We start from the raw sequence: 144179 nt of genomic DNA, 5'->3' as shown, positions 1-144179 counted from the left end.
TGCGGAGGGAGCTGGTAGGAACGTTGGGTTGCTCGGTCAATGGCCAGGGTCAACGGCGGCGTGGTGTATTCCGCAAATATGCCCGACTGTGAGGGCGGGCACAAGCCGGCGTGAGTAGGTTAAACGTTGAGTTTTATAAGGGCACCACGGGGTAACCAGCCCCTGCCCACCCAGCCCCACCCCTCCCACCCCCCACCCAGCCCCACCCTCGCACCCTCCCCTCCCCACCCTCCCAACCCAGCCCCTTCCCACCCTCCTCTCCCCACGCAGCCCCTCTTTCCCCACCCAGCCCCTCCTTGCACGACGGACGGACACAATAATCCCATGTGGGCTGGTGTAACCAGGAGGTTCCTACCAGTATAACGAAAGAGTAATGGATTCCTGCAGTCACGAAAGCTTCAAATGAAGATTTAAAAAAAACAGTTGATAGTTTATCAGGAGCAGCATTTGTTTGGAGCAAAGCAACCTCTATGCCCGTTTCAACATTTCAGGATCTCATCAGAGATGAAGAATGTCCAAGCACGCTCCCGTACTGTGAAACGGAGCTCCCAGCGCCGTGGTGTTGAACGAGCCCCACGGCTGATGACAGCTGATGAGACCCGAGGGTTTTGGTTGCTTAAACAAATGCTGCTCGACAAATGGCTACAATTCTAGATTTGAAGCTTTCGTGACTGCAAGGATTCATTTTCTTAGGTTTTTTCGGTAAAGTCACGTAGGTAAAAAATTAAAATTAATAAAAGTAAAATAAAAAATTACGACGTTTCGGAGGCAACACAAGCTTCCGTCTTCAGGTGGAACCGTCACAGCACGATAGCTGTATCTTACTTGATATCTTACTTGATACAGCTATCGTGCTGTGACGGTTCCACCTGAAGACGGAAGCTTGTGTTGCCTCCGAAACGTCGTGATTTTTTTTTATTTTATTAATTTTAATTTTACATTTTTACCTGCGTTACTTTACCGAAAAAACCTAAGAAAATGGCTACAACGCGGGCCGCGCGTCTGATAAGGAAAAGCTCGCGTGCCCGGAGCACGGTTTCAGAAGAGCGACCTGGGGAATGAGGTCCTCCAGTCGGGGGGGGCGATGACCACGGCTGCTAAAACGTGTCCCGAAGTTTCCCCGAGAAGAATGTTGCGGTGTCGTTTCTGAATTTGGCACAAAAAAAACATTGGGACGCTGGCACACACGACGGCACGCACGCTGATAAGGATAAGGATCCCCCGTATAGCCTGTAACAGACTGTTGGGGCAAGTGCTGTTAGCGAGCACCTATGAAGGCCAGAATGGTACACGAGGGGGTGGGTGGGCCAGCACCACGCCCGACCGCCTTTGTCTCCCCAGTGGCGATGTTTACACACCGCACCAGGTACTCATTTCAGGCTGAGTCGACCTAGGTGAGGCCCAGGACCGGTTCAGATAATCGTCACTGGTGTTGGCCGTGAGCGGGAATCGAACCCGGGTCTACCAGGTTCATAGCGTAGCGCGCTAACCGCTACACCACCGCTCCCCACCACACTGACACACACGCTGACACACACGCTGACACACACGCTGACACACACGATGGCACACACCACGGCCTCCTCTTGCGAATAACGTCGTGGGATCTTTACCGCCCACTACGAAGCGCGTAGCGTCACCGCCCTGTATTACACCCGCAGTATTAACCAGGGCGGCTGCTGGAATTCGAACCGCGAACCTCTGCAACGAGCGCGTAACGCGCGTTACTGCTGGGCCAGGTCGCAGCCCGTGCATAGCACGCGGGGGGGAGTCGTGGCGCAGTGGTGAGGGCTGTAGGTGGGGGTTCAGGACCGCTTCGGAAATCACTCGCCACTGATGTTAGCCGCAGCAGGGAATCAAACTGAGGGTCGCCGGGCTCATAACGCAGTGAACTCGCCACTGCGCCACCGCTCCCCTCTATACAGTCTATACATGCCCACAAAGACAAAGACCCCCGTATATCCGTAACAGGCTTTTGGGGCAAGTGCTGTTCGCGAGCACCTATGAAGAGTAACGCGGGGCACGAGGTGGTGGTGTGGCCAACACTTTCGCTCGGCCGTCTTTGTCTCTCCGATGATGACGTTTACGCCCCGGCACCAGGTACTCGTTTGAGGCTGAGTCTACCTAGAGGAGGCCAAGTACCGGTTCAGAGGATCGTCGAATTCGTACCGCCGCGCGCTAACCGCCACCCCACCGCTCATCCACATCAATGGGGAATGAAAGGTACAAGAAGAATCAGCGTGATTGTGAGCCACGCAACCCAAGCTATGGACCAGTGATGGATTATCCTAGTAGCAAAAGTAGCTACATATGTAGTAGCTACTACACGCTACTACATATGTAGCTACTTTTGCTACTAGGATAATAGTAGTAGTAGTAGCTACTACTACACGTGTAGTAGTCACTACATATGTAGTAGCTACTACTACACGTGTAGCAGTTACTACACGTGTAGAAGTAGCTACGGGCCCCGCACTTTCAAGGGCCCCGCGCTAAATGCTTTCAAGCTATCAATTCCGCTTCAGTGATTCTGCACTTGCTCTATTACAATAGTACTATACCGCCTTCAACTTTTATGAACGACTGAGTGTTTACGTTTAGCGATTTGTCGTATTATCCGGCCGTATAGCAAGTAAAAACATTAAATTACTTTATTGTGCGAGTCAAAAATTGGTGTTTTCATATTTACGTGTTTTTTTTATTCAGGGCACCTTTATAACAACAACATCATTTGCTACAGGCCCTGCACTCGCTTCGTCCGGCACTGCGATAGAGCACGTAGGGAGCTCCACTGTGGTCTGCGTTCCTTCGAGGGTAGGAGGAGTAGCAGCAACAACCACACGAACTGTCTCCCTCTCTTTCTCTCTGCCTGCTGAAGCCCTCTTGTCGTGGCTGGCAGCAGGACCTCCACGTTGGGCTCGAGCTCCAGGAACACGGTGATGATGATGCTGCTGCTGCCGCTGCTGCTATAGCACGAGACAGGTGAAGAGTGCCTCTGATATCGGGCGGAGCTGTTGAGAGGAGTGGTGGGGCGGGTGACGAGGACATAAACTCGCCACACAACTCACTATGTGAGTCCATGGGTCTCTTATGTGAGTCTATGAGCTTCTACGTCAGTCCATGGGTTTCTTATGTGAGTCTATTGGCGTCGATGTGAGTCTATGGTCTCTTATGTGAGTCTATTGGCGTCTATGTGAGTCCATGCGTCTCTTATGTGAGTCTATCAGCTTCTATGTGAGTCTATGGGTCTCTACTTGAGTCTTTGGGTCTCTATGTGAGTCTATGGGTCTCTGTGTGAGTCTATGGGTCTCTATGTGAGTCTATGGGTCTCTATGTGAGTCGATGGGTCTCTATGTGAGTCTATGGGTCTCTGTGTGAGTCTATGGGTTTCTATGTGAGTCTATGGGTCTCTACTTGAGTCTGTGGGTTTCTATCTGAGTCTATGGGTCTCTATGTGAGTCTATGGGTCTCTATGTGAGTCGATGGGTCTCTATGTGAGTCTATGGGTCTCTATGTGAGTCGATGGGTCTCTATGTGATTCTATGGGTCTTTATGTGAGTCAATTGGTCTCTGTGCGAGTGTATGGATCTCTGTGTGAGTCTATGGGTCTCTGTGTGAGTCTATGAGTCTCTACTTGAGTCTTTGGGTCTCTAGGTGAGTCTATGGGTCTCTAGGTGGGGCTATGGATCTCTATGTGAGTCTATGGGTCTCTGTGTGAGTCTATGGGTCTCTATGTGAGTCTATGGGTCTCTATGTGAGTCGATGGGTCTCTACTTGAGTCTTTGGGTCTCTAGGTGGGGCTATGGGTCTCCGATGCGCGTCACATTCTCGGCATCTCGCGCAATGGAGCGAACCCAGCCGGCGAATGATTTCAGAGCGCTGTTGGATCTGCGGGAGCCCCTCGACCCTCGTTCACACGCGACTCCGACCGGCGTCGCGTGAGCCGAGACCAGGAGAGCCACAGACACCAGAGCGGCATCCGGGATCGAGTCGAGATTCCGGATACAATTAATGCGGGGGGGTGGGGGGATGGGGGTGGGAGGGTAACCCGGCGAATTAAGCCGATAATTGCGGAGCCCTCAACAATCACCACTCCCGATCCCCCACTCTGCCACCCCACTCACCCCACTCACCCTGCCACCGCACTCACCCTGCCACCCCACTCACCCCACTCACCCAACCACCCCACTCACCCCACTCACCCTACCACCCCACTCACCCTACCACCCCACTCACCCTACCACCCCACTCACCCTGTCACCCCACTCACCCCACTCACCCTGCCACCCCACTCACCCCACTCACACCACTCACACCACCACCCCACTCACCCCACTCACACCACCACGTCACTCACCCCACTCACCCCACTCACCGCACTCACCCCACCACCCCACTCACCCAACCACCCCACTCACCCCACTCACCCTGCCACCCCACTCACCCTGCCACCCCACTCACCCTGCCACCCCACTCACCCCACTCACCCAACCACCCAACTCCCCCACCAACCCACTCACCCCACTCACATCACCACCTCACTCACACTGCCACCCACTCACCCCACTCACCCAACTCACTTTACCACCCCCCTCCCCCCACTCACCCCACTCACCCTGCCACTCCACTCACCCCACTCACCCAACTCACCCTACCACCCCACTCACCCCACTCACCCCACTCACCCAACCACCCCACTCACCCCACTCACCCCACTCACCCTGCCACGCCACTCACCCAACCACCTCACTCACCCCACTCACCCCACTCACCCTGCCACCCCACTCACCCCACTCACCATACCACCCCACTCACCCCACTGACCCCACTCACCCTACCACCCCACTCACCCTGCCACCCTACTCACCCCACTCACTCAACCACCCAACTCACCCTGCCACTCCACTCACCCCACTCACCCCACTCACACCACTCACCCAACTCCCCCACCAACCCACTCACCCCACTCACCCCACTCACCCTGCCATCCCACTCACCCCACTCACCCCACTCGCCCCACTCACCCCACTCACCCAACTCCCCCACCAACCCACTCACCCCACTCACCCCACTCACCCCACTCACCCTGCCATCCCACTCACCCCACTCACCCCACTCACCCCACTCACCCAACTCCCCCACCAACCCACTCACCCCACTCACCCCACTCACCCCACTCACCCAACTCCCCCACCAACCCACTCACCCCACTCACATCACCACCTCACTCACACTGCCACCCCACTCACCAAACTCCCCCACTCACCCTGCCACCCCACTCACCCTGCCACCCCACTCACCCCACTCACCCAACTACCCCACCACCCCACTCACCCAACCACCCCACTCACCATCCCACCCCACTCACCCCACTCACCCCACTCACCCTAATCCACGTCCCCCACCAGGAGCTCACCCTACCCACCCACAACTTCTCCACTCACAAAGACAAAGACGTCCCTCCTATAGCCGCACAGGCCGATGGGAGCAAGTGGCCCTTCGCGAGCACCTACGAAGGCCGGGCACGACGCACTCGAGTCTGGTGTGGCCGGTACGCCACGCTCGACCGCATTTGTCTTCCCCGGTCTGATCTCCACACATTCCACCGGGTACTCGGCTAAGTTGACCGTGGACCGGTTCAAGTATCGATGGCCCGCCGATGTTGCCCTTGGCCAAGACTCGGCTCGTCAGGGTGGTGGCTGAGACGCCGCCGCTCCAAAAGCAAAGACGAAGAAGCCCCGTATAGCCTCGACAAGCTGTTAGGGGCAAGTGCTGCTCGCTACCACGGTCCACACGAACAAACCCGGTAGCGTAACTCGTTCAAAAGGGGGGCACGGAGAGGGCGGGGGGGGGGGGGGTGTGACGTCAATGTTAAGTAATCTTAATAATAATGTTAACGTTACAAATTTAGAAGTGGAGGTGGGGGGGTGGGTTAGGGGGGGGGGTTCAGCCCCCCACTACACCCCCAACATTGCACCAGGGCCCCAGTGTGCGTGTGGTGTGCGGTGCAGTCTCCAACCACGACTCTCCAGCCTCTCCAATCGCTCTGTCCTGCACAAGGGACCGTTGTCCGAAACGTCGCTTGATATGTATCGTGTACCCTTGAGGCCACAGTGGTGGTGGTGGTGCTGGTGGTGCTGAGGAACGAGTCGAGTTGCTGCTGTTGTTGGCTGTGCTTGTGCACCGCTGTCAACGCAGCAGCAGCAGCAGCATCCAAACATGAGTTCAACTCCCATTACGCTGAACACGTGGTCCCGTCTGGCGCCACGCGTCTTTAATCGCACAGCGCCAGGGAGTCCATTACATTGACAGTGGCCTCAAAGGGACGTGTGTTATGATCGATTACATATTGCTTCGTAACTCATCTACAAACTCTGTCGCACGATAATACATCATTAAAGACTTTTATACATTTACACAACAGGCGACGTTTCGGGCACATAGGCCTTCTTTTACTAGCAGTAGGAACAGGGCCCGTTGCCCGAAACGTCCCCTGTTACATAAATATTTGATCGTGGCATAATAAATGCATTTATATATCGTCTCCCCCCAGCACTCGAACCCACCCAATTGCTCTCCCATCAACTAACCGGGCCCCCACCCCCCTAACCCCCCAGCTCCCCCCGCCCCCCGTCCATGAATAATGAGCGTGGCCAATGCCCCACGACTCTCTCCGCTCCCTTTGCCCGCTGCTGCTGCTGCTGCCGCTGCTGCTGCCGCGTGCCACGTGACGCGCTTCGGGACGGTAGCGGCGGCGTCGTCGGCAGAGGAGGCGCCTGAACAACCACCACCACCACCTCCACCACCACCTCCAGCACCACCACCTCGTGCGTGCGTGCGTGCGTCCGTCCCAAAAGGAGTCGCTTGTTCTTCGCGCGGCGCTCTCGACGCTGCTCGGCCAAGCTCTCGTTTCCCTTTATACGCCTCCTAAATTTAGCTGGCTTGCTGAGAGAGAGCGCGAAGTTTCCTGTTCTCCCCCGCCGCGCGCCAATTGGTCCTGGCCGAGACGGCCCCCGCGATTGCGAGGACTCCGCCGAGCCAATGGAGGGGGCGCGGGGCGCTTGTTATAAAGGAGGCAGCGGCGAGCGGGCCACGGCTCACAACTCGCTCGATCCGTCTCCCCCCCACCACCACCACCACCAGCCACCCACCCACTCTCGCTCGGCTTGCAGCTCCACCGGCTGCGCGCGAGAGAGTCGGAGAGAGACGCACGCGCGCGCGCGCGCACGGTGGGGGGTGTGCTGAGCTGAAGCTCAATTCGCTTTGTCAAAAGTTTTGAGTTGGGGCTCGCTTACTTGACTTGCCGGCCCGGAGTCGCCGGTCACTAAGCGGCTGAGTGGCTCACTCGCTCACTCGCTCGCCGTCTTAGCGGTGGAGTGGCTCACTCACTCGCTGGCTCGGTGGATCTCTCGCTGGCTGGCTTACTGACTGACTCATCGGCTGCGTGGAGAAGCTGGCAGCGGGAAAGGGGCGAGCGCCGAAGGAGGCCCATTGCGGGTCATGGCTCTAGTGGCCTCTGGACTGCCTTCCATCTCGAGTTTCGCGCTCTCGTGCGGACTACTGGACAGCAACTGCGCGGACATTATGAACGTGAGTGCCGCGCGTGGCTCGTGTGAGAGAGACGGAGAGTTTTCAGTTTTCAGTTTCATTGATTGGGTATAACCCTGTGAGCCATGCGGCTCGTGACTCGAGTGAGAGGCGGACGATTAACACGTGTGGCCGCGTACGGTGCGAAAGAAGTTCTATATAACCTGCGGGTTGAGAGGAGCGTGGATGGATGGAGAGACGGATGAGTGGATGAACGGATGGGTGAGTTGATGGGTGGGTAGGCGCGCCGACTGATGGATGCACGGATGGGTTGATGGGTGGGTTGGGTAGTTCGGTTGAATAAGTAATCAATGGGTGGATGGAATAATGGAGATCTTTACGGATGTATGTTTGGATGCACGTTGGGATTTCTGTGTGGGTGGATGGATGAATTAGTTGGGTGTATAAATGGAAGGAGAGACACGTGAATTAGTAAATTAATGTATAGATGGAAGGACGCTTGTGTTGCGCCCGAAACGTCGTGATTTAATTTGGTTGTTTTCATTTATTTTATTTGATATTTTACCTACGTGACTTTACCGAAAAAAAAGAGTATGAATCCTTGCAAGTCACGAAAGCTTCGAATCTAGAATTATAGATGGGTCGGTGGATCGATGAGTGGCTGAATGGAGAGATGTATGGATGGGTGGATTTGTGAGTGGAAGGACGAATGGTGGATGCGAGGGTGGATGGGAGGGTGGATGGGTACGTGCAACTGTGCAGTCGCGCTCCCTTTCCTCTAAAATCATCTCCCTCTCCTCCTCCCCTTCTCTCTCTCTTCCCTCTCCCATCTAGACGACTTTCCTCTGTCTCTCACTCTCTCTCTAAAACCCGTACAGGTGTACACACACACACAGAGGCGCACACATGTACAAAGATCACCCGTATAGCCTTAACAAATGCGGTTAGCGAGCACCTATGAAGGCCGGCACGGCACACGAGGGGGTGGGTGGCCAGCACCACGCCCGGCCGCCTTTGTCTCCCGAGTGGCGATGTTTACACACCGCACCAGGTACTCATTTGAGGCTGAGTCGACCTAGGGGAGGCTCAAAACCGGTTAAGATAATCGTCGCTGATGTTGGTAGCGCAGCGCGTTAACCGTTACACTACCGCTCCCCACAGGTAGACACACACACAGGTAGACACACACAGGTAGACACACACACAGGTAGACACACACAGGTAGACACACACAGGTAAACACACAGGTAGACGCACACAGGTACACACACACACAGGTAAACACAGTCAGGTAAACACACAGCTAGACACACACAGGTAAACACACACAGGTAGACACACACAGGTAGACACACACACAGGTAAACACACACAGGTAGACACGCACAGGTAAACACACACAGGTAGACACACACAGGTACACACACACAGGTAGACACACACAGGCACACACACAGGTAGACACACACACAGGTAGACACACACAGGTAGACACACACACAGGTAGACACACACAGGTAGACACACACACAGGTAGACACACACAGGTAAACACACAGCTAGACACACACAGGTAGACACACACAGGTAAACACACACAGGCACACACACACAGGTAGACACACACACAGGTAGACACGCACACAGGTAAACACACACAAGTGATCAGAGTTCAATCTCAGGCGCTAACTCGTGCGCGGAGAGTAATTGAGGAATTGGAATGGCCAATGACATCATCATCGGCAGCGCGTTTGCCGCCACACGAACGCAGACACACAGACACACAAGATAAAGATCCCTCGTATAGCCTTCAATAGGCTGTTGGGGCAAGTGCTGTTAGTAAGCGCCGAACTACATAGAGACAGAGTCTACGAGCCGGTGCGCATACACGTGTCATACTTGGGTCACTTTAGTATGGATTTAGCCGCCCGACAAAGATGATGATTCCGTTGGAATACCCGTCACGGCGTATCATCGATTTTCAATCCAGCAGTAGAGGACGAGGGTGTAACGCTGATTTTCTGTGGTGCTCAACTCCTGCTTGCAACACTAAACCAGAAGTGCAAATTCCACATTCCTATGGCGAGGGCCAGTTGATCCCGTATAATTTTTGTTTACCGCTGTTGCCTTGCACGACAAAGTGGTGCACTGATGTGTATCGATGAACCCGGCTACTCGAATTCGATTCGCGCTCACGTAAAGTTGAACCGGTCCTGGGCCAACCTTCCATGAGCAGATGATTACGGCGTTGTGAAGCATCAGCACTGGGGAGATAAAGGCGGCCGGGCGTGGTACCGTTCCGACCTTCATACACGGGGGGGGGGGAGGGGGGGCACTTACACACCCCAACAGTCTGTTCGCGGCTGTGTAAGGGGGATCTTTGTTTCGATGTGAAGCTTTCGTGACTGCAGGGATTCATCTTCTTGGTTCTTTCGGTAAAGTCACGTAGAAGGGAAATAATAAAATAATAAAAATTAAACATAATGAAATAACAGTAAGACATTTTTTAAAATTTTATTATATTGTTAAATTATATTAATATACTATATTATTTTATTCTGTTTTATTTTTATTATTGTATTATTTCCCTTCTACGTGACTTTACCGAAAGAACCAAGAAGGGGGATCTTTGTCTTAAGTTTGTGTGCGCGCGCGGGGAGCGGTAGCGTCGGGGTTAACTCGCTGCGCTTAGAAACCCGGCGACTTTGATTCGGAATCTCCGTTCACGCGACGACATCGCTAACGATCATCTGAACCGACGTGAGTCTCCCCCCCCCGAACCAACTCGGCCTCATCGAATGAGTGGGAGAATCTTGCGTGTAAACTCTGGTCACCACACCCGCTCGTGCCGGCCTTCAAAGGTGCTCGGCTAACAGCACTTGCCCTAAAAGTGTGTTCAGGCTTTAGGGGGGGGTGGGTGGGTGTGGGTGGTGGGGGGGGGTCTTTGTTTTGCGTGTGTCCGCGCAAGTCTCGGCGCGTGTGTACAATTATCGCATTACGCGCCGCGCTTGTATGGTGTATGTGCTACATTGATAAGCAACAAAGACGCTTCATAGTCGCCAACAACTGTTTCCCATTTGGGTCTCGGGCAGAAATGCAAGCAGCACTTTGTACTGGCCCTTATGAATTGACACGCAACACCGGTGAACGTGTTCTGTAAAGCCCGCCAGGACCGGCCTCCCCGACCAACAGACTGCCCATTGTGGGTTGACTCAGGGGCACGGGTCGCGTGTGTGTGTGTGCGTGTGTGTGTGTGCGTGCGTGTGTGCGCGTGTGTGTGTGTGTGCGCGTGTGTGTGTGTGTGCGCGTGTGCGCGTGTGTGTGTGCGCGTGTGTGTGTGTGTGCGCGTGCGTGCGCGTGTGTGTGTGTGCGTGCGCGCGTGCGTGCGTGTGTGCGTGCGCGTGCGTGCGTGTGTGCGCGTGCGTGTGCGCGTGTGTGTGTGTGTGCGTGTGTGCGCGTGCGTGTGTGCGCGTGTGTGCGCGTGTGTGCGTGTGTGCGCGTGTGTGTGTGTGTGCGCGTGCGTGTGCGTGCGTGCGTGTGTGCGCGTGTGTGTGTGCGCGTGCGTGTGTGTGTGTTTGTGTTCACAATATTCACGCAATTATCAGCAGCAGCAACAGCAGCAGGAGCCAGCAGCCGTGGTACAGTACACGCAAAAAGTAGCAAAGACAAAGATATACCGTATAGCCTTAACAGTCTGTTGGGGCAAGTGCTGTTAGCGAGCACCTATTAAGGCCGGAACGGTACAACGAGGGGTGGGTGGCCAGCACCACCTCCGGCCGCCTTTGTCTCCCCAGTGAGAATGTTTTTAGGAACCGCACCAGGTACTCATTTGAGGCTGAGTCGATCTAGGGGAGGCCCAGAACCGGTTCATATAATCGTCACTGGTGTCGGCCGTGAGCGGGAATCGAACCCGGTTCGCCAAGTTCGTAGCGAAGCGCTCTAACCGCTACACTACCGCTCCCCAATAGTAGCACACAAGCACACACATTCACACACAATACATACATACATTCACACACAAACACACATTCACACACAAACACACACATTCACACACAAACACACATATTCACACTAGCACACATTCACACACAATACACACACACATTCACACACAAACACACATTCACACACAATGCACACACACATTCACACACAAACACACATTCACACACAAACACGCACACACATTCACACACAATACACACATTCACACACATACACACACAAACACACACACAAACACACACATTCACACACAAACACACTCTCACACACAATACACACACACTCTCACACACAAACACACATTCACACACACATTCACACACAAACACACACATTCACACATAAACACACATTCACACTCTCACACACACTCTCACACACACATACACGCACACACGCGCAACGCAAAAACAAGCATGTTTTTTTGAACACTCAGTTTAACATCTGTAATTGTAATTAGTGTGCTTTGTTTAATTGATTGATCAATCCGTGTTGAACATACATTGTTATTTTTTTGGGTTAACAACATCACCTGCACCGCCTTTTTTAACCTTTTTTTATTATTGCCACTGTTGGTTTTTCGCTGGGTTTTTTTTTGCGCGTGCGAATAATCCATACAGCCGACAAAGACACACACACATACACACACAGAACACAAAGACCACAACAAAGACAAAGGTCTCCCGTATAGCGGTGACAGACGTTTGGGGCAAGTGCAGTTTGCAAGCGCCTATGAAAGTCGGCACATGCACAATCAAACACATTGACATACACCGCACACAAAGACAAAGATCCCCCGTATATTGTTAACAGACTATTGGGGCAAGTGCTGTTAGCGAGCACCTATGAAGGCCGGCACGGCACACGATTGCGTGGGCCGCCTTTGTCTCCCCAGTGGCGATGCCTACACATCGCACCAGGTACTCGTTTGAGGCCGAGTAGACCTAGGGAAGGCCCAGAACCGGTACAGATAATCGTCACCTGGTGATGGCCGTGAGCGGGAATCAAACTCGGGTAGCCGGATTCGTAGCGGAGCGCGCTAACCGCTACACCACCGCTCCAAAGACAAAGATCCCCCGAACAGCCTGTGACAGACTGTTGGGGCAAGTGCTGTTAGCGAGCACCCATGAAGGCCGGCACGACACACGAGGGGGTGGGTGGCCAGCACCACGCTCGGTCGCCTTTGCCCCACCGCTCCCCACACACAGACAGACACAGTAATGCCCAAAACCACAGACACACACAGACGAACGGGAGGCTCTCATCACGTACTCAATCATACGCGCGCGCGCACACACACACATCATATACTCTTACACAAACAAAGCAAACGTATAGCGTTGACATACATACACGAAGACAAAGATCCTCCGTATAGTCTTCAACAGACTTGGGGCAAGTGCTGCTAGCGAGCACCTTTTGGAGGCCGAGGGGGCAAACACCACGCCTCTCCACCTTTGTATCCCCTATCTTTACACACCGCACCAGCTACTCGATTGAGGTTCGAGTCTACCTAAGGGAGGCCCAGAACATGTTAAGATATTCGCCACTGGCGTTGGCCACGTGTTGTAGCGCGATGCGCCAACCACTTGCGCCACCGCTCCTCATATATGATCATACACACATCACAACGTATACTCACCGGCACATTTTATACGCGCACACTCGTACAAAAAAGACACACAGACACGTAACATACGCCTTGCACATACTCACACACATGCGTACACCCATACACACAGAGACACACCCACATAAACAAAAGACAAAGATCCCCCGTGTAGCCTGGGCAGATTGTAGGAGCAAGTGCTGTTAACGAGCACATGAGAAGGACGGCAATGGCACGCGAGGGGGTGAAGTGGTCAAAACCACACCCGGCCGCTTTTGTCTCCCAGTGCTGAAGTTTTACATATCGTTGCAGGTATATATTTAAGGCTGAGCCGACCTTGGAGAGGTCCAGGACCTACTCAAATATTCGCCACTATCACGGGACATTGAACTCGTATCGCCGGGATTCGTAGCGCCGTGCGATAACCACTACACCACCGCTCCCCACACACAAAGATCCCCGTATAGCCTTAACAGACTGTTGGGGCAAGTGCTGTTAGCGAGTAGCACCTATGAAGGCCGGAACGGTACACGAGGGAGTGGGTGACCAGCACCACACCGACCGCCTTTGTCTCCCTAGTGACGATGTTTACACACCGCACCAGGTATTTATTTGAGGCTGAGTCGACCTATGGGGAGGCCCAGGACCGGTTCAGATAATCGTCACTACTGGTGTTGGCCGTGAGCGGGAATCGAACCCGGATTGCCGGGTTCATAGCGCAGTGTAGCGCTAACCACTACACTACCGCTCCCCATACAAACACACACACTGACACACACACTGACACACTGACACACGAACCGACACACGCGAACTGATACACATACTGACACACACACACTGACACACACACACACTGACACACACACACTGACACACACACACTGACACACGAACCGACACATACGAACTGACACACACACACTGACACACACACACTGACACACACACACTGACACACGAACCGACACACACGAACTGACACACACACAGACAACGCCCCAAAACCTCCCACGCCGACACCAAACTCAGCGCTCGTGCGCCGATGTCAACCCCCCTCACCCACCCCACCCCACTCCTCCGCCCACAGACTTGGAGGGTGACTCCTCAACCCCGGAGGGACGACGAGGACCTGGGCAAGCTTCTGGACATCGACTTCATCCTCTCCAACAGCATGCAGCACGCCGACTGCTCGAGTCCCACGCCCGCCGCCTTCACCGCGGGGTCACCGCCCCGCGCCGCCGGCTTCTGCGCTGCCGCCGCTACCTCCTCGAGCGACGCGCCGATCGGGTGCGCACCGAACCACATCACCGCTGTGGGTGCCTTGATCACCTCCTCCGCCTCCTCCACATCCTCCATCGCCGCTGCGTCTGCGTCCTCCTCCTCCGCCAATTACACGCTGCCGGAGACGCCTGAAAGTTGTACCAACGGCGGTGCCGCTGGTGGTGGTGGTGGTGGTGCTGGGGCCACAGGATTTGAGAGTCGGGACTCTGTGTACGTGGCTGCGTGCGGGGTGGACGCGTTCCAGGCCAAGCCTTGCCCCAGCCTCGTGGAAGAGTTGCTCACCCCCGACCTCGACTTCTCTGGCAGTGGCTTTCTGGGCCACGGGGACGGCGCTCACTTCTCTCCCGACAAGACGCACGACTTGCAGTTGCATCAGCAGCAGCAGCAGCATCATCAGCAGCAGCAGCAGCAGCCGCCCGCTGCGAAGGGAGGACACATTTACGCGGGACCACACGTTGACCCGCATCTCTCACATCATCATCATCATCAGCTCCAGCATCAGCAGCATCAGCAACAGCATCATCAGCATCATCATCAGCAGCAGCAGCAGAGCCAAAGGCTCATCCCTCTCACTCACATTCAGCAGCTGGGGCAGAACATTAAGCGGGAGCACAATCCAGCTGGGCCTGGAGGTGCCGACTCGCACGCGTGCTTCATGGCTGACGAGTCTGCCGAGTCCAGTAAGGTTCAACATCGGCTGCATCAGCAGCAGCAGCATCATCATCAGCAGCAGCAGCAGCATCAGCAGCCCTCTAAGGGCGGACACATTTACCCATTGTCTCTTTCGGAGGAGCACCACTCTCACCTACAGCACCACGGACAGCAACAACAACAGCAGCAACAGCAGCAACATCAGCAGCAGCACTTCCCGATGCACCACCGCTTCCCAGGTGCATTTGGACGCTTATACAGTCACCAGCAGCAAGCGCAGCATCATCATCAGCAGCAGCAGCAACTTCAGCAGCAGCAGCATCCGCAGCAGCAGCAACAACAAGGGATGCACTTCCAAGGGCAATTCAACATCTTGTACCATCACGGACATCATCAGCAGCAGCAGCATCATCATCAGCATCATCATCATCAGCAGCACCACCAGACGCTGGTCACACCACCCTCCTCCCCGTCCGTGCTGGACGCCGTGGCGATGTTCGTCCCCCCGGGGGGGGCTCCGTGTTGCCCCCCCGCGCAGGCGGCCCCCCTGGCCCCCCAGACGGAGGGTAAAGTGGGGCCCGGCAAGAGAGGCCGCAGGTCATGGGGCGCCCGGAAGCGCACGGCGACTCACACGTGCGAGTACCCCGGCTGCGGGAAGACCTACACCAAGAGCTCGCACCTCAAGGCTCACCTGAGGACGCACACGGGTGAGGGGCCGGGTGGGTGGATGTGAGTGTGTGTGGCTGGGTGGGTGGGTGTGAGTGTGTGTGGGTAGGTGGGTGTGTGTGTGGGTGGGTGGTTGTGTGTGGGTGGATGTGAGTGTGGGTGGGTGTGTGGGTGGGTGTGTGGGTGGGTGGCTGGGTGTGTGGGTGGGTGGCTGGGTGGGTGGGTGTGTGTGGCTGGGTGGGTGGGTGTGTGGGTGAGTGGCTGGGTGGGTGTGTGTGTGTGGCTGGGTGGGTGGGTGTGTGGGTGGGTGGTTGTGTGTGGGTGTGGCTGGGTGGTTGTGTGTGTGCGTGTGGGTGGTTGTGTGTGGGTGTGGCTGGGTGGTTGTGTGTGTGTGTGGCTGGGTGGGTGGTTGGTTGTGTGTGTGTGTGGCTGGGTGGGTGGTTGTGTGTGTGTGTGTGGTTGGGTGGTTGTGTGTGTGCGTAACTGGGTGGTTGTGTGTGTGGCTGGGTGGGTGGTTGTGTGTGTGGGTCGGTGGGTGGTTGTGTGGCTAGGTGGGTGGTTGTGTGTATGTGGCTGGTTGTGTGTGTGGCTGGGTGGGTGGGTGGTTGTGTGGATGTGTGACTGGGATGGTGGTTGTGTGTGGGTCTATGTGTGTGTGTGGCTGAGTTGGTGGTTTTTGCGTGGCTTGGTGGGTGGTTGTGTGTGTGTGTGTAGCTGTGTGGATGTGTGTTTGTGGCTGGGTAGGTGGATGTGTGTGGGGGTGTGTGTGTGTGGGTGGTTATGTGTGTGGGTGGATGTGTGTGTGGCTGGGTGGGTGGTTGTGTAGGTATGGGGAGCGGTAGTGTATTCGTTCGCGCTACGCTGCGCTACGCAACTGGCGACCCGAGTTCGATTCCCGCTCACGGCCAACACCAACAGTGACGATTATCTGAACCGGTCCTGGGCCTCAAATAGTACCTGGTGCGTTGTGTAAACATCGTCACTGGGGAGACAAAGGCGGTCGGGCGTGGTGCTGGCCTCGCTCAACAGCACTTGTCCCTACAGCCTGTGAAGGCTATACGGGTGATCTTTGTCTTTGTTGTCTGTTCAGTTATCCGTTGTGTTGTCGCAGTTCTACTGCGTGTTGTCCGACGTTTCGCCTCGACGTGCTGGAAACCTGTTCAGGAAATGAAGTGTGCGCGTGTGTGTGTGTATATATTCGCATGTGTAATATACGTGTTGTTGTTATGCCTTTTGCTGTGTATGTGTGAGTGTATACGCGTCTGTGCCTATGCGTCGCGTCCGTGTTTGTCGGGGAGCGGTGGTGTAGTGGTTAGCGTGCTGTGGTGCTACAGAACCCGGCGACCCGAGTCCGATTCGCCCCACGACAACACCATTGACGATTTTCTGAACCCAGGACCGGTTCAGATAATCGAGTACCCGGTGCGCTGTGTAAAAACATCGCTAACAGGGAGATAAAGGCGACTGGGCGTGGTTCTAGCCAACCATCCCCTGCACGTGCCGTACCGGTCCTTCATCTGTGCTCCTCGCGAACAGCACTTGCCCCAACATCATGTATGAAGGCTACCCGGGCGATCTTTGACTTGTGTATAGGCCGTGACATGAAAGTGTTTGCTGTGTGTCAATTGACACCCCTGGACGCCGATTTGTAAATCCATCCCTCTCGGGATCGCCCAGGCGAAAGAGTTTCACACTTACTAAACACAAACAAAGATCCCCCGTATAGCCTTAACAGACTGTAGGGGCAAGTGCGGTTAGCGAGCACCTATGAAGGCCGGAACGGTACACGAGGGGGTGGGTGGCCAGCACCACGCACGACCGCCTTTGTCTCCCTAGCGGCGATGTTTACACACCGCACCAGGTACTCATTTGAAGCTGAGTCGACCTAGGGGAGGCCCAGGACCGGTTCAGATAATCGTCACTGGGTGTTTGCCGTGAGCGGGAATTGAAACCGGGTCGCCAGGCTCGTAGTGCAGTGCGCTAACCGCTACACCACCGCTCCCCATAAACACACGCACACACACACACGTGCGCGCACACACGCACACACGCACGTGTGCGCACACACGCACACGCACACACACACGCACACACACGCACGCACACACACAGGCACACACACGCACGCACACACACACACACGCACACACACGCGCACGTGCGCGCAACGCTCTCCGTGTCGATGTCTGCTCCGGGTGTCGTAGCCTCTGCGGGTGCCCTCTAACCCACCCCCTCCCCTCTCTCCCGCCGTGGCTGTCCGCAGGAGAGAAGCCCTACCAGTGCAACTGGGAGGGGTGCGGCTGGAAGTTCGCACGCTCCGATGAACTCACGCGGCACTTCCGCAAGCACACGGGCCACCGGCCCTTCCAGTGCCACCTTTGCGAGAGGGCCTTCTCGCGCTCCGACCACCTGGCCCTCCACATGAAGAGGCACATGTGAGGCTCGGGTCTTCTCCTCCTCGTCATCAGCATCGTCAGCATCTTTCCCTGTCACTCCCCCCCCCCCCCCCTTCACTTCACTTCGTCCGACCCATTCTCATCTTCCTCCTCCTCGACTCTTGCAAGGCGTCCACCTCCACCGCCCGTCTCACTCCCTCTCCCGTCTCTCGCCCTCCTCTCCTCCCCCCACCACCACCCACCTCTTCCCTTCAACCTCGAGCACGCTACCTCCAGAAATTCTTACCTGATCACCGGCCTCTCCACCCATCCCTCGCCTCCTGTCCACCCTCTCGTCCTTCGCCTCTCCACCCCGACGCCGTCCGAACCACTCCTCTATACCGCCTGGGTCTGCGACCTCTGTTGGCAGAGGTCTCGGAAGTCCATCCTCTGGTCGCAGGAGGAGGTGGAGGATTGAGGAAGGAGGAGGTGGTGATGGAGCCAGGATGAGGGTGAAAGTGTGTGGAGTAACACTCAGCCCTTCTGTTCACCTCTTTCCAAACGCTCTCCCACTTGACTCTGCCAAGAAGGGTGGACACGAAACCAGTATAAGACACGCACTCACACACACATCATTACACAGCGTCACACCGAAGATGTTTGGACAGTGGAAGAGTAGGCCAAATACCATTTACACCCCGTGGCTGCCTAGAGCTCCCGCTCGTGGCGTGAGCCAGCACTTGCAGGGGGCTGCTGTAGCTGTTTTTTGTTTGTACACGCATAAATATATGAAGATTTATCGGCTGTATCTATACACAGATTTATAGACTATCTATACGAAGACCGCAGGCTGTACGGGACTGCCCGTGATGGGAGCGGACCCGATGAAGAAGGGGTTTACATGTTCTCTCGTCGCCTTCCGATGGAGAAAACCCCCCAAAGTCGCACTACAAAAACTCACCGGGCTCAAAGCCAACGGCGCAAGTTTACAGAACAAAAGCTCCGAGAGTGATGTTATAACACAAATGTACATATAGCATGTTAAGAGTCGTGATGATGACGCATCGTCTATAGATATTTATATATAAACAGCATTATATAGAGTATTATCACTCGTATTTTGTATTCTCGCTGTGTGCCTATTGTAAGAGCGAGGAGGAGGGGGGTGGGGAGTGTAGAGGCCCTGGCAGTCGCGAGTGTTGGCCAGTTGACTTGGCGATATTGCGGCCAGGAGATGCGCGCTTATCCGGGGCTGTGCTCCGGAAAAGTGCCAAGCCCCAACCGCCCCCCCCTCCTCTCTCCCTGCTGTCGTTGTTGTGAGGAGGGGGGAGGGGTGGTGCTCTATAAGCTGTTCCATGAGACGTGAAGCCCTTGGATGAGAGAGGCGTCATCTCAAGCACAAGAAGGGAGCGAGCGAGCGATGGCGAGATGTGGGCGGTGGTTGTTGGTGACGGTGGGGGGGGGGGGGGCATCGATTCATGACCTCTTGATCAGAATTAAAATCTTTTGTTTACGTGACCCGTAACGTAACCGCGTAAAAACCGGTTAATACCGGTTTGCCACACGTACAGAAACGTCTGCCAGTCATAGACATCACCCGTCTACCTCTTGACCTGACCACTGGGCAGCTGAATCCGCGGTGCCTCTGCCCGGCCCAGCAGGCTGTGGGGCGACCACGTGGTGTGTGGTGGAGGAGAGAGAGAAACGAATATTCGATTGTCAAACCGGTTACCCGTAACCGTTCGGCCAACCCCATGACGATTCCATTGTCACGATTCGATCAATGTTATCATTACACTGGTCAACACACTTTTTCTGGCATAAGACATTCCAACGGTTTTTAAATGTAATTTTGGGGTGCTGATTCCAAATCTGGCCATCAGTTTTTGTCTATCACATCAGGTTTTTGAGATATCAAATATTGCATTTTCAATAAAAACTGCAGAAGAAAAATATTAAATGAATGTGGATATCTACATAAAATGATATTATAAACACACTATCCTAAAAATACAGCACCATATTTTAACACTAAAGCAGTCACTGACTCGCAACAACTTGCAATCATAAGTGACAGAATTAATTTCGGGTATAATCAATGAAAATTGGGTATGCCGATAGCATAAAAATTAGATGTGATAGAGCAAATCTGAGATCAGATTTGGAATCAGCACCCTGAAATTAGTCTAGAACAGCTGCAAAAGTCCAGGCCAGAATTTTTTTTTTTGACCAGTGTAATTATCGGTGTTTTGTGTCCTCTGCGTGGGTGGCTGTCAGCGGTCTCTCTCGTGGCCACAGAGAAGTGGCGTTCAAACCCATTCCACGATTGTGGAAGTCCGTGTCGCGTTTGTCTTTTGGAACTCGCCTTTCGATTCCTCGACCCCCCCGAGTGTCGCGTGACCTCCAGCGAACCCGCACCGACCGGCGTGGTGAAGTATAGTCAAGCCCCCCCCCCCCACACCTCGCAACGGATGAGAGGGAGAGAACAAATATTTTTGGTATTTCAATAATCGGAGAAGTCTTCGCCAGGACTGTCTCAATAGATCGACTACCGTGCCATTATTACTGCTGCCGATGATGATGAAGAAGACAATGATGCTGCTGCTGATGATGATGATAATCATCATGATGATGATCATCAGCATCATCAGCGATGCTGTATTCAAGCTGGGAGTCGTTATGACTTCGGCAATGACAATCGAGAGCCAGCTGCTGCCTTGGTCGTGCGTGAACGTGCACGGCGATCCATTTATAGATACCCCAAACCTCCCAGAGGCCTTCATCCAGCAGTGGATTGACCACGGCTGATGACAACGACGTGCTTTGACCGCCAGTAATCTCAACACGCCCCTCTGCTCGGCGGGAGACATCCGCTATCAAGGGTGTCCACACGTGGCCATTGAGAAGGAGGTCTTTCGAAATTCGGTGGGGTGTCTGTAAGTGGATCGCCCGTTGCCGGCAGCAAATGGATAACGTGCAAAACAATACACGGCGGTCCATTTACAGATACCCCACCGTGGATGAATACATTCCGAATCAAAGCGTTCCGTTACCAGTCTCTTCCCCCCCCCCCCCATCTCAATCAGTTCACGCATCTCATAAATGTTTAATAGACATCGGTAGGGTATCTATAAACGGATCGCCCTATATATGTTTTTTTGTAAAGGATCCAATTATGATCGTGATGATGACGGTGGTGGTGGTGATTGCTATGATTGTGATGTTATTATTGTTGTTGTTACATACCATGGGCCGGTCCCAGCAAACACTGTGTATGGACACTGATAGTTTACACTTAACACGTTACGATATGTGGCCTTGCTATTATCATTATTATTATTATATCTTTGCTATACCTGGATATGAACAATAAACATCCTTGCTTAACGCCTGCAGTGTGAACGTGTCGTAGACACTCTGTGTGTGATCGTCGTTTGTGGGGAGCGGTGGCGCAGTGGTTAGCGCACAGCACTACGAACTCGGCCACCCTAGATCGATTCTCGCTCATGGCCAACACCGGCTGAACAGGTTCCTGGGCCTCCCCCTAGGTCGACTCGGCCTAAAATGGGTACCTGACGCGGTGTGTAGTAAACATCGCCACTGGGGAGACAAAGGCGGCCGGGTTTGGTGCTGGCCAGCCACCCCCTCGTGTGACGTGTCGGCCTTCATAGGTGCTCGCTAACAGCACTTGCGCCAAAAGTATGTTAAGGCTACACGGGAGATTTTTGTCTTTGGTGTGTGTCTATGTGTGTCTATGTATGTATGTTTATGTATGTCTGTATGTCTATGTGTGTCCATGTGTGTCCATGTATGTATATGCGTGTCTATGCGTGTCTAGTGTGTGTCTATGTGTGTCTGTGTATGTCTATGTATGTCTATGTGTGTCTGTGTATGTCTATGTGTGTCTCTGTGTGTCTATGTATGTATGTCTGTGTGTCTGTATGTCTATGTATATCTCTGTGTCTATGTGTGTCTATGTGTGTCTCTGTGTGTCTATGTGTGTCTATGTATGTCTCTGTGTGTCTATGTATGTCTCTGTGTGTCTGTGTGTCTATGTATGTCTCTGTGTGTCTATGTATGTCTATGTGTGTCTATGTATGTCTCTGTGTGTCTCTGTGTGTCTATGTGTGTGTCTGTGTATGTCTATGTGTGTCTATGTGTGTGTCTATGTATGTCTATGTGTGTCTATGTATGTCTCTGTGTCTATGTATGTCTATGTGTGTCTATGTGTCTGAATAGTGAGGGGCGGTGGCGTAGAAGTTCCCGTCCTATTTGAACGATTCCTGCAGACGGAGTTCAAACCCCGACCAAAATATGTTGCTCGCTAGCAACACTTTCTCCAACAGTCCACGCGTGCGTGTGTGTGCGTGTTAACAGCACATCATACCACAACGGGTTATAAGGCGAAGCAAGCAGTTGGTCTTTGTTTGATACGTGTGTCGGTGTGCCTGCGTGTGCCATTGTGCTTCGAGGTATAGGTGTGTTCGGGTAGGTGTGGTTCGACGGGACTGGCCAATGTGTGTGTGTGTGTGTAGCTGTGTATATGTGGTCGACTCAGCCTCAAATGAGTACCTGGTGCGGTGTGTAAACATCGCCACTGGGGAGACAAAGGCGGCCGGGCGTGGTCCTGGCCACCCACCCCCTCGTGTACCGTGCCGGCCTTCGTAGGTGCTCGCTAACAGCACTTGCCCCAACAGTCTTCTGCAGGCTATACGGGGGATCTTTGTATTTGTTCTGACCAGACCCAGCCTCAAGCAGATCACGTGCCCGGTTCGCACTCGGATGGGTGACCACCGCTCCCCCCAGGGTGTTGTCGGGGCTGCCGCGAGATATGATGGCAATACAGCAGCAGCAGCAGGGTGCTGGGGTCTTATTCTGTCTCTCTCCAGGTGTCCTTCCCAACCAAACGAAGCCAACAGCTCCCTTGGGTCGTGGACACTCGTGGCCTCGCCAGCGCACGTTTCTCTCTCTAAGGCGCGGCTCCGGCTGGAGCACGCCATGTACCACACACACGTTGGTGATGTGCAGCGCGTCTTCTTCGAACGCTGGGGAGCCGGAAAGGCCCCTCTCTGCACCAGCGTGGACGGCACCCTCGTGGTGTTCACCTTCTGAAGCGCTCGCTCGTCACCGTGGCGTGCGCGATGAACACCACCACCACCACAACCACCACCACAACCACCACCACAACCACCACCACAGCCACCATCACCACACCACAACCACCACCACCACAACCACTACCACCACGTGACTTTTCTTTCGTGTTGTGCGCGGTCCTTTCAGCGCCACAGCGCGTGGATTTGTAGCGTTTGTTTTCTTTTGTGTTGCTGGTGACTTTGTGTATTTCATATTGAAATCGCCTCCAGTGCTTTTGCTGCTGGCGGCAATAAAAGTTGTTTAAAAGTCAAAGTCTCTCTCTCGCCCTCTCAGCGGCGGAGTGTTGGAGGACCCCCTCGCCGGACCGGCTCGCCTGCGTGTCGCGATTATCACGCGGACCCCCCTTCCCCCCGGTTAGAGCAGTCGAGCTCGGTTGTGCAACGGCTGTGGAACTCCCGAAGCCCCCGAGGGAGAGGCGCGGTCGTTTATTCCAAAACAAAAAAAAAGTTAATAAAAAATCTATAAAAGAAAATATTCAATCTCTCATCTGAGTCTATAAAAAGGCGACTCCTGACAGCGGTACGGGTGTGTGAGTCGAGGCGCAGCCCCGCAATTTCCGGCCCCGTGCCGCTGCTGCCAGAAAGGCCCCCCACTCCTCCCATAGGTATTTGGCCTACTCTTCTACGCTGGAGTACTAACGCTATAACCGCACTGACACGTGACTGTGGGCTGCCCAAGTAGGTATATATTCTGCTGGGTGGACAGAGGCGATGTGCGGGGGAGAAGGAGGCGGCGAGAGTCCTCTCGTCCTCTGGCTTGAGATGGCTGCCACCTATGGGTCAGATGATTGTCTGGAAGCATTAAACAATTGGTAATTAAATATTTATTTATTCATCCCTAAACAGTGTAAAATTTTGGGAAAAAATTTCACGAAAATGCATTGTCACGCACAACGAGTCTGTGTGCAAAATGTCAGCTCGATTGGATCACGGGAAGTGGGTTAAAAAACGACTCAAAGATTTGCACGGTCCTAAGCAAGCAAGCAAGCGAACTTAATATAAAGGATTTAAAAACGGGCAAAAGTGTTGACTCGATGCGTCTGTCCCTCTTCATCGGCGCGGCGTGATCGAGCGTTGCACCCTCTCTCGGGCACGCGTGGCTTTTTCTCTCGCAGTGCTCCCCCGTCTGACTCCCACGCGTGCGTTCTCAACACACAGCTCACACCGCTCATTGTGCCATGCGACTTGCATGCCATGGACAATGCAGCTGCGCGTACTATTCACTCCCCCCCCTTAAGGACTGCACACAAAGACAAAGATCCCCTGTATAGCCTTAACAGGCTGTAGGGGCAAGTGCTGTTTGCGAGCACCTATAAAGGTCAGCACGGCACACGAAGCAATACATAACACAAAGACAAAGATCCCCTGTATAGCCTTAACAGACTGTAGGGGCAAGTGCTGTTAGCGAGCACCTATAAAGGCCAGCACCACCACGCCCGGCCGCCTTTGTCTCCCTAGTAGCGATGCTTACACATCGCACCAGATACTCATTTGAGGCTGAGTCGACCGGTTCAGATGATCGTCACTGGTGTTGGCCGTGAGCGGGAATCGAACCTGGGTCGCCAGGTTCGTAGCGCAGCGTAGCGCTAACCGCTACACTACCGCTCCCCCTTAAAGACTGCACATACGACCACCACCAACCACCACCACCAACCACCACCATCAACCACCACCACCAACCACCACCACCACCAACCACCACCACCACCACCAACCACCACCAACCACCACCACCACCACCAACCACCACCACCACCAACCACCACCACCACCAACCACCACCACCACCACCAATCAACCACCACCACCACCAACCACCACCACCAACCACCACCACCACCACCAACCACCACCACCCACCACCACCACCAACCACCACCACCACACAACCACCACAACCAACCACCAACCACCACCAACAACCACCAACCACCAACCACCACCACCAACCACCACCAACAACCACCAACCACCAACCACCACCAACCACCAATCACCACCAACAACCACCAACCACCAACCACAACCAACCACCAACCACCAATCACCACCAACAACCACCAACCACCAACCACAACCAACCACCAACCACCACCAACAACCACCAACCACCACCACCACCAACCACCAACCACCACCCACCACCACCAACCACCACCAACCACCACCACCACCAACCACCCACCACCACCAACCACCACCAACCACCACCACCAACCACCACCAACCACCAACCACCCACCACCACCAACCACCACCAACCACCACCACCACCACCACCACCACCAACCACCACCACCACCACCACCACCAACCACCACCAACCACCACCACCCACCACCACCACCACCCACCACCACCACCACCACCACCAACCACCACCACCAACCACCACCAACCACCACCACCACCAACCACCAACCACCACCACCACTACCACCCACCACCACTACCAATCACCACCACCACCACCAACCACCACCACCAACCACCACCACCCACCAACCACCACCACCCACCACCACCACCAACCACCACCACCAACCACCACCAACCACCACCACCACTACCAACCACCACCACCAACCACCACCACCAACCACCCACCACCACCACCAACCACCACCACCACCAACCACCACCACCAACCACCACTACCAACCACCACCACCAACCACCACCACCCACCAACCACCACCACCCACCACCACCACCAACCACCATCACCACCACCACCAACCACCACCACAACCACCACCACCCACCACCAACCACCACCACCACCATCATCTCACCACGGCAGCATCTCTAACACATCTGCCGCTCGTTTATTCTCGTTGTACATATTTAATCTCCGATGAACGAAGGGAAGAATGATTCACACTAAACAAACAAAGCCGCATTCCCTTGCAAGTCGGGCGATTATGAAACGATTCCACCTGTAATTGCGGTGAGTGGAGCGTTAATTACAGGGGACTAAGGGAATTATAGAGACACGAATTGGCGTGGGATGGGGGGTGGGGGTGGGGGGAAGGGGGGGGGCAATGACCTCGCCCAAAGATTTCAGTTCCCCCCACCAATGGTGGTTGTTATTTATTTATTTTTTATCCGAGAAATCCGGACACTCTTTCGAGAGGTGTCTCGTCCGCTTTAGGTTTATTGACTTATTTCGATATGTTTTTAACCGATCTGTGAGTTGTCAATTGTACGTAATCGGCATGTGTATTCGTGCTGGGGGAATCCGATAATCTGTAAAGCTCTTTTTCACGTATACAAGTGGGCGGCCACCGAACACGCGGAGAAAAATCCACACAATTTGCTCGCGAGGGGGAAACGCTCGATATCCCCCGTACAGATGGAAACAGATGGCGATGAGTGCTCTCCTGCGAAACGAAGGCAGCTGTAATGGTCAGCACACTGGACTTGCAATGCAGGGGTTTTACCCGGTTCGATTCCATCTCCCGGAGCGGCAAGTTTGCACAATCGTGCAACCTTCAATAAGTGCACCGATTTACCCACACAACATAAATTCCACTGGAGCTTTCGTGACTGCAGGGATTCATCTTTTTGTTTTTTTCGGTAAAGTCACGGCTGAATGACAGACCTGTTCTTCACCTGAGGACGGCTGCTTGCGTTGTGGCCGAAACGTCGTGAGAATTATTGTATCATGTTCTATTTTTATTATTTTATTATTTCCCTTCTACGTGACTTTACCGAAAGAACCAAGAAGAGAGATCTTTTTTTCCGGTCCCTGCCTTTCCATTAACCGATCAAATCGATTCTGAAAAGGGTTTCTGTTTACAACTCCACCAAGTGTCTCGTCGCGGTAACCCACGTGGGGGATTGGCGAGGACTTGCCGAGGCTCTAGTCCAGCAGTGGATTGATCATGGCTGGTGATGATGATGATGATGACGGCGGCGTGCGTGGCGATGATTTGTTGGCAGGCGATGCGCGCTCCCCCGGGCTTTCCCGCATTCGCGTCACCCTTCTTTATTTCACCAGGTGTCAGGCTCGTTTGCATAATTGATTCCACGATTTGTATAATCGCGTAATAACGTCCACGGGATTATTCCAGTCTCTTATAATTACGCATCGGGGCCAGGTGGCTCAGCGGTGGAGTTTAAATCGTGGTTGGCGGGCTGACTCAGCCCATCATCCTCCCAGTGTCGACCAAACTTAATTTGGAGCTTTCGTGACTGCAGGAATTATTCTTTGGTTCTTTCGGTAAAGTCACGTATAAAGATGAAATAATAAATTAAATTAAAATTAAATGCTAGCATACGACGTTTCTATTGCAACGCAAGCAATCATCATCAGGTATAAATTATTCGTTGGTTCTTTCGGTAAAGTCACGTATTTATACGTGACTTTACCGAAAGAACCAAAGAATAATTCCTGCAGTCACGAAAGCTCCAAAATTAAGATAGGTATAAATTAAATAAAAACACAAATCTCGTATACTTAGAAATGTAATGTAATACAACAGAGAGTCGGATGATGATTGCTTGTGTTGCAATCGAAACGTCGTATGCTAGTATTTAATTTAATTTATTATTTTATCTTTATACGTGACTTTACCGAAAGAACCAAAGAATACGTCCTATACCACTTTGTGTGGAAGTCAACAGTGGCTTTGGTACTCTGACAGCAATGTGGAATATCCACAGCTCGGCTGTGAGCAGGAGATTAGCATCGACGCATCGATGCTCGTTTGAGCAGCAGGAGATCACGTGGCGGTAGTTGGCGGTGGGTTTTCTGGGAGGCCTTTCCTCCAGCAGTGGATAGAGCAGTGCTTTATGATGACGCAAAGCTCGCACGGGAACGCGGTGCGTGAGTCACAGCGGGAGGATACGAGAACACGTGGGGCTATCACGCCACCTGCAGACGGAAACTAAAAACGCTTCCCCAAAGTTGAGTGTGTTTTGTTTAAATTAGAACCCATCGACTCACGTATAACCCATAGACTCACATATAACCCATAGACTCACATAGGACCCACAGACTCACGTAGAACCCATAGACTCACATAGAACCCATAGACTCACATAGGACCCACAGACTCACATAGAACCCATAGACTCACGTATAACCCATAGACTCACATAGGACCCATATAATAGTATACGACCCATAGACTCGCATAGGACCCATAGACTCACATAGCACCCATAGATTCACATAGGACCCACAGACTCACATAGAACCCATAGACTCACGTATAACCCATAGACTCACATAGGACCCATATAATAGTATACGACCCATAGACTCACATAGGACCCATATACTCACATAGAACCCATAGACTCACATAGGACCCACAGACTCACATATAATCCATAGACTCACATAGCATCCGTAGACTCACGGAGGAAACCATAGCCTCACATTGGACCTATATAATTATATAGGACCCATATCATAACATAGGATCCCATAGACTCACATATGACCTATAGCATTACAGAGGGGGCTATGGTTGTTTTAAAAAAACCCACTACCGTGAACCACATTAAACCGGTTACCGGTTTGCAGCATACTGTTGATACAAAAAAATCTCGAGTTCAATGACCACGAAAAACGGTGACCTTCTGAACTGAGAAACGAAGAAGCGGTCAGGGCAAGGGTCAAGCCCACTGCAGCGGTCACTCCGGCCTCTGTCCACCCCAGCAGTGCGAACCACTCCACACTCTGCCGGGCAAGCAGCGTCCGCGTGGTGGGGTCAAGTGTGGGAGCTCCCCCGCCTCTTCCCACACGGACAATCCGCTGGAGTCGGTGAGCGGCAGAGGTCGCAACCGGGTACCCGGTACCCGTACCCTACCCGATACCCGGCCGGGTACGAGTACGGGTAGGCCGTGAGTCACTGGTGAGTAACCGTTTGTCACTCATTTCCCAACGTCTTGTCTCTTCTCACAATTCAAGTTCCTAGAATCAACCCACCCGCGCCTGCAACGTGGCTTCATCCCAGAGGTCGCAATCGGGTACCCGTACCCTACCCTATACCCGGCCGGGTACGGGTAGGCCGTGAGTCACTGGTGAGTAACCGTTTGTCACTCATTTCCCAACGTCTTGTCTCTTCTCACAATTCAAGTTCCTAGAATCAACCCACCCGCGCCTGCAACGTGGCTTCATCCCAGAGGTCGCAATCGGGTACCCGTACCCTACCCTATACCCGGCCGGGTACGGGTAGGCCGTGAGTCACTGGTGAGTAACCGTTTGTCACTCATTTCCCAACGTCTTGTCTCTTCTCACAAATCAAGTTCCTAGAATCAACCCACCCGCGCCTGCAACGTGGCTTCATCCCAGAGGTCGCAATCGGGTACCCGTACCCTACCCGATACCCGGCCGGGTACGGGTAGCCGGGTATCGGGTAGGGTACAGGTACCCGAAACCGATTGCGACCCTGGTGCAGCCGGGTACGGGTAAGGAATCAAAACCCTAGATTTGAAGCTTTCGTGACTGCAAGGATTCATATTCTTAGTTTTTTTCGGTAAAGTCACGTAGGTAAAAAAAAATAATTAATAAAAGTAAAATAAAAATGAAATAAAAATCACGACGTTTCGGAAGCAACACAAGCCTCCGTCTTCAGGTGGAACAGTCACAGCACGATAGCTACCTACGTGACTTTACCGAAAAAAACCTAAGAATATGAATCAAAACTCGTTTGCGACCTCTGGTGAGCGGTTCCTGACGTTTGGAATGGTCAAGGCCAGTGGCTTCTTATTCTTGTTCTTGACGCTGGGGTGCACGCCACTCCCTGGGGGTGCGAGATGCCCCTTTCTGGGGGGTGCGAGACGTGGGCAGATTTTTTTTTTTTTAGACGGTAAATCATCGAAGCGCAAATTAAACACGGGCACGTTCAGTACAAATTTATTTGTTTCATCAAACCCCGTGTGTTTATTAACATTACACTTTTGTTTGTTACGATGGAGAGCCAAAGGGGTGGTAAGGCTTGCAGCAAAGGTTTCAGAATCACAGGGCTTGGCGATTATGAAAACGGCCACGCGGGATTTGTGCTTTAACAAACCCCAGAGGTTTCGATTTGAAGCTTTCGTGACTGCAGGGATTCATCTTCTTGGTTCTTTCGGTAAAGTCACGTAGAAGGGAAGTAATAAAATAATAAAAATAAAACATAATAAAATACATTTCTCACGACGTTTCGGCCACAACGCAAGCTCCCCGACAGACCTGTTTTTCACCTGAAAACGGCTGCTTGCGTTGTGGCCGAAACGTCGTGAGAATTATTTTATTATGTTTTATTTTTATTATTTTATTACTTCCCTTCTACGTGACTTTACCGAAAGAACCAAGAAGATAAACCCCAGAGGGTGTGTGGGACGTGTACGGCAGGGACTCAGCCACCAGAGGACGCCACTCACCCAGCCACGCGCCCCCCGTCGCATCCTCTTGGCCCAACGACAAACACAAGGAGCGGTGGCGCTGCGGTGAGCGCCCTGTCGCGATGAACGACGCCACCCGAATTCAATTCTCCGGTCGCGGCTAACGTCAGTGGCGAACGCCTGAGCAGGCCACAGGATACACCGCCACGTCAACTCCGTCTTACATTAGCGCCCTGGTTCGGTGTGTAGAAAAATATCATTAAAAGGGGGAGAGACAAAGGCGGCCGGGCGTGGCTCCGGTTCAAACGTCGTGCGGCGTGGTGCTGGCTCCGATTGCGTCATCGGTTGCACAACCAAATCGCTGTCCACGCGGCCGTCGCTGCTTTGTCCACGTCTGAGCGAGCCGTTGCGCGACACGGCCATCGAACTGTGACGTTATTCACGATTGTGACGAGCGCCAATCACAGCTCCTCCCCCCCATGCCCTCTCGTGAGTGGTGGTCTCTCTCCGGGGTTTGGCCATGTTTGTGTTGTTGTAGTACAGAGTTAGACTGATGGACTTAATCTAAGTTGTCTTGTGGTTGTTGTTGTTTGACTTGCATCCCACTGGGTTTTTGCACACAGCGTTGGTGTGTACGGTGTTTTTTTTCTGCAATATTTTGCTGTTTTTTCTTGGATTTTCTATTTGCACTTAGTCACATATTCACTTTAAGATGTTTTTTGTTCTCACTATGAGATCTCTTTTACCAGTGGTAAAATATAGTAGTAGGTAGTAGGTTTCAGTTTTGTACCAGTTTAAAAGGGTAAAAACCTACTACTATGTTTTTTGTTCATGTTTTTGTTTTTTGTTTGTTGCGGTTGCACCCGATTCAAGAGCCGAATGGCTCACAGGGTTATACCTGATACATGAACTTGAACTTGAACCCTCTCCTCGGTCTCTTGTCAAAACGGAAGCAAAAGTCTCGTTTATGGAATTGGCCACATCAATCAACGTAGCAGGACCCTCCCTGAAAGCGGGCCATGAGACTCACTGATGCCTCCCAAAGAAAAAGAAAAACGAGCAGTGCAAAAGTGTCTACATATGTAGTAGCAGCTACTAACTACATATGTAGTAGCAGCTACTACTACTACATATGTAGTAGCTACTACTACATATGTAGTAGTAGCTACTACTACATATGTAGTAGTAGCTACTACACTTTCAAGGGCCCCGCGTTAAATGCTTTCAAGCTATCAATTCCGCTTCAGTGATTCTGCACTTGCTCTATTACTATAGTACTATACCGCCTTCAACTTTTATGAACGACTGGGTGTTTAAGTTTGCGCGATTTGTCCTATTATCTGGCTGTCTAGCAAATGAAAAAAATACAATAACTTTACTATTCGAGTAAGAAATTGTGTTTTAATATTTACGGTTTTTTTAATTAGAGCCGATTAATAACATATGCTACAGGTCAGTTTAACACGTGGCAGGCTTTCGCGACCAATATTCATAATCAACGTTTTTGGGTTAGATCGCGTTATTTATAAATGTCTCGTAACCCTCCACCACCCGACACAAGTGTCACGTTGACAAAAGACAAATAGTTCACTGCTTTAGCCCACCGGTGTGTTGAAGCGTGAAACCACAACATTTACGATTTTTGAGTAGTACGACGTTTCGCTGCTAATTGCATCCAGCATCATCGGGGCAATTCGCCAGAATGGTGAGGCTCTGCTCTGTCTCCCGGTCTTAAATAGAGCAGCAGCAGCAGCAGGGTGACGTCAACATTTTACCCATCGCTTAATCCGGCACTGGAAACATGTTATATAATATTATTTTATTATTATTTTATATTATTATAATATAATATTATATTTTTTTATTATGTTTTATTTTTATTATTTTATTACTTCCCTTCTACGTGACTTTACCGAAAGAACCAAGAAGATGAATCCCTGCAGTCACGAAAGCTTTAAATCGAAATTTTAAAAAATGTTGTTGTTATTATTCAGCGAGCGCCTAACGCAGCGGTCGGGAACCTATGGCTCGCGAGCCATATATGGCTCTTCCGGTGACGGCATATGGCTCCCAGTCAATTTTGAGTTGAAAAAAAAATCAGTTTGGAACTGATATTAAATACTTGTGATATTGCTTAAGAATACTGTGTCTTTTTAAAGTAAACAGAAATTAGTTTTGAAGATAAATTTCACGGGTCACGGGTCCTGTGACCAGAAGTCGCATTAAAAGTAAGACATATGTAATTTATTATACGTTAAACTACTATATGGCTCTCAATGAAAGATATTTAGAAATATTTGGCTTTTATAGCTCTCCCACTCAAAAGGTTCCCGACCCCTGTCCTAACGCATCGATGCCAATATCAGCTGTTGCATGTGTTACACATGGCAATGTATTTTTGGACTCAGGTATTGTCGCATCATCATCATGACTGCCACGTTGAGGCTCGTCAGCTTTCCCAATGTAGAACCACACCCGCACACTTTTCTGAGTCAACATTCTGGGTCTTCACAGAGGTCGATCACTCAAGCCGCGCGGTAAAACGGCTAAGTGAAGTTGTTGAGATTGTACAGTAAAAAAAAAACTGTTGCAACACAGGAACGCCGGTATCCAGATCTCGGTTACGAATCAATTCTTCCCACGCGAACAGAGATGCCAGGTAAACCCGGGACATCCCCTGTACCTCCGTCTCCTTAGAGCAGGACGTGAGACTTTGGAAGCGGGCAGCAGCAGCAGGAGACACGTGGCATCAAGTGCCACGTGTAACGCCGCGCGTGACTCATCAGCAGGCGCGGCTGCGATGCAGTCAAAAGACAAAGGTCCCCCACCCGTATAGCCTCAACAGACTGTTGGGGCAAGTGCTGTTAGCGAGACACCTAGGCCTCGGCAATACAATCACTCTACCCTACCTTTTACCCTTTAGCAGGTAAGGTAAAAGGTAATAAAATTAACCCGTAAAAACAAAGTTTTTCACTCTAAATCCTTTATATGCGTGGCGGCTAGAGTCCTCTCGTCCTCTGGCTTGAGATGGCTGCCACCTATGGGTCAGAAGAGTGTCTGCAGTATTAAGCAATTGGTAATTCAATATTTAATTTGTTTTCCATAAACAGTGTAAAATTTTGGAAAAAAAATTTCACGAACATTAATTGTCTCGCACAACGAGTCTGTGTGCAAAATGTCAGCTCGATTGGATCACGGGAAGTGGGTTAAAAAACGACCGAAAGATTTGCACGGTCGTAAGCAAGCAAGCAAGCACGCAAGCAAGCGAACTTAATATAAAGGATTTAAAAAGCAACGAGCCTACCTTTACCCTACCTTTACCCTACCTTTTACCCTCACCACAATACAAATTACCCCATTACATGGTAATTACTGGGAAACTACTACACATGAACAAGGTTTATAACTTTCGATTTAAAGCTTTCGTGACTGCAGGGATTCATCTTCTTGGTTCTTTCGGTAAAGTCACGTAGAAGGGAAGTAATAAAATAATAAATAATAAAACAGGTGAGGACGGCTGCTTGCGTTGTGGCCGAAACGTCGTGAGAATAATGTTATTATGTTTTATTTTTATTATTTTATTACTTCCCTTCTACGTGACTTTACCGAAAGAACCAAGACGGTTTATAACGGTAAATGCTCTAGGTAGATCGCTTTATTCATATAGAATACTCTCGATGATTCCAATTTTACACGCTTTCTTTGAACTCACTCTGTCTGTTGTTGTTGTCGTTATTGATATTGTTGTTGTTGTCGATATTGTTGTTGTTGTCGTTGTTGTATCCTTAAATCTTGTAACTCAATTTTAACCCACTAACCAATGTGGTATCGACTGCAAACTTGGTATACTTATGTAATACTGATAACAATACTATATTCTATCATAAAAAAAAAACATATTTTTAAATATTATTTTTAATGTTATGTTTCGGCTTGGGTCTAATTGTCCACGCGCAACTGACGTTGGTTGTAATTGGCCACGGCCTCTTACGTGATGGCAAGCTTCGGGGCCACTTCCTGGAGTCGTGGAGTTTTGTCATTACTAGTGCATTTCATAAAAGCGTGGTTTAAATTTTTTTTTAATATTACTTATTAAATGGAGGCCATGGACTGCGCCACGGAGCTTTTAGCGGTAAACAAGGTACCGTATTTACCGGGTAATACTTCGCGCATATACCTTTACCCTACCGGGTAATTCTTCCGAGCTACCTTTACCCTACCCTTGACCTTACCCCTTGGCATGTCGACATCTTTACCCTTTTATCCGGTAAAAAGGGTCAATTACCTTACCTCGCCGAGGCCTAGAAACACCTATGAAGGCTGGAACGGTACACGAGGAGGTGGGTGGCCAGCACCACGCCCGACCGCCTTTGTCTCCCCAATAGAGATGCTTACACGCAAGGCCATGCCCGAGTGAGTGTGGCACAGTTTGTCGCCAGAGAGAACAATACAAACGAGACAGACAATACAAACGAGACAATACAAACGAGACAGACAATGCAAACAAGACAATACAAACGACCGAGAACAATACAAACGAGACAGACAATGCAAACGAGACAGACAATGCAAACGAGACAGACAATGCAAACGAGACAATACAAACGACAGAGAACAATACAAACGAGACAGACAATACAAACGAGACAGACAATGCAAACGAGACAGACAATACAAACGAGACAGACAATGCAAACGAGACAATACAAACGACAGAGAACAATACAAACGAGACAGACAATGCAAACGAGACAGACAATGCAAACGAGACAATACAAACGAGACAGACAATACAAACGAGACGAGACGAATCGGTCACGCGTTGCGTACGAGGCCGTCCGGAGATCGAGGAGCGGCCCCAACTCCCTGCGCCGCCTCTGTCGCCACCGCCACCACCGCCACCTGGGCAAACAATCTAAAAAAAAACAATCTAGAGTGACCCATGACGTTCAACAATCGAATTGACCCATGGCGTTCAACAATCGACGCGACCCATCGCGGCCACAGTGCAAACACACCGACACACAAAGACAGACCTACACACAGGGCGTCACCTTCCACGGCAAACACGATCGCACACTACCCTGTGAACTTTCCATTGTTTGATCAACTTTACAATCGACCGTGAACCGCATCGCCACTGCTCACCAAACGGTAGCAATCGCGATTCGCGCTCGTATCGAACCCGCTTATCCAGGAGGGCAATCTCGCTTGCTCGCGATGCTGGCTTTCCCGACCAACAATTACACTGGTCAACCACACTTTTTCTGGCATAAGGTATTCCAACGATTTTTTGGGGTGCTGATTCCAAATCTGCCACACATACAGAAACGTCTGCCAGTCATAGACATCACCCTCTACCTCTTGACCTGAGCATTGGACTGGTGATCTGGAGGTTTGCACGGGCAGCTGAATCCGCGGTGTCTCTGCCCGGCCCAGCAGGCTGTGGGGCGACCACGTGGTGTGTGGTGGGGGAGAGAGAGAAACGAATATCCGATTGTCAAACCGGTTACCGGTAACCGTTCGGCCAACCCCATAACGATTCCATTGTCACGATTCGATCAATGTTATCATTACACTGGTCAACACACTTTTTCTGGCATAAGGTATTCCAACGGGTTTTAATGTAAGTTTGGGGTGCTGATTCCAAATCTGGCATCAGTTTTTGTCTATCACATCAGGTTTTTGAGATATCAAATATTGCATTTTCAATAAAAACTGCAGAAGAAAAATATTAAATAAATATGGATATCTACATAAAATGATATTATAAACACACTATCCTAAAAATACGGCACCATATTTTAACACTAAAGCAGTCACTGACTCGCAACAACGTGCACTCATAAGTGACGGAGTTAATTTCGGGTAAAATCAATGAAAATGGGGTATGCCGATAGCATAAAAAATGAGATGTGATAGAGCAAATCTGAGATCAGATTTGGAATCAGCACCCTGAAATTAGTCTAAAACAGCTGCAAAATCTTCTTGGTTCTTTCGGTAAAGTCACGTAGAAGGGAAGTAATAAAATAATAAAAATAAAACATAATAAAATAAAATAATTCTCACGACGTTTCGGCTACAACGCAAGCAGCCGTCTTCACCTGAAGACGGCTGAAGACGGCTGCTTGCGTTGTAGCCGAAACGTCGTGAGAATTATTTTATTTTATGATGTTTTATTTTTATTATTTAATTATTTCCCTTCTACGTGACTTTACCCAAAGAACCAAGAAGATGGATCCCTGCAGTCACGAAAGCTTTAAATCGAAATTTACAGCTGCAAAAGTCCAGGCCAGAAAAAAAAAAATTTTGTTGTTGACCAGTGTTATTGAGCAGCAACAGCAGCGTTCGTTCAAAATAGTTGAAACGACGCTGATGAGATCCTGACGGAGCAAACCGGCGCTGACTCGGCTTAAACCAGTGGTGGTTTCTGAACCTTTACTGCAGCCTTGCACCCAGTGCCGGATTATCCCAGTAGCAAAAGTAGCTACACATGCTACGGGCCCCGCATTTGAAGGGCCCCGCGCTAAATGCTTTCAAGCTACCAATTCCGCTTCAGTGATTCTGCACTAGCTCTATTAATATAGTACTATACCGCCTTCAACTTTTATGAACGACTGTGTGTTAAAGGTGAGCGATTTGTCGTAGTATCTGGCTGTATAGCAAATGAAAAAATACGATTACTTTACTATGCAAGTAAAAAATGTGTGTTTTAATATTTACGTGTTTTTATTTATTTAGGGCCCCTTTATAACATGCGCCAGGTCCCGCAATAGCTTAATCCGGCACTGCTTGCACCCCCGTGGTTGTCAATTGTAAATAGTTTTTTTATGTTAATAAATACACAGGGTTTGATGAAACAATGTAAGTTGTATGATAATTTTTTTTTACCCTTTTATCTGGCAACAAAACTGACACCTTTTTTACAAGGAGTCATGTTTGCATAGACCACAATACCTGCAGTCGGAATGCAAACAAAAAACATAACTCTGATCATGTATGCACTGTCCTTGAAGTTGATTGATTAGAACAAAGAAGAAGAATTTATGCATTGTCCTTCATGCATTAATTATCAGAGTATTGTTTTTGTTTGCATTTGACTGCAAGTATTGTGGTTAATGTAACATGATTCCTTGCAAAAGGTGTCATTTATGTTGCCAGAAAAAAGGGGGAAAACACCTATTATTAAAATATTTTGGTACTGGCAAAGGAGGTCCCATTAAACAACTATCCTTATTTTCCAAGTCTTCACCGTGTCCGTGGGTTGTACCACTGCGTTAATCGGCTGTGCCGCTGCGCGTTGCAATGCGTGTCGTTGGGGCACACTGTCCGACGATTCTCTCGACGCACGCTGGCGGCAGCTTCATCGGAACGCAGGAAGCTGCGGGACATGTCAAGCGCGTGCGGCGGGAACATCGTGCCGAGCGACGCGTGGCGGCACAAACCCCCGAAAACAACATCGGAGAGGAAAACGCGCACGCGGCACGACCGCGGAACTCTCCGCGTGAGACGTGAGGTCCCACGTGGCCAGGGATGCGACTCGACCATGCTTGGCTGTTAATTCCGAGATGTGAAGTTTTCGTGAGCGCAAGGGTCCATACTCTTTCTAGATTTGAAGCTTTCGTGACTGCAAGGATTCATATTCTTAGGTTTTTTCGGTAAAGTCACGTAGGTAAAACATTAACTATTTAACTACACTTAATTACCAATCTTATTTGACAGACAACTATTACAGGTTTACCATGTTTAGTGGTTTTTTCCTTGTCACATGTTGAGTCACAAACCGTACCTCTCTACAACAAAGGCTCACCCTCTTAAGCCTCACCTTGACATATTAATAAAAAGTGTGCTGTACTTGGCCCTTACCCCCCCCCCTTCTCCAACCATTATATAAACGGAGTGGTAGCTCCTGCAATCTCTCATTTACTTGATACATCTGTCGTGGCTGTGACGGTTCCACCTGAAGACGGCAGCTTGTGTTGCCTCCGAAACGTCGCGATTTTTATTCCATACTCTTTGTTGTTTTTTTCGGTAAAGTCACGTAGGTGAAAAAGAAAATGAAAGTAAATAAAATTTTGATTTAAAGCTTTCGTGACTGCAGGGATTCATCTTCTTGGTTCTTTCGGTAAAGTCACGTGACTTTACCGAAAGAACCAAGAAGAAAAAAAAGTAAATTAAATCACGACGTTTCGGAGGCAACACAAGCTTCCGTCTTCAGGTGGTACCGTCACAGCAAAATGACTTTATCAAGTGGAGAGAACTCTAAGAGACACGAGACTATATACTGTATCTCCACTTGATGCAGTCATTCTGCTGTGACGGTACCACCTGAAGACGGAAGCTTGTGTTGCCTCCGAAACGTCGTGATTTATTTTTCTTTTCTTTTTCACCTACGTGACTTTACCGAAACAACCAAAGAGCATGTTGGCCGTGCTTGCTGTGGGACCGCCTGCGGCTGACACGAACTTGGGAGACAATTCACGCAGAGTTAAGTCTTCTTCGAAGAGGCGGCTCACGGAGCTGATAGATTTTTTAGGGCCTCGCTAATTAATTGTTTGGACGACGGCAAAGAAAGCTGGATATGCGCTCACAGTCCCGCACGCGTCAGCACCACCCTAAAGAGGCACACACGCAATGAGCCGACGCTTCAGGCAATGGTCTTTCTTGCAGATGATTTCTCTGTTGTGAAGGAGCACCACTGCTCAAGATGTCGTCAATCACCGTACCGCAAGACGCTCCGAAAGTAATCTGAACCCCAGACTTGTGCCCAGTATCGCTAAAGCTACACTGACCTAGTCACACACACACACATACATGTACTCGTTGAAGACTACGTTTCCCCGTTTAGCCTCAACAGATTTTTGTAGCAAGTGCTGTTAGCGAGCACCTACTAAGGCCGGCAAGGGACACGATGGGGGGGTGTGGGTTGCCAGCACCACGCCCGAACAGCTTTGGCTCCCTAGTGCCGATGCGTACACACAGCTTCGTGTACTCATTCAAGGCTGAGTCGACGTAGAGGAGACCCAGGACCGGTTCAGACAATCATCACTGGTGTTGGTGGCCGTGAGCGGGAATGGAACTCGGAACGCTGGGTTCCTAGTGCTTCCCTCCCACACACACACAGAGATCCCCCGTGTATCCGTAACAGACTTTTGGGGCAAGTGCTGTTAGCGAGCACCTATAAAGGCCGGAACGGCACGCACCACACACACATGTGCCTACAGGATTTCGAAGCAACACACCACAAATTTCGCTCTTTAACACAGATGGAAAAAAGTTCACCCTTGTCCCCAAGCACAGTAATACATGTAATTATATTCTAGCATCCAGCAGCAATGTCCAGATGCTGAAGGCTAAAGTCGAGGTCTGACGGCACGAAACTATTCCTCGAGGGTATTGGCGTTGACGCTTGTGCACCAATGGCAACGCAGCAGCGACGTCACAACGTTGGTGACGCGGTCGCCACGTGCTCACGCTGTACCTTGCGATTTTGGACAATTTTTGACCCCCCCCCCCCTCGTCACACGGCGTCACAAAAAATCAGACGACCCCCCCACTCAAATGACGTCACAAAGCTCTGCCCCCCCCACCCCCCAAAACCAGATTTCCATTTTTAAAATAAAACATGCTTCAAGTCGCTTTAAACTATTGTCATTTACGTGCGTATTTAATGTGGCGCTGCACTCTGATGTTGTAGTTGGAGTGTTGTTATAACAATTAGTGTTGTTATAACAATTCTATATTTATTTAAATTTGCGCATTTTGATGTGACGTCACATTCGCAAAACCCCCCCTCGTCACAAATGTCTGACCCCCCCCCGCCCTTGGTGCGTGACGTCATTTATGGACGGCCCCAAAGAGCGCCGCTTCCTAGACAAGCTCGCACCGCTTCTCGCACAGGCACCAAGCATGGCCCTCTGCTCCCACAGGACCGTGACTCGCTCACATTCAACTTGTACCGCATGAGCACGGGGCAAGGACTTGGCAAAGGGACTTGGTAAAAACCGACGAGTTTAATGTCGCCTCCGACGATCGCTGGCATTTTGAAATCGGTGTGTTGTTTAAAAACCGAGACTTATGCAAATAAATATACAGCAGGGCGTGAGTTTACACGAGGCCCACCACCACCACCACCGCGAAAAGGTCACAAACAAACCCTTGTTCCATCACTGTAGCAAGTAACCACCCGCACAGCACTAATCGGACACTTGGAGGTGAATATATTATCCTTGGCATCAACACTGTTTTCATTTGAGAGCGCACTTCCGTTAGTGTCACGGACTCCCTAGGCCGACCTACGGTTCGCTCTGTAAAACCGCGACACGCCCGTGACTCAGTGGGTCTCTGGAAAGTCGTCGGGTTTCTGCGCGAGTCTATGGGCCGATGCGTACATCAATGCTTCTCTGCGCAAGTCGACAACTCCGTGATTTAAAGGTTTTCTTAAAGACTACGGGTCACTGTGTAATTTGCAAGCATCTGCATGTAAGTCTATGGGTCACCGTGTGAGTCGATGGAGCTCTTATATCACCTGTGTGTTGGCGTGCCCCCCTGGAAGCAAGCGCACCCCCTTCCCCCGCTGCACACAATGCGGAGATGCTTGCCGACTCGAACGCGATGATAGAAATCCACATCGTCATTACAATCACCCTGTGCAACACCTCGAGATACGCATCCGCGGGGCAAGCGACAGTCACCGAAACCGACTTCTCTTCAGCTCAACAGCCGTAACGTGAAAAAAAACACAACTCGGTACTCGCAACATCGCGCGCATTCCCATATCCGACAACACCACCGATATTCCCTCCACCACTAAACATAAAAAATGCTATTTATTTACACACACAGTAACCGTTATAAAATAACGTCATAGAAAGCCAACGTGCCATTTGCAAAAGGTGCAGATGGCACACAGTAGTCGTGAAATAACGCCGCCGTACGCTCGAGTACAAGGGAGTGTAAGTGTTCGAGTCTGATGCCAAACTAAGCGAGTCCTGTAGCCGTCTCCACAGGCACATCCGATCCGAGCCAGCGGTGCGCCTTGCTCCACGCGCCGGCCTAACGAGACATCCGAATCCGACTCGGGGCCCAAGCAGGGGCAGGGATAATGGAGTGTCGTCGGTTGCGCGTGATCTCAGTCCGTAACACTGCGTGGACACAGCTTCACCGCGTCATCCGACTAGTTCGTTGTGCATTCCGTCAGCGGCACGGCTCGGCTCCTGCAGTGGAAAAACACGGGCGGACCGCCAAACGGCCCCGGCACGGCCCGGATGTGGCAGTGGGGAGGGTAGAAAAAAAGATGCTTGTGGGTACTTGTGATTCTGATGCGCGTCTCAACCTCCTCGCGCACCTCGTCAGAAAGACGTCGACCTTCGACGGATCGCCGTCATCTCCGCCGGGGGTCGGCGAAACCGCCCCCCGCTCCTTTTCCGCCGCGTCGTCTTGGGCGAGGACGCGGTCGCACTCGGAGGCTTCATAAAAAGGCATCGTTGTGGTCATAAATAAGAGAGTTAACGCCGCTTCGCGGGAGGCCGACGACGGCGGTCGATACGCAGGAATGCGGAAGTTCCACCGACAGCTTTGGGTTCGCTATCCGAGCAGCGGCCCCACAGAATCCACTGGCAGGTTTGAGACGGCTCGATCCGCACGAGAGCGCGTCCCGCGCGCGGCGCGCCAGAGCGTCGCCGGGCTGCGCGTGCCGGAAATACGGAGGCGGTGAAATTGTTTAAACGTTCTCCCACCGACACGTTGGCTGATGCAGGCCGGAGCGTCCGTTTAGAGCTGGGATGACTATTCGACAAAGACGACTTAATCGGCTACTTTTCAATCGCCTGGAGCCACCTTTAAAAACGGTGACCGCCGCTGAATTCTGCCCCGTGAAGGAAGGAAACCCCCCACAAAGCCACGCCCCCAGCGTGACGCGATTGACAGTATTGATGGCAACGCCGATGATGTCACCAAGTCCCCGTGCATCACCTCGTGACCAGCGGCGCACACGGAGAGCAGAGGCGAGGACTTTCATTTCTTCCAACTACTTTTACGCTATCCGAGTTGAGGAACCGACGATTGGTAGAGCAATCGATTACTCAAACGGACAGTCCAACACTACGCGAGGTTGCCACCTGTACCGGGTTTCCCAGGATGGTCATCAATTCGGTGGGAAACCCGTGAGTCTTCCCGTTATATTACAAGTCCCGTCCCGGTTTTTGTCAGTTGCGTAATAACAACGTCGCGAAACAAACAGTCGCATTCGTGATACAACGCGGTTACGAGCACCTCTCTCCTCTTCCGACACCGAGATTTTCCCTTCCCTCGCTATGTCCTCAAGTGCCGACCCACGGCTTTACGTACGTCCGTCCGTCCGTCGCTCGTCCTCCGTGCGTTTGTCTCGTTGAACGCGGCTCGTCGCGCGAGCACCGCACGCGCTAGAAATCGGAAGAATCGTTTTTGTTGTTGTTGTCGTCGAAGTTCGCTGCGTCCTGTTTGTCCGTCGGTTGCTGAAGTGGGCCCCGGCTGAGGGGGGGGGTGAGGGGGGGGGGGGTTGCTGAGGGGGTGGGGCGCCAGTCCTGGGGGGCACTATTTGGGGAGCCCGATATCCACGTAGATCTCGGTGTAGAGCTTGTACATGGTGACGGAGATGAGCCGGTACTTGAGGCTATTGAGGCCGTCGCGGTCCATGTCCACACGCGTCCGGGCGTAGAGGTCGTAGCTGTGCAGAGACGTGGGGGGACAAGGACGAGGAGGATGGGAAAGGAATGGAGGCGACATCGGTAAAACATCTAAGGGTTTAAGCTGCGTTGAACGCACCAAACCGGGTGGTCGCAAGCGACACGTCGGGTATCCGACCGCGAAATGCGGCTGCGAGAGTTGTTCTTCAACACGAGCCAAAACAATCGATCATCGCGTCCCAACGCCTGTGTGCGCGCGGACAATCTACTTATTTGGCTAAATCGTGTGGTGACCCAACGCAAACAAATCTACTATGAATGAAAAAAGATCTTATTTTTTTGGGGATTATAACAAAGTAAAGAAACGAGCGATCACGTCAGAAAACTGACCTTGAGAAAACATTTACATTTACACAAAGAGAAAGCATCGTGTGCACTGGGGGGGAACAGGTGAGGTTGGGTAACACGAGATGATACATCAGCTTCCACGCAGAGTTATCGTTCGAATATTGCTCAATGCATATCAGGAGTGGAGTACAGCAAGCCTATGATTTAATTGGGGTTGCGGTGTGCTTGCACAAAACAAACAAGAAATTGAGGATGTACTTTACGGTATTATGGCGCGGGTCCAATGGACACGCAGCGCAGAGCCAGCCACGGAAACGGAAGGCGCTGGTCCCTCGCTCGTCGCGGGACCAGCGAACTCGTGCCCACGTGAACACGAGCAATGCAAACCAGATGACGCATTCCCTACACGCCACCACCCGCATTCTGATGCAGCTCACCGATCACTGCGATGTCGTCTCCATGGCCGCAGGGACTCGCCCTATCCAGTTAGCACTGGGCTTTATCAGCGAGTCTTGGAAACAATTTGATCAGTGTGGCCAGTTTGTCTCAGGCGAGTCGCAAATAGCAACTTTACTTGAAAATTTTGTTCACATTGGATCATCGTGATCCCACACGACGCACACACACACACACACAGAGAGACAACCCTCTGAGCAATGTGGCCAGTTGTCAACATTGCGAGTCCTTCAAAGCACCACAACTGTGGACTCAAGTTTCGTTCGTATTGCTACAAGAGTTAACGTGACCTCACGATACATAGAGAGAGAGAGAGACACACGGACAGAGCTGATGCAATCGCGCTTTCAACGTCAGCCAGAAAGCTCCAACGACATTTGGCAAAACGGCCGGTGCAATTAGCGTTGTGCCTATTATGTTATACGACGTATCGTAGCATCATCGTATCTCGTGGCAATCCCAGGGATTAAATTTAATTGAAAGTCCTCCGGCTGTCTCGGGGAGACCGGGGGAATGGGGGGACTGGGGGGATAGAGGTTGGGAGGACAGGTGGGCGGGTGGAGGCGGGATGGGGGGGACGAGAAACGTACTTTTTGGCGTTAACTTCGTTGCCCTTGTCTCGATCGTGCCGGATCATCTTGGTGCGCGCAATTTGCGGTGGCGGCCTCTCCACCTTCAGGCCCTTGAAAATCACCCTGCAGGACACGCACGGCCGCGGCACAAACGTTGGCATTCTGGCGTGCCTCGTCCTTCTCAAACGAACATCGCCACGCCGCGTTTCATCCCGGTCGCGCGGTCGGCCTCGTGTCGCGAGAGGGCGGGCGGTGACCAATTAAATCTCCCGCAGGCGCGACTTACCGTCGAGCGGGCCTGACGCCGCCGGCTCGCCAAGTGTCGGAGAACGACCCGCTGAAGTGAATATCACAGAACTGCCTCCAAAAACCCTTCAAGTGGCCTCTGCTCTGCTCAACAGGGGGCAGCACTCTCCGACCCGCGCTACCACATGAGAGCGCGGCGTTCCCCTCTCGACAGTCGAGATGGAATTTTAGCCAAATTAAGTGCAGAACCAAAGCTGAGTGCGTTGAGTTGGCTAATGGGGCAGCCGCTGGTGCCTGCGACGACTGAAGCCCGAGCCATCCGGCCAGCTGTCCCAGGGCTCCCCACGTATGGATGTGGAGGGAGCAGATCGGTATCTCGCTCGGCAATGCGGGTCCCATACACTGGCTCAGGGCTGTGTGATCATCGCGGGCGAGGGGGGACTGCCCCATTCCAGTTTGGACAGGACGAGATGTTTTCCCGACATTGTAAAATCTCAAGGGCGTTCAAAGAGATGTACGGCTCCACGAGGCTTCGATGGATAAAAGAAACGCGTGTATGGAAGGCTGTTTTGTCAAGCCACTGTTGGATGATGGCCTCCCCGCGCGGGTCGTTGGTTCTATTTGACCATGCTTCACTACGCTGATAATGACGACAACGACGACGCGTTAGACGCGTAGACTTTAGTCCTGAGTTGTCACATGGGCGGTAATGACAGGCAACGATTAGCTGCATTTTAAATCGTAAATGAAACATGAATCGCATAAGACGTTTACGTGTCTATCCTCCCCCGTGATGCGCAACTGCCCACGTGTGCAGACAGCACGGGCCTCCCTCTTGTGCGTGTGTCATGGGTCTCCCCCTTGTGTGTGCGCCGTGGGTCTCTCCGCCGTGCGTAGTGGGCCCTCGCTCACCGCTTGTAGAGGTCGTCGTCCTCCGTGCCCCAGCCCCAGTAGTTGTTGGAAAAGCCGTTGATGGCCTCAAAGTGCTTGATGCGCATGGAGACCACGCCGCCAAAGTACGTTTCGTACGGCAAGCTGCGGCACAACAGCAACATCGGCAGCGAAAGTTTATTTTTTTCCTTTCATGGTTGCAGAGCACAGGCCTGATTGCCCAATACGCAATGCGGCCAGCAACAAATGGCACTCGTGAAGGTTGCAGTGAAGTAAATAAGCATTAACTCGTTTATGTAAATGGAGTAAGGTTACTGTAATAACTCTAGAAAAGAGACGATAGCGAGACTTGCAATGTGGCGAATGAGTGAATAGGCAAGCGAGAGAGTGAGTGGGTGGTTGGTTGGTTGAGCAAGTGTGTTGTTGTGGCCCGTGGTTGATCAGAGTGTCGGGGTAGTGTGTGTGTGGGGGGGAGGGGGGCAGGGATGGAAGGGCCCCTCACTGGAAGTTGAACTTGTCCATGGCGCTGGCGATGTGGCGCGGCTGCTCGCCGCAAGCGTAGGTGTTGCGGTCGTCCATGGGGACGATGTCGATGTCAGCTGAACACGACGCAGTCCCACGGGTAGATGGCGAGCGCCTCCCGCGTGCCCACGTTCAGCAGCTTGGCGCGGTTGAAGGTGGCGTCTCCTGCCTGGCGGCAACGACGGGCAACGGCGGCAACAAGCGGACTGCGTCAACGACGGCCAAGTGCACGTTCAATATAAAGAATGTAATCGATTCCGGTCCGTTGCTAACCCATCGACGGATCGAGGCCTCCCCACGCCGTGTCGCTCACGGGGATTCGAGCACGGGTTGGCAAGGCGTGGGAAGGGGCCTGGTTTGATGTCAAGCGCCACGTTGGCCGTGACCGAGAGAAAAAACTGGAGCTTCTAGGTTCGATACGCAGCGCGCGAACCGCTACGCTACCGCTCACGTACCAACCAAAACAAATATCCACCGTACAGCCTTAACAGACTGTTGGGGCAAGTGCTGTTAGCGAGCACCTATGAAGGCCTACCAGCACACACACACACACACACGAGTGCGGCAAATGTGAGAAGACGCCACCCTCCACCACCACCACCGCCGCCGTCGCCGCCTCTGACCTGGTGCACGATGAACACCCCGTAGTCCATCTGCTGGCGCCGCAGGATGGGGTGCATGTAGTAGAGCCAGTAGAGCAGGTGCTCTGAGCGCTTGCGGTACGGAATGATGATGGCGACGCGCTGGCGGGGGGTGCAATCCTTGGGGTGGTAGCGGCCCCCCAGCGTCACCTCTTCGTTCTGCTCCGCCACCAACTCCATCGACACCGTGTCGGTGAACTCGATGCGCAGAGGCCCCACTGCTCGCGCGCAACGGACGACGGGGGGCGACGGGAAATCATCGTCACGCGTCGGCGCCGGCATCGTTGAAGCACCGCGAATTTATAAGACGGATTCAGCGTTCATTTTTGAGGCTAGGCAACGTAACGATCTGGGCAAAATGTTTGTGTCGTGTAACCCTCCACCGCCCGACAGCCGGATAAAAATCAAATCGGCACGCGCGCGAGCGTCGAACGCGGCAATTGTTATCGGTTCAACTGTGAATGCGATGCCGAAAGGCGATCTATTGGAAATAATTAAATTATATCTTCATCCATGATAAACAAATCGGTTTAGCCATTTGAATTGGTCGCTGTAAGGTGGTCATTGACCGATCGTCGTTCCGGGGGCGATCCCGATTGCCCGCGCGGGGTAACGACTCCCGACAGACGGTCCCCCCCCCGCCCCCCCCATTCGACCGGCGAGCACGGGAGTGGATGGCGAATTCAACTGGGGTTTTTGAAGGGTTAACGGCCTAGAGAAGCTTCATCAAGAGAGGAGTCTTGGAGAGAATACAAGGGACGACGCGCGAGGAGAGCCCGAGGTCCGGCGAAGACCTCGCTCTAGGTGAATGCTGGCGCCTGCGTGCCGTGAACAAACCGGACCTTCAGCAAGCACAGACAAGCGTGCGTGCGCTGGACCGCTCGCCTTGCATGCGCGCAGCATGCCACCAGCGGACACCATCAAGGTAACAAGCACAGCGGCGGCGTTCGTGCGGGCGGCACTCACCCAGGTCCCTTGACATCTCCGGGCACTCCTGGGGTCCTTCCGGAGCTTTGGTCACGACGACCTTCGTGACGTTCTTCTCTGCGTGCCGATCCTCTGCATTGTGCAACGTGGTGTCGTTGTCCCAAAATTTCTTCAAATCCTCCTTTGCCTGCTCCGAGTTGTCTGCTCAGACAGGCAAAGACAAAGATTACCACCCCCCCCCTACTTAACACCGCTGGGGACGGTGTTGCTAGACAGACAAAGACAAAGATTACCACCCCCCCCCCTACTTAACACCGCTGGGGACGGTGTTGCTAGACAGACAAAGACAAAGATTACCACCCCCCCTACTTAACACCGCTGGGGACGGTGTTGCTAGCGAGCACCTATGGTGAAGTCCAACATGGCCTGCACATGTGGGGGTGGTGTGGCGAGCCGGACTGATGTTCTGATGTTAGCCGCGGTCAAGGAAAAGAGCTCTGGTCGCCGGGTTTGTAGTGCAGCACACCGACCACGACGCCACAGCTCCCCCGTATAATTATGCGCGCACACAGGCAAATTCATCCGGTAACATGACTCCCTGCACAAATCGTCAATCATGAGCATGCTTTAAGCCTCCAGCGTGCGAATTTTAAGCAAATTTCTGATCCATTTAATTGATTAATACAGCCGATAAAGGGTACACTAATCGAATACTTAACGTATAAAGAAATGCATTCTCAGGCAATAAAACACCATTAGCCAACTCAAGCGTTGCAAAAGCACTCCATCCACGCATTTGCTCACATCTCCGTTTATTCAATGTAGTCGCATTAACCCCGGGCCACCTCCACCAATGGAACTAGCCCACGTTAACACATTCCATCGTGCGTTTTACAAATGTGTATAATCCGTCGGCAATCCGTTCGGGTTCACGGGCGATTCGCGCCCTTTGAAAGTTTGCAGGCCCCGCACGTCGCGTGCTATTTTGCCCCGGAGACTCGCCGTTGCGCTTGTGAACGCGTTGGCAGACGAGCGTTTGCGCAGAGTTAATGCCGTCCTCTCGGCGCGTGCGACGACTTCATGCCGCGTCAGTGCCGACCGACCTATTCACCAGCGCACGCGGTGAGTCTTTGTTGAAATATTCATCAACATTTATTTTTCATTCATATCGATGTATTTCTGGCTGCCCCGGTCAGGTGGTGGTTCAGCCGCAGGGCGAGTGGCTCCCAACAGGGAAGTTGCGAGTTCAGATCCTGGTCGTGTAGGGTGGTTGACTCGGCCCATCATCCCTGCTGGGTTGATAAAATAAACACCACTTTGGGGGCAAGTCAACAGTGGTTCTTCTATGGCTAGACTCACCCACCCCCCCCCCGACCAGAGGAATGTGGTATGTCCACCAACGTGGGCTCTAGCCAAGATCCGGCGCGCACCAGTCTACCGACATCGCCGCGGCGTTAACGCAGAAAGGAAGTCAGGGCTCACGATACACGCCGGGGTTTTCCAGGAGCGAAGCGGCGGCACAGCGGTTGTGCGCGTTGCGCAATTATTGCCGAGACCGTCAACTCACCACGCGGCACCCGACAGCCGGCCGGAGGAGTCTCAGCGGCGTTCGCTCAACGTCTCAGACCTTTGAAACACACGGACCACCTCCGCGTGATCTTTGGGCATCAAATCACCACTACCAGATTCCAACTCATCCCACTCCTCCTCCTCCCCCGAACCCCTCATCGTACCCACACAGGAAGAGACCGGCAGAGTACTTTACCTGACTCCAGGCTGCGGTTTTCTCTCTCCCCAAGCAGGGCCCTCACTGAGACACACAAGGAAAACGCAATGAGTTAACGCAGGCAAAGGCTCCCGCTTAGCATTATAATGCCCACGACACGCACGAGCTGTTTGGGCCAAGCGCTTGTCAGCGAGCGCCAACGAAAGTGGACACGGCGCACGAGGAGGTGGAGTGACCACGGCACCCTGCCCAGCTGCCTCGGTCTCACCAATGCTGATGTTTTATGGGTTTAGTTGTCACTCTGTGGGCCTGTGCGTGAAACTAATGTATCTTTGTAACCATGTAAGACTTAGGATCGCTGTGCGAGTCATGGTGATAGGCCAACCCGGTTGTACAAAGCCAGATATTTACACATATACTAGGAATACAATGACAACAATTTCAACTAAGGTGCCGTCGTAGAGTATACGCTCGCTCTCGGAGAGAGAGAGAGCTACTCAGAGGCGTGAGGTAGCAGCCGGGTGGTGCGCTGGCACCAACGCTTTCCCAAGCTCTGCAGTCCTCTACATATTAAGAAGTTTTCCGACCAATTATTGAGTTGTTTAAACTTGTGGGAGGAAACCAGAGCATGTGGAGAACACCCGCGTGTACGAGAGGAGCAATGCTCTACCATGAAGGGACAGAAATTTGCGTCATATTAAAATACTCCGTAGGAAACGGATTAACGAGCGAGTCACAGGACACATTTTTGTGACTTTTCAGGCGAGCAAAGGCACCGTCAAGATCCAGAGAGAGCGGATCCAGCACAAAGAGGAGAATGTGTGTGGATGTTTCACTCCGAACGTATTGCTAACGCTTTCAAACAAACGGCATATCACACCATTGGAACCTCATTTGCCAGTAAAAAATATGATAATTGGTTTTTTACCCTTCCATCTGGCAACAAAACTGACACCTTTTTTACAAGGAGTCATGTTTGCATAGACCACAATACCTGCAGTCATAATGCAAACAAAAAACATAACTCTGATAATCTGCACTGTATATTGTGGGGTTAAGGAGGCATCAGAGTTATGTTTTTTGTTTGCATTATGACTGCAGGTATTGTGGTCTATGCAAACATGACTCCTTGAAAAAAAGGTGTCAGTTTTGTTGCCAGATGGAAGGGTAAAAAACCAATTATCAAACGGCATATCTTCAAAAGCACACAATTCGGCTAGTTTACCATGCAGGGTTCTGATAAGCGCTCACCATTCATCTATGATTCTACGAAGGCCTCTTCACACACCGTGTTGCCCGCAAGCATACTTTTGACCGTACGTCACCGCATTGGTCAACACGGCTTGGTGAAGATTAGTCGATTACTCGAGACGGAAACTCGTCACTACGCAGGCACTTCACTTTCGATTTAAAGCTTTGTGACTGCAGGGATTCATCTTCTTGGTTCTTTCGGTAAAGTCACGTAGAAGGGAAATAATAAAATAATAAAAATAAAACATAACAAAATAATTCTCACGACGTTTCGGCCACAACGCAAGCAGCCGTCCTCAGGTGAAGTATGAGCGTATATTTAAGCTGGGTTGGTGGGGGGAAGAAGAGTGCCTTGACAAAATAATTTGCATATCAAGAGCTTGTTGAAGGATCTTAAAGTTTTATGGAATCCCACCCCATAGTGGCGGTTAAATTTCGATTTAAAGCTTTCGTGACTGCAGGGATTCACCTTCTTGGTTCTTTCGGTAAAGTCACGTAGAAGGGAAAAAAAAAACCATAATAAAATACGTCGTGAGAATTATTTTATTATGTTTTATTTCTATTATTTTTTTATTTCCCTTCTACGTGACTTTACCGAAAGAACCAAGAAGAGGCACTTAACTGTTACTCCACTGCTGAACAAGGACCTCCCCTAGCCGCATGGGTTTATGGGGGTTGTTTGACCATACTTCCCCATGCCAGTCAATGCGGGATGCTGACGTTAGCGAGGCGTGGAGGGGTTCCAAGAACTGGCTCTGATGTCACTCGACACGGATGTCAAGCGTTGGCATGACGACAATCTCTACTTTTGTAAGGTTGATGTCGGGGCAGCGCAACAACTACAATTTTTCGATTTAAAGCTTCTTTCGTGAATGCAGGGATTCATCTGCTTGGTTCTTTCGGTAAAGTCACGTAGAAGGGAAATAATAAAATATTAATAATAAAAATAAAACATAATAAAATAATTCTCACGACGTTTCGGCCACAACGCAAGCAGCCGTCCTCAGGTGAAGAATGAAACACCACCAAGCTTGGAGCGTATATTTAAGCTGGGTTGGAGGTGGAAGAAGAGCACCTTGACAAAAGAATTTGCATATGAAGAGGAATTTAGCATAAATAAGCTTGGTGGTGTTTAATTCTTCACCTGAGGACGGCTGCTTGCGTTGTGGCCGAACATTGTGAGAATTATTTTATTATGTTTCATTTTTATTATTTTATTATTTCCATTCTGCGTGACTTTACCGAAAGAACCAAGAAAACTACAATTTTCACATTCAGGCCTCTTTTGAACTCCAGTCAGCTCTCCAAGCTTCACCCGAGTTGAACTCGCAATGTTGAAGATTTAGCGCATGGGCCCAAAGGGCTTGGCGAGACTTTGAGCAATGACGAGGGACGTTCATGAGGTCCTGGCAAATGGGAAGGCGACCGTCTTCCTCGAATCGCAGGATGGGTGGGGGAGAGATGGTCGACAGCCAGGGTGTAGTGGTCGACTTGAGGGTAGAGGTCGCAACCGGGTACCCGATACCCGTACCCTACCCGATACCTGGCTACCCGTACCCGGCCGGGTACGGGTACGGGTAGGCCGTGAGTCACTGGTGAGTAGCCGTTTGTCACTCACTTCGGGTAGGGTACGGGTACGGGTAGAGTACGGGTACCCGTACCCGGCCGGGTACGGGTACCCATTTGCGACCCTGGTGCGGCCGGGTACGGGTAAGGAATCAAAACCCGTTTGCGACCTCTGCTTGAGGGCTCCAGTGATACGCCGCATTGCAGCGTTCAGTTGTACATCAACAGGTCGAGTGGTGACTACGTGTGGTCCATGCTGGTGCACAGTGCTCGGCTACAAAGTACACAAAGGGCCATCGTTGATGTCCGTAGCCCCGAAGGTGCTGATGATCCCCCAGCTTGTGCTCGCCAATTTCTAGTCCAAGTTGACCCCTTGTTTTGGCCTTGGCGGCTTTACCTTCTTCAGGCGGTCATGGAAGGTTAGCGTACGGTCCCAGCTTCACTCCCGAGATACAATTTGGAGATATAAAAAAAAGTAGATACTAAAAATGTATATTGTGGGGTTAAGGAGGCAGCTACTGGAGATACAAAACTCGGAGGATCAATGGGGGGATGACACTGGGCGGTGCGACACAGCAACTGACACGCCACTGGGCCCGCCGCACCTTAGGGGCTCATTATGAGCTGTCCAACCGTCGACCTGCATGGCCAGAGACTGAAAGGACACAAAGCCTCACTGTGACTGCAGTCAAGTGTGACCCGTCACTCACACTGCATTCCATTATACACAATGGGTCATGCAGGTGTGTGCGAGCGCGTGGGTGTCTGCGGGAGGCAAGGTACTGTTCCTGTAAAGGTCACTCAACCCCCCCCCCCCCCCCACCGTTGATTCTTACACCAGTGTTTAGCGTTTGGTTAACCAAATTCTGTTTTCGTCTCTAATTCACACCGTGTTCAACCGCCACACAGCCGCCACACGGCAACACACCCACGAACTCACAAAACCACTCAATCAGTCACCCACTCAGTCAGTCACCCACCGAATAACCCACTCAGTCACCCACTCAGTCAGTCACTCAGTCAGTCACCCACTCAGTCAGTCACCGATTCAGTCAGTCACCCACTCAGGCAGTCACCCACTGAATAACCCACCGAGTAACCCACTCAGTCAGTCACCCACTCAGTCAGTCACCCACTCAGTCAGTCACCCACTCAGTCAGTCACTGATTCAGTCAGTCACCCACTCAGTCAGTCACCCATCGAATAACCCACCGAGTAACCCACTCAGTCACCCACTCAGTCAGTCACCCACTCAGTCAGTCACCGATTCAGTCAGTCACCCACTCAGTCAGTCACCCACCGAATAACCCACCGAATAACCCACTCAGTCAGTCACCCACTCAGTCAGTCACCCACTCACTCAGTCACCCACTCACTCAGTCACCCACTGAGTCACCCACTGAGTAACCCACAAACTGCAGGTCACAACTCTTCATTTGCTGCTTCTTCCCTCGCACTGCTCAACTTTGGAGTTCCCTACCATCGTCCGTCTCTTTTCTCCAGCTCGTACGAGAATAACCTAGCACCCACATGTAACAGAGAGGGGTCCCCTTTGCCGAGACGTGTCTGGCCAACATTGGTTGAAGCTAGCCTGACTCTACTGATAACCGTTCTAGAGATTTCCTTATGTTGAAACAATGCCGCTAATAATACGCACTCCAAGAAATCCCATGTGACTGATGGGATGTTGTAAAACATATTAAAAATATTGTTACATTAATTGGCAGATGTGAGAAGGAAGTTTATCGTCTGATTATTCATTGTGTCGATGATGATAGTTGTAATTACTGGTGAAATGTCGTACGCAAATTGTAAATGTTATGGGGATGTACTCTCCGACACACAGGTGTGCTGAACTAGTAACGAATCGGAATGTTGTGTTTACGTGACAAACCTTACTAATTGGACGTGTTGGGTGGTGGCGGGTTTAACGACACATTTATATTGACAAGATTTAACCCAAAAAAACCTCGATTATGGATGCTCTAATAAATAATATACGCATTGACTCTGGTGTGGGACAATCAGTTTCAAAGACAATGCATATACGATCAGAGCATGTTTGTTTTGCATGTTTTGCCACAAGCACAGTACGTTTGGAAATTTTATAGTTGATCTACTTGGTGTTTGAACATTTTAACGCCTGTTTTACTGCTAAAAATTTAAAAGCCTATTCTTATTTTTCATTATTTTGGATACTGTCAAAAGTCCCATAGATAGAAAGGCTCCGTGTTAAAACTAAATTATTCACACTTAATTCCGAGTCAAAGAGATGCAGACGACAGCAGTTTTGGAGTACTTTTGCCAAGCTGAGTTTGACAATGAAAGAGCAGCATTGCACTGTGCCCAAAGGGGGAAGCTTTAAACCTTGTATATTACCATGGTGGGGGGGGGCAGCAATCAAACTCAGGTGACCGGGTTCAAAGGCCACTCCCTGTACAAGACGTATAAAGGAGCCTCACTCCGAAAACAAGTGTGTGAGACTGCATGTTCCTTTAAAGGATAACTATAGTGTTGTAATGATTAGGATCACAAGAGAAGTATCAATGACAAAATTCAGTGGCTTACAACTGGAATAAATATGGAGAGACCGCTTATACCTTTACATATTTGAGCCAGTGGTGGAAATTCCGCATTCATCTGGGCCGGAACTTTGAGCGATTATAAGCACAATGTTACCTTATGCAACACTTGAAAGCACTGTTGAATGAGGGCCTCCTCGCGTATAAAGGAGCCTCACTCCGAAAACAAGTGTGTGAGACTGCATGTTCCTTTAAAGGATAACTATAGTGTTGTAATGATTAGGATCACAAGAGAAGTATCAATGACAAAATTCAGTGGCTTACAACTGGAATAAATATGGAGAGACCGCTTATACCTTTACATATTTGAGCCAGTGGTGGAAATTCCGCATTCATCTGGGCCGGAACTTTGAGCGATTATAAGCACAATGTTACCTTATGCAACACTTGAAAGCACTGTTGAATGAGGGCCTCCTCGCGTATAAAGGAGCCTCACTCCGAAAACAAGTGTGTGAGACTGCATGTTCCTTTAAAGGATAACTAGTGTTGTAATGATTATGATCACAAGATAAGTATCAATGACAAAAGTCAGTGGCTTACAACTGGAATAAATATGGAGAGACCGCTTATACCTTTACATATTTGAGCCAGTGGTGGAAATTCCGCATTCATCTGGGCCGGAACTTTGAGCGATTATAAGCACAATGTTACCTTATGCAACACTTGAAAGCACTGTTGAATGAGGGCCTCCTCGCGTATAAAGGAGCCTCACTCCGAAAACAAGTGTGTGAGACTGCATGTTCCTTTAAAGGATAACTAGTGTTGTAATGATTATGATCACAAGATAAGTATCAATGACAAAAGTCAGTGGCTTACAACTGGAATAAATATGGAGAGACCGCTTATACCTTTACATATTTGAGCCAGTGGTGGAAATTCCGCATTCATCTGGGCCGGAACTTTGAGCGATTATAAGCACAATGTTAAATACGCAACACGCGAAACCGCTGTTGAATGAGGGCCTCCTCGCGCAACGTGGAACGTGTTGGACACCATATTTCAGAGGCGCTGTCACGGGGTCACTAAGGCGGTGCGTGCTCAAGAGTGCAAACGACATGGCTGGCGACCTTCGGTCTAAGTTTCAAAGGCTGCGCGAAACACAAAAGTGTTGACAACAGTGGTTTTTTGAAAAATGTTTTTTCGAAACGTTCCGTTGAGACGGGATGGATTAAAAAATAAGTAATCGGGGCAGTGAGTGGTTTCCGATGGGGCTCTCTCTTTAAATACTCGGTGTGATAATCACCCCGATTCCATCTTTTGACGTTTTCATGTCATTTCTTTTTACAACGGGCGTTTTTATCTTTTAAGAGCTTTGTCCGAGACCAAGTTTGTTCCTGGAAATCTTTTTTTATCCTAACGTTTACGCTTGTGCGCTGTTTTCCCCGATTATCTAATCCACGCGGTTGCTTTGGCCACGACTTCTAATCGCTCCTCGTATCTTTGTTACCTGCACACACACTGCTTTTGTGACTGCGGAAATGGAGGCCACTCTTGACTCATGACACTCTCTCCACCCCTTCACCTTCGGGACTTCTCACCTGGCTAAACAATCTAGACGTGAAACGAAGTGAACGTTGCCTCTTGAGCTCTGTGTTGGAGGTTGAGAGCGTCCGAGGTGATTCCATGGTAAAGCCCAGGGTTTTCACAATGATCAAATTCCCAACAATCCCTCCTCCCATATTCTTAGGTTTTTTCGGTAAAGTCACGTAGGTAAAAACATTAAAAAGTAAAATAAAATAAAAATCACGACGTTTCGGAGGCAACACAAGCTTCCGTCTTCAGGTGGTACCGTCACAGCCACGACAGCTGTATCAAGTAAATGAGAGATTGCAGGAGCTACCACTCCGTTTATATAATGGTTGGAGAAGGTGGTGGGGCAAGGGCCGCATACATCCCATACGCATAATCCTGGCAGATCTCAGACGCTGATAGGGTCGTGTGTGCACTGTACGTACGTGGTTAATGCACAACTATCCTTATCTCCACGGCCCTATAATCGCTTTGAACCCAAATCTGCCCACCCACTCCACCACCTCACCCCAATGTCATCGCACGCATGGACGAGGTTGGAGCCAAAACCACAACTCTTGCCGCCACTAAAATCGGTCGTCATCGTCGGTCATTCTCACTCCGCAGCCGGATGAAAGCCCTCTCACGATCCTGCGATATAATAATCCATCCAGCACAAGCACGTGAATGTTGCTTAATTGCTCCATCTCCTGCAGTACGGGTACCCGTTCCCTACCCGTACCCTACCCGAAATGAGTGACAAACGGTTACTCACCAGTGACTCACGGCCTACCCGTACCCGTACCCGGCTGCACCAGGGTCGCAAACGGCTACCCGTACCCGGCCGGGTACGGGTAGCCGGGTATCGAGTAGGGTACGGGTATCAGGTACCCGGTTGCGACCTCTGCTGTAGCGTCAACCTCACACTTTCCCAAACTCTCCCAATCACATTGCTTTAATTCCACCCAAGTGTGAGCTCTTTAACATCGATGGACACCTTCTCCACAACGCTGTTTGCCACGGAACATTTGGCTTTTTTTAAATCCTTCATATTAAGTTCACTTGCTTGCTTGCTTGCGCGCTTATGACCATGCAAATCTTTCGGTCGTTTTTTTACCCACTTCCCGTGATCCAATCGAGCTGACATTTTGCACACAGACTCGTTGTGCGTGACAATTTATTTTCGTGAAATTTTTTGTTCCAAAATTTTACACTTTTTAGGAATTTTTTTTTATATGTAATTACAAATTGCTTAATGGTGGCAGGCAATCATCTGACCCATAGGTGGCAGCCATCTCAAGCCAGAGGACGAGAGGACTCTAGCCGCCACGCATATAAAGGATTTATAGTGAAAAACTTTGTTTTTACGGGTTAATTTTTTTCTCCTGCCGTGGGTACCTGCGCTCAAGCAAAGGGCCTTTAAAGACAACCAAACACCCACTGCTGTATTTATATGAACGTGTTTCAGCAAACAGTCCACCGCCGGCTGCATTAAATAATTAAGTCGCGAACCTTGGCCACTTAATCTGCTGAGCTGAGTGATATCTGCGGTCAGGGGCACGGTGGCACACGAAGTGACACGTCTCCCACAGTGCCACTTCTACCGGCAGGACTTGTTGTCTGACAGCTGGAGACACTGAACTGTGGCTCATTTGAAGGCCAATGTAGACAAATAATTATTGAGGCTTCATCACCCCCCCCCCCCCCTGTTTCCTATGCGTACAATGTCAGTAGACCCCCCATACGCAAGCGAACGCATTTGGGTTAACCACACTCCCAACTCCATGCGTATGGACTCAATGGATGGCCCCAAATTTGAGCAGTGGAGTAACAACCAGCATCACTAGCGGGGATAGTGCAGTAGTAACTGTGTATGTAGTAACGTTGAGCAGCAGTGAATGTGCAGTAGTAACTGTGTAGTAACGTTGAGCAGCGGTGATTGTGCAGTAGTAACTGTGTATGTAGTAACGTTGAGCAGCAGTGATAGTGCAGTAGTAACTGTGTATGTAGTAACGTTGAGCAGCAGTGATTGTGCAGTAGTAACTGTGTATGTAGTAACGTTGAGCAGGAGTGATTGTGCAGTAGTAACTGTGTATGTAGTAACGTTGAGCAGCAGTGATTGTGCAGTAGTAACTGTGTATGTAGTAACGTAGAGCAGCAGTGATTGTACAGTAGTAACTGTGTATGTAGTAACGTTGAGCAGCAGTGATTGTGCAGTAGTAACTGTGTATGTAGTAACGTTGAGCAGCAGTGATTGTGCAATAGTAACTGTGTATGTAGTAACGTTGAGCAGCAGTGATTGTGCAGTAGTAACTGTGTATGTAGTAACGTTGAGCAGCAGTGATTGTGCAGTAGTAACTGTGTATGTAGTAACGTTGAGCAGCAGTGATTGTGCAGTAGTAACTGAGTGTGTAGTAACGTTGCAGCAGAGTGATTGTGCAGTAGTAACTGTGTATGTAGTAACGTTCAGCAGTAGTGATTGTGCAGTAGTAACTGTGTATGTAGTAACGTTGAGCAGCAGTGATTGTGCAGTAGTAACTGTGTATGTAGTAACGTTGAGCAGCAGTGATTGTGCAGTAGTAACTGTGTATGTAGTAACGTTGAGCAGCGGTGATTGTGCAGTAGTAACTGAGTGTGTAGTAACGTTGAGCAGTGATTGTGCAGTAGTAACTGTGTGTGCAGTAACGTTGAGCAGCAGTGATTGTGCAGTAGTAACTGTGTGTGTAGTAACGTTGAGCAGCAGTGATTGTGCAGTAGTAACTGTGTATGTAGTAACGTTGAGCAGCAGTGATTGTGCAGTAGTAACTGTGTATGTAGTAACGTGAGCAGTGATTGTGCAGTAGTAACTGTGTGTGAGTAACGTTGAGCAGCAGTGATTGTGCAGTAGTAACTGTGTGTAGTAACGTTGAGCAGCAGTGATTGTGCAGTAGTAACTGTGTATGTAGTAACGTTGAGAGCAGTGATTGTGCAGTAGTAACTGTGTATGTAGTAACGTGAGCAGTGATTGTGCAGTAGTAACTGTGTATGTAGTAACGTTGAGCAGCAGTGATAGTGCAGTAGTAACTGTGTATGTAGTAACGTGAGCAGCAGTGATTGTGCAGTAGTAACTGTGTATGTAATAACGTTGAGCAGTAGTGATTGTGCAGTAGTAACTGTGTATGTAGTAACGTTGAGCAGTAGTGATTGTGCAGTAGTAACTGAGTGTGTAGTAACATTGAGCAGCAGTGATTGTACAATAGTAACTGTGTATGTAGTAACGTGAGCAGCAGTGATTATGCAGTAGTAACTGTGTATGTAGTAACGTAGAGCAGCAGTGATTGTGCAGTAGTAACTGTGTGTGTAGTAACGTAGAGCAGCAGTGATTGTGCAGTAGTAACTGTGTATGTAGTAACGTTGAGCAGCAGTGATTGTGCAGTAGTAACTGTGTATGTAGTAACGTTGAGCAGCAGTGAATGTGCAGTAGTAACTGTGTATGTAGTAACGTAGAGCAGCAGTGATTGTGCAGTAGTAACTGTGTATGTAGTAACATTGAGCAGCAGTGATTGTGCAGTAGTAACTGTGTATGTAGTAACGTTGAGCAGCAGTGATAGTGCAGTAGTAACTGTGTATGTAGTAACGTTGAGCAGCAGTGATTGTGCAGTAGTAACTGTGTGTGTAGTAACGTTGAGCAGCAGTGATTGTGCAGTAGTAACTGTGTATGTAGTAACGTTGAGCAGCAGTGATTGTGCAGTAGTAACTGTGTGTGTAGTAACGTGAGCAGCAGTGATTGTGCAATAGTAACTGTGTATGTAGTAACGTTGAGCAGCAGTGATTGTGCAGTAGTAGCTGTGTATGTAGTAACGTAGAGCAGCAGTGATTGTGCAGTAGTAACTGTGTGTGTAGTAACGTTGAGCAGCAGTGATTGTGCAGTAGTAACTATGTATGTAGTAACGTTTGAGCAGCAGTGATTGTGCAGTAGTAACTGTGTATGTAGTAACGTTGAGCAGCAGTGATTGTGCAGTAGTAACTGTGTATGTAGTAACGTTGAGCAGCAGTGATTGTGCAGTAGTAACTGTGTATGTAGTAACGTTGAGCAGCGGTGATTGTGCAGTAGTAACTGAGTGTGTAGTAACGTTCAGCAGGAGTGATTGTGCAGTAGTAACTGTGTATGTAGTAACGTTCAGCAGTAGTGATTGTGCAGTAGTAACTGTGTGTGTAGTAACGTTGAGCAGCAGTGATTGTGCAGTAGTAACTGTGTATGCAGTAACGTTGAGCAGTAGTGATTGTGCAGTAGTAACTGTGTATGTAGTAACGTTGAGCAGCGGTGATTGTGCAGTAGTAACTGTGTATGTAGTAACGTTGAGCAGCAGTGATTGTGCAGTAGTAACTGTGTGTGTAGTAACGTTGAGCAGCAGTGATTGTGCAGTAGTAACTGTGTATGTAGTAACGTTGAGAAGCAGTGATTGTGCAGTAGTAACTGTGTATGTAGTAACGTTGAGCAGTAGTGATTGTGCAGTAGTAACTGTGTATGTAGTAACGTTGAGCAGTAGTGATTGTGCAGTAGTAACTGTGTATGTAGTAACGTGAGCAGCAGTGATTGTGCAGTAGTAACTGTGTATGTAGTAACGTTGAGCAGTAGTGATTGTGCAGTAGTAACTGTGTATGTAGTAACGTTGAGCAGGAGTGATTGTGCAGTAGTAACTGAGTGTGTAGTAACATTGAGCAGCAGTGATTGTACAATAGTAACTGTGTATGTAGTAACGTGAGCAGCAGTGATTATGCAGTAGTAACTGTGTATGTAGTAACGTAGAGCAGCAGTGATTGTGCAGTAGTAACTGTGTGTGTAGTAACGTAGAGCAGCAGTGATTGTGCAGTAGTAACTGTGTATGTAGTAACGTTGAGCAGCAGTGATTGTGCAGTAGTAACTGTGTATGTAGTAACGTTGAGCAGCAGTGAATGTGCAGTAGTAACTGTGTATGTAGTAACGTAGAGCAGCAGTGATTGTGCAGTAGTAACTGTGTATGTAGTAACATTGAGCAGCAGTGATTGTGCAGTAGTAACTGTGTATGTAGTAACGTTGAGCAGCAGTGATAGTGCAGTAGTAACTGTGTATGTAGTAACGTTGAGCAGCAGTGATTGTGCAGTAGTAACTGTGTGTGTAGTAACGTTGAGCAGCAGTGATTGTGCAGTAGTAACTGTGTATGTAGTAACGTTGAGCAGCAGTGATTGTGCAGTAGTAACTGTGTGTGTAGTAACGTGAGCAGCAGTGATTGTGCAATAGTAACTGTGTATGTAGTAACGTTGAGCAGCAGTGATTGTGCAGTAGTAGCTGTGTATGTAGTAACGTAGAGCAGCAGTGATTGTGCAGTAGTAACTGTGTGTGTAGTAACGTTGAGCAGCAGTGATTGTGCAGTAGTAACTATGTATGTAGTAACGTTTGAGCAGCAGTGATTGTGCAGTAGTAACTGTGTATGTAGTAACGTTGAGCAGCAGTGATTGTGCAGTAGTAACTGTGTATGTAGTAACGTTGAGCAGCAGTGATTGTGCAGTAGTAACTGTGTATGTAGTAACGTTCAGCAGCAGTGCTTGTGCAGTAGTAACTGGGCGTGCAGTAACATTGGGCAGCAGTAGAAGTGGTTGGTGACGGTGCAGCAAAAGCAATGAGTGCAGCAATGACAGTGAGTAGTAGTAGTACTGTGGTTGCAGCAACAGTATCATCGGTCGGGCACCACAGCCACCACCACATCCACCACCACAGCCACCACATCAACCACATCCACCACCGCCACCAACCCATTAACCACAACCACCACCACCACATCCACCACCACAACCACCATCACAGCCACCACCACAATCACATCCACCACCGCCACAACCACCACCGCCACCACCACATCAACCACAACCACCACCACATCCACCACCACCACCACAACCACCACCCCCCCACCACCACCACAACCACCCCCCCCCCACCACCACAACCACCACCACATCCACCACCCCCCACCACCACATCCACCACCACAACCACCACATCTACCACCCCCCACCACCACATCCACCACCACAACCACCACAGCCACCACCACCCCCCCACCACCAACCACCCCCCCCACCACAACCACCACCACACCCCCCACCACCACCACAACCACCCCCCACCACAACCCCCCCCCCACCACCACAGCCACCACAACCACCACCACCAACCCCCCCCCCACCACAACCACCACCACACCCCCCACCACCACCCCCCCCCCCACCACAACCACCCCCTCCCCCCCACCACAACCACCACCACCAATGAACACGCGCCGTGGTCGCGAGTTTGACACCGGCCCTCACCGATGTCGCTCTCGATGTGTATCCGCGCCTGGCGGCCCAGCGGCGCGAACCTCCTGACGTCCACGTACTTGGAGAAGACGAACACGGACGAGACGACGACCACGCAGAGGCCCACCAGCAGGAAGAGGCGCTCCCGGGGACGCATGGCGAGCTGATGATGATGATGCTGATGATGATGGTGATGATGATGGTGATGAGGATGCTGATGTGATGATTGTGATGCTGATGTTGATGATGATGCTGTTGCTGATGATGGTGATGATGATGGTGATGAGGATGCTGATGAGGATGCTGATGATGGTGATGCTGATGATGGTGATGCTGATGATGATTGTGATGCTGATGTTGATGATGATGCTGTTGCTGATGATGGTGATGATGATGGTGATGAGGATGCTGATGATGCTGATGATGGTGATGCTGATGATGGTGATGATGGTGATGCTGATGATGATGGTGATGCTGCTGATGATGCTGATGATGATGCTGCTGATGGTGCTGCTGCTGATGATGCTGCTGCTGATGATGCTGCTGATGATGATGCTGATGATGATGCTGCTGATGATGATGATGCTGCTGATGCGTCTCACGATGCTTCGTGCCCCCAGGGAGCCACTCGAGGGCAGTAGCAGCAGCAGCAGTAGCTCTCTCAACCCCCAGCAACCACCCACACACACCCACCCACACAGTCTCAACTACAATCTATCGTCTACACACTCCGACACTTGGACACTCAATCTACCCCCCTCCCACCTCTCCACCCACGAGTTATTAAGTCTCGCCTCGAAACTCCACCTCGCAAATCGATTAGCGAAGCCAAACAGTTCGAACCTCCTAAACAACGAAGTTTGTATTTTGCGTATCGCTCACGGCCCTGACCCCCCCTCCTCTCCACTCACTCACTGCTCCTGCTGCTGCTGCCCCTGATGCAGTGGTCACACAGAAAGCTTGGCCTCTGCTGCTGCTCCTGCTGCCCCTGGCTTCTGATGCAGCTGCCCCTGCTGCTGCTGCCGTGGTCACACAGAGAGCGTGGCCTCTGCTGCTGCTACTCCTGCTGCTGCTACTCCTCCGCTCGCCGTAGCCGCCGACCCCTTCACACCCAAAGGTTGTCGCGCCGTTTCTCAACACTGAGCGCAGTTAACTTGGTCGTGAGACCAGCAGCAGTAGCAGCAACAACAATGTGGTGGCCCCTACAACAGCTGGGGGGATGTGGTGGTGGTGGTGGCGGAAATGGTGGAGGAGGTTTGCCCATAGCGCCCCCCCCCTCCCCCCAGCTGCGGTGGGTGGGGCTAATACCCGTGACGTCACCGGGTAGACCACGCCCACTCTGGACCTTGTCGTCCCGAGAGAGGGCGGGGCTAGCTCCTATACGTCATCGCGTAGACCACGCCCACTCAGGCACTTCTCACCCCCCCCCCAGCAAGGGCGGGGCCAGCTCGCTACGTCATCGCAGAGACCACGCCCACTCAGGCACTTCTCGCCCCCCCCAGCAAGGGCGGGGCCAGCTCCATTACGTCACCGTGTAGACCACGCCCACTCAGGTCCTCACCCCCCCCAGCAAGGGCGGGGCCAGCTCCATTACGTCACCGCAGAGACCACGCCCCCTCCCCTGGAGTGAGAAGGGCCTTAGTGGGCGTGGTCTACGCGTAGACCACGCCCACTCAGGTCCTTCTCACCCCTTCAGCGAGGGCGGGGCCAGCTCCATTACGTCATCGCAGAGACCACGCCCACTCAGGCCCTTCTCACCCCCAGCGGGGGAAGGGGGGTGAGGGGGTGTGGCCAGCGCTACATACGTCACCGCGTAGACCACGCCCATGCATGCGGCTCGCCCCGCCCACTACCACAATTGTTAGATTTCTAGTTGAACAATATTATCCATAATAGAGGTGAGGGGGGGTTAGATCGCGTAAATATAAATGTATCGTTTTATTTTTCGATTTAAAGCTTTCGTGACTGCGGGGATTCATCTTCTTGGTTCTTTCGGTAATGTTTTATTTTTATTATTTTTTTTCTACGTGACTTTACCGAAAGAACCAAGAAGATGAATCGTTTTATTTCAAGATGACAATCATCGTCATCGTCGTTATTATTTATCGTCGTTGCGTGGACAATACGGTCCGCATGAGCAAGCGAGGCTCACCTTGTCTGATCCACACGAAGCAACGCACGAGCCCTTTTGCTCCACTGCCATTGGCCACGGCACCACGCGTTGAATTCGAGACGCGCGGGGTGGGGGGGGGAGGCGACCAATCCGCACTCGGAGTGGGACCATTGGGAGGTGACGTCACAGCATCCCCCCTCCCCACCACGGCTGATCACGAGGAGCAGTTAAATAAAATAATAAAGTGAATCTTTTTACTGGTAGTACCCTCCTGGTTACTCCGTCCGTCGTACATCCAAAAATGGGAAGGGTGGGGCTGGGTGGAGAGGGGAGGGTGGGGAGGGGCTGGGTGGGGAGGGTGGGGCTGGGTGGGGAGGGTGGGGAGGGGCTGGGTTGGGAGGGTGGGGAGGGGAGGGTGGGGAGGAGCTGCGTGGGGAGGGTGGGGCTGGGTGGGGGGTGGGAGGGGTGGGGCTGGGTGGGGAGGGGCTGGTCACCCCGTGGTGCCCTTATAAAACTCAACGTTTAACCTACTCACGCCGGCTTGTGCCCGCCCTCACAGTCGGGCATATTTGCGGAATACACCACGCTGTCGTTGACCCTGGCCATTGACCGAGCAACCCAACGTTCCTACCAGCTCCCTCCGCAGGAAAGTGTTTTTTCACCATCAGCCATGGTCTACCCACTGCTGGATGAAGGTCGCACTGTAGGTCACAGAAACACATTCACCCACCCACTCACCTACTCACCCACTCACCTACTCACCCACCCACTCACTCACCTACTCACCCACTTACCTACTCACAGTCACACAGTCACCCACCCACTCACCTACTAACACACTCACAGTCACCCACCAGCTCACACACGTACCAACTCACCCACCCACTCGCCTACCCACCCACCCACTCACCCACTCATCTACTCACCCACCCACTCACACAGTCACTCATCCACTCAGTCACCCCCCCCCCCCCGCTCACACACTCAGCCACACACTCGCCCACTCACACAGTCACCCACCAGCTCACACACTTACCTACTCACCCACTCACCTACTCACCTACCCACTCACCCACCCACTCACCCACCCACTCACACAGTCACTAATCCACTCAGTCACCCACCCACTCACCCACCCACTCACACAGTCACTAATCCACTCAGTAACTCACCCACTCACACAGTCACCCCCCACGCCTTTTGGCGTCATCTGGTCCAATACCAATGGAGACTAGGCTCTAAGAAAAGCTGTCTCGGGTGTGGACCAACCAACTTCAAGGACAGTGCATATCATTATCATCATCATTGTTGTTTCTTTTGTTTGAATTTTGACTGCTTGTGTTGTGGTTATTGCAAACATGATGCCTTGTATAAAGGTGTCAGTTTTTGTACCAGTTGAAAGGGTAAAAACCTATTACTATATTTTGCCACTGGTAAAGGAGATGTCTCATAGTGTGCCAGAGGGTATTTGGGCCCCTCTCATCCACACTGGCAAGACGCCTTAGAAGAGGCGCGTGTACCCACCCATCCATCGCACGCGACCTGCCAATTGACGAGCTGTGTTGATCTTCTTGGTTCTTTCGGTAAAGTCACGAAGAAGGGAAATAAAAAAAGAAAAAAAGAAAACATAGTAAAACATAATAAAATAATATAATAAAACAAGAAAAAGAAAAATAGAAAAGTTATATAATATATTATTTTAGTATGCTTTAATATAATAATATATTATTTTATTATGCTTTATTTTTATTATTTTATTATAATAAAAAGAAAGCATAAGAAAATAATAGATTTATATATTTTTATTATTATGCTTTATTTTTATTATTTTATTATTTCCCTTCTACGTGACTTTACCGAAAGAACCAAGAAGATGAATCCCTGCAGTCACGAAAGCTTTAAAAAGAGCTGTGTTGAGTCCAGTGTGATCCCAGCCATTGCACCATCGCCGGTGGCTTGATTTGTCACTTTTGATATTTTCCGGGGCGCTCGCTGGTCGAGACTCGTGCAGATGGAACGCGACTCGGAGCCACTGCCGTAGGGAGCAGGAATATATAAACTACACGAGGTCGTCCATAAAACAGGTTTTTTTATGGGGGGGTTTAGTTCGCGTAAATATATAAAAGTGTCGTTAAAACCGCTACCGCCCAGCACGGCCAATGAGAAAGGTTTGTCACGTGAACGGAATGTGGCCAATTCGTCACGAGTACGGCACTAACCGGTGTGTTGGAGAGCCAAGCCACAACATTTACAATCTGGAGTTCTACCTTTCGCCAGTAATTACCACTAGCTTCATCAGGCGACAGCCAGATTTGTGGTGAAATCCTCCTCCTGTCTCTCTCTTTTTTTTTTTTTTTTTTTTTTTTTTTTTACGACTCGGCTGGTGTTTATTGTCTCTGCGACGCTGACGAGGCATCATCGGCGCGAGGCGTCACGGTGGGGGGCGACGGGGGATATGCCAGCTCACACGCATCACCCGTGTGTGTATATGTGTACGTGTGTGTGTGTGCAGGTGCGTGCATGTATGTGTGTGTGTAGGTGTGTGTGTAGGTATGTGTGTGTGTGCAGGTGTGTGTGTAGGTGTAGGTGTGTGTGTGTGTAGGTGCGTGCATGTGCGTGCAGGAATGTAGATCCCCACTCCCACCGTGCCTCCTGCGTCCATGAGTCTATGTGGTGGAAGGCTTGGCCCACTCCACGTTCAGGATGAGGTGGTCGTATCCGAAGCCGGAGACGCCGGCGATGGCTCGAGCGGCGTCCTCGCGGCGATGGAAGCTGATGAACGCAAAGCCCTTGGACTGCCCCGTGACCTTGTCCTTAGCCAGGTAGATGCGCGCGATGGAGCCGAAGGGTCGGAACAGCTCCTGCAGGTCGGACTCGCGCGTGTCCTCCGACAGGTTCGTCACGCGGATGGTCGCGTTGTCATCTGTGTCTCCTCGCCGGCTCGACTGCATCGACTCCCCGCGCCGGTTCCCGCCGCCGTCACGCAGCACCGGCGGGACGTACTTCCCCGTCTTGGCGGCGGCGCCAGCCTGAGCCGGCTCACCCTCCACCTTCTCCTTCTCGCCGGTGCTGAGTCCCAGCTGCTCAGCGAGCTCCTTCTGCATGGGCCCCAGCGTGTCCTTGTACGGGCACTTGGTGGTCCAGTGGTCGCCCTTGCAGATGCGGCAGGACACCATCTTCTGGCCACGCAGCTTGGCCATCGGATCCTCCTCCTGCTGCGTGTCCAGGTCCTCCTTGTTGGTGATGAAGGTCATGAAGACGTCGTCGCTGACCATCGTCGTCATGACGTTGGGGCCGACCGCGTCGAACTCCGAATTTCCAAACTTCTTCCAGTTCTTCCTGTGGGCCACAACTTTTGACGCCTTCCGCGTCTCGATCTTGAAGGTGCGGACGATCTTGATCTTCTTGTCATCTTCGTTGAGTTTGTACTCTGTCAGCGTCTTCACGCAGCCATCGATCTGCTCTTTGGGCGACGGCAGCACTCCATCTTCGCCTTCCTCCTCCACTTGGTCGGCCCAGCTCGGCTTGGCGTCGAAGTCCAACATGGTGGCCTCCTCTCCGTGTGTCTTCCCGCGTGTCTCTCTCTGCTCCGGCCGCCAACTCATCGTGGCCGGCAGACCTCGGCGTTGGAATGATCTCCCTCCTGAACCAGATTGCTGCTGCTGCTGCTGCTACACGTGACATCAGAATGTCCACCGTGCCCGGCAGAGTCCCACATGCCGGACGAGCAAACGCCTCCGTTTCCTGCCACGCGCCAAAGCCACAACTCTCGTCAACAGAATTCCCTGGGCCCAAAAGGCAATCACAGCGGTTGTGGGATGTGATTGGCATCGTCAGGGGGGGAGGTGAGAGCGGTGATAAGGGTAGGGGTCACCGAATGTGAGACCCAAGCCACTCGGACAATGGGCAAGGAGATGGGGCCCACCCTCTAATCCACAACAGTTTCTGGGGGCCCCAAATCAAACGCAACTCGGGCGTGACCACGCCGGCATATCTCGCAAACCTACCGAGAGAGAACCGGGGCTGGGGGGATTTCAAAGCGAGCTTCCTCAATGTCTCGGCAGTGGTCTGGGCAGAAGAACCACATTCCTACACTCCCACTGAACGCACTTGGTCACCTGTTTATATAGTTGTGCAATGCCCCCATGGGTCTGACTGCCGATGAGACACTGGATGGCGAAACCGGTCCAGAGTTTCGCTTGTGTTTGACCAATGGTTGAAGCAAGGACTGACTTCGCTGATGAGACACTGGTTGGCGAAACCGGTCCAGAGTTTTGACTTGCATTGAGGCCGTGCGGCCGATGGGATGTCTACGTGTCCGTTCCGCGCTTCCGATGGTGTTCTTTGTCGATTGATGTCGCACTGATTGAGAGTCCATGGTGACGGTGACGACGAGTCAGTTGGCCACGTGTCCACAGCAATGCCGCCGCGTCATGGGGAGTACCCCTCCTCCCCTCCTCCCCCCCCCTCCCTCCCCTTCCCCCTCCCCTTCCCCCTCCCCTTCTCCCTCCCTCCCCCCCTCCCTCCCCTCCTCCCTCCCCCCTCTCCCTCCCTCCCCTCCCTCCCCTCTTCCCTCCCCCTCCCTCCCCTTCTCCCTCCCCCCAACCATCTCCTTCTTCCCCCCCTTCGCCCCCCCCTTCTCCCCCCCCCCCCCCCACTTCTCCCCGCCCCCTCACTCCCCCCTCCCCCTCTCCCCTCCCTCCCCCTCTCCCCTCCCTCCCCCACTCCCTCCCCCTCTCTCTCCCCCCCTCCCTCCCCCTCCCACCCCCTCCCTCCCCCCTCCCTCCGCCCTCCCTCTCTCCCTCCCCCCTCTCCTCCCTCTCTCCCTCCCCCCTCTCCCCCCCCTCTCCCCTCCCTCTCCCCCCTCTCTCCCCCTCCCCTCTATAATGTCAGGCACGTCAGCCAAGGAGCTGCCATGCAAATCGGGCGCACGGGGGGAGGGTGGGGGTTGCCGGGAGGGGTTCAGAACGCCGTGAAACTTACAGAGTCAACAATGCAGGCAGATCGTATTCTGTTTAACACGTAGTAGTTAGTAGCAGGCTTTCGCGATCAATATCATCCATAATAGAGGTCTGTTGGGTTAGATCGCGTAAATGTGTGTCGTTAAACCCGCCACCACCCGACACAGCCAACTAGTGAGGGTCGTCACGGAAACATAACGTGGCAAATTATTGTAATTACAACTAGCTTCATCAGATGTGACAGCCAGATTAGTGGAGAAGTCTTACTGCACGTGCATAATGTGCGTTGACTCAGTAAGCCCCCCCCACCGCACTTTGCACAAGAGCGCAGAAGCGTGGTCACCACATCTACGCCTCGATATAAGGAACGAAACAGTTGAGACTTCTCCACAAATCTGGCTGTCGCCTGATGAAGCTGGTTGCAATTACTGGCGAAACGTCGTACTCGAATTGTAAATGTTGTGGCTTGGCTCTCCAACACACCGGTTAGTGCTGTACTAGTATACTACACTATACACTACACTATACACTAGTGCTGTACTAGTATACTACACTATACACTAGTGCTGTACTAGTATACTACACTATACACTACACTATACACTAGTGCTGTACTAGTATACTACACTATACACTAGTGCTGTACTAGTATACTACACTATACACTACACTATACACTATACTATACACTACACACGAGTGCTGTACTAGTGACGAATTGGCCACGTTCTGTTCACGTGACAACCCTCACTAGTTGGCTGTGTCGGGTGGTGGCGGGTTCAACGATACATTTATGTATTCACGCGATCTAACCCATGCGAAAACCTCCATTATGGAAATCATCTTCTCTCATCTCGATGCACCACCACCACCGCCGCGGCCGACTCTCTGGTCGACATCCACTTCTGCAAACCGCACAAGGTTGTTTACTCACAAGCAGAGGTCGCAACTGGGTACCCGATACCCGTACCCGGCCGGGTACCCGTTTGCGACCCTGGTGCGGCCGGGTACGGGTACGGGTAGGCCGTGAGTCACTGGTGAGTAACCGTTTGTCACTCATTTCCCAACGTCTTGTCTCTTCTCACAATTCAAGTTCCTAGAATCAACCCACCCGCGCCTGCAACATGGCTTCATCCCAGAGGTCGCAATCAGGTACCCGATACCCGTACCCTACCCGTACCCGGCTGGGTACGGGTAGGGTACGGGTACGGCCGGGTACGGGTACCCGTTTGCGACCCTGGTGCGGCCGGGTACGGGTACGGGTAAGGAATCAAAACCCGTTTGCGACCTCTGCTCACAAGCCCTGCAGAGTTGTCCATCACGGCTGCCACCGTGAGCCCGAGGCTAAACTAAAACTACATGAACTTTTTTTTATTTGACCAGATAAGGCAGCTCTCGTTCAGAAGCGACCTTGGGCTCACAAACGATTACTCAACTTAGGGACTTATCACCGCGTGAACATTTATGGCAGTAGCCAAATGTTCTAAACGCGTGACGTTGATTCTAAATGTGGAGTGGGGACGGGGGAGGGGGGGACCGGAGGGACACGGAAAAAATCCACGCGACCACGGGGAGAGAGACACGCAAACTCCAAATATACAACAGGCGTCAGGGTCGAGATGGAACCCACGACCTCCTGTACACCAGGCGAGGTAGTTAACATCTCCTGGCCACCGTGATGATGAGAGAGAGACACGCAAACTCCAAATATACAACAGGCGTCAGGGTCGAGATGGAACCCACAACCTCCTGTATACCAGGCGAGGTGGTTAACATCTCCTGGCCACCGTGATGATGAGAGAGAGACACGCAAACTCCAAATATACAACAGGCGTCAGGGTCGGGATGGAACCCACGACCTCCTGTATACCAGGCGAGGTGGTTAACATCTCCTGGCCACCGTGATGATGAGAGAGACACGCAAACTCCAAATATGCAACAGGCGTCAGGGTCGGGATGGAAACCACGACCTCCTGTATACCACGCGAGGTAGTTAACATCTCCTGGCCACCGTGATGATGATGATGATGATGAGAGACACGCAAACTCCAAATATGCAACAGGCGTCAGGGTCGGGATGGAACCCACGACCTCCTGTGTACCAGGCGAGGTAGTTAACATCTCCTAGCCACCGTGATGATGATGAGAGACAGGCAAACTCCAAATATGCAACAGGCGTCAGGGTCGGGATGGAACCCACGACCTCCTGTGTACCAGGCGAGGTAGTTAACATCTCCTGGCCACCATGTTGATGAGAGAGAGACACGCAAACTCCAAATATGCAACAGGCGTCAGGGTCGGGATGGAACCCACGACCTCCTGTATACCAGGCGAGGTAGTTAACATCTCCTGGCCACCTTGATGATGATAATGAGAGACAGGCAAACTCCAAATATGCAACAGGCGTCAGGGTCGGGATGGAACCCACGACCTCCTGTATACCAGGCGAGGTAGTTAACATCTCCTGGCCACCGTGATGATGATGATGATGATGAGAGACACGCGAACTCCAAATATGCAACAGGCGTCAGGGTCGGGATGGAACCCACGACCTCCTGTGTACCAGGCGAGGTAGTTAACATCTCCTGGCCACCATGTTGATGAGAGAGAGACACGCAAACTCCAAATATGCAACAGGCGTCAGGGTCGGGATGGAACCCACGACCTCCTGTATACCAGGCGAGGTAGTTAACATCTCCTGGCCACCGTGTTGATGAGAGAGAGACACGCAAACTCCAAATATGCAACAGGCGTCAGGGTCGGGATGGAATCCACGACCTCCTGTATACCAGGCGAGGTAGTTAACATCTCCTGGCCACCGTGTTGATCAGAGAGAGACACGCAAACTCCAAATATGCAACAGGCGTCAGGGTCGGGATGGAACCCACGACCTCCTGTATACCAGGCGAGGTAGTTAACATCTCCTGGCCACCATGGGCAGCACGGTTCAAATCAAACTCTGAATCAGTTTGATCCACGATTGGAAGTCCACTGACTTTCTGACCCGGTAACTGATCGTGGAGACGGTTAACGGTTACCGGTTAGCGGTTACCGTTGAACCAGCCGCGCAGTTGACCCCCGGGGCTCCTGCGGCAGGGGCCGCGGTGTGGCGCGGTGCAGGCCGGGCAGGAAGAAAATCAAAACGGAGCCGGTCCACTGTGGAAAAAAAGCCTGTTGTATTCTTCAAACGCAGCAGCAGCAGCTACAGCAGCAGCTACAGCAGCAGCAGCGAGGGATCAGCGATACGGCGGGGAGGGAGGAGGGGGCGGGAGACGCCACGGCCGCGTGGGCAGAAACGCAACTGAAAAAGGTCCCGGGCACGCGCGCGGCGGCGAAACGTCGGACATCGTGCCTGCGGAAAAACGCGGAGCGAGCGACGCGAACCCCCGGGGGGGGGGGGGGGGGTGCGGCGGTGGCCACGTGGAGTCGACGGGCGGGGTAGAGGTGGCTGCGATGGGGGGGGGGCGTTTGTTTGTTTAATTGGTAGAGGGAGGTAAGAGGGAGTGCAGACCCTCCCTCTCCCTCCCCCACCAGTTGGACCGCGTGACAGCTCCTCCATACCGACCCAGGTGGGGGGGAGGGGGACACGGAGGAAGGCCTCGCTCAGGGCGAGGCCACGCACATTCCATGCAAAGCGAGCGCTGCGTGGCCCCCACCCCCCACGTGTAGCCTGGGGGCAATTGCAACATCACCGAGTGGCGATGTTTATACATCGCGCAAGGTATTCATGCCGAGTCGACCTAGGGGGGAGGCTGTCACTGGTGTCGGCTGTGAGCGGGAATAGAACTCGGGCCGCCGGCTTGCGAGCGCAGCGCGCTTACAACTGCGCCACCGCTCCCCAACACAAACAGACGAAGACGCACACACACACAGCAGCAGCAGCAGTAGCGCAGCACGTGCCCAGGATCTCACCGGCGCGGCGAGCGAATCACTCGCGAACCCAGAGGCGCCGTGGCTAGCGAGCGCGCAGGCGGTGCGACTGCGCCGGGGTTCACGGATCTCGAGCGGTGGCCCAGGCGGCGGGGCTGCTCAGAGAGGGGTGGGGGGTGGTCGATTTGACAGGGGTCAGAGGTTGCGGGGGGGGGGTGGCGCGGGACATCTCTTGGTGCGTCGTGGCGGACTGTGCCACGGTTGTCGGTCGTTTTCCTCTCTCCCGCGTGTCCCCAAAGCCCCCCCCTCTCCCGTGCCCCCCCCCCACCACACCCACACAAAGCGCTTCACTGCCGGAAAGCGACTGGAGGAGGTGCCGGTGGTTGGGACCGCCGCGTTTTCCCACCGGAGGCCAAAACGCGCGCGGATTCTCAGTCGGCGCTCGGGTCGGGTCACCGACAACACGGCGGGCGAGCGTCCCGCCGGAGAGCCCCGGCACAACACCGGCACGGGACCCCGGGACACAGCCGATCCCTCCCGGCCGAGCACAGAGGCCAATTCCGGGACGGGTGGCCGCAACGACGTGGTGAATTGAAGTCGCTGTTGTTGCCGTTGATGCTTTCCGTAGAATCCTCATCTTGACAAAGATTACCTTTGGTTAGAGCTGATAATAAGAAGGGTCTGATTCAGATACAAATGGTGTCGGTCTTCCGAAGATTACAGACATCTTCAGAAGAAGAACACGTATTTATCACGTCGACGATGACCGTCTTCGGCCGATCAGAACCATCTTCAGGCGCCCCCCGGAGATGCTGAAGTTTGCCGGGCAGCCGTCGGCAACGCCGCCGCCACCGCCGTCGACGCCGCTCGCCGCCAGCGCCTGGTGGGACGCGGAGGGCGGTGGGGGGTGGGGGGGGGTCACCAGGAGCTCCAGCCGGCGTCGTCGCCGCGGCCGAACACGAGGAAGAAGGCGAGGATGGTGGAGAAGATGACGACGTCCGCCGCCAGGACGAGGGCGCACGCGCCCCACGCGATCTGCGGAGGGGTCACGGGGTCGGAGTTAGCAGACCGTGCGGGGGCGGGGTTGGGGAGGGGGGGGGAAATGTTTATTTTTATGACCGCCGGACACGTGCGGATTTGGAAAATGCGAAAAGGTCGCGGAGATTTGTGGGCATCGTTTAGCGGCAGGTGGACCGCTGGCTGCTGCCGCCGCTCGCCGACTTGCGTGACCCACGTGACCCGCATGACCCACGTGACCCACGTGACCCACATGACCCACGTGACCCACGTGACCCACGTGACCCACGTGACCCACGTGACAACGCGTGACGCATGCGGCGAGGTTCGTCGCATGCGTCGCCTCTCCTAGGAAAATAAGAAGAGACGCCGCTGCTGCTCCTGCCGCTGCCTACTGCTTCCACTGCTGCTACTTCTGATGCTGCTTCTGATACTGCTGCTACTTCTGATACTGCTGCTACTTCTGATACTGCTGCTGTTGCTACTTCTGATACTGCTGTTACTTCTGATACTTTTGCTGCCACTGCTACTTTTCCTACTGCTGGCACTGCTGCTACTTCCGATACTGCCGACACCGCTGCCACTTCTGATGCCACTGCTACTGCTACTCCCGCTGCTTCTGATGCAGGCGCGGCGTGCGCCCAGTCACCGTGCCGACGTGCGCCAGCACCGCGGGGAGGCCGAACGCCGACACCACGACCCCCGTGGTGAAGAAGAGCCCCAGCTCGGCGCCGAAGCTGCTGCTGCTCGTGTCGGCGTCGCCGGACAAGCGATGCGCGGCGCAGCACGGCACGGGCGCCAGCGCGTAGAAGAGCAGCACGAACAGCGGCCAGTAGGAGCTGCGTAGTGGGCACGGGGGGGCGGGGGGCAGAGGGGAAGGTGGAGAGGAGGGGGCGGTCAGAACCCGCGTCGTCTGGAATTGCGACGTGCGGGTGGCGGAAATTCCACATTCGTGCGACGGGGTCCAGGGTTGGGGGGCGCGCGGCCAATGTGTGGAGGGTGTCGTGGGGGTCTGGGCACCCGCAGTGAGTTTGAGCGAGGCTCGGGGAAAAAGAGTCAAGCTGGACTCTTTGGGTTTGGTCGGCGACTTTGATTTTATATTGTTGAACCGACGAAATATGATGATGGTCATGAAGGCAAATGATTGCAGATGATGATAAGGCAGGTAATACTATCGCGATATTATCAAAGGTATATGATCGATGATGGCTGTAATGGTGCTGACGACGACGATGATGATGATGATGTTGTTATGACACCACCGTTAACAACGCACACACCGATTTAAAGCTTTCGTGACTGCAGGGATTCATCTTCTTGGTTCTTTCGGTAAAGTCACGTAGAAGGGAAGTAATAAAATAATAAAAATAAAACATAATTTAAAATTCTCACGACGTTTCGGCCACAACGCAAGCAGCCGGCTGACTCTTGAGCTCCCCCAAGCGCCAGCAACCCCCGCCCACCAGAGAAGACTGCGTGACGCCGAACCCCGGTCCAGAGTTTTCCTTGCGTCCAACCAAAACGCTGCTGAACATTATCACGTGCAGGGGACAGGGTTCTGACCTTCACAGTCTGACCCCATCATGGCCTCACTGCGCCACTCGGTGGTGACGGTTGGAACTTCTCTCACCGGGCCACTCGGTGGTGACGGTTGGAACTTCTCTCACTGGGCCACTCGGTGGTGACGGTTGGAACTTCTATCACTGGGCCACTCGGTGGTGACGGTTGGAACTTCTCTCACTGGGCCACTCGGTGGTGACGGTTGGAACTTCTCTCACTGGGCCACTCGGTGGTGACGGTTGGAACTTCTCTCACTGCGCCACTCGGTGGTGACGGTTGGAACTTCTCTCACTGGGCCACTCGGTGGTGACGGTTGGAACTTCTCTCACTGCGCCACTCGGTGGTGACGGTTGGAACTTCTCTCACTGGGCCACTCGGTGGTGACGGTTGGAACTTCTCTCACTGGGCCACTCGGTGGTGACGGTTGGAACTTCTCTCACTGCGCCACTCGGTGGTGACGGTTGGAACTTCTCTCACTGGGCCACTCGGTGGTGACGGTTGGAACTTCTCTCACTGCGCCACTTGGTGGTGACGGTTGGAACTTCTCTCACTGCGCCACCCGGTGGTGACGGTTGGAACTTCTCTCACTGCGCCACTTGGTGGTGACGGTTGTAACTTCTCTCACTGGGCCACTCGGTGGTGACGGTTGGAACTTCTCTCACTGGGCCACTCGGTGGTGACGGTTGGAACTTCTCTCACTGCGCCACCCGGTGGTGACGGTTGGAACTTCTCTCACTGCGCCACTCGGTGGTGACGGTTGTAACTTCTCTCACTGGGCCACTCGGTGGTGACGGTTGGAACTTCTCTCACTGGGCCACTCGGTGGTGACGGTTGGAACTTCTCTCACTGGGCCACTCGGTGGTGACGGTTGGAACTTCTCTCACTGCGCCACTCGGTGGTGACGGTTGTAACTTCTCTCACTGGGCCACTCGGTGGTGACGGTTGGAACTTCTCTCACTGCGCCACTCGGTGGTGACGGTTGGAACTTCTCTCACTGGGCCACTCGGTGGTGACGGTTGGAACTTCTCTCACTGGGCCACTCGGTGGTGACGGTTGGAACTTCTCTCACTGCGCCACTCGGTGGTGACGGTTGGAACTTCTCTCACTGGGCCACTCGGTGGTGACGGTTGGAACTTCTCTCACTGCGCCACTTGGTGGTGACGGTTGGAACTTCTCTCACTGCGCCACCCGGTGGTGACGGTTGGAACTTCTCTCACTGCGCCACTTGGTGGTGACGGTTGTAACTTCTCTCACTGGGCCACTCGGTGGTGACGGTTGGAACTTCTCTCACTGGGCCACTCGGTGGTGACGGTTGGAACTTCTCTCACTGCGCCACCCGGTGGTGACGGTTGGAACTTCTCTCACTGCGCCACTCGGTGGTGACGGTTGTAACTTCTCTCACTGGGCCACTCGGTGGTGACGGTTGGAACTTCTCTCACTGCGCCACCCGGTGGTGACGGTTGGAACTTCTCTCACTGGGCCACTCGGTGGTGACGGTTGGAACTTCTCTCACTGCGCCACCCGGTGGTGACGGTTGGAACTTCTCTCACTGGGCCACTCGGTGGTGACGGTTGGAACTTCTCTCACTGGGCCACTCGGTGGTGACGGTTGGAACTTCTCTCACTGGGCCACTCGGTGGTGACGGTTGGAACTTCTCTCACTGGGCCACTCGGTGGTGACGGTTGGAACTTCTCTCACTGGGCCACCCGGTGGTGACGGTTGGAACTTCTCTCACTGGGCCACCCGGTGGTGACGGTTGGAACTTCTCTCACTGGGCCACTCGGTGGTGACGGTTGGAACTTCTCTCACTGGGCCACCCGGTGGTGACGGTTGGAACTTCTCTCACTGGGCCACTCGGTGGTGACGGTTGGAACTTCTCTCACTGGGCCACTCGGTGGTGACGGTTGGAACTTCTCTCACTGGGCCACTCGGTGGTGACGGTTGGAACTTCTCTCACTGGGCCACCCGGTGGTGACGGTTGGAACTTCTCTCACTGGGCCACTCGGTGGTGACGGTTGGAACTTCTCTCACTGCGCCACTCGGTGGTGACGGTTGGAACTTCTCTCACTGGGCCACCCGGTGGTGACGGTTGGAACTTCTCTCACTGGGCCACTCGGTGGTGACGGTTGGAACTTCTCTCACTGGGCCACTCGGTGGTGACGGTTGGAACTTCTCTCACTGGGCCACCCGGTGGTGACGGTTGGAACTTCTCTCACTGGGCCACTCGGTGGTGACGGTTGGAACTTCTCTCACTGGGCCAGCCGGTGGTGACGGTTGGAACTTCTCTCACTGGGCCACTCGGTGGTGACGGTTGGAACTTCTCTCACTGCGCCACTCGGTGGTGACGGTTGGAACTTCTCTCACCGGGCCACTCGGTGGTGACGGTTGGAACTTCTCTCACTGGGCCACTCGGTGGTGACGGTTGGAACTTCTCTCACCGCGCCACCTGGTGGAACTTCTCTGCCGCCGTCACAACAACCGCCAAGTTAAATCTCTTTTGAGCTTCACCTGAAGCCAGCAACGTCCTTCGGACGCGACCGTCACTCCGTCCCCATGTCTTTCCAGCCAGCCAGCAAAACTTGGCGCGGACCAATCAGTTTCAAGCACAATATATATTAGCAGAGCATGTTCTTTTTGTGTGCACGTACGTGTGGTTGATGCAGACAGGATTCCTTGAGCAAGGATTCTGTTTGGTGATTTAACATCTTAACACAACTGTTTTCTTGCCAGAAAGGGCAAAACCTATTGTTATATTTTGGCTACTGTCAAGAAAGATCACGTAATAATAATAAAAATATGATGGCGTATTTGCGTGGGACACAAGGCCGGGGTGGAGCGTGGGTGGGGGGGTGTTACATCACAAAGAACGCCGCGGGACGTTGGGTGACATCCCCACGCTGGTGTGACATCGTCTGGACTTCGGCGTGGCTCGGGCCGGGACGCATCTCGGCTCGAAGGGACGCATGGCCGATGGTCGAGAGTCATCACAGAGCGGCAGCACAACGATTTGGAAACGCGTCCATCGCTGGAGATGGGAGGCAACGGAATCGGCCGGTGGTGCGGGAGGCGCTGCGAGGACTCGAAACGGCGAGGATTTTTTATCCGGCAGTGGATAAGGTCATGGCTGCTGCTGCTGCTGATGATGTGGGGAGGATGAGGAGGCGAGCGCACTCACTTGTACTGGGGAAGTCCGCAGGCCAGCATGAGGAACATGAGTCCGACGGCTCCTCCGAGGGACAACCCCAGCAACGCTGGAGGGGGGACACGACCATCGGCACGCGGACGTTCACAACCCGCCTCGTCACCACGTGGCGCAACTCTGACCAGCCGCGGCCGGCTACGTACGGTGCAAAAGAAGTTCGACGCAACACGCAAAAAAAAAACAAGGATCGATCCGCTGCGAGCGAGCACCTGTGAAGGCCGGTACAGCTCACGAGGGGGTGGGTGGCCAGCACCACGCCCGGCCGCCTTTGTCTCCCCAGTGGCGATGTCTACACACCGCCCCAGGTACTCATTTGAGGCCGAGTCGACCTAGGGGAGGCCAAGGATCGATTCAAATAATCGTCACTGGTGTTGGCCGTGAGCAGGAAATGGAACTCGGGTCGCCGGGTTCGTGGTGCAGCGCGCTAACCGCTGCACCGCCGCTCCCCTACATAGACACACAGACAGGACAGCGCATCCCGCTCGGCACAGCCACGGACGGACCCCCGCTACCCGATATGGATCCCACACAGCAGCAGCAGCGGCAGCAGCAGCATTCATTGCAACCCTAGTGTGAAAAGTTGGTCACGAGACCCAGCGAGGCTGTCCTGGCTAAACAACAACGACAATGACGACGATTTGTCAACGTCGCGCTCGAGTGAGCATCGAGGCATTGCTGCTACTCTCCTGTTTACGGCAACGCAGAGCCAGCGGTGGAAATTCCACATTACTCTGACGGGGGGGGGCGAGTCAAGTGGTAGGTATTTTATCCCCCCCCCCCCGAGGGATTGATGACGGGCCAAACCCCCAACGAGAATCTAAGTCAGCGGCTCGTGTTTACCGTGAATTTATTTTTGATCACCGCGGTTTATTTATGGGAGGTGAAAGGCATCGTGTCACGGGGAGCAGGTCAACAAGAAGCTCGCGTCACCGTCTGTCAATGGCCTCGGGAGATTGCGAGGTGTGGCCCTCGGTGATTATTTAACAATTTTATTGAACACAACAACGGCCCCAAGGCGACCTTTGTGGGGGTGAAAGTCCGCGGGGCCTCTGGGCCAGGGAGGCACCGCGGGGAGAGCCACGCAGAGTCCCCATGGACCAGTGTCAGGAAGGGGTCCTCCTCCTGCTCCTGCTGCTACTGCTGCTGCTGCTGCTGTTGCTGCTGCTGCTGCTGCTCCTGCTGCTGCTGCTGCTGCTCCTGCTGCTGCTGTTGCTGCTGCTGATGCTGCTGCTGCTGCTCCTGCTGCTGCTGCTACTGCTGCTGCTCCTGCTGCTGCTACTGCTGTTCCTCCTGCTGATACTGCTGCTGCTGCAGCTGCTACTGCTGCTGCTACTGCTGCTACTGCTGCTACTGCTGTTCCTCCTGCTGCTACTGCTGCTGCTGCTCCTGCTGCTGCTGCTCCTGCTGCTGCTGCTGCTGCTGCTCCTGCTGCTACTGCTGCTGCTGCTACTGCTGCTGCTACTGCTGCTGCTACTGCTGCTCCTCCTGCTGCTGCTCCTCCTGCTGCTACTGCTGCTCCTCCTCCTGCTGCTGCTGCATGTGGGTGCCTGGGATGAGCTCGCGCGCAGGAGTGCGAAGCATGGCGACAGCGTGCGGAGGAGGCCTTCATCCAGCAGTGGATAGGCCGCGTCTCACGACGACGACGATCATTCTAAATTTTAGATTTGAAGCTTTCGTGACTGCAAGAATTCATACTCTTTGGTTTTTACGGTAAAGTCACGTAGGTAGAAAAATAAAATAAAAAATTACTAAAAGAAATAATAGAAATCCAATAAAATAAGAAATATTTTTTTATTTTATTTTTATTTAATTTATATTATTACTTTTAGTAAATTTATTTTTAATTTTTTTACCTACGTGACTTTACCGAAAAAACCTAAGAGTATGATTCTAAATCATTCGCTAAGGCTCGGGCGTGCCCCCTGGATGCGAACAGCTGCGGCACACCGGATAGACGTGACGTGAGCCACTGACCAGAGTGGGGAAGTATGGTCAAAGACCCTCCCCGCCCCCACCCCCCCCCGGAACCTTTCAACCGACGCAGCTAAATCACGACCCGCCCAGTCAGGCCCACCCAGAGGTTCGTGGAGGCCCAGCGGGGCCAGGTGCCACGTGCCCCCTACCCCTTATTCAATGGCGAGACAAACCAGGCCTGTACGGGGACCCCCTTCTGTGCGGGGCCCGGGGCAAATCGCTGCTTCCCCCCCCCCCCCACCACCACCTCCCGTGCGGGCTGCCCTGGCTGAGTGAGCGGCCCTCTGTGTCCTCGCGAGAAGCCTCCCCGGGGAGTCGCCAGACTCGGTTTTCTTTTTGCGGTGGAATATTTTGAACAGCAATTTGTATTTTTTTGTTTGTTTATTTCACTAAATATTTGTAAAGAGGGAGCGCTTTCACCGCAATGGGTCGTGGAAATTTTTAGTTTTTCCGTCAAAGTCGCAGGGCCAGACCCGGCTGAATGAGAGTCCCTGTTCAGTCTAAACTTCTAAACTTAGCACCCGCGCGGCAGAGCGCACGGACAGGCGACAAAGACTGCCAAAGCCAACGCAGTCCGTCACCGTCACCGTCACCCCCCCTCCCCCCTTAGCCGAGCTTCAACAACCCGGCACAGGGTGTGGTGAAGTATGGTCGACGCAACGGACGCGGCAGCAGCCCCTGCGCTGGTGAACGGAACTCAAAGGCAGGGTTTGTGCCAAGTTACAAACGCGATTAGCAGGAAGAAAAAAAAACCCCAAGAAAATATCTTGCTCAAAAAGCATTCAGAAGCAGTGTTCATCTCCTGAAAGTCCACATTCCTATGACGGGTTCGAGTCGTTCCACAGGACAGCAACTGTTGACTTCCCCCCAAAGCGGTAATCGTTTTATCGACGTCGTAGGGGCGATGATGGGCTGAGTCACGCCACAAATCCGGGATTGATCTCGGCAACATCGCGAGACCGCTCGCTCTACCGCTGAGACTCGCGGCCGCGCGTTCTGTGCAGGGGGCAGCAGCGTTTGTCGGTGTCCGGGTCGCGTACGGTGGGGTCGAGTACGGTGGGGTCGAGTGTGGGTAACTCCCACCTCGACTTGACCAGCGTGGAAGTCGACCACAAAGACGGAGATCCCGACTACGTCTAGCGAGGGAATGGCTCAAACGACTTCGAGTCAACCAAATGCATCTTCTTGGTTCTTTCGGTAAAGTCACGTAGAAGGGAGATAATAAAATAATAAAAATAAAACATAATAAAAGAATACATTTTAATATTTTTAATAAATAATACATTTTAATATTTTATTATGTTTTATTTTTATTATTGTATTATCTCCCTGCTACGTGACTTTGCCGAAAGAACCAAGAAGATGAATCCCTGCAGTCACGAAAGTTTTAAATCGAAAAAAAAACTAAATGCATCTCGGCCTTCCGCAGCCTTGCGGGGGTGAATGTGACGACAAAAGTAAGTTGGCAGCACGAGGAGAGGCACAGGCGGGCGGTGACGGTGGTGGCGGTGGTGGTGGTGGCGGTGGTGGCGGCGGTGGTGGTGGTGGCGGTGGTGGTGGTGGCGGCGGTGGCGGTGGCGGTGGTGGCGGTGGCGACGGCGGTGGTGGTGGTGGTGGCGGTGGCGACGGCGGTGGTGGTGGTGGCGGTGGTGGCGGCGGTGGCGGTGGTGGCGGTGGCTACGCTGCACGTGGTCTGTGATCCATCGCCGCGAGGGTTGGTGGTTCACCGCACAGATGTTGCGACACTCCCGTGCCGTGTGCGTCGTGGAGGAGCCGTACCCCTGGCTCTCCAGGAAAAAAGCAACAAAAAAATGTGAACTCCGCCTGTTACATCTGCATGGGATAGCGTGTTTCTCCCTCGCACCGCGTGTGTTTTCTCCGGGTGCTCCGGTTTCCTCCCCCGCGTGCTAACGCTCATGAATTGGCCGACAACGCACTGATGTCGGCAATTGTTGTTGCCGGATCATCGCGTGGCTGCTGCTGCTGCCCGCCCGCTCCTCTGTTCCTTCCTGCCCGCGCCACTCAGTCGCCCCCTCTCACCGAGAGTGAAGCGGACACCGACGATGTTACAAGTGGACACTGTAACATCGTCGTCGTCGTCAGCAGCCACCATCACAACCCTCAACGCATCTGTCAAGTGTTACCGACAGATGCGTCGAGCCTTGCTACGCGCGCACACACACGTGTTGTACACACACACACACACACGTGTTGTACACACACACGTGTTGTACACTCAACGCACGTGTTGTACACACACACACGTGTACTACACACACACGTGTTGTACACACACACACACACGTGTTGTACACACACACACGTGTTGTACACACACGTATTGTACACACACACACACACGTGTACTACACACACACGTGTTGTACACACACACACGTGTTGTACACGCACACACGTGTTGTACACACACACACACGTGTACTACACACACACGTGTACTACACACACACACGTGTTGCACACACACTCACGTGTTGCACACACACACGTGTTGTACACACACACACGTGTACACACACACACGTGTTGTACACACACACACGTGTTGCACACACACGTGTTGTACACACACACACGTGTTGTACACACACACACGTGTACTACACACACACACACACGTGTACTACACACACACGTGTACTACACACACGTGTACTACACACACGTGTTGTACACACACGTGTTGTACACACACACACGTGTTGTACACACACGTGTTGTACACACACGTGTTGTACACACACACACGTGTACACACACACACGTATTGTACACACACGTGTTGTACACACACACACACGTGTTGTACACACACGCGCGCATTCTTTGCACGCACACGGCCTGCCCGCAATTGCGGAACCACCAATCGCTGATGACGTGTAGAGGGGGGGGGGTTGTGAGTTGTCGTAGGAAATGGGGGGGGGGGAGGTTGGTAGGGGGGGCGAGAGAAGGGGGTACAAAGGGGACCCTGTGAGGGCCACTCACCACCCAGGGTCACGTCACCCAAACGCTCAGACCGGGAACAAAGTACCCCCTTGTTTGACTTCGGGGGTTCCCCTCCTCCCCCCACTGCTTTGCCCCCCCCCCCCAAGGGGGTCTTCAAGGCCACCCATTGTGTTGCACGGGCTCAGGGTCCCATTCTCGCTTCTCAATCAACTGGGGGTCTCTCGGGGGAGAGGAGGGTGTGGGGGGGGTCTCTAAGGGTCTCTAGGGGGTCTCCCACTGTGCACGGGGCGGGCCCCCCGGGAGGGACCCCCCCCCCCCCCCGCCGCAAGGGGTCCCACGTTAGACGCAATGAAAGTGATTCTTCCCATCAAAGCCACTGCTGTGTGGCTGTGATGCAGGTAACGGGGGGGATGGAGATCGCGAGAATGTGACAATCGCTCCGCCCCCCTTTCACCGCCCCCCCCCCTCCAAAGCCCCCCCTCTACCAACCCCCCCCCCCTAAACGCAGCCCCCCCCCCACCACCACCCCCCGCCAATGCAGCCCCCAGTGGCCAGGCAGCGTTGTCCAGGGTGGGTTGCCGGTGGTGTCGAAAAGCACGTGGGGGGCTCTAGCGTCACGTGGGGGGGGGGGGGGCTCTAGTGTCACGTGATGGGGGGGGCTCTAGCGTCACGTGGGGGGGGGGGCTCTAGTGTAGCACGTGGGGGGCTCTAGCGACACGTGGGGGGGGGGCTCTAGTGTCACGTGAGGGGGGGGGCTCTAGCGACACGTGGGGGGGGGGGCTCTAGCGACACGTGGGGGGGGGGCTCTAGCGTCACGTGGGGGGGGGGGGCTCTAGCGACACGTGGGGGGGGGCTCTAGCGTCACGTGGGGGGGGGGCTCCAATGCAAACGACGTTTCTCAGCTGCGTTCTTTGCGTTATCCACCGCAGTTCTCCGTTGTGTCTGTGCCCTTCTCTCGCCGAGCCGATTCCGCCGCTCCGTCTCCCCGCTAGACGTACTCTCGCGGGGGGGGGGGGGGGGGGGCTGCCTCTCCTGTCGCGGTTCGTGACCATCACGACACCTCCTGCCCCTTCTACCCCTGAGACTGATGTTCTCTGCAAGGCCCTAGCCATGGAGTAAACATTGGGGGGGGGGGCAAATCTTTCAGGGGGTCTGGGAGTGCTCCCCCAGAAAAAAAAAAAAATCTACATTTGAAAACGACTTTCATGCCATTTTCTGCCTAAAATATTTTAAAAAATTAATAACACAGAGGATGGACTTTTTATTTATGTTTTACAACAATGTCTAATAGTGTATTTTATTACATTGCTCTGTTTTTTTTCTTTTTTACCTTTTCTTGTTTCATTGTTTGTAATGGCAGAGATTAGGGATTCATAAAGTACAACCATAACCACAATCATATAAATATAAATCTATTTTATATAAATATTATGGAGCGGGACATTTGGAGCATGTTTGAATATTGGGGGGGGGGGTTGTGTGTGTCCCCCCCCCCCAATATATATTATAATTACAGCCTTGGTTCTCTGATACAAAATACGTTCTTATAACCTTACCTATGATCTGTAATCCACGGAGAAAAATATATAAACACATTCCTGCGGAGGGAGCTGGTAGGAACGTTGGGTTGCTCGGTCAATGTCCAGGGTCAACGGCGGCGTGGTGTATTCCACAAATATGCCCGACTGTGAGTGCGGGCACAAGCCGGCGTGAGTAGGTTAAACGTTGAGTTTTATAAGGGCACCACGGGGTGACCAGCCCCTCCCCACCCAGCCCCACCCCTCCCACCCAGCCCCACCCCTCCCACCCCCCACCCAGCCCCACCCTCCCCACCCAGCCACTCCCCACCCTCCCTCCCCACCCAACCCCTCCCCACCCAGCCCCTCCCTGCACGACGGACACAATAATCCCCTGTGGGCTGGTGTAACCATGATTAGTTATTTAAAACACAATTCGCGCGCGTTTCCCGTTTCTTTGTTTCACCAACAAACGGTTTTGGCGAAATGACGACGGTGGCGATGACCGTGTCACGTGACTCTGGGGGGCACGGGTTGGTGTTTCGCATTCTGTCGAAACGAATGGCGCAGCGATGGTCATCACGGGGCAATCGATGCGAATCGATCAACCTACGCTTCCCAATCCGCACGCGCGGCGAGGATGCCACCCGTGTAGCCTTCACAGACCGTTGGGGCAAGTGCTGTTAGCGAGCACCAATGAAGGCCGGCACTGTGGCACGCGAGTGGGTGGCCAACACTACGCCCGACCGCCTTTGTCTCCCTAGTGGCGATGTTTACACAGCGCACCGGTTTCCGATAATCGTCACTGGTGTTGGCCGTGAGCGGGAATCGAACTTGGGTGGCTGGGTTCGTAGCGCAGCACGCGAACCGCTACACCGTAACTACAAAGACAAAGATCCCCCGTGTAGGCCTAACACATCGTTGGGGCAAGTGCTGTTTATCGAGCACATGGAGGCCGGCGGGCACCCGGGGGGGTGGGTGGGCCAGCACCATTCTCACCCTACCCACTCACCCAATAATTCGCCCACTCACCCAATAACACACCCACCCACTCACCCAATTACACACCCACCCACTCACCCAATAACTCACCCACCCACTCATCCAGTAACTCACTCACCCACTCACCCAATAACTCACTCACCCACCCACTCACTCACCCACCCACTCACTCACCCACCCACTCACTCACCCAATAACCCACCCAGACACTCACTCACCCACTCACCCAATAACTCACCCACCCACCCACTCACCCAGTAACTCAACCCACTCACACCCACTCACACACCACCCACTCACCACCACTCACCACCCACCCACTCACCCAATAACTCAACCACCCACTCACCAACCCACCCACCCACTCACCCAATAACTCACCCACCCACTCACTCACCCAATAACCCACCCAGCCACTCACCCACCCACTCACTCAATAACTCACCCATCCACTCACCCACCCACCCACTCACCCACTCACCCACCCACTCATCCACCCACTCATCCAATAACTCACCCACCCACTCACCCACCCAATAACTCACCCACCCACTCACCCACTAACTCACCCACCTACTCACCCACTCACTCACTCACCTACCCACTCACCCACCCAATCACCCAACAACTCACCCAATAACTCACCCACCCACTCACCACACCGCACGTCACCCCTCCTCCTCCCATCATCATCGTCGTCGTTTCATCGACCAAAGTTCTTCGAAGCCCGCAACACAATTCACAACTTTGAACAGCGCTGTCTGTTGCTGGTCACTTGGCGCCATGGCCCTTTGTGCTGAGCAAATCGTGCCATATATATACGGGTGCTCCAAAATAAATGTTAACACTCATATGGAACTATCGTTTTTTATGTTAAAAGAACGGATAATACTACACGGTAACATGATAACAAATGTAATATTCTTGGTTCTTTCGGGAAAGTCACGTAGAAGGGAAATAATAAAATAATACAAATAAAACATAATAAAATACAATTCTATTATGTTTTATTTTGATTTATTTTTATTATTTTATTATTTCCCTTCTACGTGACTTTCCCGAAAGAACCAAGAAGATGAATCCCTGCAGTCACGAAAGCTTTAAATTGAAAAACAAATGTAATGTTAACAGCTTCAAAAAGTTAAAAAGTCTCCACTCGTTCGCCATCGTTGTCAACGCATTGCCTGGTCTCCAAAATCCCGGAGGAGGCAAATTTCTCGTGATATTGTTGCAAATTCTCAGAAGTTTAACATTGTTTTGGGAAGGACCCTACATTACAGACGGCATTCACACAAGCGAACGTCGGGCGGCCAAAACTTTCGGAAGAAAAACAACCCCCCCCCCCTCCTCCACAAGCGATACAAAACAAAGGGGCAGAAGCGAGGCGATCAAAACCTCGCTCTGCTACTCCAAATCGCGGCGCTGACTCTGAACATCTCCCCGAAGCGCCACAACCCGAGAGAAAGGGGGGGGGGGGGGAGAAACGCTATCATCGTCATCAGCCATGGTCAATCCACTGCTGGACGAAGACCTTCCCAAGCCACCACCGCCGCCACTTACGACCCACACACTCACACACACAGAGAGAGAGATCATCGCTCCATCTCCCACCGGTTGTACCCTTCTCTAGCAGCGGACGAGAGAAAAAGAACACCCCCGTTACGTGCGATCAGCTGTTCCGAGCTGTCAAAAGCCACGCCGACAGTGACCAAACCCCCCCCCCCCCCCCCCCCTTTGTCGACTTGCCCCAGCGCGGTGGTTCGCTCCTGCGATCGTCGCGTGATCCGTCAACCCCACCCACAGCGATGGGTGGATAGCCCCCCCCCCCCCACACACTCCTTCTGCAGCCCCCCAAAACATCGTCGTCGTCTCTTCTCTCCGTGAGACACAAGCGCCCCCCACCCCACGCGCACCCCCAAAACCCGCGCTCACCCCCCCCCCCCCCGCGCTCAGCCCCCCTCGCTCAGCCCCCCCCGCTCAGCCCCCCCCCCCCCGGTCAGCCCCCCCCCTAACACCGACAAATACCTTTGACTCCGGCCATGGTGGTGCTGGTGGTGCTACTGCACCGCTTGAGTCGAGAGCGAGGAGCGCTCGCTGGGAGCGCCGTGACGCACGTCCGGGAGGAGATGGAGCGCTGGCGGTGAGAGACTGGGGGGGGGGGGGTAAGAGCGGTGCGCTGTTGCCACCTTCCACCACCACCATCACCATCTCCGCCCGTCCCGTCGCAACAAAACGCGGACGGGTTATTTTTGGTTTGTTAAATCGGCCCGCGTCCGCTCGGCATCGGGGAAGTTCGCTGAGCAACAACCACAACAACAACCACAACAAAGTTGAACGCGAGCGCCGCCGCGTTTCGGTGTTAGAAAACACATACAGCGATTCTATTCCCGAATGCCATCGTACGAGACTTGTCCCGGAAAAAGCCGGGACGGGTGGCAACCGCAGGATAGACGAGTCGGACAGAAAACAATGGTTAGTCCTTAGTTCCTTCCTATACCCCCCCTCATCCCTCCTCCAGCCTCGCCTTCCTACCCACATCTTACCCCACCGCATGGAACACACCGCTTCAACAGATGTCGTGTGTACCCACGTATACTGCGGAGGTGATACACACACACACAAATTGATAACTATAACAAGTATAACCCGTAAAAACAAAGTTTTTCACTATAAATCCTTTATATGCGTGGCGGCTAGAGTCCTCTCGTCCTCTGGCTTGAGATGGCTGCCACCTATGGGTCAGATGATTGTCTGCCAGCATTAAGCAATTGGTAATTAAATATAATATTTTGTCCTAAAAAGTGTAAAATTTTGGAAAAAAATTTTCACGAACATTAATTGTCACGCACAACGAGTCCGTGTGCAAAATGTCAGCTCGATTGGATCACGGGAAGTGGGTTAAAAAACGACCGAAATATTTGCACGGTCCTAAGCAAGCAAGCACGCAAGCAAGTGAACTTAATATGAAGGATTTAAAAACTATTGCCCCCCCCCCCCATCATTTAAAAGTGCCGCGCTGAGAGATCGCACGTGTCACGGATAATTCTGCGGGGGAGGGAAACAATGCATCCGTAGGAACAACATTATAGGGGCCGTCCATAAATGACGTCACGCGATTATGGACGATTTTTGCCCCCCCCCTCCACTTCGTTACACGGCGTCACAAAAAGTCAGACCCCCCCCTCAAATATGACGTCACAAAACTCTGCCCCCCCCCCCCAAAATAAAATATGCTTAAAATCGCTTTAAACTATTGTCATTGTAGTGCGTATTTAATGCGGCGTTGCACTCTGATGTTGTAGGAGAAAACATTTATTAAAAAGTCTATTTAATTAAGTAGAACGTGTTGTCTATATTTATTTAAAGTTGCGTATTTTGATGTGACGTCACATTTCTCACCCCCCCCCCCCTCGTCACACATCGTCACAAATGTCTGACCCCCCCCCCCTAGGTGCGTGACGTCATTTATGGACGGCCCCTTCGTGGTGGGATACTGTTGGTAGTGGTGGTGTATGGTGACCCAAGTTCGATTCCCACTCACGGCCAACACCAATGACGATTATCTAAACCGGTTCTGGGCCTCCCCAAGGTCGACACAGCCTCAAATGAGTAGCTGGTGCAGTGTGTAAACATCGCCACTGGGGAGACAAAGGCGGCCGGGCGTGGTGCTGACCACACACCCCCTCGTGTGCCGTACCGGCCTTATTCGGTGCTCGCTTACAGCACTTGCCCCGACAGTCTGTTCAGGCTATACGGGGGATCTTTTTATTTCTAGTTATGGTGTAGCGCAGCGGTCGGGAACCTATGGCTCGCGAGCAATATATGGCTCTTCCGGTGACGGCATATGGCTCCCAGACAATTTTGAGTTGAAAAAAATAAAAAAAAATCAGTTTGGAACAGATTTTAAAATACTTGTGATATTGCTTAATAATACTGTGTCATTTAAAAGTAAACAGAAATTAGTTTTGAAGATAAATTTCACGGGTCACGCCTGCATGAAGCTCAACCTCACCACGTACGAACCAGACTACAAGGCCATCAGCAAAACCATGCAGCACCAGAAGTCGCATTAAAAGTAAGACATATTTAATTTATTATACGTTAAAAATACTATATGGCTCTCAATGAAATATATTTAGAAATATTTGGCTTTTATGGCTCTCCCAGTCAAAAAGGTTCCCGACCCCTGGTGTAGCGGTTAGCGTGCTGCGCCTACGAACCAGGTCACCCAAGTTCGATTCCCGAATCAATGTTTGGTATACCGGGAATGCAGCCTGGTAGCCCAGGCATGAATTTTGGCAAAGTGCTGTAACAAACCGCAAACCAGAACCACCACCCCCCTGCCTGCCCCATTGCCACGCAGTGTATGCACGTTGACCTTACATTCTTGGTTCTTTCGGTAAAGTCACGTAGATGGTTCAAAGAAAATAACAAAAAACCAAGACGTTTCGATCACAACACAAGCGATCGTCATCGGGAGGGAAAGAGGATGGCGATCGCTTTAATTATTTCCCTTCTACGTGACTTTACCGAAAGAACCAAGAATATGAATCCCTGCAGTCACGAAAGCTTTAAATCGCGTTGAACTTCTTTCACACCGCACGTTCGCCAATCGGAGGTGCGGGGTAAGGACATCGTGTGGCAAGATTTAAGTCCGCCCTCCCGTTATCTTAACATTTTCTTTCACGGTTGTGCTGTTTTTAAGTTAAATTTCGATTTAAAGCTTTCGTGACTGCAGGGATTCAGCTTCTTGGTTTTTTCGGTAAAGTCACGTAGAAGGGAAGTAATAAAATAATAAAAATAAAACATAAAATAATTCTCACGACGTTTCGGCTACAACGCAAGCAGCCGTCTTCAGGTGAAGAATGAGACTGCCAAGCTAGGAGCTTATATATAACGTTTTATTATTTTATTACTTCCCTTCTACGTGACTTTACCGAAAAAACCAAGATGTTTTTTAAGTTGTGCACCACGTGTTTGCTCGCCGCGATGTTCAACGTTCAGAAGTTAAATTTAGCTCCTGAAAGAATCTCCCCGCGCGTGGATTGAAATGCCAAGACACGTGGTAGAATTCACAAACACCCCAACGTGTTACAAATCCCTACAGCCACGCAACGACTATGGTCAGAGGGAGCGATGTTCTGCCAAGCGCTCACGAAGTGGTGGTGGTATTTCACCACGGTCAAGCCAATGATTAGCCACATTCAACAATTTGGGGTTTGCCGATTTTCTCAGGAAAGAATCAAAGCAATGGCTGCGTTACTCAAGGAGGCATCGAAGAAGCGTGACTTGTTTTATTTATTTTTGAATGCCAAAGCCTTTCGCGAACTTCGGATCATTACCGCTGCTGTACAAATGAACGTCGCAACGCAGTTTGTGCGAGAGCCGGGGGCTTATGGGATCCTGCCATCAGGTTCAAATTGTTGCCCAAGTTTGAATCCTGTTCTCAAATCTAAAATAAAGGCACCCAGTTGGTACCCATCTCTGCACTTGACAGAATTCTATTTGAAGCAAAGTCGTGGGGAATGAGTTACCCATTCAGGGATTCGCTTCAGGTCACTTGCACACCGACGGCAGTTCGTCGCTTTCCCGTCAAGTTTTTGTACTTCGCAGTACATGATGGGGTGGGGGCAGCGAGTCAAACGAATTAAATACATTTGCTGTATATTGCATTAAATGTAAATGCTTGCACTTGATAATTGGTTTTTTACCTGCAGCCATAATGAAAAAAAACATAACTGATAATGTGCACTGTCCTTGAAGTTGATAATGAAGTTAATTGGTCAATCAACTTCAAGGACAGTGCACATTATCAGTTGTTTTTTGATTGACCGATCAACTTCAAGGACAGTGCACATTATCAGAGTTGTGTTTTTTGTTTGCATTATGACTGCAGGTATTGTGGTCTATGTAAACATGACTCCTTGTAAAAAAGGTGTCAGTTTTGTTGCCAGATAGAAGGGTAAAAAAACAATTATCATATTTTTACTGGAAAGTGAGGTTCCAATGATGCTTGCACTTGTTTAAAAAATGTCAATACTTTATAGATGTTTAAAATTTCATTGTAATGTTGCATCAATTCACGTGAATTTTTCGATAAAAATACGTACGAAGCATTGCCAAAAAAGTCTCAGACGACGGTGTCAGCAGAGCGGAATGAGCAATCTTAAAAAATTGCTGCCAAGACGAAACACGACGACATCGCGTTAATGAAAAACACAAACGGTCAGAAGCTGCAATCAAAAAGGCATTGTATACACCCTTTTATTTCAAAATACGACAGGTTCGCTAAATACAAAAATATGCTTTTTGCGTCCGAAGTAAATACAAAACTCCTCCACGGAGGCATGTTTTCGGCTCCTATACATCATAAACACAATCACCAAGGTATCTTTTCGTGCTAACAATAGTGACGTCGCTTCCACCGCCACTCACTCTGCCAGCAAGAAGAGCAACGAAAATGATGCCATTTCATGCGACATATCAATCCAAAACAACAATTGTTGGACCGTCCAAACATTGATGATCAGAGTCCGATTTGTATTCGTCTAAAAAAATCGGAAACACATCCCGAGCACCGAGGAAACAGCGGAGCTTCCAAAATCACAACTGCATCTTTAAAACGAAGAATACTAACCATATGGGTGTAATGGAATCTATAGACATACACGTTTATCCAATATTTACAAAGAACTCATTCAAAACAGCCAACCTATTTTATGGACAGTTTTTCTCGATAGGCCACCCGGCCCAGCCCTGCAAGTCTCTCCTCACCCACGTCTGCACAATCAACAATCCCCACTTTTGAAAGTGTTATATTACGTAATTATGCTCATTTTAACTCAGTCCATCATACAAATACGTCTACTTGCACATCTCCGCACTGCAGAGGCAGGCCAGCAGCGTGGGTCAGAGAGCGCTCGTTGCTTTTACACTGCCCAAGCAGAGCCATGCCACGATCACACGCAATTTGTCACGTCACGTGTGGATGAGGCTGCGTTAAGAGTTGTACAGAGCGACATCAGACGCGTTACACGCGTCACGAGTCTCTCCAAGCGTGGCTTGAACCCAAGCCACTCGGATGTGTTGAGAGGCCAGCAGATCACACTTTGGGTTTTGCCCAATCTTGGTAAATTGCCAATGGAAAAATTAGCCATGTCATGCTTGCATGGCTCAAACGTGCAGCTGCAAAAGTGGATTATCACTTGTGAAACTAGCATTTGCAGATTAAGTGGTGCAGCGTTTGTGATACTTATTTTACATATGATGGTTTGCTCTATGCAGATGTTTAAACAACAATCCCCCATGTGAACCTTATGGCGGTACCCCGGGTACCAAATAATACAAAATGGCCGAGGCAATAAAATATTTGATTTCTGGGACTTTTTTTCTAGGGGTGTACTCAACTCCGCGACTGGGGTACCAATCGATCCGACATCGGTGCTACTCCGCAATGTCGAAACGCAGCGTGGACGATTGCGCCGAAACCCTGAACGCTCGTGTGCACCGTAGTGCAACGTGTACAGCTCGTTAAGATGGGTCGATTGCCACATCACCGACCAACAGACTAAAAATTACGGCATCACGGACATTATGCGAGAGCCGAGGTGCTATGGTACCCCGGGGGGTACCGCCATAAGGTTCAGAGCCTTTACAGACTGTTGGGGCAAGTGTCTTAGCGAGCATCGATGAAGGCTGGGATGGCACACGTGGGGGTGGGTTCACCAACACCACACAGTCGCCTTCGTCTCCCCAGTGGCGACGTTTACACACCGCACCAGGCACTCATTTGAGGCTGAGTCGACAAAGGGGAGGCCTAGGACCGGTTCAGATAATCGTCACCTGGTGTTGGCCGGGTCGCCGGGTTCGTAGCGCAGCGCGCGCTAACCGCTACAACACCGCTCCACACTCATTCTACGCAGCAACAAATGGAAAACAAATTCCATTTGCATTAAAAGAGAGGACCAGAAAAAATTACACACGTGCAATGTTCTAAAAGCCAAATTGACAGGCAAAGTTGTGATGCATGCACAAGTACACACACACGGCTAGCTTTATTTACAGCCTCGCTTAGTCGTTACAATTCAAAAACGATTTCACAACATTTCCAAATGCTTATTAAATACTGTGTGCATCCAAATTGAAAAATGTGAAATACGCATAAAAAATGTGGCACACTTTGACACCTTGGGCTTTAAATCATGTCGAGTTAAAACTAAGCGCATTTTTTACTAGCTTTATTAAAATGTATCTTTATTGATAAGCACAAATAAACATCCTTTAAAAAGCAAAACACCTAACAATAAACAGAACACGGCACGGCGGTGTGAACGTTGGCATGTTTCAAACAGTTTCATCGTTGATGCTTTTGACTTGTGAAATTGACAATCGATCCTGATCACAATTAATGACAAATTACTTCGATTAGTCAGTCTATTTGTGGGGAGACGCGTGGTGGTGACGGTGTTGTTGCCCCTTGCCAGGAGGTTGTGATGACACAGCGACGCCTTTCTGCTGACTTCCCTTGATTTGTGTGAAAAACAATGAGGCTTGGTCGTAACGTAGATTGCGAACGTTGTAGACGTTACCTGCGGAAGAGGGGGGGGGGACCGGTAGCCACAAGAGGACAGCGCGGGCATTAGACACGGGGGCACAAACGTCACGAGTTTAAACATACATATTCCACTTTCGTACAGTGTGGAGTTTATCGGCAATATCTATGTTCATGTCGAGGTTGCTGAGCCGGTGGGGCGGCTACAGGTCTGGTTCATATCTGAAATGCTGCCAGCGAATGATGACAGTGGGTAGTGCTAAATCAGGTGTGCGGGGCGGGAAGGAAGGACAACAAACTCAATACATAAAGCAGTTTTGAAAGAAATTCGTTTTCAAAAACTCGGTGGTTTCTGGACCATGGCTTCTGCACTCCTGCTGTAAAACTGTCGAATCTATTTGAGTGAAGTGACTCTTACCGGGCGGTACAACAAACATGTCTCCAGTCTGCAGGATGTAGTTGGAGTTGTGAATGGTAATGGCAACTTTTCCCTGTATGACGTTGAACAGCTGCAGAGGAAAACATTGCACGCAATTCATTTCCGTTAAGGTGCAAGAGTCGTTAATATTCTTTCTCGTGTTGCATTGTGAGAAAAGCATTTATACATCGCACAATGTAGAAATCCATTGTTTACATTTTCATAACTAAAACCCTTGCATAGTTACGCTGTAATAAACTTTTTTTATTTTACTAGGTAAGGTCCACTGAGCGATGTAGCTCTTTCAGTAGCAACCTGGCCACAATTGATAGCTAAAAATGTAGTGGCTTATCATATGGACATTTATAGCAACCAAATCTTTTAAACGCATGTCCATTCTAAATGTGGTGGGAAAAACCGGAGGACCCGGAAAAAAAAATCCACGTGACCACGGGGAGAACATGCTAACTTCAAATATACAACAGGCGTCAAGGGTTGGGGGATGGAACCCATGGCCTCCTGTATACCAGGCAAGGTTGTTAACACCACGGCACCATTTCAGGAGAGGTAGGAGAGTGGCCCCTGGAGAGGAGTGCGATGAGGGGACAGGCACATGGGAGGAGCAGCAGAGCGCGACGACAGGGGGGGGAGTCGCCATGCCAATGCTCACCATGGTGTCCATGTTGACGTACTGCAGCCCCTTCTCTTGCTGTGGTCGCAGGATGAAGTAGCCGCAGGCGAACGTGGGTTGACTCAGTGCCTTCCACACACCCAACGCGTCCGTGGGCTGCAGGGCTTGCCGGTGGGGTCCCAGGTACGCGCACATGTCCTGCGTACGCACGCAGTCTTCGCGCACAACGGACATCCCCCGAATGTGGTAAGAGATCAAAGGAACGAGCAGTCTGCCAGTAAGGGGACCGATGATTGCTACGTGCTACGCCATATTTCAGATTTGGCAAATTTAGACCACGATGCCCGGCACACGACGTTGTCGAATGTTACAAGGGGATCTTGAACGTCCACTCTGAATAATAATTCATGATTGACCTAGGAAGCCACATTCAGCGAAAGGAGTAATTTTTATGTTTTTATGTAAGGATGTTTTTTCACCCAGTGAATGAGTGTTTATACGCGTGTGGGGGGAAGAAAAAAAACCGGAGCACCCAGAGGAGAAATCCCCCGCAGACAGGACAGACAATTTTAGTCCACATTTGTTGCGTTGCGTTGCCTTCTCCCGGCGAGCCAGGGCATGGGGGCATCTCGACGCCCAAGGGAAGGGAGTTTCGCAACGTTCACGTAAGCCACCAACCCTCGGTCTCTACAGTGCTCGATTACAAGCACCCGTCGCCACCGCCAGGCTAAGCGGACGCCACGTATTTTTATGGTCGATACACCCCCCCACAGTATTACCCAGGGCGGCATGCCAGAATGAAAGCTCATGTCACTGCTTGGGGAAAGGCTTTCACTTGAGGAAGCTATAGGGAGCCCCTCTACAATAAAGAATGGTGACCTCTTTCACAGTGGCCAGAGGCCTTGTAATAAGAAAGGGTGGGCGTACTCGCTTGACCCGACCACCACGTGACCAACCATTTCGACTGTGGTGTAGCTATTTATACTACCGGATGGACAGAGGTGGAACATTTAATAAACTTTCCCATTGTTTCAACTTCCACAACAGGAGACGGAATCGGCAACCGCAGCATAGCAATCCCAGGGTAGTAACCATGACACCATTCCACTGGTAATAACCTCTTCTTTTCCCCCCCATAACATTTGCATTTTTGCATTATCCTAATTTCTCATTCTTTAATAACGCTATCCACATTCCAAGTAACGCACATTTCTTTTTGGTACAGCAGGCCGCCCCATGCAGTTTGCCATTGGGAGTTTGTCAGTGTGGGATGCAGTTGGGGGTCCCAAGCGAAGTCCTTTTGACAGTGGTTTGGGGTCTCCGAAGTTTTGGATTTTCTATAGGGCAAGTCCCTAAAAGCAACAACAACTTTATGCTAAAGCAGTGGTTCTTAACTTTTACTGCAGCCTTGTACCCCCCTTTGGTTCTCAATCATTAAAAAGGCTATCATATTCTTAAAATAATATTTTATTGTTTCCCTTCTACGTGACTTTACCGAAAGAACCAAGAATATGAATCCCTGCAGTCACGAAAGCTTTAAATCAAAAGGCTATCATGTTAATAAATACTTAGGTTTGATGAAACAAAGTAATTGCACTTATGGACTTCATGTGTTTCGATGATTTACCTTCTAAAAAAATGAAAAACTCAAAACCACAATCAATCCACATTTCCCTCCCTGCAGCTCACTCCACTACCTTTTCCACTCATCTCTCTCCCCCTACATGACTCTCGCTTCCCATCTCACACTACTCCCCTCCACTCGCTATCCCATCCATGCACTCTCCTGCCTCTCCTCTCCCATCCAACTCTTCTCCGCCACAGTTACTGTCCGCCAAGGGCTGGACCACTCACCCATGACGAACTCTTCGTTCTCGTTGAGACCCTGCACAGGTGTGCCTTCATTAAAGTCCGCGAGGTCCATCTCCTCCGGTATGTCTTCCGTTTGGATCGACAGATTCACTGACCCAGGAGACGAGATATGCGGTTACTCAACTGAACCGACGTCACAGCGAACAGAAACTCGCCACCACCACCATCTGCAGCACCAATCACCACCATCGCCAGCACTCCCACCATCATTATCATCAGCACCGACACTATTTGCACTACCAAAGCAAGAACACCAGCAGCATCACCTTCAGCAACAGTAGCAGACGGACCATTTCCACTACCAGCACAGTAGTTAGTGGCAGTTTGGCTATTTTACGCAGTACTCTGAAAAGCTCATCGGCAAAGATACCTGGTAGGTTGGCGTTGTGGTCGCTGGAAACGGAGAATGGCGTGACCCGTGGGTTCTTCGGTCTACGAATGTTGGTTTTCATATTCTTCCTCTGGGCCTGTTGGGGGTTCACCTGCTCTGGAGAGATGATTCCTGATACTAGAAACCCACCTGCGACATACATTCGCACACAAAATCACCACACCAACGTGTTTCGCAAATAGCATTTTGACAACTTATACAAATGTTGGCGGTGGTCACCATTACATGGACAGCGACATTGCCTTGCGGTAGCGTGTTTACCGCTAGTTGCAGGCTCACTGGTTCGAATCCAGCAGCCGCCCCGGTTACTATAAATAGCAATCATCGCCCCCCTATTGGCAGCCTAAATTCCCCAGGTCACGTTTGCAAGACTAATCGTGGTGTCTTGAGTTGTCACCTGGCTAAGCAAGATAAACTTAGAATTATATACCACGCCGTCAGTAGCGAAATACGCAGAAAAAGACCCAACGCTGGAGACAGTGACAATGGTAAGGACACCACAGCATTGGTGAAGACCTGTACCCGATACAATATATACTTTTAAATTTTCCGACAGTGTTATTCCGACTGTGCCGTCTATGTCGTGATATGTGAAATATAATTCATTTGGCTCACAGGGCTATACCAAATAAATGAAACTGAAATAATTTATTTGGCACTCACAATTGTATTGCTACCAGTTGTGTTCGAAAACAGACCTCGGAAGCAACTACCACAGAGCTACCTCCGAGATCCCTACAAGCAAACTCTGGTCCACTTGGTACGGACGCAGCACTTTCCAGTCCACTCGACTCCAGAAAGTATAGTTTGTCGCGTGACAGTCACGACGATATTTTATTTCTCAAGGGCTGGAATTTCACCAAATTAAGCGTGGAACTAAAGTTAATGTACAGGGCTTCTTGTGCAGCCATTGGTGGCCAGGCTGAGAGCTTCAACTTACCAACCTTGAGGTTCCAATTTAAATTACAAGTGGCTGAAATCTGGACCTTCGAGTCACCCATTCCACTTCAGACCAGAGAATGAATGTAAAGACCTCAGCATTAAGACACACACCTGCCAATAATGACCTACAGTACGGATCGAGAGAGACGCACACATACACACACCTGATCGCCGGAGCTTGTACTTGATGCGCTCTCCAGCCCAGAATTTCAGTGCGGGTACGCGTGTGCGCTCCGACCGCCGCATGCCCGGAGTGTTTGTCGGCAGCCCTGAAAGCGGACAAACGGCGAGTTCAGCAGCGGCAAGCTCGTGTGGTTTTAAGGCAGCGGTCGGGAACCTATGGCTCGTGAGCCATATATGGCTCTTCCGGTGACGGCATATGGCTCCCAGACAATTTTGAGTTGAAAATAATAATAATAAATAAATAAAAATCTGTTTGGAACTGATTTTAAAGTACTTGTGATATTGCTTAATAATACTGTGTCATTTTAAAGTAAACAGAAATTAGTTTTGAAGATAAAATTTCTCGGGTCACGGGTCCCGTGACCAGAAGTCGCATTAAAAGTAGGACATATTTAATTTATTTTATACGTTAAAAATACTATATGGCTCTCAATGAAATATATTTAGAAATATTTGGCTTTTATGGCTCTCCCAGTCAAAAAGGTTCCCGACCCCTGTTATAAGGTAACAGGAAAAAGGTGCAGCCCTGACATTACTTTTTCACTCGCGCGCCACGGCTGCTGAAGGAAGGGCCCTCACAATAGAGCTCTACAAAGAACCCCCACACTCTCGAACAGGGGTCGGGAATCTTTTTGACTGGGAGAGCCATAAAAGCCAAATATTTCTAAATATATTTCATTGACAGCCATATAGTATTTTTTACGTATATTAATGCGACTTCTGGTCACGGGACCCGTGACCCGAGAAATTTTATCTTCAAAACTAATTTCTGTTTATTTTAAAATGACACAGTATTATTAAGCAATATCACAAGTTCCAAACTGATTTTATTATTATTTTCAACTAAAAATTGCCTGGGAGCCATATGCCGTCACCGGAAGAGCCACATATGGCTCGCGAGCCATAGGTTCCCGACCGCTGCTCTAGAGCAGGGGTGTCCAAACTTTTTGCAAAGAGGGCCACATTTGATAAAGTGAAGATGCCCGGGGGCCAATAGTTCCTTTTGACATTTTTTTAACCACAAAAGTTACGTGGAAATACACACTGCTATAAAACTATTTCATTGTCACAATTACCTTTCTTTTTCAAATGACAACGTAACCAAATATAAGCCACTCAGGCAGACGACAACAATTCTAAAAACGCAATTCTGCCTTTCATTCAGTCAGATAACATTGAACAAACTGTATAGAATACCTTAAATTTCCATGAGTTTTATGATGTATTTATTCTGACAGAGCTGGCGAGCCATAAATAACACATCATAAGACCGAAGCTGCGTGCCGTATGAAATCTGCCCGCGGGCCGGACTTTTGACATGCCTGCTCTAGAGTATAATTTGGCCTACGCTTTCAAGCGGCAAGAGCTGGGGAGAAACAAGAATTTACATCGCCACACGTGACCCCGCCAACACTGTCCAGGGTGAACAAGTTTCAAGTCTATTGCTTAACCAGGTGAAAGAAAGGGACAAGGATAGTCTCATTTACAAGAGTGGCCTGGGTCATCAAAATGACAAGAGAAATAACTAATACGGTGGACAAATATAAAATAAACTTCCTGTAATAAATGTTGGCTAGGACATTGCTGTTAACACCAGAGGAAAGTTAAGTTAAAGAAACATCTTAATAGATTCATAGCACGATTGTACTTGAACGTAAACTGAAGAGGGAAAGGGGGTCTCATATATGTCCATTCTTTTGCCGGCTTCACTGGGAGATGGAATTTCCGACTCCCTGGATTGTAAAATTGGGGAAAAAATACTAAATTGCCGTCACTCACTGATCTTCTTGTGGTGCTGCTGCTGCTTTTTCGGGCACTGGACTCCCTCCATAGAGTCATCCTGCATGCTCTCCTCAGAGTCTGTGAAAGCGCCGTGAGAAAATGGACAAACTGTAAGGGACGAGAGCTATTTGGTGTAGACTCCCGGGTGCAGGATACCTCCTCTACGTACCACGCAACGCAGCCGATGACGAAGTCACCAAGCATCCGCCCATCACCCCTCGCATTCAGTGGCGCTACGTTTCTTCCTCGACTGTGTGTAATCTGATTCGTCAAGGAATCGAACCGACAATCAATTATTTAAATAATTGGATACCCAAGCTCGACTCTATAGTAACTTACAATGGGTGCCGTGATGCTTGGACGATGGCTTGTTGCCATAGACACTGTGATTCTCCAACGGTGTGCCATCCACTTCCGACCTGACACGCACGCAAAATACACGCAGAAGAACTTGCCAGTAGATACTTCACTACTTTTTCAAGATTGATGTTTAGGTTCACTATGTATGCATCTAATCGTGTACGCAGACATCGATTGTAGACAATTTATGTAAATTATAGGAGGCAAATGTTATGTTTAGGCTAATAGAAGGAGAGAAATATTACAAGACAAGTGAATACAAAAATATGTTTCGAGAAACAACTTATGACAACCATTCTTCTGGGAAACAAAGGGCAAATTTGTATATGTTTATTTGTCAAATCTGTTTTTACGCTGAAGGTTAAAATGCAAGTTTGTATATTCTTTGGGCCTTTCGATAAAGTCACGGAGATGGTTCAATGAAAATAACAAAAAACTCTGGCGTTTCGATCACAACACAAGCGATCGCCATCCTCTTTCCTCCCGATGACCATCGCTTGTGTTGTGATCGAAACGTCTTGGTTTCTTGTTATTTTCTTAGAACCATCTACGTGACTTTACCCAAAGACCCAAAGAATAAGAATTCCTGCAGTCGCGAAAGCTTTAAGTCAAGTTGTAAGTTTGTACACAAGAGTGCAAAAGACCCGACCCTATGAACTTGACTATTGCTAATTTACGGTAAAAGCTAATGGTCACAAAACACTCAGAATAATTATCGATCTTGAGGTGGTCAGGCAGTGCAGAGACAAATCCAGACACCTGTGAGTTGATGCTCTCGGTTCAGCAACCAGTGATGAGAGCAGATGCGAAAGTGCTGCTCCTTTCAATGTGTGGAACAGACTTCAATTGAAGGGATCTCCCCAGGTTGTTACGGGATCTGTTTCTGTGGGCCGTTCTCTAAGAGAAAGGGTTGCAGTGCTGCGAGAGGTCCGAATGGATGCTCCGTTCTAGATTTGAAGCTTTCGTGACTGCAAGGATTCATACTCTTAGGTTTTTTTCGGTAAAGTCACGTAGGTAAAATTAAATAATAAAAGTAAAATTATAGAAATAAAATTATAGATCACAAAAATATAAAACGCTTCACGAATTTGCGTGTCATCCAAATTCGTGAAGCGTTCTATATTTTTGTGATTTATAATTTTATTTCTATTCTTTTATTTTTATTTTTACCTACGTGACTTTTCACGAAAAAACCTAAGAGTATGGATGCTCCATCTCATGACATTGATAATGTAAATCAGGATAACAGTGGGGGGGGGGGGAAACGTAACATTGAAAAATAAGTGAATCTTCAATTTGATTGGGGAGGCAGAACATTTACTTTTTTTAACAACACAAAAACATTGTAGACCACTTACGGCTCCTCTATTGATGCGTTCTCAGACAGTGTGGTTCCCACTGTGCTGTCGGTCGTGACGGTGTTAGGCTCTTGATAATCGGGATCATCATCGTTATCAGCGCTATTGTCGTAGGATTCACCGTAGACCTCAGGCGAAGGCGATGGCCTTTGAGTTTTCCTTCCCTTGCTGCCACCCTGTGTGGCCTCAGGCCTGTCCTTAAACAATACTCCGCTTGTCCGTTGTCGATGCAGTGCCTTTTTCACAGATTCCTGGACGGAACTCTGGGGTAGCTTGTTTTGGGAGAGGTGTCCTTCAGCAGAATCATTTCTGCTAGATACAAAACACAACAAACAAAGTATTAAATCAGTGTCTTAATCCCACAATACGACCATTGAGCTGTACATTTTATTTCCGGTTAACACAATATTTTTTACGACTCTTCAGTTTTGTATCTCTGCCTCCTTACATTTTGCTTAGTTTTTTTTTGTAGTTTTAAATAATTTGCACCGATTTCTAACCTTTCCCCCACATTCGTAAAATGTGTAATGCGAGCAAGGACAGGGTGGGCGCTGCCTCCGCACCACTCACACGGGCCGGTGTATTGGAGAGGCGGAGCCTGGTCGTCAGGGTGAGTGGGGGCGGAGACAGGGGCAGTAAGAGAAGGTGGAGTTTGGGTCAAGTGAGAGAGGGGCATATAAGGAGAGAGACAGAGGAGGAGCGAGGGGAAGAGAAGAGAGTGAACGACGGAGGGAGCCACGCTGGCGGTGGAGGGAGAAGTGGCGCCATTGCCACGTGGTCGGGGCTGATAGGCGCACTGGGGTCCAGCAGGCGCAGGCAGCGGAGCGTGCGGGACCGCACGGAGATAGAGAGAGCTAGCAGCGTGGCCCGGGCGGGTGAGGAGAGAGCACACGGAGGGGCCGGAGGAGACGGCGTGGCGAGAGCCACACGGAGCGTGCGCGGGGCGCACGGCGAGGGTCGGAGCGAGGACCAGCGGGTGCGAGGAAAGAACCCAATAAAGGACCAACGGAAAGCGACATCTTGTGAAGGAGTCCTTTATTACAAATGCACTAACCATTACTAAGGTATGTTAGTTAATTCATTTTTAAATGTTTCCGCTGGGCTACTTAAACGAGGAAGGACAAATTACAGAGACAATGAAAAAGAGAAAAAAACTATTTTGAGTGTAATCGCGAGTCAATTAAAAAAAATCCATCAACTTGTGGAGGAAGGAGGGGATGGTGAGATTGCATAGTGACATGCCTAAAAGCAATTACTAAAACCTAACCTAAAGTCACCAAAGCAGAGGAATAAGGAGATCCTATCAAGGACAGGTCATGATCTCATCATCATCATCACGAAAATCATTACTAATAGTGTCAGCGTCACAAGTATCTCCTTAATCATCAATATCAACTTAAAATAAATATCTTAATATTAGGGAATAATGCTTATAACACAACTTGAATAGAAATGGGACACTTTTTTTATTGCGACCATGCAACAACTAATTCCGTTTTCGGCTGGCCTCTTGATATTTTTAAAGGTTGGGCATTTGCCGAGCAACCTTGTAAAAAAAAAAAGTTTACAAATGAAACACTACTATCCTATGTCTAGCCAGGCGGCTCAGAGGCAGGGCGAGCGACTGAGAGTTCAAATCCTGGCTGGAGGTCCGAGTTAGCCCATCAGCCCACCAGGGTCAATAAATTAGGGACCACTTTGTGGATAAGTGAATCAGTGGTTGCCCCATTGAGAGACTGGCTCCCCCACCAATATTTGGTATTTCCACCCCTGGTTCTACAAGGCTGCAAAATAGGATATGCGTACTGACCGAATGCGCATTTGAGCAAGAAAATACTCTTTAACCTCACCAATGAACATGAGCCGCCAATTCGGACGCAAGACTTAAGAGAGCCTCTTAGTGAGCAGGTAGATGATCTGGCTCCGCACACCTTTGCTGCAGGGACGAATCCGTGTCCGTCACCATCGGCTCAGACTGTTGCTGCCACTTGCTGTGGCTTGCGGGCGTGTGCTGGAGAGAGCTCTTTTGGCGTGCCGAGCCCGGCACGCTCACGCCGGAGGGAAGCTTGAGCCTGGAGCATGGCGTTAAGACCCTACCCACACGCAAATGGAGACAAAACTCGTTAGGCAGATCGGTTCATTTATTACTGAACAAGTCCAACGTGGCGGCTACTCACAAAACATGTGTGTGAGTCCATTAAGATGTAAATCACACATTTTATTATTCAGCAGAACCTCTAACCTTTTCTACGAATTTACGCTGAAGTAGAGTTGTACGACTGCAGGTAGGTAATGCTCCACTGTTATATTGTTGCTCCTTCCTTGGATTTAATGACATGTATTGGCTATGTGATAAGTGTTGCTGATTGTCACTTATTCTTCCCCGACTCCCGTCCCCATCAACGCCCCTGTTGATGTTTTGCATATCTCTTGTTGCACGTGTTGTTAATTCCCGTAACTTCTAGCTGCCATAAGCAAGCACAGATTATTACATTGTTTTTCTGTTCCTCAAATTGTTTTTATTTACAAACAATATTCCTTTTAAAAGATTGATATGGACTAAAATATTACTCATAATCAACGTTTTTGGGTTTAGATCGCGTTTATTTATGTGTCGTAACCCTCCACCACCCGACACGGCCAATCAGTAAAAATGTGTCACGTTGACAAAGACAAATAGTTCACTGCTTTAGCCCACCAGTGTGTTGAAGCCACAACATATACAATTTGAGTGGCTTCAACACACCGGTGGGCTAAAGCAGTGAACTATTTGTCTTTGTCAACGTGACACATTATTACTGATTGGCCGTGTCGGGTGGTGGAGGGTTACGACACATTTATAAATAAACGCGATCTAAACCCAAAAACGTTGATTATGAATAAAATATTACTTTTGCACAAATTAGACCCTTGTTTATTTGTTTTTGGGTTGTACCGCGTATTGTTCGGTATGATGTCTGACGTTTTGCTCCACGTTTGAAGCCGAGGCTTCCAGCCAAACAAGACATGGTACAACCCAAAACACATGAGCTATACTATAGAGCACACATAGACCCTTGTTTGTTATCTTATATCCTCCAACGTGACCATCCATGCTAAACCTCACCGGCTTTGCTGCTGCTGCTGCGAGCGGTCCTTCTTTGACGCCGAGTTTGGGGTATCCATGTAGACTTCACTGAAGGTGGAGAAGGCTGAGCGATGGCCTTTCTGGGCGAGCATGGGCAGCCTTGTGCCAAAGGTGGACTTGCGAGGGGGTGGCGTCGGCGACTGCGAGGTCAATGTGCTGCCCCCCTCATTGCCACCCATCTCCTGGTTTCCTTGCATGTGCTCGTCCCACTTCTTCTGGCTCGAGACAAAGTTCACCGTTTCCCGCTGTCTCTTTCGCACGTGATGGTTGCCCTGCTTGAGAATGGACTTTGGCGTGTAAACTGGGATCGGGGCCTCCTCTCGGCCACGGCTTTCCCTCTTCTGCTTCTTGGCCGAGTGATTCGGTTTCTCAGACTTGGCAACTTTTTCCGGAGGGGACGGTGATGCAGACCGTGATGATGGAGAGGGCGATGGCGGTGAATGCGGTGGGCAGGACGACGTAGATTTCTTTTGCGAGTGGGACGGAGGCTGCTGGGGGGTGGAGACCGCCGCCTGCCTGCCACTGCGATCATAATTGGGAACGGTGGAGGGGTCGATATCCGTCACAATCCACCAATTACCTGGTGGCTTGGATACGCGACGGCCGAGCGTCGTCTTGGATTGTTTCTGCTTTGGTTTTGATATAGCCTGTGTCGGTCTCATCGCTTCCTTCTGATAAATTTTATTCTTTGAAGGCAATGTCTTGCCGGTGATGTTGCCCCCACGGTCATCTAAAGCAAAAACATTACAAGTAATTGACCCAACAAGATTAATATATATGGAAAATTTCAGGGTTTTTTGTTTGAGTTGCCAGGTAACAAACTGATTCTGTGTAAGGAAATGCTAATCCGACCAAATCCATATTGTCAAGAATGTATCCCATATCTCGGAGACTCACAGACGTTGCACGTTCTACATAGGCAAACTAATAATTTTTTAAAGCGGCCTTTTCACCACGGCGCCACATAGCACTTTTACACGCGATAAGCAACTTCCATCAGATCGGATGTCAAACATTTGAAAAGGTACCCCCCTTGTAGCAGCTGTTCCCGTGAGTACAAGGTGATGCAGCACCGAACCAGCAACTAGGCAATAGTCTACTCTTTGTTTCTTTCGGTAAAGTCACGTAGGTAAAGAAAATAAAATAAATTAAATCAAGACGTTTCAGACACAACACAAGCGTCCATCATCAGGTGGAATAACCACAGCAAAAAGCAGTTGCTGAAATAGGCATAAGAGCTGCTGGTAACAAGGGATTATATAGATGAGGGGGGGGGGGGCAAAGCTAGGGAGGGTGGAGGAGATCATTAACATCAACTGTGAAGCAGGCGGCACTTAATATTTTGCGATGAATACACCCGCAGTAAAAACGAGGGTGGTTGCCGGGCTGGAAACGCCCCAATCTCTGCAATAAGCAGCAAGCGCATTACTTCAGTGCCATGCCACCACCCCAGCAAACATACGGTTTTATAGTCTCATTTACACATCAGGCTGGATTATTGAGGAGTTTACTGTACCCATTACCCAAAACACAAATCCACGTGCTCACCTTCCGCCTGAGAATCCGTGGATTCATCGTCTTCCACAAAACGTCGGCTGGCTTGGACTGGGCGACCGCCCTTTACCTCGGACAGTGACGATGACTCGGCACTGTCGCTCTCCTGCTCCTCTTCCTGCAACTCCTCCTCTCCGGACTTTTCATCGTCCTCAAAGTCTGCTCGCCTCTTGTTCGTGCTCTTTGGGTTGCTTTTATCCGCTGCATGGTAAGAGGCGCTAGTGCGCTGCACCTTTAAGGAACTTGACGCACGTTCTGTGGTCTTATCAGCCACGCTCGCTATCTGTGGCGGCTGAAAAGTGCTCGGCCTCGATTTCACCAACCTGCTGCTCCCGAGGTGACGAGTAGACTCGGTTTCCTCCACTTCCACAGCCTGCGATTTGGATAACGATTTTGTCGTAACATTCGAGGCAGGAGCTACGGAGTCTTTCTTGTATGCCTTCTTACCTTCGCCGCTGGGTGTGGCAATCCTTGCATTCGCCTGCGAGCCTGTGGCGGTAACAGCAAGGGCCGATGGGCCAGTAGCAGCAGCACGCGTGTCCGCGTTCACACTTTTGTTTCTCGTTACCTCTCGGTTTCGGACATTGTTTTGCTTGGCAGGCCAGACCTCCTTGGCATTATTCTTGCTCTTGGAGCGCGGCAGGGAGAGCCACCCTTCTGAGCTCATGTCATCATCCATGACCTCAAAGTCGTCGCAGAACTCATCGTCCGCCTCAAGAATGGCAAGGTACTTGCTCGTAGAGAGGTTTGGCCTTGGCGCCACGCTGCTCGCCCCGAGCAGACAATGGAAGGAGACGAACCTTAAGTCATTGTACATCAAATACATGCAATCCGATTGACACATTTGTTCATTGAAAGCTTTGCCTTTTGCCAAGAGGGCAAAATCATGTTTTTTTTCTCTGCCTTCTTTACCGACTTATCAGCATTGGGTTAATTCACAAATAGAATAAGCAACTGTTGAGAAACAATGCCGAGATCAACATGGGGATTCCTCGAATACATTTTTTATAATGAATTAATCCAGCAAAGTCTTGCTGTATCTCACTTTTTCAGGAGGGTGTGACATTGATATATATTGCTAATTCCATTACAAAGCACTGTTGTGTGTGTGGGAGAAAACTGAAATACTTAAAAGAAAACCCAAGCATGAGGGGATAACAAAAGGTCCACACAGATGGCATCATGCAGTACCTTGAGACTGTGGCCTTCAATGGTGTTGTTTTCGGAGGGTTTACACCATGAGGTGGAGCTGCCACAGAGAGTTTTTCCGAGCCTTCAACATCGTCGAACATCAACCTGGGGACAATACAATCCTGCAGTCATTCATACAGATCCATAAACTACAAACACCTATTTTCCACTGTGCAACCCGAGCCGTGCAGAGGCCATGCCAAGCCAACCTGGAGAGGCCTCAGGAGGCACCAGGTTGTCCTTTGTTTCCACTGCAGTAACAGAGCAGTGTCATTGACGTCATGCACACTAAACAAGTAGAAACGCATATAGGTGACGTGGCTAAAGCAGCGTCTCCTCAGGTGTTACTGACTGCAGTCACAATGAACGCATCAAATAGCATATTTACAGATTCAGGCTTAAAAGTTCTGTGCTTTCCACAACAAAAAATATATTTTAAAAGATGAAAGGAGTTGCTTGCCTCTTTTTGGAAACAACGCCCTTGAGCACGGAGCGGGGACTCGGCATTTGATAGACTCGTGACACCGAACCAGTGGGATTCTGTCCTCTGTCCAGCTCGTTGGTGACACGGGGAGTGACCTTATTCAAAACCTTTGACAACAACTTGCAGGTGGAAACAATCTTGTCCGGAACAGCGCTGTGCCTGGTTGGAACTGCATCATGTTCTACGTCATCACCAAGATAAAACGCAAATCAGCACTGATTAAGAGCAGCATAACCTTCAATACAATTCACAAATGATTACCACAGAATGCGTAAAATAACATCTAAACAAAGGGTCCGTTTTCATAGTTGTGATGTGTGTTCAGGTTGTACCACGTGCACAACTCTTTATAAATAAGCTCCCAGCAGCAAAACATTGGACATCGTGTCAAACACACCGGTAAAAACCTCAAGACACAATGCAGAGCTGTACACAGCTCAATCACAAAAATCCTACGCAATTTTCAATTTCTTCCTTTGCACGTGACCGTCTGTCCCTTCCTCCAGCTAAACGTTTGTCTAATACAGGGGTCGGCAACCTACGGCTCCGGAGCCGCATGCGGCTCTTTACGGGCTGCTTCTTGACGATATGTACGTATGTACAGTATGTACTCAGATGCATTGCGGCTCTTGAAATACTGAATTTTGTACCGAATTGGAAAGAAATGGCTCTTCTTGTTATTTTGGTTGCCGACCCCTGGTCTAATAATATGTAGTATGGCCGGGGTGGAGGGTGGGCATATTGTCATCGCGACGCACAAACTCGGCTCATCGCTGTGGGTTCCACCCAGCCAGACAGGAATCCAGGCATGATGCCAACAAGCAATTGAAAAAAAGAATAATGTACGATTATTTTGATATCCATCAATCAAAGGGCCTTTTGGATCAACGTCTCTTGCTTGACTCATCAACTTTTTAACTATTTCCATTTTTTCATGCGCTAGGATTGTATGACGTGTTTAAACTTCTAAGTCATTTATTGGCAAAATCCCTCCATAAACTGCGGAACATTCAGCACAATACACATCATGCAATCCTAGCACATGAAAAGATGGAAATAGTTCAGCAATTGATGAGCTAAGCAAATTACGTTCATCCAAAAGGCCCTTTGATTGATGGATATCATATCATCGTACAATATTATATATTTTTTTTAAATTGCTAGCTGGCTTCATGCCTGAATTTCTGGCTGGCATAGTTTTAAGTACCCACAAACATGGTTATCAGGCAGTTTAAAAAGTACAAAACTAATGTTCTCCAGTCAGACAACCCTATACACTCCTTGAGCTTACCTTCATCCAAAGTCTCTATTTCGTCCAATTTCAGCCGGTCCACAAAAGCCTGCTCCTTCAAATGTTCCTCCTTCTGCTGTAAAGAAGCAACGCTGTTATCGAACTACGGCAGTACGCTTCAAAAGTTTCAATCGTAACAAACGGGAAATTGAAATAAAGAACAAAGCATTACCTGCTTCAGTGACTGGCCAAAGGATTCCTCTCTTTGAACAAAGGTCCTATGAACATTGTTCGTTGACGGCCTTTTCACAGAGTCAGCCAGTCCCAGACTTCTACGTGCGTTAGCTAGCATCTGACTTTCGCAAGCATCAGCCGGCGCTTGGCTTCTGTGCACGTCAACCGCCACGTGGCTTCTTCGTGGGTCATATCGGTGTAGGCTTTTGCGCAAGTCGCCATGCGGAGCCGGGCTTTTGTGAACATTGCTCCTGTTTTCGGACCCGATTTCTGGGATGAAGGAAATCTCGTCACCGCTGTCCTCAGCTGCAAAGGCAACAAGAGGTTGTGAGCAAAAACGTGGCAGCATCAGAAATGCACCCCTGTAGCCGGCATCTCCGATTACCGCGGCTTGCTATGTATGGTGCGACAGAAGTTCAACATACATATAATACACGCAAGCTTTACTTACGACGTCAGACCAGGCAAACGGCGTATGTTCATTGTTCTTTACACAGAATAACAGGATGTTACAAATATTGTAGAAGCCACTGAACAAAAACAACAATAACACAAACGAGCTTATTACAAAGTCAGGATAGCAATGCTTACAAATTTATAACAATTATTAGTAAACGTTGACTCACGTAAATCAGCAAAGTAGTCGTTGATGTTTGCAGCACCATCCCAAACATTTATATTAAGTTGTCTCCCTGTCCGCCTGTGGAAATTTTTTAGAAGGGACACAAGGTGTTAAAAATGTGATGAAACACAAGGGGGTTAAATACCACACTGAGATTCTGGCCTCAAATCTGAGTTGCAGTTGCCCAAAATTAAACCAGGTTCATGTGGATGGTGTCAGCTCGTTATGCACAAAAAAACATCACATTGTCTTCATTTCACTTCATTTGGATACATTCCAATGCTAACATAAAAAAAACATAATAAAAGATTCTTTTTCCGAAATTCAACAAATGAAAGTACATTTGAGCCGTGCCTCTCTTAAGTTTTGTAACGTAATTTTCTGCTCTTCTCACTGTAAATTGGAAGTAAAAATCATCCGTATCATGAACTGATACTGACAGCACAATTGGAATACAAGTTGGAGACAAACACAATTTCAAATGTGAATAGAGCTACAACAACAATTCAGACAGGATGTCCGGGCAGGTTGGGGAGGTTGAATCAACCCATCATCCCTCTGGGGTCGATATTATACGCATTGGTTTGTGGCCAATTCAAAAGTGGTTACCCTATGGATGGATTCATCTGGACTTTGCACTGGCTCGATAGGGCTGTAAACTGGAGGTACGCACACAACCTCAATGTTCATTCGAGCCGAAAATCCCTTCCACTCCATGTCCACTCACCTTCCAAAACGAATGTCCGGGCATAGGCTCCTCTGCATACTTTGTGGACGACTCTGGAAATGAATGTCAAATGCACAAGCGACTAAAATAAGAACAGAAGTCCGACTGCTCCGGTAATCCGCGGTGGATTTAAAACGCTCATGACCTGGAAACCGTAGATGTGGGGCTAACGCAGCGCTGCAGTGAAACGCGGAGGTAACATTTCATTTTACTTTGCAGGCATTGACGGTGCGCTTTTGCCATTGCTATGTATTACATCTTCACCCTCGCTCCATCTGGGATGTGGGCGCCAATTTCCATGCTTCTGCGGCAGCTCCAATTGTCTCCTCTTCTCAGGGAGAAGTGCGGAAATTTGCGTCCGATTATGTGGACAGCCTCATTCATTGCGCGGGTGTCCACCTCCGTGGAATTAAGTCTCGTGTCACGCTCTGTAATCCGTATATTTCCCTGTATTTTTTGTTTTCGGCTATTAATGCACATCTTTCACCGTTTTATTCTATCCAACCCCTAGCGGTGCGTCGTGGATTACAGGATCCGATCCACGATATGCTCCCACCCACATCAACGTGGATTAATTGGAGTTCTACTATAATCGTTGTACGTGACATTACACACATTTATATTCGTCGCGTACGTAATTTACGACCAAACAGAAATGGTAAATGATACATTGCAAAACAATGCCTATCTGCTATTTTAGTGTTTATGTCATTTACCTCTCTAATCATCAGTAACCATGGCCTATTCACTGCTGGATAACAACATCCCTCCCCCTACGGTTCCTGAATGCCGAAGTCCACCTGTGGTGAATATTTTGAATCTTGCATTCAATGGTGTGACCGGTGTTAGCCCTCTTTAAAATCCCAAGCCAGACGAGTGGGACAGGACAATCATAATACGGAACCAGATTGTCCCCATTGAACCAAAACAGTGAACATTATAATTCAGCATACATTGCCACCATCTTATATTATACATAATGTATGTGTTTTGGGTTAGAACGCGTCCATGTGTCGTTAAACCTCCCACCACCCGACACGGCCAATTAGTAAGGTTTGTTACGTAAACAGAACATGCCAATGTGTTACTGGTACAGCACACTGGTGTGCTGGAAAGCAAATTCATATTTGCAATCTTTATATTATATTTGCACTTTTTACCCAGGAAATGTTAACTGAGGCTCGTGACTCTTTAGGTTAGAGGGTCCTGCCAAGTTTTTGAAGTGGGGACCGATGTCTGTTGTGTACAATATACAGGTAGTCCTCGTCTTACGATGGAGATGCGTTACGACGACCCCATCGTAAGTCGAAGATCGCCTACCCTCCAGGAGTCTTAAAGAATGGTGATAATTTAGCAAAACAGAGCAATTTACAGCACCGTACTGTATAAACTATATACTGTATATATTTATTAATTACAATACTGTATTGCACAGTAAAATGTTAAGTAAAAAAACAAGGTAAATTCTTAGCCTACCTATATGAACTGCAATTTAATAAAAAAAAGTTTTTTCAGGAAACAATCCTATCTGCTATAAAAAAAACTTTTAACATGCATTGAACGTATCGTATCATATCATATTGTACTGTGCTCAACAAGAATATGTCCGTCGTCTGCATATTTGAACGATGTTAGGTTGTTGATGGCAATTTTGTCGTATCGCTATCGCCATCGTAAGATCTAAATATCGTAAGTAGGGCCATCGTAACTCGGGGATTACCAGCGTAACTCGGGGACTACCAGCGTAACTCGGGGACTACCAGCGTAACTCGGGGATTACCAGCGTAACTCGGGGACTAACGGCGTAACTAGCGGACTGTTACCGTAACTCGGGGACTAACCGCGTAACTCGGGGACTATCAGCGTAACTCGGGGACTGCCTTCGGTAACTCGGGGATTGATGTCGTAACTCGGGGACTCTATACAGGTTACCGCTATTACGATCCCCTTGTGAAACGTAGCAAATTTGGACCAATCCCCGAAGCAGCGGCGGACATTCCACATTGCTATGGCAGGGTCACGGCCACAGCGTCTATGACCATTATAATCATCAACCCGTGCTCAATCCACTGCTGGATTAGTGAAGGCGGGGAGAGCGAGAACCCCACCGATGTTGGCTGTGGAACTAGCGCAACAACAACTCGCCACTAAGTGGCGGTGACGCCACCACGACGCTCGTGCCAGGCTAGGTGCACCTTGAGGTCACTGCGATGAGTGGCCGATGTATTTTTTGGTACACGCAGAACCGTGAGACTTCTTAGTGCAACAGCGGTAAGCTCCAAAAGGTTGATAGCGTTATCGAGTGTGCACAGTGTGCGTTAGCGAGTCGCGCACGAAAGTATTTTTTTGTAGAATGTGTTAAGACTTTTAAACAACGAACACGGATTAAGCTCGCGGGGGTAACATCGCTCACACTCACCACCCCGCGACTCGCTCGCTCACTCACCATTGTCGTCTAGGCAAAGCCGGCACAGGAGCGACGTTCCGGCGAGGCTCCCTTTCCTTCATAAAATCCGAGCACAGAAGTTTAAGCGATTAATTTTGTAATTTTGATAAACTTTGTCGGTCGAGGCCCTCATGAGGAGAACGCCGACCGAGCTGAAAAAATGGCGCCAACGGCAACGGGCGTTGGAAAGGCGCAGCTCCCCCATTGGTCAGTTTAAAATCCGTAGCGGCCAATGGGAGGCCGGCTTACTGGTTTGATCACGTGACCCCAGGTGGGGGGGGAGGAGCTATGTTCATAATAGCAAGAATAAATTTCGAAAATAATAAAAATATAAACCTATTAAATAAATTTTGATTTAAAGCTTTCGTGACTGCAGCGATTCATATTTTTGGTTCTTTCGGTAAAGTCATCACGTAGAAGGGAAATAATAAAATAATAAAAATAAAACTATTAAATTCTCACGACGTTTCGATTGCAATTTGATGATGATTGCTTGTGTTGCAATCGAAACGTGAGAATTGTATTGTTTTATTTTTATTCTTTTATTATTTCCCTTCTACTTGACTTTACCGAAAGAACCAAGAATAACACATTCCTGCGGAGGGAGCTGGTAGGAACGTTGGGTTGCTCGGTCAATGGCCAGGGTCAACGGCGGCGTGGTGTATTCCGCAAATATGGCCGACTGTGAGGGCGGGTACAAGCCGGCGTGAGTAGGTCAAACGTTGAGTTTTATAAGGGCACCACGGGGTGACCAGCCCCTCCCCACCCAGCCCCACCCCTCCCACCCCCCACCCAGCCCCTCCCCACCTTCCCCACCCTCTCCACCCAGCCCGACCCCTCCCATTTTTGGATTCACGACGGACGGACGGACACAATAATCCCTTGTGGGCTGGTGGAACCAGGTGGTTCCTACCAGTATGAATCCCTGCAGTCACGAAAGCTTTAAATCGAAATGTAAAGCCCACTTAGGTATGATCTTATTGGTGTTCAAAGGCGACCTGGCCACAAATGATAGCTCAACAAAGTCGCTTCTAATAACAGTATATAGTACTGTAGTTCATATATACCGTACATTTAATGTTTGTAAAGTACTGTATTATAAATCACTTGTTATTCATACAATATGAATATTGCTCATTTTAATGATGCTTTTCTATTGCATTATTGCTTTTATTATTGGCAAAATACGATAGAACAACCATTGCAATAACAAACGATTACGCGAGAATATTATTCATTGCTTAAACTATCAACACATTTCAATGAATATCTCGAGTGCACAGATATCTTCGCTGTCGATATCCACAGTATCCCCCAATTAATTATTTGCCTTAGGTCTCAGGGGGGGCTTGACCATACACGTCACTGCGCTGGTCATTGCGGGCTGGTGAAGGGTGGGCAATGCATTGACAAGGCAGCGGAGTGCAGCCGTGCCACGGGGTGTACCTCTGCTGCCCACAACATTTCGGTCATGCGGAGGCCTCTCATCCAGCAGTGGATCTGCACCAAGGGCTGTCCACGTGGCAGGTTGTGGTGGTGGTGGGTGTGGTCACGTGGCAGGTTGTGGTGGTGGGTGTGGTCACGTGGCAGGTTGTGGTGGTGCTGGTGGGTGTGGTCACGTGGCAGGTTGTGGTGGTGCTGGTGGGTGTGGTCACGTGGCAGGTTGTGGTGGTGGTGGGTGTGGTCACGTGACAGGTTGTGGTGGTGGTGGGTGTGGTCACGTGGCAGGTTGTGGTGGTGGGTGTGGTCACGTGACAGGTTGTGGTGGTGGTGGGTGTGGTCACGTGGCAGGTTGTGGTGGTGCTGGGTGTGGTCACGTGGCAGGTTGTGGTGGTGGTGGGTGTGGACACGTGGCAGGTTGTGGTGGTGGTGGGTGTGGTCACGTGGCAGGTTGTGGTGGTGGTGGGTGTGGACACGTGGCAGGTTGTGGTGGTGGTGGGTGTGGTCACGTGGCAGGTTGTGGTGGTGGTGGGTGTGGTCACGTGGCAGGTTGTGGTGGTGGTGGGTGTGGTAACGTGGCAGGTTGTGGTGGGTGTGGACACGTGGCAAGTTGTCGTGGTAGCTGCACCGGCGCTGATGTTCTGTAGAGGGAGCCCGCACCCCATTGGCGCATGCCACAAATCCACGCTCGTGCATTGTCGTCTGCAGAATCAGAATCATTTATTTAGACTGTGGGAATCAGTTGTCCAGCAGGGCTGATGTTGTGATTTTGGCGACTTCATATAGCTCCTGTGTGAGTCTATAGGTCTCAGTGCCAGTGTACGGGTTCTTCTTCTTGGTTCTTTCGGTAAAGTCACGTAGAAGGGAAGTAATAAAATAATAAAAATAAAACATAATAATTATGTTTTATTTTTATTATGTTTTATTTTTATTATTTTATTACTTCCCTTCTACGTGACTTTACCGAAAGAACCAAGAAGATTAATCCCTGCAGTCACGAAAGCTTTAAATCGAAAAATGTACGGGTTCTCTATGATAATCTATAGATGTGTGTGAGTCTATGGGTCTCAGTGCGAGTGTACGGGTCTGTATGATAATCGATAGATGTGTGTGAGTCTATGGGTCTCAGTGTTTTGTTCTGTATGAAATTATATAGATGTGTTGTGAATCTATGGGTCTCAGTGCCAGTGTACGGTTCTGTATGATAATCTATAGTTGTGTGTGAGTCTATGGGTCTCAGTGTACGGTTCTGTATGATAATCGATAAATGTGTGTGAGTCTATGGGTCTCGGTGCCAGTGTACGGTTCTGTAAGATAATCTATAGATGTGTGTGAGTCTATGCGTCTCAGTGTATGGTTCCGTATGATAATCTATAGATGTGTGTGAGTTTATGGGTCTCGGTGTGAGTGTATGAATTCTGTATGGTAATATAGAGATGTGTGTGAGTCTCGGTGTGAGTGTAAGTCCGGCAAAAACAACACCCGACCTCCCCGTTGGTATCGGACGGCGACGCTGTGGTGGGCAGTGCCGTGGGGGATGAGCCAGTTTAGATGGGCCATTCCACTCATGGCGTTTGTAACCACCACAGCGGTCAAATGGGGGCTCTGGACCCGTGCGAGGGGCTGGGTAACCCCTCCACCTTCAATTAATTACCACCAAACCACGTTTAATTTTTTTTATTAATAAGCTTGTGCCAGAGGCCCTGCGGGACAAGCGTCTATGACGTCTCCTGGCCAAACCCAATTTGGCGGAGCCAGGAGACTGAATCCTTACCCTCGGGGCTCCTCCAGAAACAACAAAAAACACTACATGTGGCCACGTGGAATGTTCGAATGCTCACTGTGGAAGAGAGGCTGCCACTCCTCTGTCGGGAGCTGGACCAGTACCGCCTGGATCTCTGTGGTATTCAGGAGGTCCGGTGGACCGGCTCTGGCTCCTGCCACCATGAGGGGTGGACAGTGCTCTACTCGGGGCAGGAGACTGCCAAACAACAGGGAGTGGTTTTTCCTCTGAACAAAAGAATGAAGGGGGTGTGGGAGCGTGGCGGTGAGGTGTGGGAAGCTGTAAGTCCCAGGCTACTTTGGGCTCACCTTCCCATCAACCAGAGACGAGGAGTGGTGATTGTGGTTACTTATGCCCCCACCGAAGACGAACATCCATGGATGAATGCAGGCAAGGCCGATGAATCAGATGCCTGCTATGACCTCCTGTCACAGGTGCTAGCTAAAGTGGCCCCTCGGGATAGAGTCATCTTGTTGGGTGACTTCAATGCCCGAGTTGGTCGTGATCCTGGCACCTGGTCTGGAGTGATTAGAAGGCATGGGCCAGGTCAGCTCAATAACAACGGCAGGAGGCTGCTAGATTTTTGTGCACCCCATGGGCTTGTAATTACCAACATTCTGTTCCGGCATCGGCGCATCCACACAACATCATGGATGCATGCTGGGTCCAAGCAAGAACATCTGCTGGACTACATAGTGACGGAACAGCGGATGCTGGCACATGTACTTGACACCAGGACCTACCGTGGAGCTGATCTGCCCTCTGACCATCGACTAGTCATCTGTAAGATGCGCCTGCCATTCTTACCCTTCGATGGTGAGTGTACATCCAGGACCCCATTCAAACCTATAGTGGCATGGTCTCAGCTAGCTGATGAAAGTTGCAAGTGAGAATTTCATCATCGCTTGCGGCTGGGGTTGGTGTTGTCCCCCACTCCTGATGTCGAGGGGTAATGGGCGAGGTTTAGGACTGTGGCTCATGCAGCTGCAATGGCTGCTTTGGGTACATGGTCCAGACCTCCCCAGAGACCCTGGCTGACAGAGGAGGTGTTCAGGCTGCCTGCGAAAAAGCGACAGGCCCACTCTCACTGGCTACAGCATCCCACGTCGGAGAAAGAGGAGGATTACAGCAGCCTTCGCTCGGAGGTTCGGAGAGCCGTGAGCCACTGCAAGGATGGGTGATGATCGCGGGTTGCTGAGGAGATGGAGTCTGCCTCAATGGCCCGCGATCACAAATCGCTCTTTAACTCCATCAAAAAAGTAACCTGCAGCGCCACACCTATTAGCATCATTAGGGGAAAGAACGGTGATCCAATCTCCGACCCCCAGGAATAGGTTTGCAGATTTGCTGAGCATTTTTGTGAGGTCCTGGGGGAGGGGAAATCCCTCAGCCTGGAAAACAACATGGTACAAAGTGGGGATGACCCTGCTGAGGCTGCGGTGCCTCAAATATGGGAAGAAGAAGTCACCCCCTGTGAGTGGCTGGTTGAGGTGCTATCTGTTGAGGAAGTACTGAAGGCGATCCGGAGTCTGCGACCAGGAAAGGCACCAGGCAGAGATGATCTCCCAAGCGAAATGCTGAGGGAGGGTAGCGTTTGTGGACAGACTGCCCTACATGACATCATAATAAGTCTGGACCATTGTACGGGTTCCGCAGGATTGGAAGGATTCCCTGGTGGCCCCCCTCTTTAGAAGGGGGACCGCACAGACTTTAACAACTACAGGGGCATCCCACTCCTCAGTGTGCTGGGAAAGGTCCTGGCAAGGATTATTCAACATCGCCTTGCTAGGCACGCTGAGGAGAGGCTTGCGGAGCCCCAATGTGGTTTCAGAAAAGGGCAGTCTTGCACAGATGCCATATTTTCTGTCCGTCTGCTACAGCACAAGTGTAGGGAAGTCCAACAAGACCTACATCTCTGCTTTATTGACCTGGGCAAGGCCTATGATACCATCAGTAGGCATGGGCTCTGGGTTGTTCATTGTGCTTTCGGAGTCCCTGACCCTCTGCTCATGATCATTAAGGACCTTCATGATGGTGAGAGTTCCCGGGTAAAACTACGTGGCCGGGAGTCGGAGCCATTCCCTGTACACCTTGGGGTGCGACAGGGATGTCCTCTGGCTCCCACATTATTTAACATCCATTTCGACCACGTAGTTCGCGAAGCCTTCAGTAACTGTACTGGAGTAATTTCCATCTGGTACGGATACAATGGGAGGCTGATCGATGCCCGGGTGCGGTCAAGGGATGGCTTCTTATTTCTCAACCATGTTATGTATGCCGATGATCTGGTAATTGCTCCTCACTCAGAGGAGGAGTTGGAGGCGCTGCTGCTGAACTTGGAGCTTGCCAATAAGAGGTGGGACCTTACCATCAGCCCCACCAAAACTAAGCACCTGTCTGGGTATTTTGTACCATTGGACACTCCACCCCCACAACTCCCAAATGGTGATAGGGTAGTTGCGGACAGAGTGGAGAGTTTCCCATACCTGGGCAGTGTGCTCATGACCGGCTCCGGTTTAACAGCAGAGGTCTCACTCTGAATCAGTCGAGTGGCATTATCTTTTCATCGGTTGCGTAATGCTGTGTGGAAGCTACCTGGTCTGTCACTCCGCACAAAGCTTTAGGTCTTCTCAGCCACGGTCATTCCCTCCCTTCTCTACGCTTGGGGGCTATCCATTTGGTATTTATGCATGGAGGGGGGAGGCAGGTTAACCCAAATGCGTACGCTTGCGTATGGGGGGTCTACTGACAATGTACGCATAGGAAACGGAGGGGGGGGGGTGAAGCCTCGATAATAATTTGTCTACATTGGCCTTCAAATGAGCCACAGTTCAGTTTCTTCAGCTGCCAGACAACAAGTACTGCCGGGAGAAGTGGGACTGTGGGAAACGTGTCACTCTGTGTGCCACTGACTGCTCGCTATCACGCAGCTCAGCAGTGAGTCTGGCATAGTGTGGTGGCCTGCCCCATGGATTACACATCTTTCAATTTGGCCTCACTGCAGACTGCCGCTGGTTCAAGAGTAAAACGACACCAGCGCATTGACACTACTGAGTCAACTGACAGTGAGAATTATCAAATGCTGGATGATGATGATCACGTCAGCGACGCTGTGGATATTTAAACGGTGGCCCAGCAGACTGCAACTGACGCTGCTGTGCTTCAGCCTGACATTGCGCGTTGACGAAATTCCTAGAATACGTAACCTGTTCGACTGGGTTCAGTCATATATTATCAGAGGATGTTTTTTGTTTGCATTCTGACCACAAGTATTGTGGTTAATGCAGACATCATTGCTTGTCAAAAGGTTTCCGTTTTGTTTGCTAGAAAAGGGTAAAAACCTATTCTTACACGTTAATATTATTAATCCTTGATCGTTTCTGTGTGGATTAAATATCAGCCGTTCTTTAGGATTCGGGGGGTGTAAAAAGTACGCTGTGCATACAGGGAGGGGTCAAGTTTTGACAGATTTTTGCGTACCTACTAAATGGATGGCCCCTTGCGAAACGTGGACCCCCCCTAATGGAACATCTTCGCCGGTTAGAAACATTTAGGCTGGCCTGCCTACGATCCATCCTGGGTTTAACCAGGCTGGATTGTGTGAGGAGCTCACAAATCCTTGAAAGATCTGGACAAAGCCCCATCGGTGAGCTCCTCCGGCAGGCAAGGCTGCGTTGGCTGGGTCATGTAGCCCGCATGCCCAGCCACCGCATGCCTAAACAGCTTTTGTTTGGCCGGATCAAAGGAGCTAAACGGGCGCGGCACGGGCTAGAGAAAAGATGGAGTGATGTGGTACAGGAGGATGTGGAGCTGAGTGGACTTGCCGATGACTGGTACCAGCGGTGTCAAGATCGGCCTCTGTGGAGGAGGCTCGTGAAGGACGCTACTGGGCAGTTGGAGGCAGTCGCCCTCCAACAACAACGGAGGGCGGAGGAGCGACGCTCACAACAACGAGCGGAGCGCCGGGTGGCTAAATCATAGCATGTTGGCACAGTAGGGGGCACAGGTGGTGCATCAGCCAGTCATATCAGTCAGTTGGCCCATGGCACCTGGGTCTGCCCAGTGACGTGCTTTGAGGTCAATGGCTGGGGAGGCACTGGCTAGTGTCAGAGCCAGATTCACACACTGAGGGGGGCGTGTCCTCACTGAGGGGGCGTGTTAGACACGTCCTCCTCAGTGAGGCAGATGTGACCGCTGCCTCCCCTGGTGCTTTTTCATGGCAGTTCCATGACGAGACCAGCGAGTCTAAATATCTTTATACACATACGTGAAATAAGTTACCTGGAGTATGGAAGGCGAGGACATGAAATGAAGGGGTCTACAAACATTACATTGGTGATATACTGAGATAGTAACAGGCACGCGCTTATTGCCCGCGCTCCATCCAGTTACTGAGGGGTTGCGCAATCAGAGGGGAGGCTGAGCTCGTCGCTGCCTCACCTCTCGTCTCTTCCTGTATTTGCAGCGGAGCTCCGCAAATTTGGCGATTTTGACTATAACAAGTAAACCCGTAAAAACAAAGTTTTTCACTCTAAATCCTTTATATGCGTGGCGGCTAGAGTTCTCTCGTCCTCTGGCTTGAGATGGCTGCAATCTATGGGTCAGATGATTGTCTGCCAGTATTAAGCAATTGGTAATTAAATATTTAATTTGTTTTCCCTAAACAGTGTAAAATTTTGGAAAAAAAATTTCACGAAAATTAATTGTCACACACAACGAGTCTGTGTGGAAAATGTCAGCTCGATTGGATCACGGGAAGTGGGTTAAAAAACGAGCGAAAGATTTGCACGGTCCTAAGCAAGCAAGCGAACTTAATATAAAGGATTTAAAAATATATTCGCCTGTGGAGGACGCGGGGATCGATCTCGCGACCTTTGGCATGGGAAGCGAGGGCGCTACCAACTGCGCTACTCCGCCACGGCCTGTGGAGGGGTTACGCTCTGGGCTCTTACACTCTGACGTTCAGCCAAAGCCATGAATGCGTTCTATTTGAATATATGTAAAATAAATTTTTTTTGCCTAAAAAGTGTAACATTTTGGGAATTTTTTTTCACGAACAATAATTGTCTGGCACAACGAGTCTGTGTGGAAAATGTCAGCTCGATTGGATCACGGGAAGTGGGTTAAAAAACGACCGAAAGATTTGCACGGTCCTAAGCAAGCAAGCAAGCACGCAAGCGAACTTAATATAAAGGATTTAAAAATGATTGGAATCGTACAGAAATGACATCTAGCTTGAAAACTTTATATTTATTTTATTTGATTATTCTTAGTTTTTTACTTTTCGTAACAGCTATTTTCATTGGAGAACAACAGGTGAGGCACTGCCTCCCCCGCCAGCGGTGTCAAGATCTGCCCCGTAACCTCCTGCCAGCGGGCGTTCGACACTTCACGTGGCCTCAACGTGCACCTAGCCTGGCACAAACGTCGTGGTGACATCACGGCCACTTAATGGCGAATGACAGTTGTTGTTGTTGTGCAAGCCTTGACGGGGAATCGAACTGGGGTCGCCGGGTTTGCATCGCGATGATCACTGTGCAAGACGAGCCCAAAATAATCGACAAATGCAATTCCGAGTGAACTCCGACAGAACCCAAATTTTAAGCCTCTTTGCTGCCTGTTGAGAGATAAGTTGTGTAAATTGCCAAGCGAGAACATCCATTGATATAACTGGCCATAAGCTGTTGGTTTAAGGTCTCAATGATGCAGTATTCAAAGAAGAAATGTTTGAGCTTTGAATTGGGACATCTTGCGCAAGTTATTTGCCGTTCTAAAACCATTACAGCTTAACATTGCCACGATGATTGGCGCATTGTAAAATGAACCCATAAACCTTAGCTAACATCAACAGCGAGTGCTGTGTGACCCGACCTCAGGTCAGCAAAACACACACACCGGCCAGTGTGGTGAAGTATGGTCAAACAATCTCCATGACCAATGAGGTGTGGGAGGCATACGCCCCATCCCGCAAACGGTTACCATTGATCCGAGTTGGTTTTATATACACGAAATGAATGCGTGAATAATTGTTATAATTTATCCCGTGAGTTTGGTAACTGAGGACCAGTCAATGGTGATGCAAATTCCTGCTCTTTGCACAAGCCATTAAATATATGAATACACAAGTATAACCCGTAAAAACAAAGTTTTTCACTGTAAATCCTTTATATGCGTGGCGGCTAGAGTCCCCTCGTCCTCTGGCTTGAGATGGCTGCCACCTATGGGTCAGATGATTGCATTGCACCATTAAGCAATTGGTAATTAAAAAGTGTAAAATTTTGGAAGAAAAAAATTCACGAACATTAATTGTCACGCACAACGAGTCTGTGTGGAAAATGTCAGCTCGATTGGATTACGCGAAGTGGGTTAAAAAAACGACCGAAAGATTTGCACGGTCGTAAGCAAGCAAGCAAGCACGCAAGCACGCAAGCAAGCGAACTTAATATAAATGATTTAATAATAACAATAAGAACGATTCCAGAATCGAGATGTTATCGCCAAAATACCTTTTTATTTTTGTCAAAATGTGTAAAGAGCGAATCATCGCTGAACACAAACTCCATCCACACGTCGATTTCACCACGTAAATTCATAAAAACAAGAGTGTCCTTCATGACGCAATAAATCACTCTTACCCTTGTGCCCTTTTGAACGCGCGCACCACATTAATCACGTAACTGAACAAATAGCCCTCTCCTACATTTAGACCTTATTATAAAAGCAAACACACTGTCCATACGTGTCGAGCGGTATTTATCTCTGATCCAACAATCCTGCTCACGCACAAAGTTGTGAACTCGGAGGAACCCGTGTGCCACGACCTCGCGAGTTGCCGCCTGGCTAAACAGAATGAACCTGAAGCACAATCACACGTGGCGTGGACAAACTGGGGCTGGCACGGCTTACGCCAGAGGTCGCAACCGGGTACCCGATACCCGTACCCTACCCGATACCCGGCTACCCATACCCGGCCGGGTACGGGTACGGGTAGCCGTTTGCGACCCTGGTGCGGCCGGGTACGGGTAGGCCGTGAGTCACTGGTGAGTAGCCGTTTGTCACTCATTTCGGGTAGGGTACGGGTAGGGAACGGCTACCCGTACCCGGCCGGGTACGGGTAGCCGTTTGTGACCCTGGTGCGGCCGGGTACGGGTACGGGTAAGGAATTAAAACCCGTTTGCGACCTCTGGCCTACACTCGCCGACGCGCTTCCACGTCGTGCGCTTCGCCCTGCAAGCCGGGCCCCGCCGCTTATTCTGGGACGGAGCTGGAGAAGTTCCCCGGGCGAAACGTCGGACATCGCCACCCGAAAGCAGCGGCGCCCACCGCCGCAACCGTGCGCAGTTGGTACGCGCGGCCAGATGCCAAATCTTTAGAGCAGAAATCCCGGGCTGTAGAGATGTACACGCGCACACACACACACACATAGCACGTACTGCGGTGTTGGGGGGGGGAGGGGGCGGCAGTGATGGCACAGCGGTTCGCGCGTTGCGTTATAACCCAGCAACCCGCACCGAGCGACGAGGTGAGCGAGGCGTGGTCAAACAAATCCCACGACCCGCAAGTTGCGAAGAGGCACATATCCAAGCAGTGGATTTAGAAGAAGAAAAAAAATCGGGCTAAAATTTTCATGAAATGCTACATCATATGCAGCAAATACATTTCATGGCAATAACAGTGGTTCGACATGCAAGCTTTAAAGTGGCTCCCTGTTCAAATTAGCATTCGGGGGGGGGGGGGGGCTCATCTCCTGTTTACAGTCCTGTATCGCCGGTGGTGGGAATTCCACATTCCTATGGCGGGGGCAATTCGATCCAGAGAACAAAACACATTTGACTTCGACACAAAATGCTGTGCTCGTTGTAACCACCCCGAGGAGGGACGATGGGCCGAAGTCAACCCCCAACCAGGATGTGAGAAGTCGGGAGCTTTCGATCGGACACCACTTGCTCTACCTGCGGAGAATTGCTGCACCCGGCGGGACTGTACAGGAACGACAGTGGCAGTCGGTAATAATAGCAAGCTAACGTTAAAGCTATAAAACTTACTCTTTTTATTCTACCCACCGAGCTGCATATCTCTTTTCCATAAGCGACCTGGCCAACAAATGACAGCTCAACTTAGTGGCTTACCACGTGGAAATTTACAGCAGCCAAATTACTCTAAACGCGTGTTTCTAAATGTGGAGGGGCAACCAGGACTCGGAAAATGATTCACGCGAGCACGGGGAAAACACGCAGGCTCCAAATATACAGCAGCAGCAGCAGGCGTCAGGGGTATCGGGATCGAACCCACGACCTCCTGCATACCAGGCGAGGCAGTTAACATCTCGCCACCGTGGCACCCAATGCGCGATTTTCACTGTGCATTCTGATAACCCAACTGCAGCAGCAGCAGCATTGACTAAAGCCGATATAACCACGACAATATTGTGGGTGGTGGCAATTCCCCATGCCGACCTAATAAATAAGAAATAAATAAAATCACATTTTTGGGTTTTTTGGCAGATGTTTTAGGGATGAAGGGTGATCCATTCATAGATACCCCACCAACACCGTACTTGTGTAAATTGACCGAGATTGGTTGCGGACGCGGGGAGACACGCGGAAAGCTTTCAATCAGAATCTGATATCTAAGTCGAGAATTTCTTCCCCAATTATTATAGTGGGGTATCTGTAAATAGATAAACTCTGTATTTTGCCCGCCCCGGTTACTACTGTGGGAACTCGCAAGATTGGGCCAGTGTGTGCCCGGGCATCAAGGTCCACGTTTGAAAAGATTACCTGGAGATTTCAGCGTTCGACTGGGATTGACACACACACACGGCAAAACCATTGCAGACTACGCGGGGTGAAACACGTTTGTCCTTGTTAGCCTTGCGCTTGAAGAATGGCACAAATATCCAATGCACTAAATATTGTACCAGGAAGATGACGCGATCTGTAAATGGAACACCCACCATACAAATATGGAATAAATAAATCCGCGTTACAGCACAAACCAAATCAAGGTGCAACGCTTTAAAATGGTCTCCCTGCGTTCGCAATGCGCACATCGAATATTTATTAATTATCCAAATTGTGGCCAGGCTGCGGTAAGTCCTTGCCAGAGGTCGCAACCGGGAACCCGATACCCGTACCCTACCCGATACCCGGCTACCCGTACCCGGCCGGGTACGGGTAGCCGTTTGCGACCCTGGTGCGACCGGGTACCGGTAAGGAATCAAAACTCGTTTGCGACCTCTGGTCCTTGCTTAACGCGTAGCGGCGCTCACACAACTCGTTGTCGCGATAACACGGTCTCCTGCGTTGGGGAATACTTTTCGCATAATTCGGAACGCGCATCCCCAGTACAACGCGGTTTCCCGAGCGGTCGACTACCAACTACTTTCTTGAGCTGCTCGGCTGAGCGGAGTGATGCAGCAATGCGGCGGGGTGTAGTACCCCAAGTTGTGTATGTGTGTAGGAGTAACACCGCATCTCGCCAAACCGAATATATTCATGGGGAAATAGTTTTTGCTGACAAATGCTTTTTCCCGCTCAACGCGACGCTTTTCATGAACGCATCTACCGCGCGTTAAACGGGGACTCGCTGCGCCCGCTGCACGGTGAATTGCACCAAGCGGCGAGAACATCAAAATGCGATTGAGATGCGCCAGCGATGGAGAAACGAGACGGCCACAGAGCGCGCGCGCGAGCGAGAGAGAAATTCTCGAATCGATTGAACCCAATCCCGAATCGGAAACATTCGTTCGCTACTCGTCGCACGCCTGCACCTCTCGCCCATCGCCGCGTCGCCCACTCCTGTCCTGAGATCGAGCAGCTTTTGCTCTATGCAGCGAAACCCGACGACACGCGACGAGCCTTCGCCAGCGGCCCACGAATGTAAACAAATAAATACGAATCCACGACCTCGCGAACATCACGGACGATCGCAGATTGGAGCGCTGTCCGCGCGATGACCGACCTGCATCTCACCTCAAGGACATCTGAATAGGGGGTCGCCCCACCCCCCCCCGCCACCACAGAGGCAGCAGCTGTTCCCGTGTGCAGAACGACGTCATTCAGCACCTGGCCTGCAGGTGGGCACGAGGCCGCTAGTGGGGTGGGGGGGGGGTGGGGGGCGATCGCGGCCGTGTGCGCGTGATCTCATGCGAGCGTTGTTCTATCCGGGTCGTCCCTGCCGATCGTGCCTCCGCACCGTCGCGAGTCGACCGTTTTCACATTCCTGTTCCCTTCGGGCCGTGGCGTAAGTTGTGCGTGCGATTAATTAAATTAAAATCTACTGAACGAAGAAAGACAAAAAACAACAACCGACCCACGTAAAACGAGTCCTATTGCCATCATTGGGATTTCAAACCCAGGGGTCAAAACACCGCAGAGTACTTCGGACTCCACGGTAACAATTCGACGAGGTCGCAAAAACACCGAGCAGCAGCGTGGGCAGCGGCTTTCACTTCTGCTTGTCCACGACCACGGCGGCTTCGACGGGCCCCGGGATGGGGACAGGCGGGCGGCCGCACCGCAGCCACGGCCGCTTGAGGGCCCCCCACATGAGCTGCACCTCGAAGGGCTCGAGGCTGTGGACGAGCAGCACCTCGCGGTAGTAGCACGGGTGGAAGGACGACAGGCCGTCGTCGCCCGCGCCGGCCTTGGGGTTGTGAATGCCGGCCGTGCGGAACTCGGCGTTGCGCCGAGGCCCCAGGCCCAACAGCTCCAGGCACTGAGCAACGACGGCAGGAGGGGAGGGGGGGGGGAGGGAGACATTGAGACGTTGAGACATTGGCGACGCGTCAGGCTTACCGTCGTCCGCTTCCCGTTCGCGTCAGGATGAGGAGGGCGTCGCGGCATCGCGAGGCACGGCGGGGAGATGTTAACTACCTCGCCTGGTATGCAGGAGGTCGTGGGTTTGATCCCGACCCTGACGCCTGCTGCTGTATATTTGGAGTTTGCGTGTCTCTCTCTCTCATCATCATCACGGTGGCTAGGAGATGTTAACTACCTCGTCTGGTATGCAGGAGGTCGTGGGTTCGATCCCGACCCTGACGCCTGCTGCTGTATATTTGGAGTTTGCGTGTACTCTCCGTGGTCGCGTGGAAAAAATTATCTACGCGACCACGGGGAGAACAAGCAGTCGAATGAACGCGTGTCGATTCTAAATGTGGAGGGGGCGCAAAAGCGGGGGGGAATCCGGTGAAAAATTCCACGTGACCACCACAGGGAGGTGCCGTCACGGTCCGGATGGAAGCCAGGACCACATGAAGCTGCGTCGCCGTGGCGAGATGTTAACTACCTCACCTGGTACGCAGGAGGTCGTGGGTTCGATCCCGACCCCGATGCCTGTTGTATATTTGGAGTTTGCGTGGTTTTCCCTGTGGTCACGTGGATTTTTTCTCCGGGTCCTCCGGTTTTTCCCACCACATTTATAAACGTGCGTTGAGACTATTTCGATGATCTTGCTGCTATGAATATCCTAATGGTGGGGCCGCTTGGTTGAGCTATCATTTGCGGCCAGGTCGTTTTTGAACAATAAGTGAATACCTCAGTGGACTTCAAAGTTTTTCTTTACGTTTGCATTTTTGACTGCTTGTGTTGTGGTTATTGCAAACATGATGCCTTGTATAAAGGTGTCAGTTTTTGTACCAGTTGAAAGGGTTAAAACCTATTACTATATTTTGCCACTGGTAAAGGAGATGTCTCATAGTGTAAATGCTTACCCCGAGCTCTCAATACTCTGATAGTGCGCTGTTTTTGAGTTGTACGCCTTTTGGCATCATCTGGTCCAACACCAATGGAGACTAGGCTCTAAGAAAAGCTGTCTCGGGTGTGGACCAATCAACTTCAAGGACAGTATATATCATTATCATTATCAGAGTTGTTTATTTTTGTTTGCATTTTGACTGCTTGTGCTGTGGTTATTGCAAACATGATGCCTTGTATAAAGGTGTCAGTTTTTGAACCAGTTGAAAGGGTAAAAACCTATTACTATATTTTGCCACTGGTAAAGGAGGTCTCGTAGTGATTGGTCACGAATTGGCCGAAAACGTCCCGAGACAAATAGAAACCCAACGTAGCTGCAGGACCCCTCCTGAGAAAAGATTCCTACCACAACCGTGCGGCTTTCCTGAATAAATAACCGACTTATTAGAATTATTACGAGGATCATCCTCACAGGAATGATGGTGCCCAGTCACTGACGGCCGCACGGACGCGCACGCGCTCACCTGGCCGAAGAAGACGTCATCGATGGGGAGCAAGGGGACAGAGGGGGCGGCCTTGCGGATCTGCAGGGCCGTGTGGCCGCTCATGATGATCCCACCGCCGCCCACGTACGGAGGGTAGCGCTCGCTCTGCTGCACCTGCACGGGCACGTAGTACCTGGGGGCGGGGAGGGGCCACACGGACGGCGCACGGTGAGATGGAGGAGCCGCCGAGCTCCTGGGCTCCAATCCAGGTTAAGGCCGCATCGGGTTGATGGTCCCAGGCAGGTCGGCGATGACTTACGTGGTGACCCGCACAGGCTCGCATCGATTCTCAGAATGGGAGAATGACCAAACCGGATTTTGTAGTGTGGCAAGTTGATGGTCACACGAAGGCCGCACGAAAAAAAAAAAAAACTTAGAAAGTTTGGCTCTACTCCAGCTCGGAGAATAAAATAGATCGGTTCGACTGCCGCCGTGGGAGAGTCTCGCACGCGGTGCCCGGGCCCTATGGGCGAGCAGTGAGCAGCAGGGTGCAGCAGGGTGCAACATCGTGCAGCAGGGTGCAGCAGCGTGGGACAGGGTGGGACAGAGTGCAGCAGGGTGCAGCAGGGAGCAGCAGGGTGGAGCAGGGTGAAGCAGCGTGGGACAGGGTGGGACAGGGTGCAGCAGGGTGCAGCAGTCTGCAGCAGAGTGCAGCAGCGTGGGACAGGGTGCAGCAGGGTGCAGCAGCTGCAGCAGGGTGCAGCAGCGTGGGACAGGGTGGGACATGGTGCAGCAGGGTGCAGCAGCGTGGAGCAGGGTGCAGCAGGGTGGGACAGCGTGGGACAGGGTGCAGCAGGGTACAGCAGGGTGCAGCAGTGTGCAGCAGGGTGGACACAGAGGCAGCGTTCCGTGCAGCACTGTGACAGTTGCGTCTCTCGCTGCTGCTTATTTAGCGAATGCTTTTTCACGCGTGGCCTCCACACAGAGCACCAGATACACAAGAACAAATATGCACGTGTCAGTGTTCTGTCAGTGGATGGTCGGCCGTAACGCGCCAAATTATCCACACGGGAAGAAACCGGAGCTCCCGGAGAAAGCCCACGCCTCGGCGCAAGGGGGCAACGCTCGATCCCCGTACAGATGGAAACAGACGGCGATTGGTCCACCTGATGGACCGAGCTAGGGTACGGCACCTCCTCAACGCCCACGGGGAGAGGAGTTTACAGCGATCTGTGATCCTCTAACCGTGGATAACCCCAACGCCATCCTAAGAACCCCGACACCGCGCTAAGAACCCCGACACCGCGCTAAGAACCCCGACAACGCGCTAAGAACCCCGACACCACGCTAAGAACCCCGACACCACGCTAAGAACCCCGACACCACGCTAAGAACCCGAAACCACGCTAAGAACCCGAAACCACGCTAAGAACCCCGACACCACGATAAGAACCCCGACACCACGCTAAGAACCCCGACACCACGCTAAGAACCCCGACACCACGCTAAGAACCCCGACACCACGCTAAGAACCCCGACACCACGCTAAGAACCCCGACACCACGCTAAGAACCCCGACACCACGCTAAGAACCCCGACACCACGCTAAGAACCCCGACACCACGCTAAGAACCCGAAACCACGCTAAGAACCCCGACACCACGCTAAGAACCCCGACACCACGCTAAGAACCCCGACACCACGCTAAGAACCCCGACACCACGCTAAGAACCCCGACACCACGCTAAGAACCCCGACACCACGCTAAGAACCCCGACACCACGCTAAGAACCCCGACACCATGCTAAGAACCCCGACACCACGCTAAGAACCCCGACACCAAGCTAAGAACCCCGACACCACGCTAAGAACCCCGACACCACGCTAAGAACCCCGACACAACGCTAAGAACCCCGACACCACGCTAAGAACCCCGACACAACACTAAGAACCCAATTTCGATTTAAAGCTTTCGTGACTGCAGGGATTCATCTTCTTGGTTCTTTCGATAAAGTCACGTAGAATGGAAGTAATAAAATAATAAAAATAAAACATAATAAAATAATTCTCACGACGTTTCGGCCACAACGCCAGCAGCCGTCCTCAGGTGAAGACCAGGTCTGTCGGGGAGACACCGTCTGAATGAAACACCACCACGCTTGGAGCGTATATTTAAGCTGGGTTGGAAGGGGGGAAGGGCGCCTTGACAAAATAATTTGCATATTAAGAGGAATTTAGCATATTTATGGGAAATGCAGGTATGTGATTAGTGCTACTTGTGAAATGCGTACGAGGTGGGAGGGGGGGTTTTCAAAGTCATATTATGCCCGTGCATTATGCAGGATTAGCAGCATCAAAGGGAGGGGATAGGGGTATCATTAATAAAGGGAAGGACGGCTGCTTGCGTTGTGGCCGAAACGTCGTGAGAATTATTTTATTATGTTTTATTTTTATTATTTTATTACTTCCCTTCTACGTGACTTTACCGAAAGAACCAAGAAGACCAAGCACCCCGACACCACGCTAAGAACCCCGACACCACGCTAAGAACCCTGACACCACGCTAAGAACCCCGACACCACGCTAAGAACCCTGACACTACGCTAAGCACCCAGGCTACGCAGTGGCACTCACTTGCTCCAGGTGTGTCGGATGGGCCCCACGTTGGCGATGACGTAGCCCTCGAACATATGGTGTCCCGGCGTCTCGGACGACGACGATGACGCCGGGGGGTCCCCGCCGGCCGTGCTCGTCGTCACGTACTCCACCATGTTGTCGCTGTTGACGAAGATGTCGTCGTCGCCGTCGAAGATAAAGCGCGTGAGCGGGCAGCGCTCGGCCATCCAGTCGAGGAAGAGCAGCTGCTTGAGCGTCAGGTTGTAGAAGGTGTCCAAGAAGTTCCACTGCACCACGTCGTTGTAGAGGCGCGACTCCTCCTGCAGCAGCGCGTTGAGGCGCAGGCGGCGATCGCCCGGCACGTCGGGCACCACGCCGAAGAGGAAGACGCGCCGCACGATCGAGCCCTGCGCAAGGGGGGGGGGGGGGGGAGGCGGTGGTGGGGGGGGGGGGGTGGAGACGGATAATTCTTGAAAAAAATGGAAACTTCCCATGAGCTGGGAGGCAGCGTGGAGCCGAGCGATCGCGAAATGTCGAGAATTTTAAAAATGTAGCCTTACTCTAAACATGCGATGTCAATAATTGGGAGTGATAACCCGGCATGGTCGTAGTTTTGTCCTTCAAGTAACCCCCGAGATGAAACAAAACGCGACGTGGAAGCTGGAGCGACGTCGCCACGACGTCACACCGGAGGAATCCGATGAGCTACGAAGCTTTTTTTTACTTCCACAGACGTCCAGGGCAGGGCGCGTCAACGGCGCCGCTCCCTTGACCCCGAACATCATCCCCCGCTTTGTGTCATCGGCGGCGGTGGCGCGAGACGAACAAACGCAGCTCCGTCGGAGGCAGCGGCACCCTTCGTGTGAAAAGACGTGGAAGCGGATAACGCAGAGCTACCTCCGATATCCCTTCTTCGTCAAGTGACATCTACACCTTAGGGCGAGGGGGGGGGCAGCACTCTCCCACCCCTCTCCCCCACGTGAGCGCAATTGTCCGTCGCGCGACAGAACAATATTTCTCATTCCCAGAGCAGAAATTCAGCCGGAGTGCAGAAACGAAACCGAATTCGTGCGGTCGTTGAGGACCCGGGCTGAGACCACAGACGTCGTAGCCAACCAAATGTAGTTGTCACGACGTGGGCAAACGTGCCAGCCGATTTGGTTGATCAGCAAACCCGGAGGAGGAGGAATGTTGGACCATTGGAACGTTGAAGTATTTGTCAACATTTTGCTTGGGCTTTTCAATATTCCTCATCCTCCTCCTCCCTTGACGCTGGGCTGATTTCAATCGTCACGTTTCGCCCACGCCGCGACGAGCCGTTCCGCCCGTCGCCCATCGCCTGGCATTCTCCTGTCGCGCAACGCGCCGCCAGCGGCGATGCGGTTCAAGGAGCCGAGCACAAGTGCCGACGTTTGCCGCCGGCCTGGATGCACTGCCCCTCTCGGTGTGCGTCGCGTTAGAGATGAACACTGCGCTTTGTTCACCGTCAACGGATGACGGAACCCGACTCCGTTCGGCGTCTCCGAACTAAACTATATATTTGTTTTATTTTAAGAGGTAGAGGCACACTGCCCCCAACCCAACCGCCCCACTGAGTGATGTACAGCTCTTATTCAGAAGCGACTTGGCCATCACAAACGATAGCTCGACGTGGAATGTAGAGCAGCGAATACTCTGAATGCGAATGACAATTGGTTTTTTTACCCTCTTATCTGGCAACAAAACGGAATTTTTTTTACAAAGAGTCATGTTTGCATTGACCACAATACCTGCGGTTGGAATGCAAACAAAAAAACACAACTCTGATAATGTATGCACTGTCCTTGAAATTGATTGGTCCACACCCGAGACAGCTTGACTCTTTGTAAAAAAAGGTGTCAGTTTTGTTGCCAGATAAAAAGGTAAAACATCAATTATCATATTTTGCTACTGGCAAAGGAGGTTCCAATACTCTGAATGCGCGACGTCGATTTCTCAAATGTGGTGGAGGAAGCCGGAGGACCCGGAAAAAAATGCACACGACCACGGAGAGAGAGACACGCAAACTCCAAATATACAGTTTAACACGGAGGCTTTCGTGACCAATATCATCCACAAGAGGTTTTTTGGGTTAGATAGCGTAAATATATAAATGTCGTTAAAACCCGCCACCTCCCGACACAGCCAACTAGTAAGGGTTGCCACGTAAACAGAACGTGGCCAATTCGTCACTAGTACAGCACTAGTGTATAGTGTAGTGTATAGTGTAGTGTATAGTGTATTATACTAGTACAGCACACCGGTGTGTTGGAGAGCCAAGCCACAACATTTACAATCCGAGTACGACGTTTCGCCAGTGATTACAACTAGCTTCATCAGGCGACAGCCAGATTTGTGTTCCTTAAATAGAGGCGGTCAGGGTCGGGATCTAACCCACGACCTGCTGCATACCAGGCGAGGTATTCACATCTCGCCACCGTGACGTTCAAGATGGGGGTGGCCCGATCAATTTCGTTCCCAATTCCAAACATTCGAGCTCGACACGGGTCACAGCCACGGTGCCTCTACTCTGGAATGCATTTGTTTGTTCGCCAATCTGAACATTGCACGACCCTGCTACCGGTGTGACGGTTAGCACCAGGGGTTCATACTCTTAGGTTTTTTTTCGGTAAAGTCACGTAGGTAAAAAATGTTAAATTAATAAAAGTAAAATAAAACAAATTTAAAAATTCACCGCTGCCCCCCCCCCCCTGCCCCCCCCTGCCCCCCTCACTTCTCTCAACAGCCACCCTCGCTTCCTTTCGCGTCTCTCGGGGCGATTCCACAGCACGCGTTGTCTTCGCGCACTTTTTCGGTTTCCGTCCCGCCGTTCGTTCGGCTTGTCTGCAGTTTCCCCGTGCGTCACCCGGACGTTTTTATATTTTTTTACACACACGTCTCGAACCCGAACAAGTGGCGAAAATTTACGCCCGCCGTAAAACACGCGGACAGAAAGGCTTTGTTTGCCGCGCGACCAGGGCACTCGGGCGAGAGGGCATTTTATCGCTCGCAAAACACGCACAAAATGCACATGCGGGTTAACAAATCTATTTTACGAGGTAAGGCCCCCCCACTGAGCCATACAGTTCCTTTTCAGAAGCGACCTGGCCCACAAATGATAGCTCAACGAAGTGACTTATCACGTGGACATTGAAATCGCAGCCAAATATACTCTAAACGCACGTTTCTACATGTGGAGGGAGCAACCGGAGGACCCAGAGAAAAATCGACGCGACCACGGGGAGAGAGAACACGCAAACTCCAAATATACAGCAGCAGGCGTCAAGGGTCGGGATCGAACCCACGACCTCCTGCATACCAGGCGAGGTAGTTAACATCTCTCCTAGCCACCGTGATGATGATGAGAGAGAGAGACACGCAAACTCCAAATATACAGCAGCAGCAGGCGTCAAGGGTCGGGATCGAACCCACGACCTCCTGCATACCAGGCGAGGTAGTTAACATCTCGCCACGGTCCTGGCTTCCATCCGGACTGTGACGACACCTCCCTGTGGTGGCCTCGTGACATTTTTCTCCGGATTCCCCTCCGCTTTTGCGCCCCGTCCGCATTTAGAATCGGCGCGCGTTCATTTCACCGCTTGCTATTAATTCTCCACGTGTGGTGATGAGATTGGCCACTGTCGATGAGCCATCATCATCATCATCATCGCGTGTGGCCTCCAAACAACAGCTCATAGCTCAGAGGGCTTTACCCGGGTTGGATAACAAAATGGTTTGGTTCGTCCCTCCGACCGCGCGTTCTTGCCGTGCCTCGTGGCAGTACGGTGTCCGACGTTTCGCTCGGCGTGCCGGTGGGGAACCTTCGACAGGAACCGACGAATTGACGCTTTCGGCAGCGGGATGGCGTGGAGACGCGGCAGCACGGACCGAAGCGTGCGGCGGGAGAGCCGCTACCAGCGCGGAGCCATCGTGGGCACAGAACTGGCGCGTGGGACTCGGATGTTTGTTTAATGGAGACAATGATTCGCACGCTTTGCAGTTGTGCAGCGCATGAAGCCGTTTGCCCTCCTGCACCAGCGCAGTGTTTGAACGGTCGTTGTCAGGGCTCCTCAACCCTCTCCCCCATGCCACCCCGCACAAGCCTGTGACGGACTGTCGGAGCAAGCGCTGTTAGCGAGCTGCACCCTATGAACGGCGGACGGCACAACGCCCGGCCGCCTTTGTCTCCCCGGTGGCGATGTTCAGACACCGCACCAGTTACTCATTTGAGGCCGAGTTGAACTAGGGGATGCCCAGGACACGGTTCAGATAATCGTCACCGGTTTTGCGCTCGAGTGGGAATCGAACTCGGGTGAACGGGTATGCACAAACATACAAAGATCACCCATATAGCCTTAACATACTTTTGTGGCAAGTGCTGTTTGCAAGCACCTATGAAGGCCGACACGGCACACGAGGGAGGAGAGGGCCAGCGCCACGCCCGGCCGCCTTTGTCTCCCCAGTGGCGATGTTTACTACATCGCACCGGGTGCTAATTTGAGGCCGAGTCGACCTAGGGCATGCCGAGAACCGGTTCAGACAATCGTCACCGGTTTTGCGCGTGAACAGGTATCGAACTCGGGTGGCCGGGTTCGATTCCACCACGCTGCACGTGCGTGCGAGCAGACTCCATCTGGCTTGTGGGGAACAAGAGAATCTCGGACACGAATCTCGGAGTGTTTCCGTGTCTCTCTCTGTCTACGAGTAGAGTCGTGTCTGCATGTGTGTCTGTGAATTCGCTCGACTGGTGCGGTGTATAAACGTCACCACTGGGGAGACAAAGGCGGCCGGGCGTGGTGTTGGCCAGCCACCCCCCTCGTGTGCCGTGCCGGCCTTAATAGGTTCTCGCTAACAGCACTTGCCCCAACAGTCTGTTAAGGCTACACGGGGGGTCTTTGTCTTTGTGTCTGCGTGTGTGTCTGTGTGTGTGTGTCTGTGCGTGTGTGTGTCTGTGTGTGTGTGTGTCTGTGTGTGTGTGTGTCTGTCTGTGTGTGTGTCTGTCTGTCTCTGTCCAAAGGAGAGGGGAGGGGTTGGAGGTGGGGGGGGCTTTGATGAGCCACTGAACCGCACGAAGAACCGCGGCAACACAAACTAGACAACACAAACAACACAAACTAGACAACACAAACAACACAAACTAGACAACACAAACAACACAAACTAGACAACACAAACAACACAAACTAGACAACACAAACAACACAAACTAGACAACAAACAACACAAACTAGACAACACAACAACACAAACTAGACAACACAAACAACACAAACTAGACAACACAACAACACAAACTAGACAACACAAAAAACAAACTAGACAACACAAACAACACAAACTAGACAACACAACAACACAAACTAGACACAAAACAACACAAACTAGACAACACAAACAACACAAACAACAAACACAAACAACACAAACAACACAACACAAACAACACAAACTAGACAACACAAACAACACAAACAACACAACAACAAAACACAAACAACACAACAAACAACACAAACAACACAAACAAACAACACAAACTAGACAACACACACACACAAACAACACAACACAAAAACACAAACAACACAACACAAACAACACAAACTACACAAACTACACAACACAACACAGACAACACAAACAACACAACACAGACAACACAAACTAGACAACACAAACAACACAAACTAGACAGACGACACAAACTAGACAGACGACACAAACTACACAAACTACAGACGACACAAACTAGACAGACGACACAAACTACACAAACTACAGACGACACAAACTAGACAGACAACACAAACTAGACAACACAAACCAGACAGACGACACAAACTAGACAGACGACACAAACTACTCGACATGTGTTGTAAACTTTTTAGACAGTATATAAAGGGGTTATTTTTCGAGTAACCTTTTAGATCGTAGATAAAAGTGGTCACTTTATTAACTTTATTAGAGAGGAAATACAAGGGGGTAACCTCGTTCGATAGTTATAAATAGTATATAAAAGGAGTAACCTTTTAGATAGTTATAAATAGAAAGCACATACAATGGGCAACTCGACTTTTTGTTCGAGACTATTGACAAAGATGAGTGCGGGGAGGGGACTGGTCCAGATGAAGCAACACCCGTCCCGAACATTTCCTTGTCAAAATAACCTTGAGGGGGGGGGGTAACCTTGGGCCCCCCCCCCCACCCCGTGGTGGAAATTACACATTCGTGCGGCGAGGTGGGGTCCATCCACGGGTACGATAATAACGCCGGATGCGAACTAACAACTGTTATCCGCGCACGAAGGCAAGCGTAGTGCTCGATTTTTATTGCTTTTTTTAAATCGACGCCGACCCATTTCGGTGAGTAAATGGAACAATGAGGACACGCGCGTGTGTGTGTCTGAACCGGTCCTGGGCCTCCCCTAGGTCGACTCAGCCTCAAATGCGTACCTGGTGAGGTGTGTTAAACATCGACACGAGGGGGACAAAGGCGGTCGGGCGTGAAGGCCACCCCCGTTCCCCACCTCGTGTGCAGCTGCCGGCCTTCATATGTGCTGCTCGCTAACAGCACTTGCCCCAACAGTCTGTTAAGGCTACACGGGGGATCTTTGTCTTTGTTTAGACGCGGGGAGCGGTGGTGCAGCGTTTCTCGCTACGAACCCGGCCCCGAGTTCGATTCCCGCTCACGGCCAGAACCGGTCCTGGGCCTCCCCTAGGTCGACTCAGCCTCACATTCGTACATTGGTGAGGTGTGTTAAACATCGACACGAGGGAGACAAAGGCGGTCGGGCGTGGTGCTGGCCACCCCGTGTGCCGGAAACGACCTTCGATAACGTCGCTTGTCGCAACAGTCTGCGAAAGGATTTCGTGACCGCAAGGAATTCATATTCTTGGTTCTTTCGGTCAAGTCGCGTCGATAGAAAATAATAAAATAATAAAATGCATTTCCGCCTGATGAAAATCCGCTTGTGTTGCGATCGAAACGTCGTGGGTTTTTATTATTATTTTCAATTTATGGTTTGTAATAATATTTTATTATTTGTTTCTATCTACCTGACTTTACCGAAAGAACGAAGAATAGTCTGTTAAAGGCTATAACACGGGGAGGGGTGGGTCTTTGTTTAGAAGTTTGTAGCGCGATGCAAGCCGCTAAGGGATTATAGTCTCCATAAGATTATATTAGTCGCAAAGGTCTACCACGTGTTACACGGCGAATATTCTCTCGCGTTAAGCAGCACAAGCAACGCGGTTCGGGGAAGCTAAACGGCGAATAGTCGAGATCCAACGTGGACGGACGGACCGAAACGTTGGGAGTAGTTTTGTGTTTTCTCTTCTTCCAGTTGAAGGGGGGCATGTTCACAGTGGTTCACTGCTACGTTCCACAGTGTTCATGGACACCTTAAAGACAATTGGCAATTTGACTCCAGGCAAGGAGCGGATTTTAAGCAAACAAAAGAACCCACACGAAGCGACAGATTAACCACGGAATCGGCTTTCGCGACCGATATTGCGAGGTTTTTGGGGAAGGGAAGACCGCGTTTTCTCTGCATCGTTTTCCTTTTGAGGAACAAGAGCCAAAGGGCATTTGCTCGATTCAGAAGTTTTTTTTCTCCCCCAATGTTCTCGGCTCGTAGAAAAGGTAACCTCCTCCCCCCCAGAGAAGGTTTGGTGGTCAACGTCTTAACAAACAAGTCGCAAGAGGTAAGGACGTGCTAAAACTGACAATTGTGGAAGCTACAGCCTCGCATCACGAGATGTCCTCGAAATACGAAAAAGATTTGAACATAATTCGAAGTTTCGATTTAAAGCTTTCGCGACTGCAGGGATTCATCTTCTTGGTTTTTTCGGTAAAGTCACGTAGAATGTAAATAATAATATAATAAAAATAAAACATAATAAAACATTTTTATTATTTCCATTCTACGTGACTTTACCGAAAGAACCAAGAAGATAATTCCAAGTTTCAAGTTAGTCGGATGAAAACAATAAAGGAGATTGGGGGGGGGGGGGGGGGAGATGTACAATCATCTAAAACGGATAATTTAATTCGGATACGACGAGAAATATCTAAGAGGCATCGATGGGCCACAGCGTTGCCATACTCCGGCCCCAAGTCGGCAGGCACAGAAAGAGGGGGGGGGCATGGGACCCCTACGGTCGGACGAGGGGATGGGACCCCTACGCACGAGGGTATGGGACCCCTACGCACGAGGGTATGGGACCCCTACGCACGCGGAGACACGGCCACGACGCTTCAGGCGAGAAGGCTCGAGGAGGAGGAGGAATGCGACTTTGTCGAAGGTCGAACGAACAGCGAGGCGCACGAGGAAGTAGCAGCAACCCACGAATTCATCAATTCGCCCGCGGATTCGTCTCGCGGCGAAAAGCATTACAAAGTTGGATTTGTTAAAAAAAAATAAACCGTAAAACCTTTGTCCTCAAAAGTTAAACAAACCGATCGATCGAGATGCTGCGTGGGCAGCGTTGTACGAGCCCCACACATTTGTGTGGCCCGCACAGGAAATATAATCGGCGACGTTTCGAGCAAAGCCCCCCTCCGCCCGCCCCCTGGCAAACACATTCTTCACTAACACGGTGGCCTTCAAGGATAAACAAAACAAACAAAACCCCATAATGGGATACGCTTAGGGCAATGTCCCTTAATCGTAGCAGGAAGTAACACAAATACATCTCCACACAGTAGCGCGCTGCATGCGATTTCCCCACACGCACTTTGCGCAGGGATGGATAAGAGACGGCGGCTATGGCCGTGGTGGGGGGGTCGAGACTCAATGCGCAGAGGGGGCCGCTGCATCTCCGGAGAGACGGAACGAGGGGTACCACCACCCTGGAGATGGATCCGTGAGATCGTCTCGAGGAAGCCGGGGCGAATTGTCGCATCGCATGAGCGCGAGATGGCGGCGGCTGGCGGCGTCAGGAGGGTTTTCATCCAGCAGTGGATTGACCATGCTCGCTATTTATTTGTTAACGCGCGGTGCGATGGGAGCAATAAGCTGGGAAGTTAAAGGATACGAGCGGGAGGGGTTTACGGAGATCATTGGCGTCGTCCGAGGAAGAAACGCAGGCTACAATGGAGTTAAATTTCGATTTAAAGCTTTCGCGACTGCAGGGATTCATCTTCTTGGTTCTTTCGGTAAAGTCACGTAGAAGGGAAGTAATAAAATAATAAAAATAAAACATAATAAAATAATATAATACAATGGAGTTGTTCGTGCGTTCCACGGGTGGAGTTTAATTGCCACAATCGCACTGCGGCAATCTATTCGATTCATCTTCACGGATGTCTCTCCGTGGGTCTCTCCGTGGAGTCTGAATATGAGCGCGGACCGCGGTGAAGAAATCCTGAGACGAGAGCGAGGGGTCGCGAATTTGAATCACGCCCGATTGATAGGGGTGGTGTTGGGTGGTGGCGATGATGAAACCGGTGGTCGTCTCACCTTGATGGTTCGCTCTTGTCCCCACGTCCTGCGGATCACATCCCTGCGTGCAAGATTCCTGGCGTCGCTCTTGATGGCGATGAGGAGGGTCACGGGTCCCGGGTCGCACTTGGACGGCTGCGGCTCCAGCACGAGCTCGAAGCGGCGGCAGTGGCGGTGCGTCAAGAAGTTTTGGATCATCCCCGGCAAGCTCGAAAAGCCTTCCACTGCGGCAGCCACGCTCGCGTTCGAGACGCAGAGGTTCGAGTGGCCGTCCCAACTCGGCGCCGAGCCGGCTGAGCGCTCCTCCCAGAAGTTAGGAAAAAGGTCCTTCTCGCGATCGAAGTCACCCCCTCCTCCACCTCCTCCACCGCCACCGTCGCCACCACCGTCACCGCCGCCGCAGTCTCGAGCGCCGTCGCAATTCACGGCGGCGACGCGATGAGAGTTGTCTCGTTCGGAGCGCTCGGGGGGGAACTTGACGAACGTGATGCTCAATCCCACCTGGCTGTAGATCGCGCCCGAGGCCACGATCAGGAGGAAGAGGCACGCGGGCAGCCACGTGTGGAGGCTGCGGGGAGCCGTCATTGTTGTCTACAGCGGCGGCAGCAGCAGCAGCAGCGGCGGGGAGAGGTGGACGCGTGTGGGACTCGAGCGATGGCGAAACGGAGTCACCAGGTCCGAGGGAGGCGCAGCAGAAGTGGCGGTGGTGGCGAGAGGGAGGGATCACTCGTGGCGTCAGCACACCCCCTACCACCTCCCCCCTACCCCCCCCCCTACCACCCCCCCCCTACCACCTCCCTTCCCCCCCACCACCTCCCCCCCACCTTCCCCCCCACCACCTTCACCCCCCACCTTTCCCCCCACCCCCCTACCACCTCCCCCCCCACCACCTCCCCCCACCTTTCCCCCCCCACCACCTTCCCCCATCACCACCTCCCCCCCACCACCTTCACCACCTTCCCCCCAACACCTTCCCCCCCCCCCACCACCTCCCCCCCACCACCTTCCCCCCCCACCACCTCCCCCCACCACCTTCCCCCCCACCACGTTCCCCCCCCACCACCTTCCCCCCCACCACCTTCCCCACCCCCTACTCTATTGACGCGCTGTGACATGAATATCAAAAACACATCATGGAGATTGTATAATAGATTACATATATAATCAACATAGAATAGCTTATGCGTTAAACATATACAAATTATCTTACCTGTACTAGTCATTCTCTGTCTGTGTGTGGACGAAACTTGTGACGAATTTAACACGCGAACCGCGGTGGTTGAGCCTGCAGCGCTATTTGAACATCGCATCCGTCAACTTTAAAGTCGTTAAAAATTGACAATGCATTCCCTTTTATTATTATTATATTAGCGGGAAGTCCCCGGCGTTGCCCGGGGTGGGGAAATATATTTCAAAACTTCTCTTAAAAACATAACAAATACACACACACACAAGTACTATAAGCTATTGTGAAATCCCGGCGTGACGTTTGTCTGTCCATTTGTCCATCAACAACATTAAAAGATGATTGAAGAAGTCCTGAATTCAAAAGTA

At 51.0% G+C, this 144179-nt stretch overlaps 5 protein-coding genes and 1 pseudogene across 7 annotated transcripts; 1 reads left to right on the top strand and 5 right to left on the bottom strand.

Annotated features, from left to right (window-relative positions):
- Positions 1 to 7145: 7145 nt before the first annotated feature.
- On the top strand, positions 7146 to 21536 carry LOC133350113 (chorion transcription factor Cf2-like). Its single transcript, XM_061564142.1, has 3 exons — positions 7146 to 7590; positions 14256 to 15807; positions 18030 to 21536. Exons 1-3 carry the CDS (start codon positions 7501 to 7503, stop codon positions 18203 to 18205), a joined length of 1818 nt encoding a protein of 605 aa, XP_061420126.1. The 5' UTR covers positions 7146 to 7500; the 3' UTR covers positions 18206 to 21536.
- Positions 21537 to 40631: 19095 nt separating this feature from the next.
- LOC133350059 (beta-1,4-galactosyltransferase 1-like) lies at positions 40632 to 64099 on the bottom strand (annotated as a pseudogene).
- Positions 64100 to 67339: 3240 nt separating this feature from the next.
- EIF3G (eukaryotic translation initiation factor 3 subunit G) lies at positions 67340 to 68566 on the bottom strand. The gene has a single exon (XM_061564036.1). It carries the CDS (start codon positions 68514 to 68516, stop codon positions 67638 to 67640), a length of 879 nt encoding a protein of 292 aa, XP_061420020.1. The 5' UTR covers positions 68517 to 68566; the 3' UTR covers positions 67340 to 67637.
- A 3318-nt stretch (positions 68567 to 71884) lies between these two features.
- On the bottom strand, positions 71885 to 89236 carry LOC133350155 (leptin receptor overlapping transcript-like 1). The gene is made up of 4 exons (XM_061564185.1): positions 89067 to 89236; positions 79555 to 79630; positions 75469 to 75658; positions 71885 to 74837 (listed from the first exon to the last, which is right to left on the bottom strand). The coding sequence occupies exons 1-4, from the start codon at positions 89080 to 89082 to the stop codon at positions 74721 to 74723; spliced, it is 399 nt and encodes a 132-aa protein (XP_061420169.1). The 5' UTR covers positions 89083 to 89236; the 3' UTR covers positions 71885 to 74720.
- A 4039-nt stretch (positions 89237 to 93275) lies between these two features.
- Positions 93276 to 115329, bottom strand: CENPC (centromere protein C). Of its 3 annotated transcripts, none has more exons than XM_061564005.1 (19): positions 115146 to 115329; positions 112700 to 112752; positions 111977 to 112050; positions 111349 to 111656; positions 111177 to 111252; positions 109862 to 110066; positions 109402 to 109506; positions 108205 to 108974; positions 106636 to 107386; positions 105461 to 105622; positions 103530 to 103841; positions 102151 to 102230; positions 101809 to 101889; positions 100011 to 100115; positions 98884 to 99033; positions 98496 to 98603; positions 96681 to 96856; positions 96011 to 96101; positions 93276 to 95629 (listed from the first exon to the last, which is right to left on the bottom strand). In XM_061564005.1, exons 1-19 carry the CDS (start codon positions 115146 to 115148, stop codon positions 95475 to 95477), a joined length of 3765 nt encoding a protein of 1254 aa, XP_061419989.1. In that variant the 5' UTR covers positions 115149 to 115329; the 3' UTR covers positions 93276 to 95474. The 3 variants fall into 3 exon arrangements, with proteins under 3 accessions (XP_061419989.1, XP_061420007.1, XP_061419999.1); XM_061564023.1 differs by having other exon boundaries at positions 103530 to 103838; XM_061564015.1 differs by having other exon boundaries at positions 111177 to 111249.
- Positions 115330 to 124859: 9530 nt separating this feature from the next.
- LOC133350119 (N-acetyllactosaminide beta-1,3-N-acetylglucosaminyltransferase 3-like) lies at positions 124860 to 143331 on the bottom strand. Its single transcript, XM_061564150.1, has 4 exons — positions 142644 to 143331; positions 133184 to 133572; positions 130589 to 130742; positions 124860 to 129087 (listed from the first exon to the last, which is right to left on the bottom strand). The coding sequence occupies exons 1-4, from the start codon at positions 143208 to 143210 to the stop codon at positions 128818 to 128820; spliced, it is 1380 nt and encodes a 459-aa protein (XP_061420134.1). The 5' UTR covers positions 143211 to 143331; the 3' UTR covers positions 124860 to 128817.
- Between the last annotated feature and the right edge of the window lie 848 nt (positions 143332 to 144179).

This window comes from Lethenteron reissneri, chromosome 4 (genome assembly GCF_015708825.2).
Source record: "Lethenteron reissneri isolate LAM-NWPU_2019-01 chromosome 4, ASM1570882v1, whole genome shotgun sequence".
NCBI classification, from domain to species: domain Eukaryota; kingdom Metazoa; phylum Chordata; class Hyperoartia; order Petromyzontiformes; family Petromyzontidae; genus Lethenteron; species Lethenteron reissneri.
The sequence above is the reverse complement of the archived record's forward strand: the minus strand, read 5'-3'. Positions and strand labels throughout refer to the sequence as shown.

What these genes read in the sequence shown, in the direction of transcription:
- LOC133350113 (XM_061564142.1), top strand. Translation starts at nt 7,501, where the DNA reads ATGGCTCTAGTGGCCTCTGGACTGCCTTCCATCTCGAGTTTCGCGCTC. An exon ending in ACTGCGCGGACATTATGAAC is followed by an intron (nt 7,591 to 14,255) that starts GTGAGTGCCGCG and finishes CTCCGCCCACAG; the next exon opens with ACTTGGAGGGTGACTCCTCA. An exon ending in TCACCTGAGGACGCACACGG is followed by an intron (nt 15,808 to 18,029) that starts GTGAGGGGCCGG and finishes GGCTGTCCGCAG; the next exon opens with GAGAGAAGCCCTACCAGTGC.
- EIF3G (XM_061564036.1), bottom strand. Translation starts at nt 68,516, where the DNA reads ATGTTGGACTTCGACGCCAAGCCGAGCTGGGCCGACCAAGTGGAGGAG.
- LOC133350119 (XM_061564150.1), bottom strand. Translation starts at nt 143,210, where the DNA reads ATGACGGCTCCCCGCAGCCTCCACACGTGGCTGCCCGCGTGCCTCTTC. An exon ending in GACAAGAGCGAACCATCAAG is followed by an intron (nt 133,573 to 142,643) that starts GTGAGACGACCA and finishes CCCCTTGCGCAG; the next exon opens with GGCTCGATCGTGCGGCGCGT. An exon ending in ATCCGACACACCTGGAGCAA is followed by an intron (nt 130,743 to 133,183) that starts GTGAGTGCCACT and finishes CCCCGCCCCCAG; the next exon opens with GTACTACGTGCCCGTGCAGG.
- CENPC (XM_061564005.1), bottom strand. An exon ending in GGCGTTGTTTCCAAAAAGAG is followed by an intron (nt 109,507 to 109,861) that starts GCAAGCAACTCC and finishes TATTGTCCCCAG; the next exon opens with GTTGATGTTCGACGATGTTG. An exon ending in GTACAAGCTCCGGCGATCAG is followed by an intron (nt 99,034 to 100,010) that starts GTGTGTGTATGT and finishes TGTATGTCGCAG; the next exon opens with GTGGGTTTCTAGTATCAGGA.
- LOC133350155 (XM_061564185.1), bottom strand. An exon ending in TGCGGACTTCCCCAGTACAA is followed by an intron (nt 75,659 to 79,554) that starts GTGAGTGCGCTC and finishes CCCACTACGCAG; the next exon opens with CTCCTACTGGCCGCTGTTCG. An exon ending in TGCTGGCGCACGTCGGCACG is followed by an intron (nt 74,838 to 75,468) that starts GTGACTGGGCGC and finishes ACCCCTCCGCAG; the next exon opens with ATCGCGTGGGGCGCGTGCGC.